This window comes from Rhinoderma darwinii, chromosome 4 (genome assembly GCF_050947455.1).
Source record: "Rhinoderma darwinii isolate aRhiDar2 chromosome 4, aRhiDar2.hap1, whole genome shotgun sequence".
Classification (NCBI taxonomy): Eukaryota; Metazoa; Chordata; class Amphibia; order Anura; family Rhinodermatidae; genus Rhinoderma; species Rhinoderma darwinii.
Window position 1 is genome coordinate 171,374,807 of NC_134690.1, and position 144,179 is coordinate 171,518,985.

Sequence of the window (144,179 nt, forward strand, 5' to 3'; positions counted from 1 at the left end):
TGGATGCAATGTATATTGATATGGGCTGAGCATATAATGCCTCAGCAATATGCACTGTATATCTTTTAGGTCTTGTGGAATATACAGCTGCATAGGATAAGCAATAGCCTGCAATATGTGAAGTTATACTTATCTTTCTCAGTTTAACTTCTGTCAAAGAGGAAAACCTCAGTAGAGGGCTAAGGATTGGTAGCCAGTACCGAGATATGGAGGGGGCAGAAGACACTGGCCACAAGGCTGTAGAACTGGCTGGATATATATATATCAATATATGAAATTGTGAGTAAGCAATTGCTCATCATTATTTTCTTTACATGTCTTTAATTTATATATAATGTTGATACTTTCCTCACATACAGTGCTGAGATTTGTTGTTGAAAAAATCTATATGGTCTTAAAGGAGATGTACTGTAGGGTGTGGGAAGGGGTTTCCTCTCCCTTCCTCAAAGTGTGGCGCAGCCTCTCTCCAAAGAAGGCCAAGGAGAAGGACTTCTTCAAGTATAATGTGTAGAACTACAACAGAAGAGACATTTATTGATTAAGTTAGGTTCAGTTACATGGGACAGCGTTGGATGTTATGGGTGGAAGTTGACTGGGGCTTCCACGAAGTCCAGTTGGTGGGACGGTGGATGGAAGTTGTCTGGGCCCTCTCCACGATAGTGACAAAGACTTCTGTAGGCCAAAGAGAAAGAAAGGAATTAAAGTGGACGTGCCCTTGTATCAGGGTGGAGACTAGCTCTGTCCAAAGAAACCAAGCTAGTGTGCCATCATTGTGGATAGGTCATCATTAGTCTGTGCCTGGACAACCCCTTTAATCTGGGACTGAGCCTGTTTTGGCCTTGTGGACGCAGCCAATTTTTTCAAATCTGACGTGTCACTTTATGTGATAATAACTTGGGAATGCTTTTACCTATCCAAGCGATTCTGAGGTTGTTTTCTCGTGACGTATTGTACTGTTTGTTAGTGGAAAAATTTGATCAATATATTCAGTATTTGTTTGTCAAAATTACCAAACTTTAGAGAAAATTTGCAAAAATTAGCATTTTTCGAAATTTAAATGTATCTGCTTGTAAGACAGATAGTAATACCACACACAATATTTACTAATTAACATTTACCATATGTCTACTTTATGATCATTTTTTGAACATCCTTTTATTTTTCTAGGACGTTACAAGGCTTAGAACTTTAACAGCAATTTCTCATATTTTCAAGAAAATTTCCAAAACCTATTTTTATAGGTACAGTTCAGTTCTGAAGTGGCATTGAGGGCCTTATATATTAGAAACCCCCATAGGTCACCCAATTTTAAAAACTGCACCCCTCAAAGTATTCAATACAGCATTTAGAAAGTACCTTAACCCTTTAGGCATACCTCCCAACTTTTGAATCTTGAAAAGAGGGACATTTATCTCGCATAAGCACATCAAATCGCGCCCATCTCCTCCTTCAAATAACAAGAGCATATTCTCACTGCGGATCTCTAGACTTACAAAAAAAAACTATATGGATATTATAAATATTATGGATCCGGTTACATCTTCTTTGTTTTCGTAATTTGGGTATAACATTTGTTTTTACTTTGTTTGCATCTATTGAGTATGATATGTGATGATAGATAGATAGATAGATAGATAGATAGATAGATAGATAGATAGATAGATAGATAGATAGATAGATAGATAGATAGATAGATAGATAGATAGATAGATAGATAGCGGAGCCGCTAAAAGAATGTGCCTGGAGACACAAGATTTTCTAAAACCATAAAATAATGTAATTTATTTTATGATTTTAAAAATGCTAGTGTTCCCAGGCACTAAATTGTTTAACCTGTGTACTCACCAGTCAACACTGTCCTGTGGATTCGTAATTCGCCCCTCCAGTGTTCCGCTTCGGTGTGTCTGCTGCACTCTGCTCCCTCGCTCCAGCCAGACCTCTGCGCAGGCAGCGTCACTGCAGGGGGGGCGTGGCTGGCAACTGGGAGGGTCCGGGGCAGGGTGGGACATTGCTCAGATCGCCGGGACGGCAGGACAGCGGTGAAAAACCGGGACTGTCCCGCCGGATCCGGGATGGTTGGGAGGTATGCTTTAGGTGTTTCGCAGGAATTAAAGCAAAGTAGAGGGGAAATTTACAAATTTATTTTTTTTGTGGAATTAGGCCCCATGCACACGTATTTTTGTCCACCCGTAAATACTGGCGTAAATACGGGTCCTTGGTCACGCGTATTTGACCCGTATTGCACCAGTATTTACGGACCCGTGCCCGTAAATACGGGTCCGGTGTCACCTGTATTACACCCGTATTTACGGGCACGTTTTTGGCTGCAAAATTGCACTGCACTAATCGGCAGCCCTTCTCTCTATCAGTGCAGGATAGAGAGAAGGGACAGCCCTTTCCGTAATAAAAGTAAAAGAAATTCATACTTACCCGGCCGTTGTCTTGGTGACGCGTCCCCCTCTTGACCCCCAGCCCGACCTCCCTGGATGACGCGGCAGTCCATGTGACCGCTGCAGCCAGTGATTGGCCTGTGATTAGCTGCAATGGTCACATGGGCTGTAACGTCATCCCAGGAGGCTGGACTGGAGGATGAAGCAGGGAGTTCTGGGTAAGTATGAACGTCTTTTTTACAGCTTTATCTATATTGTGATCGGTAGTCACTGTCCAGGGTGCTGAAACAGTTACTGACGATCGTTTAACTCTTTCAGCACCCTGGACAGTGACTATTTACTGACGTCACCTAGCAACGCTCCCGTAATTACGGGTGCACACACGTAGTCACCCGTAATTACGGGAGCCCCATAGACTTCTATGGGCTGCCCGTGCCGTAATTACGGCCTGAAATAGGACATGTTCTATCTTTTTCAACGGCACGGGCACCTTTCCGTAAGCATACGGGGAGGTACCCGTGGCCAATAGAAGTCTATGGGCCCGTAATTATGGCCCATAATTACGGCCCGTAATTACGGGAGTTTTTACGATCGTGTGCATGGGGCCTAAGTCCGTAAAAATGAAAATCTAATTTTTATCCAATAAAACTTCGAAATTATACATTTTTACAAGAATAAAGAAGAAAAAGCGCCACAAGATTTGTAAAGCAATTTCTCCTGATTTCGGCAATACCCCATATGTGGTAATAACCAGCTGTTTAAACACACGGCAGGGCTCAGAAGGGAAGGAGCACTATTTGGCTTTTGTAGCTGAAGTTTACTCAATTGGTTTTCGGGTGTCATATCGCATTTGCTAAGCTCCTGAGGGACCAAAACAGTGGACACCCCCCAGAAGTGACCCCATTTGGGAAACTACAGCCCTAAAAAGAATTTGTCTAGGGGTATAGTGAGCATTTTGATCCCATAGGTTTTTTGCTGAATTTAGTGTAATTAGGCCGTCAAAACTTCTATGGTTTTTTATTCTTTTTTTTTACGGTGTTCACCATGCGCTATAAATGACATATTTAATTTATTCTCTGGGTCGATGCGATTACGGCGATACCATATGTATATAGGTTTTTTATGTTTTATGTTGTTTACACAATAAAATCACGGTTTTAAAAAAATTATTTTTTTTGCGTCGCCATATTCTAAGAGCCACAACTTTTTTATCTTTCTATCAGGAAAGCTGTATGAGGGCTTGTTTTTTGCGGAACAAACTGCAGTATTTATTGGTACAATTGTTGGGTACATGCGACTTTTTGATCCCTATTTATGCAATTTTTTGTGAGCTGAAGTGACTAAAAATAGTGATTCTGGTATAGTTTTTTTTCAATAATTTTTTTATGGTGGTCACCGTGCGGGATAAATTACATTATATTTTTATAGCTCAGGCCGTTACGGACGCGGCGATAGCAACTATGCATTTTTTTTTCATTTTTTCTAATAATAAAGGACTTTATAAGGGAAAAAGGGCGATTTTTTTAAATTTGATTATTTTGACATTTTACTTTTATAGATTTTTTTGTAACTTTCTGTAACTTTTTTTAGTCCCACTAGGGACTTGAAGATCCAATTTTTGTAGCGTTGTTATATTACACACTGACAGGTGGCATATTAGGTCCTGCCTCTGGCAAGACCTAATCGCCTTCCATAGATTGCAGACCGGAAGCCTCTGTTAGGCTTCTGGTTGCCATAGCAATCGCCCCCCCCCCCCGCAACAATCGGCCCCCGCAATTTCAATCAGTAATAGGGAGTAAGCTGTCAATCATCGTCAGCTGGGTGGTGGAAGCGGCAGCTAATTGTCACGTCCACGGGGAATGTAGACCCACTGGGCTACTCCGAGTAACAAAGTAGCTGCTGGCCAGACAAATATATGACCGTCTATGGTCAATGGTACCTTGATGGCAGGCTGGTGCCGGATTACTGGAAGCATGCTTGTGCTGGATATCCGAAGCTGGCTTGTGCTAGATTATCGGAAGCTCGTTTGTGCTGGGTTGTCGGAAGCTGAACTTGTCACGGACACTAGAATCGTCACCGACACTCGAGTCATCATGGACACTGGACACGGATGCTGGACTTGTCACAGACACAGGACACGGATGCTGGACTCGTCTCGGACACGGGACACGGATTCTGGACTCGTCACGGACACTGAATATGGATACTGGACTCGTCATGGACAGTGGAGTCGTCACGGAAACCTGACAGGGAAGCTGGACTCATCACGGCTACTGGACTTGTCATGGACAGTCGAGTTGGCTTGTGCTGGATTACTGGAAGCTGGCTTGTGCTGGATTATCGGAAGCCTGCTTGTACTGGTCACGGACACTGGGGTCGTCATGGACACTGGACACGGATGCTGACTCGTCACGGACACTGGACATGGATACAGGACTTGACACGGACGGACACTGGACTCAAGATACAGGTCTGTCCACGGATACTGGATAGTCACAGACACAGGTTATAGGGAACTGGATACAGAATATTTGTAGACTAACTCTAGGTTAGAACTAACATTGCTCAGGCACTGAGGAGGTGGACAGGGTTCCTTAAGTGGTCCAGGATGTGCTGGGATAGGCTGAGGGCAATATACTGGTGTGCGGGACAAGTGCGCACGCTCACCCTACAGGCATAGGCTCAGAGAGGAGGAATGAGCAGAGTGCGCCGGTGTCCCTGGGCAGGGAGATGCCAGCGGTGCGGATAAACAAGCTGGCAGCCGCTGGAGTCGATGAGACCTGCGGCTGCCAGTGCTACACTAATGAATACGCTTCACTCCATCCAAACAATACGATGCGTTCTAAATGTAAGTTCTCTAAAATCACTAAAATATCAGACATAAGTGACAGACCACTAAAATCTGCAACTAGTTTATTCTGCCCTCCGAGAGGGCAGCATAAAGTCACTGACAGGTTCCCTTTAAATCAATGGAGAATTGAGTTTTATCAAAATTTTCAGAGATACAGAAATGAAGTCCTTTAGAAAGTAAGGTCAACAGTTCAACAGGTGAAAGTGATACCAAAAAGATTAATAACAATGTGTAATGACAAGGATAGGGAAACAGACAAGTGAGCCCTAATCTACCCGCCACTCAGTCCCTGCCTACTTGCAACGACCCGCCCTAGGCGACGGGGTACAACTGGGCGACGGTCCCTACACTCAATAACTGTAATGTCCGTGGCTGCGGGCTGTCAGCTCCAGCCTCCCGCTGACAGCCGCAGCCACGAGTCGGCAAGCGCTGGACCCAGCCTCCTCCTCAGGAGACTCCAGCGCTTGCATCCACTCACCTCCGCCGGAGCCCGCAGGGTGCGCGCGCACGCTCGTCCCCGCTCTTAAAGGGGCAGTGCGCGCACCGGACATCTTGAACGACCTTTGACCCGTGAGTACCCTGGGCTATAAGAGGGGTCCAGCCCCCTAGTTCGATGCCTGAGCGTTGTTAGTTTTCCCAGTCTGTCTTGCAAATGGTCCCTTAGTGTTTCCCGTTCCTGTTGTTACCCGTACCTTGTTCCCCGTTCCTGTTTCCCGTGCTTTGCCCTAGTATCTAGTCGTGCCACGTCCTGTGTCATCTGCCACGTCCAGAGGAATCTGCCACGTCCTGTGTCATCTGCCACGTCCTGTGTCATCTGCCACGTCCAGAGGAATCTGCCACGTCCTCTGTCATCTGCCACGTCCGGAGGAATCCGCCACGTCCTGTGTCGTCTGCCATGTCTGGAGGAATCCGCCACGTCCTGTGTCATCTGCCACGTCCGGAGGAATCCGCCACGTCCTGTGTCATCTGCCACGTCCGGAGGAATCCGCCACGTCTGGCGCAACTTGCGGCTCCTGTGTCATCCGCCACGTTTGCCGCCACCTGCTGCACCCATCTCATCTGTGCCAGAGCTGCGGCCACCATCTGGACTATTCAGGTACCCTTGTGCGGGACATTGTATTTCTGGGGTGTCCTGTTGTTTGGCCAGCTGCCTTCCCGCTACGGCGATACGGCCTAGTGGGTCCACTAACCCGCTTCGTGACAGTACGCTCAGGCCATGGACCCCGCTGGTCAACCTGAGACGTTGACTACACAAGCCATGCTGGCTGAGATGGAGGATCTCCAGTCACGACAAGACCAGCTCCTCCTGTCGTTGAACGCCATAGCCCATCGGCTGCTTGCTCCGTCCACAGTCAACACCGCATCCGTTCCTGCGGTTCCGCCTGCTACACTTCCTGTCTGTACCGGTACCAACCCCCTGTGTTTCTTGCCGCTACCTCCACGCTATGACAAAGTTCCGAGGTCCTGCAGGGGATTTTTGAATCAGTGCCTGATCCATTTCAGACTGCATGCCAGGTCCTTCTGTTCGGATGACGTCAGGATCGCCTTTATCATCTCTCTCCTTACCGGCAAAGCCCTGGCATGGGCCAATCCTCTGTGGGAATATCAGGGACCAGAGACCCGGGACTTGCAGTGCTTCTTACAGACCTTCCGCTCGATCTTTGAGGAACCTGGGAGAGTTTCTTCGGCTGCTGCATCCTTGCTGACCCTACACCAGGGAGACCTCTCCGTGGGCGAGTATGCCATTCAGTTCCGTATCCTGGCTGCTGAATTGACCTGGAACAACGAGACTTTGGTGGCTACATTCTGGCAGGGACTGTCTTCAGGGATCAAGGACGAGCTGGCTGCTCGCGATCTGCCATCTACCCTGGACGATCTTATCCTACTCGCCTCCCGTGTCGACATGAGGATCCGGGAACGTTCCCAAGAGGTTCTCCGGGGGAGAGAACTTCCCAGGCTGGATTCTGCTGTCCCACAATCCTCCTCAGTCGTCCCACCATAGTACCCGATGCAGAGTAATAATGTTAAATTATCTACCCAGGAGAAACAACGCAGACGCACTTCTGGACTTTGTTTGTATTGCGGCCATGGAGGCCATATTGTGCGTCTGTGCCCCCAGAGGCCGGAGAGACCCCATTGCCTAGGATTGGTTGGAGAGACAACACTAGGTGGAACAGAATCTAACAGAGGATTCGCTTCCAAACTGACTATTCCTGTGACCCTGGTATCCGGCGACAGGACGCATCAAGTCTCTGCCTATCTTGACTCTGGCTCTGCTGCAAATTTCATCCAGAAAGAGCTTGTGGATCATCTTCAGCTGCCCACAGTTCCCCTGGAGACATCTTTGGCTGTTGCCTCAGTTAATGGACTGCCTCTGCCTGATCCCATTATCTCTAAAACCAAGCCGTTGAAGCTCCAGGTTGGAGTACTTCATTCTGAATTTATTTCGTTCCTTGTTTTGCCCAAGGCCATCAATCCTGTTCTGTTGGGCCTGCCTTGGCTTCGACTACATGCCCCAGTCCTGGACTGGAATTCTGGAGAGGTTCTCCAATGGGGCTTCAAGTGCCATGGTCATTGTCTGTTGCAGATCCATCCTGTCAAGCCTTCTCTGCCTCAGTCGCTGTCGGGACTGCCTCCCCATTTTGCTCAGTATGCAGATGTTTTCAGCAAAAGGGAGGCTGAGACGCTGCCTCCACATCGCACCTATGACTGCCCCATTGAACTGGTTCCTAATGCCTCTCTTCCCCGTGGACGGGTATATCCTCTCTCCTTGTCTGAGTCTCTATCCATGTCGGCCTATATAAAGGAGAATCTGGAGAGGGGTTTTATACGAAAATCTTCCTCCCCGGCCGGGGCTGGATTCTTCTTCGTTAAAAAGAAGGATGGATCCCTTCGTCCCTGCATTGACTACAGGGGCCTCAACCTGATCACAGTCATGAACAAATACCCGTTGCCACTCATCTCTGAGCTATTTGATCGCATACGAGGGGCCAACATTTTTTCTAAGCTAGACCTGCGTGGGGCTTACAATCTAGTCCGGATTCGCCGGGGTGACGAATGGAAGACGGCATTTAACACCCAGGACGGGCACTACGAATACCTGGTGATGCCCTTCGGACTGTGTAACGCTCCCGCAGTGTTTCAGGAGTTCGTTAACGACATCTTCCGAGATCTACTCTATGTCTGTGTTGTTGTTTATCTCGATGATATTTTGATTTTCTCCCCAGATCAGACGACTCATCGGAGGCATGTTCGTCAGGTTCTACTACGATTGAGGGAGAATCATTTATACGCCAAGCTGGAGAAGTGCGTCTTTGAGAAGAGTTCTCTGCCCTTCCTGGGCTACATCATCTCGGATCAAGGCCTCAAGATGGATCCTGAGAAAGTGAAGGCAGTCCTGGAGTGGCCACGTCCCCAAGGCTTAAGGGCCATACAGCGGTTCCTGGGATTCACCAATTTCTACCGGCAGTTTATTCCTAACTTCTCTTCTCTGACGTCTCCCATCTCGACCCTTACCAAGAAGGGTGTGAACGCCAAAGTGTGGACTCCAGAGGCAGAGTCTGCATTTAATAGCCTGAAGAGTGCCTTCACTTCAGCCTCGATCCTCCATCATCCTGACGTATCTCGGCAGTTCTCACTGGAAGTGGACGCTTCCTCTGTCGGTGCAGGTGCACTTCTGTTCCAGAGGAGCTCCAAAGGAAAGGCAGTAGTATGTGGCTACTACTCTAGACTGTTTTCTTCTGCTGAGCGCAATTACTCCATTGGAGATCGGGAGCTGCTGGCCATCAAATTGGCTCTGGAGGAGTGGAGACATCTTCTGGAGGGCACTGCTCACCCCATCCTGATCTTCACCGACCACAAGAACCTCACTTTCCTTCAGTCCGCTCAAAGACTTAATCCTCGTCAAGCCAGGTGGTCGCTGTTCTTCACCCGTTTTCTGTTTGCGCTCCACTACCGTCCCGCGGACAAGAATGTGAGGGCCGATGCCCTGTCCAGATCGTTTGAGACGGAAGACACGGTGGAGTCCCTCCAGACCATCATAGACCCGTCCTGCATCGTCACTGCTAATCCTCTGCAGGTTAGAGACATCCCTCCTGGGAGGACTTTTGTTCGGTTGGCGGACAGGAGAAGAATTCTCCGCTGGGGACATAGTTCTAAACTTGCTGGGCACGCCGGTGTCCGTAAAACCCGAGACCTGATTGCTCGTCACTTTTGGTGGTCCACGCTACCTAAGGATGTTCTGGACTTTGTCTCTGCTTGCACGGTGTGTGCCGGCCTGCTTCAACCTCTGCCTGTACCCAATGACCCCTAGCAGCACATTGCGATGGACTTCGTCACAGACCTTCCCCCCTCAGCAGGATGTAACACTGTCTGGGTGGTGGTGGACCGGTTCTCTAAGATGGCTCATTTTATCCCGCTGACCGGCCTACCTTCTGCTCCTCGTCTGGCAAGTCTCTTCATTCAGCACATCTTCCGCTTGCATGGCTTGCCTCTTCACATTGTGTCCGACCGGGGGGTTCAGTTTACCTCTAAGTTCTGGAGAGCCCTCTGTAAACTCCTGGATGTGAGATTGGACTTTTCCTCTGCCTATCACCCCCAATCCAATGGGCAAGTTGAGAGGATCAACCAGATCATGGAAAATTATCTCCACCACTTCAGCTCTTCAGCACGATAACTGGGTACAGCTTCTACCATAGGCCGAATTTTCTTACAACAACCACACAAGTGAGTCCACCACTTCCACTCCATTTCACATCGTGTACAGTCAACATCCCAGAGTCCCTCTTCCTGTGTCGACTTCATCTCAGGTTCCCGCTGCTGACTCTGCATATGGGGACTTCCTGCAAATCGGGCAACAGACCCGGTCCTCTATTTTGCTGGCAGTAGATCGCATGAAGCGAAAGGCAGATATTAAGAGAAAAGAGCCGCCTCAGTATCTTCCGGGGACTAAAGTCTGGCTGTCCTCTCGGAACATTCGCTTGAAGGTGCCTTCATACAAGTTCGCTCCCAGGTTCCTTGGACCATTCGAGGTCCTGCAGCAGATCAACCCTGTCGCCTACAAGCTTCGGCTGCCTCCTACCATCAGGATTCCCAACTCCTTCCACGTCTCCCTCCTGAAGCCTGTGATCCTAAACCGCTATTCCAAGACTCCCAGCCCTGCGGTTGCTCCCAGCGGCTCCTCGGACATCTTTGAGGTAAAGGAGATCTTGGACATCAAGAGAGTGAGAGGAAAGACCTTGCATTTGGTGGATTGGAGGGGATTTGGTCCCGAAGAGAGGTCCTGGGAGCCAGAGGAGAACCTCAATGCCCCTACTCTTCTAAAGAAGTTTCTCTCTCGCTCCGGTCCCAAGAAGAGTGGGCGTAAGAGGGGGGATACTGTAATGTCCGTGGCTGCGGGCTGTTCCTTAAAGGGCCAACGCACGCATGAAGTCATCATCAACTCACATGATTTCCTGGACTATAAGAAGGCCACCGCCCTTCTGATCCTCGCCTGAGTGTTGTTGTTGTTTCCCAAAGTCTGTCTTGCAAATGGTCTCCTAAGTGTCTTCCAGCTTCCCAGTGTTCCCCGTACCAGTATCCTGTATCCCGTGCTATCCAGTACTATCCTGATCTACTGCCGTGCTGAGCTGTTGTCGTGCTGTGCTGCATTTCCACGCCTGCTCTGCTACTCCATGCCTGATGTCTACCTGCCACCTGGTCCCAGTTTGTAAACCTTGTGTATATTGGTTGCAGTCCTGATAAGATTGTAATGTATTTTTTGACCAGAAAAGTTTCAACGCCTTCTCTGACAGCATCATAATTCGATTTGTCAAAGTACGAGTGCTCAAAACATTTACCTCATCCTCAATAATACAATGGGATAAAAATGTGTTAATGTCTTCCCGACCTGCATCTAAAACACTAGTATTATGTCTCTGTGCTACTATACTTTGTTTCATACTGATGTTTTGCATTTCTGCTAAGCGTGCTCAGGCCCAATAAAGCAGTATTCCAGACTTATATATGGAATTAGAATTTAGCTGGCACTACTCACAAATAGCCAAGGATCACGCATTACGGGTGTGTTCACATGGGTCGGATTTGCAGCGGAAAACTCTGCCAATCCACCCCAGATTACACTGTGAATGCCGTCCGAAAGATCGCAGAAACCGAAGATTTTCGGCTGGATTTGCCACTGTGGGCTAACAGCAGAGGGAAAAGAATAAAAAATACTATATTCACCTCCCCTGGTCTCCCATAGCAGCCTGTGATTTGCTGTGTGGTCACATAGGATGAAATGTCATCCCAGGAGGCCTGCTGAACAGAGAACAGCCAGAGTGGAGCAGTAAGGGTATGTTCACATGCAGTGTTTTCGGACGTAATTAGAGCGTTTTACGCCTCGAATTACGCCTGAAAAAACGGCTCCAATATGCCTACGAACATGTGCCCATTGCTTTCAATGGGAATTACGGTGTTCTGTTCCCACAAGCCTTTATTTTACGCGTCGCTGTCAAAATACGGAGCGTAAAATGACGGCTCGTCAAAAGAAGTGCAGGACACTTCTTGGGACGTTTTTGGAGGTGTTTTTCATTGACTCCATTGAAAAACAGCTCCAAAAACGGCTGTAAAAAAACGCTGTGAAAACGCTGAAAAAAACGCGAGTTGCTCAAAAAACGTCTGAAAATCAGGAGCTGTTTTCCCTTGAAAATAGCTCCGCATTTTCAGACGTTTTCTGTTCAGCGTGTGAACATACCCTTAAGCATCGCTATGGGAGATGAGGGGAGGTGAGTAAAGTCTATTTTTTTATTTTAAAGGGGAAATATGTTTATTTTTATTTCTCCACTTTTGTTTTTTTGCTGCCAATTCGTAGCTTTTCCGCAACAAAAATTGCAACGTTTTGCTATTTGTTGTGGATTTTCATTTCTCCATTGAACTCAATGGGGAAAATCTGCAACAAATATGCAACCATTCTATAGCAAAAATTTACATGCTTCAGATTAATAAATCTGTATTACAGGTCAATTTCTGCCCACAAGTCCAGACGGAAAATCCGCATTAACGTTCAGGGCATGTTCAGACATGGCGGAATTGCTGTTGAATTCCGCTGCGGACAGTCTGCAGTGAAAATCCGCACGAGCCTTTTTTTCGATTGGTTTCTGTACCTCTTTAGGCAACTTAGTTCCGACGTTACGGAAAATAAAAGTGCAGAATTTAGGCTACGGTGCAGAATTTTCACTCCGCAGCATGCACTGTCTATTGCGGAGAAGCAGCGGAATTTCACTGTGGATTTCAGCCTCTGCAATGCAAAGGCTGAAATCTGCGGCAAGTCCGATCTGATATCCGCCACGTCTGAATTACCCGTCAAATATGACAATTTTGCTGCAGATTCGTTGTGTAATTGCCGCGAATTTGCGGCAAAATCTGCAGCGGAAAAATTCTGCCATGTCTGAACATGCCCTAAATGTCCAAGCAAATCAGTGCTACTCTGTTGTTGCTTGCCCTGGTGGTGCTCTGTGCATTCAGTTTACAGAAAATACAAGACACGAGAAATCCATGGCACACACCATCAAATACTTAGCAGACTTTATTTTCAGTACTTAGTAACAAGTAGTCAAACGGGAAACAGACACATAATTGGCCAACAGCCTTTTTGCAACCTCTGACGCTTTTTTAAGCCTGACTTTGTTGTTTATGTTATGTTTTATCCCTGTAAATTATTTTATATTTGTAAAACAATTCGTCCTTTCTTTAAACGGTATTGTGCGCCTCTATATCCATTAACAACAGGAAAGGGAGCGCCACATTTTATTTCACATGTTAAAGAAATACAAGGAGATTATACCTCAGTTTTCAGAGTTGTAGGTTTGCAAAGAGTTGTTTTGCGAGATAATGGGTTAGCTAGGCATTCTAGGCTATTGCAGTGTGAGCCAGCCTGAATTATGAAGTCAGAAGCGTTAGGACCATTTGGATTAAATGATAGAAATGACTTGTCATCCTTTTTATAAAGTTTCGTATTGTATTTCTTTTGTATTTTGTTTTAATTTATTTGTTATGAATATCTTGTCATTTTATAAATTGTATTCCCGAGATGGCATGTTGGGTGATTTAAGCTCATCCATCATGCCCTGAGAAAGTGTCAGAGGACACGAAACGGCTGTTGGTAGATAATGTGTCTCTTTCCCACTTGACTACCTGTTATTAAAAGAGTTGTACCAGAATGACAATTACCACCATTGGGATCCCCACCAATCGCAAGAATGGGGGCTCCTGAGTTTGACTGGAATGGTAGCGATCAGTAGCGAACATGCTTGACTGCCACTCCAGTCAATGTCCTCCTCACTACAGTCGAGGAAGAAGGGTTCAGGACCCCCATTCTTGCTATCGGCGGGGTCCCAGTGGGGGAGCCCCAGAGATCAGACAATTATCACCTATTCTGTGGATAGGTGGTAATTATCAACTTTCGGAATACACCTTTTAATTACCGAAAATAAAGTCTGCTATATATATTCAATGGTGAGTGCCGTGAATTTCTCGTAGCCTGTATATTTCATTTAATCACAGACAGCCGCTAAACAGCTGATTTTGGAATGAGAAGTTGCCACTGGTTGCTCATTTTCCCTGGAGTAGCCATTCAAATGTAATACATGAACAGCCCTAACCACCTAAGCAAGAGCCACTATTTTTTAACAGCTCGCCACTCTGGCTTATAGTCCTCTGCTCCGGGCCCCCTCTATGACATTTAGATGTAAATCAAGACATTCTGTCAACAATGACTAGGTGCTGACAGAGCTTTGTATAAGGTCTGATGTTGATAAAAAAAAAAATATGAGTTAGGTTGGATCTTTTCAATAAAAGTGATACCAGATGGGTTTGGCGGGCAATTCTCTTCTTAGTATCAAAAGAGTTATCATACATGTTCAGCCATGTGTATTTTTGTAAGGGCATTAGCCATTTTACATTTTTTATGGCCTTTTCATAGATATCCGTGATTACTTCTGTATAAGTAAGATTCCGTGTAGTGGTAATACAGATAATACAATGAAGTATGTTAGAACTTTACAATTTACATATATTCTTAAGGAATACAAAAAAAATACTAACAATTATTTTAAATTATGAAATGTGTTTAAAATGCTTATTTATTCTGTTGAGAGAGGTTTTCACACCTTCCAAATGGCTGAATTTGCCTGTTGTGCAGTTGTACTGACAATTGTGTGACCGCAGGGATTCTGTGCAATTATCATATATTGCAAAATGAACATGGAACAATATCAGTAAAATTTCTCTCACTTCTAATGAATCCATAGAGAAGAACAAAGTAACAATAATTAAAATTGGACACGTTAAGCAGTATTAAACTGCCCACCTGTTTTTTTTCTACAAATAGAAGTAGATAGATGCCCATATTCAATAAACTGCTAGAGGCGAAGTGGAGACGAAGAGATACGGCAAAAAGAAAGTCATAAATCTAAGAGCAAGTTGGAGCCCTACAACACCAATCTAGGCATCATATAGAGGAAAAACTGGATGTATGAGGCCACTAGATCCATAAGGAGAGTAGTATAGACAAGTAGTGGGGAAGATATAGTGACAGAGGCAAAAAAAAAAGCAGTTGGAGACCAGCAAGACCAATCCAGGCATCAATGAAAGAAATAAGTGGAGACATGAAGACTGTTCTTCTTGGTATCATCTTCTGGCAAGTTCTACCTTATGGTAAGAAATATTAAGGTTTTCTGTTAATGAAAATAACCTCACCTTGGTAGTTATTTTGACATTTGCCATTTAACCATAATAAAGTCCTAACTTTTCTCCACTTGCTATTATTTGTTCTTGTTCACTATAGGACCATTGCAAATGTAATGCTTAGTGACTGGATAACTTTAACATGAAGTCGCTATAATAAAGCAACATCTATTGAGTCTGCACCAAAACAATTGTACAGCCGCAAAAAATACGTTCTTGCCTTTTGTACCTTACATTTATGTATAAAACGCAGGACATGGCTGTTCTCCCAGCAATCACGTGTCACAAATACTGGGTTGTTTCTTCCTGTTAGTTGGACTGCAAGCACAGATCGAATTATAGGAGACAACTATAGTATAATATCCCACAAGGGTCTGTTGTAAGATGCAGTAAAAAGTAATTATCATAATAAAAAATTAAATATATTAGTAAAGTATTTAAGAAATGCCCACAAAAACTATCCCTACCCCAACCAAAGTACTTTATCCTGAATTACACGAAATATAAAACATATTAACAAGCGTAAGACAATGGTGATAAACAGAATATGGAAACGTGCACCTTTTGGACGATTTGTATAGAACGTTACGTTTGCATCTATGATCAGGATCGATTTGTTTCAGGCAATTTGCAGTCTGTTTCAATAATGCTCAGATACTGCAGCGTTAAAATTATTTTTCAGACTTCATAATTAATATTTTTTTTTTATCTACACTGTTTCCTAAGCAGCAAACTAAATATGCATTATCCACCACTTAATAGCATAGGAGGCAGACTTCAGGAGACATTTCTAGATCTTTACACTCAGGTAGGGACCCAGCATTGTCACTCGCTCATATTGACAAGGACAGTTCTGAAAATGATGGCAGGTGGGACAAGATGCTGCGTTGTGCAATACTTATAGGGAACTGGCAATTAGATATATCTGTAACTAAGTGCTCAGTGGTACATATGGAGCATTGACAATTCGGTGTATATTGGAACTAGTAATATTTGTGGACTATGGCAGCTCGCATTATTAGCTTTTAATTAGAAGTAGAAACTAGTGTTCATTTTAGTTCATGTTATAGTATATCACATATTTTGTTTTATTTACTAGATATGCATGTATAAACAGAATGTAATAATTTGTAATACTTTAATGGCCTCATGCACCCCACTGTACTACAGCTCTATACAACCTTTGAGGGACCATTCATATAAAATATTGTGCCTTGTTCAAACAGTGCAGATTTAATGCAGATTTTGCATGCATTTTTGGAGCCAAAACCAGAATTGCATCCAGGAGAGGAGAAACTTCAAGGCAATGGAAACCTTTGAATATTTTTTTATTTGTTATTTTTTTTTATTAAATCAATGTATTTTTTTATTCTAAGCACTTTTTTTAATCGACTATTACACTTTTTTTCCCTACTTTTTGCAATACAGCTTCTATGTATCCTGTATACATAGAAGCTGTATTATTCTATCTCTGCCAAATCCGTCAGTTTGTCCGAACTAACGGCTCGGCTGAGAGCGGGTCCTGCATGTCTCTGATGCACATGTTCCAGCTAATATCAATCACATCTAAGTTCTAAAAGCAGATGTGATTGATATTAGCTGTATCCCATGTGTCAGAGACATGCAGGACCCAACAGAAAAAATCATAGAACTCTCCATCGGACGCTGTATTACAGTGATGAGATTATCTGTTACAGTGAAGGAGATAAGTATTTGATCCCTTGCTGATTTTGTAAGTTTGCCCACTGTCAAAGTCATGAACGGTCTAGAATTTTTAGGCTAGGTTAATTTTACCAGTGAGAGATAGATTATATAAAATAAAAAATAAAAAAATCACATAGTCAAAATTATATATATTTATTTGCATTGTGCACAGGGAAATAAGTATTTGATCCCCTACCAACCATTAAGAGTTCAGCCTCCTCCAGACCAGTTACATGCTCCAAATCAACTTGGTGCCTGCATTAAAGACATCTGTCTTAAATGGTCACCTGTATAAAAGACTCCTGTCCACAGACTCAATTAATCAGTCTGACTCTAACCTCTGCAACATGGGCAAGACCAAAGAGCTTTCTAAGGATGTCAGGGACAAGATCATAGACCTGCACAAGGCTGGAATGGGCTACAAAACCATAAGTAAGACGCTGGGTGAGAAGGAGACAACTGTTGGTGCAATAGTAAGAAAATGGAAGACATACAAAATGACTGTCAATCGACATCGATCTGGGGCTTCATGCAAAATCTCACCTCGTGGGGTATCCTTGATCCTGAGGAAGGGGAGAGCTCAGCCGAAAACTACACGGGGGGAACTTGTTAATGATCTCAAGGCAGCTGGGACCACAGTCACCAAGAAAACCATTGGTAACACATTACGCCGCAATGGATTAAAATCCTGTAGTGCCCGCAAGGTCTCCCTGCTCAAGAAGGCACATGTACAGGCCCATCTGAAGTTTGCAAATGAACATCTGGATGATTCTGAGAGTGATTGGGAGAAGGTGCTGTGGTCAGATGAGACTAAAATTGAGCTCTTTGGCATTAACTCAACTCGCCGTGTTTGGAGGAAGAGAAATGCTGCCTATGACCCAAAGAACACCGTCCCCACTGTCAAGCATGGAGGTGGAAACATTATGTTTTGGGGGTGTTTCTCTGCTAAGGGCACAGGACTACTTCACCGCATCAATGGGAGAATGGATGGAGCCATGTACTGTCAAATCCTGAGTGACAACCTCCTTCCCTCCACCAGGACATTAAAAATGGCTCGTGGCTGGGTCTTCCAGCATGACAATGACCCGAAACATACAGCCAAGGCAACAAAGGAGTGGGTCAAAAAGAAGCAAATTAAGGTCATGGAGTAGCCTAGCCAGTCTTCAGACCTTAATCCCATCGAAAACTTATGGAGGGAGCTGAAGATCTGAGTTGCCAAGCGACAGCCTCGAAATCTTAATGATTTACAGATGATCTGCAAAGAGGAGTGGGCCAAAATTCCATCTAACATGTGTGCAAACCTCATCATCAACTACAATAAACGTCTGACTGCTGTGCTTGCCAACAAGGGTTTTGCCACCAAGTATTAAGTCTTGTTTGCCAAAGGGATCAAATACTTATTTCTCTGTGCACAATGCAAATAAATATATATAATTTTGACAATGGGATTTTCTGTTTTTTTTTAAAATATAATCTATCTCTCACTGGTAAAATTAACCTAGCCTAAAAATTCTAGACTGTTCATGTCTTTGACAGTGGGCAAACTTACAAAATCAGCAAGGGATCAAATACTTATTTCCTTCACTGTATATGGTGCTGAACATAGACACAATATGGAGGCAGACAGAATGCCTATGCACCGTATAGCATAAAATCCCAAACCTATATGTCAATCATTACTTTAATACCTATAATCATATAGGACAAGACTATCCGATAAATACAAATCTCTTTATTAAATTATCATAAATACAAAAATATATAAATGCATCTCATTAATATTTCACAATTGCATGTGCACTGTATATCAAAACATGGAATAAACAAAGAAACTCACACAGACATTTAAAACCACAAAGGTTACTGCTGCTTGATATAAAATATGACTGAGCGTCAAATACAGTAATGCCTGTGCGGTGGTACACAGCCCCATGTGAATAAAAAAATCACTAAAAGAAGACCTAAAATGCTTTAATTACTGCAATATTGAAGCAAGAAAATGATACGGAAAGTAGCAATAAGTGTCCCAAACAAACCAGACTTTGTCCAGAGGCTATATGAGCTATATATACAATATATCTGCTATATAGCCTCTGGATGAAGCCTGGTATAGGCGAACTGCGCGTTAGGTTTGTTTCTGCTGTTTTGGTATTGTGGTGGTTCCTGCTTCATGGATCTCAATGGTACAATGCATTCGGAAAGTCTTCAGACCCTTTCAATTTTTTCACATTTTGTTATGTTGAGGCCTTGTGCTAAAATAAAAAGTTATTACGTTTTTCCCCATAATTCTGCACTCAATACCCCATAATGACAAAGTGAAAACACAATGTTAGTAATCTTTCATCATTTATTGACAAATATTGCACTGACTTAAGTATTCAGACCCTTTAGGCTATGTTCACACGGGGTATTTTGCCGAGTTTTTTGACGCGGAAACCGCGTCGCAAAACTCGGCGAAAACGGCCCGAGAATGCCTCCCATTGATTTCAATGGGAGGCGTCGGCGTCTTTTTCCCGCGAGCAGCAAAACTGCCTCGCGGGAAAAAGAAGCGACATGCCCTATCTTCGGGCGCTTCCGCCTCTGACCTCCCATTGACTTCAATGGGAGGCAGGAGAAAGCATATTTCTCGCTGTTTTATGCCCGCGGCGCTCAATGGCCACGGGCGAAAAACGGCGCGATAATTGCAGCGAAAATCGGCGTGCAGGGAGAGGAATATCTGCCTCAAAGTTCAAAAACGGAATTTTGAGGCAGATATTCCTCCCCCAAAATACTCCGTGTGAACATAGCCTTACTCAGTACTTAGTTGTAGCACCTTTGGCAGCGATAACATCCTCCAGTCTACTTGGATATGATGCCACAAGGTTTGCACACCTGGATTTGGGGATTTTCTGCCATTCTTCTCTGCAGATCTTCTCAAGCTCTATCAGGTTGGATAGGGACAGTCGGTGGGCAGCCATTTTCAGGTCTCTCCAGAGATGGTTGATTAGGTTCAAGTCAGGGCTCTGGCTGGGCCGCTCAAGGACATTCACAGAGTTGTCCCTAAGCCACTCATGTGCAGTGTTCCCTATAAGGTGCGCGGCCACGCACCTTCCACATAGCTCCCGCTCAGTAAAGTTTAAAGCCTGTGCACTGTCACGGGCGGTGGGCAGATGCAGTGGCATCGCTAGCACCGGAGGGGACTCCGGTGCTAGCGACAGCCACATTCACTTGTATGTGCATCATCAGTGGCGTAATACTATCAGTGCCCCCCGCACCACATCAATGAAAAGTTACTATAGTAACTGGGGCCTATGTAGTAAACAACACGGGCCCCTGTTACTATAGTAACTGACAGTACTTACCCTCCCTCTTTCCGGAGCACAGTGGAGGTTCTGACGTCACAGCGCTGTGCGATGCGAATGACGTCATGACTCGATGGAGTGAGGACCACCGCTGCAGCCTAAGAGTAGGGTAGTTTAAAATCACTGTCTTGCTGAAGCTGATGGATCTGGTTCTGACTCCTGGGACCCACGCCAATCAGCCGTTTTGAAGGGGGTGCAGAGCTCGTACGAGTGCTACTTCCCCTTCATTCCGGTCACTTTCTCACACTGAATCGCCGACATGGACATGTTAGCTAATCACAGTGTGTGCAAAGTGAGGGAAATGAAGGGGAAGCAGCGCTCGTACGAGCTCTGCACCCCCTTCAAAACAGCTGATTGGTGGGGGTCGCGGGAGTCGTACCCTAACCCATCAGCTATTAATGGCCTATCCTGAGGATAGGCCATCAATGTTTAGGGACTGTACAACCCCTTTAACGTGTGTTAGACTTAGACACAGGGCCCGAGCAGACAGTAATCTTATACTGTATAAGATTACTGTCTGCTGGACACTGTATCTAAGCCTATCTTACCTGACTGACTGACAGCGTCCATTACTAAGGCGGGGCTTAGTGTTAGCCAGTGAAAAGGCTAACACTAACCCTTATTATTACCCTGGTACCCACCGCCTCCAGGGGTGCCAGGAAGAGTCGGGTACGATCCAGTACACGACCATCTGTGGTGATGGTCAGGCACTGGGGCAGCCGCGGCTGGTATTACTAGGCTTGGAAAGGCCAAAAACAGTGGCCCTTCCTGCTCTGGTAATGCTAAGCTGCTACTGCTGCGTTATATCTGGCTGGTTATGAAAAATGGTGGGGACCCCACGTAATTTTTTTTATAAATAATTGGACAGCACGATGTGGGGTTCCCCCATTTTCATAGCCAGCCAGATACAACACAGCAGCAGCAGGCTAGTATTACCAGGGTGGGAAGGGCCACTGATTTTGGGCTTTCCCAGCCTGATAATACCAGCCTGCGGCCACCCCAGTGCCGCTCCGTCACTACAGATGGTCGGGTACTGGATAGTACCCGGCTCTTCCCTGTACCCCTGGTGGCAGTGGGTACCGGAATAATAATGGGGGTTAGTGTTAGCCCTCTTATTTTTGATGTTTTAGAAATGAAGTCAAATAAAATGGCTCCTAAAAAGGACCCTTAGATATGACTCCGATAGTTTTTAATGATTCTCTTACAGAGGTGGTAAAAGTGCAGGACCCAGCTTATTGGGTTGCAAAGGGTTTAACAAAAATAGTACTATTTTGTGAGGGAGGTGTACTTACAGATGAAAAGCGTGGTAGCTACGAAAGAGAAAGATAAAGTAAAGATAATAGCTTCAAATACTATTTCACAAATAGTGGGTATTCAAGGAAATAGAAAGTGTAACATATTAAGTGGGGAGATGGCCAAAAAAATTGTAATTTACACAAAAAAGAAGTGAGAGGGAATTATTGGATGTAAATAGGAGGGATATTGGGATAAAATATATATATATAATGGGCACAAGATAACACAATTTTGTATAAATCATCGTTTATATTATTCAGCACAGTCGTTATATAGGATTGGCTGTAGGGAAACCGGAGCCTGTAACAGATGTTTAATGGAAGAGGGTGAATTGGAACACGGATGTTGGGAATGTGAACCAGTCATGAGATAATGGGATAAGGTTTTGGAGATAATTCAAAAAGTGTATGATGTAGAGATAGTAGACAGATACGAATTCACAATTTTGGGAGATATGATAAATATACACTACCGTTCAATAGTTTAGGGTTACTTAGAAATGTCGTTATTTTTGAAAGAAAAGCACAGTTTTTTTCAATGAAGATACCATTAAATTAATCAGAAATACACTCTATACATTGTTAATGTGCTAAATGACTATTCTAGCTGCAAACGTCTGGTTTTTAATGCAATATCTTCATAGGTGTATAGAGGCCCATTTCCAGCAACCAACACTCCAGTGTTCTATTGGTACATTGTGTTTGCTAACTGTGTTAGAAAGCTAATGGATGATTAGAAAACACTTGAAAACCCTTGTGCAATTATGTTAGCACCGCTGTAAACAGTTTTGCTGTTTATAGGAGCTATAAAACTGACCTTCCTTTGAGCTAGTTGATAATCTGGAGCATTACATTTGTGGGTTCGATTAAACTCTCAAAATTGCTAGAAAAAGAGTGCTTTCATGTGAAACTCGACAGTCTATTCTTGTTCTTAGAAATGAAGGCTATTCCATGCGAGAAATTGCCAAGAAACTGAAGATTTCCTACAACAGTGTGTACTACTCCCTTCAGAGGACAGCACACAAGGCTCTAACCAGAGTAGAAAGAGAAGTGGGAGGCCCCGCTGCACAACTGAGCAACAAGACAAGTACATTAGAGTCTCTAGTTTCAGAAATAGACGCCTCACAGGTCCTCAACTGGCAGCTTCATTAAATAGTACCCGCAAAACGCCAGTGTCAACGTCTACAGTGAAGAGGCGGCTCTGGGATGCTGGCCTTCAGGGCAGAGTGGCAAAGAAATAGCCATATCTAAGACTGGCTAATAAAAGGAAAAGATTAATATGGGCAAAATCACACAGACATTGGACAGAGGAAGATTGGAAAAAAGTGTTATGGACAGACGAATCAAAGTTTGAGGTGTTTGGATCACACAGAAGAACATTTGTGAGACGCAGAACAACTGAAAAGTTGCTGGAAGAGTGCCTGACGCCATCTGTCAAGCATGGTGGAGGTAATTTGATGGTCTGGGGTTGCTTTGGTGCTGGTAAAGTGGGAGATTTGTACAAGGTAAAAGGGATTTTGAATAAGGAAGGCTATCACTCCATTTTGCAAAGCCATGCCATAACCTGTGGACAGCGCTTGATTGGAGCCAATTTCATCCTACAACAGGACAATGACCCAAAGCACACCTCCAAATTATGCAAGAACTATTCAGGGAAGAAGCAGGCAGCTGGTATTCTATCTGTAATGGAGTGGCCAGCGCAGTCACCAGATCTCAACCCCATAGAGCTGTTGTGGGAGCAGCTTTACCGTATGGTACGCAAGAAGTGGCTATCAAGCCAATCCAACTTGTGGGAGGGCCTTCTGGAAGCATGGGGTGAAATTTCTCCCGATTACCTCAGCAAATTAACAGCTAGAATGCCAAAGGTCTGCAATGCTGTAATTGCTGCAAATGGAGCATTCTTTGACGAAAGCAAAGTTTGAAGGAGAAAATTATTATTTCAAATAAAAATCATTATTTCTAACCTTGTCAATGTCTTGACTATATTTTCTAGTCATTTTGCAACTCATTTGATAAATATAAGTTTGAGTTTTCATGGAAAACACAAAATTGTCTGGGTGACCCCAAACTTTTGAACGGTAGTTTGTATATATATACATATATATATATATATATATATATATATATATATATATATATATATATATATATATATATGTGTGTATATATATATATATATATATATATATATATAATACATTTTTAAAGGTGTACATAGCCTTTAAACTGTAACTAAACTTTTATCATGTCATAGTGACATGTCCGAAGTTTTCATCGGTGGGGGACCGAGCACCGAGACCCCCACTGATCGCTAAAACGAAGCAGCAGAAGTGCTCGGGTGAGCGATGTGCCGCTTCATTTATGATCGACTTTCAGCCGTGTGAGCGGTGTACGGCCTCATAGACTTTCTATTGAGCCTGTACATTGCCCCAAGGAAAGCCAAACAGAATTGAAGCGGCACACCGCTCACCCGAGCACTTCTGCTGCTTAGTTTTAGCGACTAGTGGGGGGTCTCAGTGTTCGGACCCCACTGATCAAAACTTCTGACATGTCAAAAGTTTTTAAAAAAAGTTGTTACACTTTAAAGGGAACCTTTCAGCTGCCCATAGATGTGCATTTGAGTGCAGCATGTAATGATGATGATCAGGGCTGCACAAACTCTGGGGCACTTTACATTTTTTTTTCTACCCTCTTTCCTTACTTAGATATCGGTGCCGTAATATTTGGCGCCAGATATTTAAATAACCCCATGAACTGCCAATAATTGGGTAATTGGCAAGGGGGCGTGTAACATCGCTGTGACACTGTCCAATCCGCTACGGACAATGTCAACAGCAAGAGCTGGAGAGGGGAGAGCATGTGCGCGCGCGCGCTCTCACTCTTCAGCTCTTGGCAGGCAAGTACAAGATTGTGTGATCTCTCGCGAGAGATCAGTCTTGTATTCCTTGTCTGCCGACAGCTAAAGAGTAAGAGCGTGCATGCTCGCACAGCTCCGATGCCATGAAACAGAAGAAGAAGAATTCACACTCTTCTTCTCCTCTTCTGTTCTGTAGTGGTGGCGGAGCTGCGCGCTCGCATTCTCTCTCTCTTGCTGTGACGCTGTCCGTAGCTGATTGGACAGTGTCACAGCGATGAAACACGCCCCCTTGCCAATTACCTCTCCATTGACAGTTCATGGTGTCATTTAAATATTGGGCGCCAAATATTACAGCACCGATATCTAAATAACGAAGGAGGCTAGGAAAAAAATGTAAAGTGCCCCAGAGTTTGTGCAGCCCTCCCCATTACATGCTGCACTCAGCTGCACATGTATGGGGAGGTGAAAGGTTCTCTTTAAAAGAAAGGTGATATTATTAATTTTTTTTATTATTTGATATGTTTTATTTTATGGGCCTATTTTTTCTGATTATTTTAATATGTTCCCGAAGGTAACTATTTATTCATATGTTTGTACTTTTGTGGGGGCAGCCATCTTTATTATATTTTTCATACTGCTAATTTTTGTTTTGCAGTATCCGCTTGACCATTTGGACTATGTCGTGGATTCGTTGGACTACTTAGCTGATTTAAGCTTTTCTTCTTTTTTTTTTTTTCTTTTTTAATACTTCATTACCGCATTAGTAATGGCAGCTGTCTGATTGAGAGCATCCATTACTAAGAAGGGGCTTAGTGTTAGCCAGTAATAAGGCTATCACTAACCCCTATTATTACCCCAGTACCCACCGCCACCAGGAGTACTGGGAAGAGCTGGGTACGATACAGCACCTGACCATCTGAAGTGAATGGCGGGTACTAGGGTGGCCGCAGGCTGGTAAAATCAGTCTCGGAATGGCCAAAAACCGTGGCCCTTCCCACCCTGGTAATGCTAGGCTGATGCTGGCTGTTTATGAAAAATGGAGGGGATCTCACATAATTTTTTTTCTATTATCTTTTCTTACTGTCGCTTCAGATGGTCGGGTACTGGATCGTACTCCCCTCGCGGCAGTGAGAACTGGGGTAATAATAGGGGTTAGTGATAGCCTTTTTACTGGCTAACACTAAGCCCCTTCTTAGTAATGGACGCTCTCAATCAGACAGCAGCTATTACTAAGGCCATAATAAAGTATTAAAAAAAATAGACGCAAGAATTTTTTTTTTAATTGAAATCTAAACTCCCCCATGCAACCCTCTTTCACCATTTTATTGTTTTTTTAAAACAGTAGATCATTGAAGTACTCCAATGAATCTACGACGTAGTCCAAACGTTCCAGCGGAACATACCAAAAAAAAGTTAGCAGTATAAAATTTTTAAAAAACTTCAATTTGCCACAATAGAAACTAGAGGTCAAGGAAAAATAATTCCCCTTCATGTAACTTTGCTTCCTGTCGAGTGAAAAGTCATCCGCCAGAGGGAAAAATGTTTTCCCATGGCGGAGTACAAAAAAGTCTAATTCCCAGGTGAGGCTTTCTTGTACTCCGCCATCAAGAAACATTTTTCCTCCAGGCGGATGATTTTTCCGTTGACAGGTAGCAGAGTTCTTCCGCAGCCTTGTTAGGGGGCAAACTCGTCAATTGCCCAGTGCCCCCAGAATGAGCCGCTACTCTTGGGCCAGTGCTGTGTGCTTGCCCCGCAGACTAAAATTTGCCAGCCAACCGCTGGCAATTGGCACCCTGCTCCGCCATTTGCTCTCGTAGGCCACAGCCTGGTTTAGACCTGAGGCCTACAAGAGATCGGGAGCACGCTGATGACGTCAACTGCCCGGCACGATGACGTCACTGCATCATGCCGTCCACGCCGGACCACTGAACTCAGTTAAAATTCATAAGTCTATTAGGTAATAAAAAGGGGGCATAAAAAAGTGGCATACAAAAGGGGGCATCCTTATTGTGGGGGCATAAAGCAAGCATTTTTACTGAGTGGGGGTATAAAGAGGCAAAATTACTGTGGGGCATTATTACTGAGTGTGGCAGAAAAAGTGGCATTAGTACTGAAAGCGGGTATAAAAGGCCGCATTACTACTGAGTGGAGACATTATTTCTGTGCGGACATAAAGGGGATATTAGTACTGAGTGGGAATTCTATTACTGGGTGAGGGCCCTAGAAGTCGCTCTATCACTGAGTAAAGTATAAAGGGGACACTAACACTGTGTAGGGGAACAAAAGTAGCACTTACTGTGTGGGGCCTTTGGGGGAACAAAATGGTGTGTGTACTATTACTGTGTGGGGGACCTAGTATAATATGTATACAGAGTTTGTGTAGAGGTAGGGAATAGTTAGGGAGTGCGCTAGAAAAGCAAGGAGCCAAAGATATCTGTGTCATATTCTGCAGGGCTTATGAAATCGTGTCCGGGAGAAGTTGTCATTGCAGTCTTGGCTGGATGAAGAAGAAAAGGTGAAAGTGAGCGACTTCAATCTGAGAAGACGTCACCTGTGAGTCACTCAATATAACTATACTGTAATCACTTATATGGTCTGCAGATTTCCTGTGTATAACAGGCATCTACCTTTATATGGTCACCGTATGGTGGTTTTATTCCCTAACAGTATCGGGGATTTTTTCTGATACTGTGTTGTAGTAATATGTGATCTTGGTTTTTTTTCAGTATCAATATGGGGGTATTATTCAGTCACTATATGGTTATGGTGTGGCGGTATTATTCTGTAACAGTATGGGGCGTATTATTCAGTCACTATGTGGTTATGGAGTGGCGGTATTATTCAGTAACAGTATGCTGGTATTATTCAGTCACTATGTGGTAGTAATATGTTCTCATGGAGTGGAGGTATTATTCATTAACACTATGGTGGTATTATTCAGACACTATGTGGTGGTAATATGCAGTCATGGTGTGGAAGTATTATTAAGCCACTATGTGGTTATGCAGTGGCGGACACAGACTGCAAAAGGCCCCTGTGCAGATAATGTGCCAGGGCCCCCCCGCCCCCCCCCCAATACCGACAAAGTTACCTAAACATATATATGCATATAAAAATAAACCTTACTAATAAAAATTATGAAGGAAGATTTATATTGTACATTTTATTACCAGTTTAGAACACAAGTAACACATTTTTTTCCGGGTTAAATTCTTATCTAAACTAAGTCCCTAAATGTGGGCAAAGAAAATGAAAAACCTATACTCACCTCCTCCGGCGCCTCCGTTCCCCCTCCGCAGCCCCTATCCCTTTCTGTGTTTACAAAGCTGCTGTGGTGACGCGCGGTCGATGGCACATGACCGCTGCAGCCAATCAATGCCCTCAACAGCGATTTGCTGTGGAACTACTGTCCTCAGCAGCACACCAATGAGGAGTTATTGGCAGCAGCGGTCACGTGCCATCGGCAGCGCGTCACCAGTGCAGCCTTGTACACTTGTAACACAGACCGAGACAGGAGGATGGGGGCTGCGGCGGGTGAACGGAGGCGAGGGAGGAGGTGAGTATAGTTTTTTTATTTTCTTTGCCCACATTTAGAGACTTAGGTTAAATTGAATCATTGAATATAACACAAAGCACTCATGCAACTGAGATGCAATAATTTAGATGATCTTATCATGCTTAGCTTACTGCACTGTTACCTATCAAGCAGGACTGAATCTCAAGATATCTACAGAGGGGGCTGTATGGCGTTATCTACAGGGGGGACTGTATGGCGCTATCAACAGAGGGGGCTGTATGGCGTTATCTACAGGGGGGACTGTATGGCGCTATCTACAGAGGGGTCTGTATGGCGCTATCTACAGGGGGGTCTGTATGGCGCTATCTACAGGGGGGACTGTATGGCGCTATCTACAGGGGGGACTGTATGGCGCTATCTACAGGGGGGACTGTATGGCGCTATCTACAGGGGGGACTGTATGGCGCTATCTACAGGGGGGACTGTATGGCGCTATCTACAGAGGGGGCTGTATGGCGTTATCTACAGGGGGGCTGTATGGCGTTATCTACAGGGGGCTGTATGGTGTTATCTACAGGGGGGACTTTATGGCGTTATCTACAGTGGGGTCTGTATGGCGTTATCTACAGGGGTTCTGTATGGCGTTCCCTACAGGGGGGGTCTGTAGGGAAAGTCATACAGCCCCCCCCTGTAGGGAACGCCATACAGACCCCCCTTTAGGGAACGCCATACAGACCCCCCTGTAGGGAACGCTATACAGCCCCCCCTGTAGGGAACGCTATACAGCCCCCCCTGTAGGGAACGCCTTACAGCCCCCCCCTGTAGGGAACGCTATACAGCCCCCCCCCTGTAGGGAACGCCATACACCCCCAATCACTCAAAAAAATGCGACCTACAGTGTGAAAAGACAAAAGACATGTATCCCCTATCCACAGGATAGGGGATACATGTGTGATCGCTGGCATTGATAGGGAGAGCGGGGGACCGAAAGTCCCCCGAAGTTCTCCATCACTCACCTCTGACTTCCGGTGTCTGCGCAGCTCAAGTGTGACCGGCGCTCCATTCATTTCTACGGAGCTGCCGACACAGACCCCGGAAGTCCGAGGTTTGTGATGGAGAACTTCAGGGGACTTTCGGTCCCCCGTTCTCCCTATCAATGCCAGCGATCACACACGTATCCCCTATCCTGTGGATAGGGGATACATGTCTTATGTTTAATGGCAGAGCGGGGAGATACTCCCTGCTCTGCCGTAGTGTTCCGTGGCATCGCGCTGTAGCAGCCATAGCGGCAGCTAGCGGAGATTCCGGCCAAGGTGGGGGCCCGTGCCGGCAGGTGACGCGGGCCCCCTCATGCCGCGGCCCCGTAGCAGCCGCTACGGCTGCTATAGCAGTAGTTACGCCCCTGTGTTAGGGGGAGTTCACACTGAGGTTTTTTTCGCGAAAAACGTCAGAAAGTGCCTCCCATTGAAATCCATGAAATTTTTCCTGCGAGCAGTAAAAACCGCATGCGGGAAAAAGAAGCGCAATGCCCTTTCTTCGGGCGTTTCTGTCTCTGACTTCCCATTGACAACAATGGCAGGCAGAAAATGCGTTTTTTGCTGCGTTTCCCTGCCCACGGCCCGATGGCCGAAAAACGCCACAAAAAAACGCAATGAAAAACGCGGGAAGTGTTCTACCGGCAGGTCAAAATATGCCTCAAAATTCCGGAAGGAATTATGAGGCAGATTTTTCTACATAAAAACTTCTCCCTTCTGACATGAACTTTTTAACTTCATCTACCTGTCCTCTGCAGTCTGCACGTCCTCCACTCGTCCTGTGTCTGTCCTCCGCTCATCCTATGAGTTCTCCGGCAGTCCTGACTGTACTGTCCAGCCGCCCGAAGTCTTACGTCGCACCGCCCCCTGTCCTCTCCCCTGCCTGAGCGCTCCTCCTACCACCAGCATCGCCGTCCTGTCCTATTCATCTGTGCCAGATTGGCAGTGCAGTGTAGCGGCTATCACCGGGCCCGGGCACCCGCCCCCTCCCTCCCGATTGGTAGTGCAGTGTGGCGGCTATCACCGGGCCCCCGCCCCCTCCCTCCCCTCATGCCTAGTGTTGTGATGCTACTAGGCATGAGGGGGCCCGTGCCGCCAGGCCTGGTACATAAAATGTAATGTGCCTGTCAGGGCGACACGGGCCCCCCCATGCCGCGGGCCCCGTAGCAGCTGCTACGGCTGCTACTGTGGTAGTTACGCCACTGAACGGGCCCCCTTCCCACGCGGGGCCCTTGTGCAGCTGCACCGGCTGCACATGCGGTATGTCCGCCCCTGTGGTTATGGTGTGGGGGTATTATTCAGTAACAGTATGGGGTATTATTGGTAATGTTGGTCATACAATCTATGTAAATTACTGTGATGTGGGCTGTGGGGAAGTGTGAGTGTGGCAGCAGATGATCAGGCTAAGAGAAAGTCTGCAGAGTGGCATGTGATGTACTTTGACATGCAGGTGATACTTAGGTGTGGGATGTGGGCCCATAACTTGTGTACAGCCCAGGGCCTAAGATCATAATAATCCACCACTTGCATCAAGCCAGAACAAGCAGACCACAACAATACAGAAGGTAGAGAAAATAAACCAGCCCAGGATGTGCCGCTTCAAAACAGCGCTAAGCGCGATCCGTCCTGGATTGGCCTGAATGTAATTGCAGAGAGTGACGCCGCAAATGAGACTGGCTGCCGAGGAAAGATATGGGGCTGTGCAGTGCAGACTGTACTATTTGCAGTGCACTGATTGGTAGTAAGAAGAATTCTTAAAATATTTTCTATACTTCAAACAGCACTTTAACAAATAAACATCAAATATTTTCCTATTTAAAAAGTTTATATATTGCGTGTTTGATGTGTAAAGCTAGTAATGAGAAAACTCTGATAGATTTGGGGCGGGAGGCGCCTTTTTATAGTTCGCCTCAGGCAGCAGAGGGGCTAAGTTAACCCCTGCCTATTAGGGTATATGTTCAGGACACTCTTCTATGAGCCAGAGCAGAGAGTTATTGCAAAGACTTGATGTAATCCTGTATTACTGTACATGAATACCTATTAACTTGAATGGCAGCTGAGTAATTCCACATTGGTGTCTGCAGAGGTATTGAGCAGCCACCTTCAGCTTCCCAAAGTGATAATGGCATTCATAGGCTTCTTTATTATTATGCATATTACCCCCCTCGCCAATACCTTTGTGATTATAGCCGCGATCAATGTACCAAAGGCAGATATAATAAAAGATTATAAGATTTTTTTTTAATAGTGATACATATATGAAAAACAAAAACACCTGAAAGCTACACTAGATACTGAACTCCACCATATGCTGAGAAATAAAGTCACAAGAGAATTGCTATAAGTAGTTTTCGCAGCATTTTTTACGTCCGTTTTTGGAGCTGTTTTCATTGGAGTCTATGAGAAAACGGCTCCAAAAACGTCCAAAGAAGTGTCCTGCACTTCTTTGACGAGGCAGTCATTTTACGCGTCGTCGTTTGACAGCTGTCAAACGACGACGCGTAAATTACAGGTCGTCGGCACAGTACGTCGGCAAACCCATTCAAATGAATGGGCAGATGTTTGCCGACGTATTGCAGCCGTATTTTCAGGCGTAAATCGAGGCATAATACGCCTCGTTTACGCCTGAAAAGAGCTCGTGTGAACCCAGCCTAACTGTTCTCACCATACATTAACTTTATAGCGGTATTAGTAAGATATCAGTGTCTATATTATTCTGAGGTCTAAGGCCCCATGCACACGACCGTATTTTTTCCCTCCTGTAAATACTGGCCGAACATACGGGTCCTTTGTCACACATTTTAAACCCGTATTTACGGACCCATGCCCATAAATACGGGTCCGTTGTCATCCGTATTCCACCCGTATTTACGGACCTGTAAAAAAACGGGGGCTGGATATGATGTCACAATCATGTCAAAACCCCTTAAAAGGGTCACATGATCGCTCAGTTGCCATTTTCTCTGCTTCTCTATTCAAAAATTGAAATCCCCTGACGTCGCCTGGCAACGCTTCCGTAATTAAGTAGTAATTAAAGGACCGTGGAACCTGGGAGCGAATTTGTAGGAAGGCATCTTGAGTCTAATGTTTCACGAGGACAGCCAGACTTTGACTCCAGGAGAGAATTGTGGAGGATGCCCGCATGTGCAGACATCGCTTGGACCCACAGTCCAATGGTCAGGTGGAGAGGACCAATCAAGTTTTGGAGAACTATCTTCGTCATTTTGTTTCCTCCCAACATGACAATTGGGTACAACTTCTGCCTTGAGCGTAATTCTCATACAACAATCACACTAGTGTGTCTACTACTTCATCTGCCTTATACATTGTGTACAGTCAGCATCCTCGAGTTCCTCTTCCTGTGCCAGCCATGACTCAAGTACTGGCAGCTAACTCTTAATTTAGGACTTTTGTTCACATCTGGCATCAGACAAAGTCTGCCATTCTCCAATCTGTGGCCCGCATGAAAAAGCAGGCCAACAAAAAAATAAAAGTGTAAAGGATCTGCTAGGCACAGCTTCTGTATCTCCGCCCATAGGTAATCAGTCTGCACCTGCTTCTATGTCTGTGAGACTGACTCCTTCTTCCACCACTCAGGATGGCAGGCTTAGGAGTGGGAGAGCCTATCACAGCCTGGCCAGACGGAGCTAGCTCCCGCCCTCTGTCTATTTATACCTGCCTTTCCTGTTCCTCCTTTGCTTGTGATTCTTCTCTGTTGGTTTCCTGGCCCTGCTGCAGCTTCTTGAACTATTTGTCCCTGCTTCATATTGACCCCGGCTTACTGACTACTCTCCTGCTCTGCATTTGGTACCTCGTACAATCCTGGTTTGACTCGGCTTGTTCACTGAAGTTTATAGGATACAGGGTTTATTCTTTGCAGGATTTCAAAAGGACTGAGAAACCTGGGAGCGAATTTGTGAAAAGGCATCTTGAGTCTAATGTTTCGTGAGGACAGCCAGACTTTGACTCCAGGAGAAAATTGAGGAGGAACTTTTTGTAATGATAGGGGTAGGGAGACAGAGGAGTGAGCCCTAATCTACCTGCCACTCAGTCCCTGCCTACTTGCAACGACCCGCCCTAGGTGACGGAGTACAACTCGGCGACGGTCCCTACGCTCAATAAGTGCACGACAGACAAACAGACAAGGGTACACAGAAGCTAAGGGAAATGGGGCAGTTGCCCACGGCAACACCGTGAGCAACAAGAGTAGTGAACGAGCAGAGTCAAACCAGGAGTGTACGAGGTACCAAACGCAGAGCAGGAGAGTAGTCAGTAAGCCAGGGTCAGTATGAAGCAGGGACAAATAGTTCAAGAAGCTGCAGCAGGGCCAGGAAACCAAACGAGAAGAATCACAAGCAAGGAGGAACAGGAAAGGCAGTTATAAATAGACAGAGGGCGGGAGCTAGCTCCGTCTGGCCAGGCTGTGATAGGCCTAAGCCTGCCATCCTGAGTGGTGGAAGATGGAGTCAGTCTCACAGACATAGAAGCAGGTGCAGACTGATTACCTATGGGCGTTGACACAGAAGCTGTGCCTGGCAGATCCTTTACAGTACCCCCCCTTTTATGAGGGGCCACCGGACCCTTTCTAGGTGGACCTGGTTTATTGGGGAAACGAAGGTGGAACCTCCTGACCAATACCCCAGCATGAACATCCCGGGCGGGTACCCAAGTCCTCTCCTCAGGCCCGTATCCTCTCCAATGGACCAGGTACTGGAGGGAGCCTTGAACCATCTTGCTGTCCACAATCTTGGCCACCTCGAATTCTACCCCCTCAGGGGTGAGAACGGGGACAGGAGGTTTCCTCGAGGGAGCCAAGGACGGGGAGCAGCGTTTAAGGAGGGAGGCATGAAACACGTCGTGTACTCGAAAAGATGGGGGCAACTCCAGTCGGAAGGAGACAGGATTGAGAACTTCAATGACCTTGTACGGCCCTATAAACCGGGGAGCAAACTTCTTGGACGGGACTTTAAGGCGCAAGTTCTTAGACGATAGCCACACCAGATCCCCGACCATAAACAAGGGGTTAGCAGAACGTCTTCTATCTGCCTGAGTTTTTTGTATGCTCTGGGACGCCTCTAGGTTCTTCTGAACCTGGGCCCAGACTGTGCACAGTTCCCGATGAACGACCTCTACCTCGGGATTGTTGGAACTACCAGGTGAAACGGAGGAGAACCGTGGATTAAACCCAAAATTACAGAAAAAGGGGGAGACCCCTGACGAGTTACTGACCCAGTTATTAAGGGAAAATTCAGCGAGGGGAATGAAGGAGACCCAATCATATTGACAGTCAGAGATAAAACACCTTAAATATTGTTCTAGAGACTGATTAGTCCTCTCAGTTTGGCCATTAGTTTCAGGATGGAAGGCAGAGGAGAAGGACAGATAAATCTCCAACTTTTTACAGAAGGCTCTCCAAAACAATGAAACAAATTGTACCCCTCTGTCAGAAACAATATTGACAGGCACCCCATGGAGACGCAGGATGTGTTTGACAAACAAGGTAGCTAACGTCTTAGCATTGGGTAGTTTCTTGAAGGGCACAAAGTGGCACATCTTACTGAAGCGGTCTACTACAACCCACACCACCGACTTGCCTTGAGATGGAGGCAAATCGGTGATAAAATCCATGGAGATATGGGTCCAAGGTCTCTGGGGAATGGGCAAAGAACGTAGTAAGCTCGCTGGTCGGGACCTGGGAGTCTTGGACCTAGCACAAACCTCACAAGCGGCGACGTAGGCCTTAACGTCTTTAGGCCACCCAGGCCACCAATAGTTTCTGGCAATGAGATGCTTGGTACCCAGGATGCCTGGATGACCAGATAGTGCGGAGTCATGATTTTCCCTAAGTACCCTTAGCCGAAATGACCTTCGGGCGTGTTAAACGCAGTCTTCCACTCATCCCCCTCTATGATGAGGAAAAGGTTATACACCCCTCGTAGATCAAACTTAGAGAACTATTGGGCCCCCTGAACCTAATTAAAGAGATCAGGAATCAAAGGAAGGGGATACTGGTTCCCCACAGTGACCTTATTCAAGTAACGGTAGTCAATGCATGGCCTAAGACCCCCATCCTTCTTCCCTACGAAGAAGAAGCCAGCACCTACCGGAGAAGTAGAGGGGCGAATGTAACCCTTGGCCAGGCATTCCTGGATATACTCTCTCATGGCTTCACGTTCGGGACAAGAGAGATTAAATATCCTACCCTTAGGGAGCTTAGCTCCTGGTACCAAATCGATAGCGCAATCGTATTCTCTATGAGGAGGTAACACTTCGGAGGCCTCCTTAGAGAAAACATCAGCGAAGTCCTGAACAAACTCAGGTAGCGTGTTCACCTCTTCTGGGGGAGAAATAGAATTAACAGAAAAACATGACGTCAAGTATTCATTACCCCATTTGGTAAGCTCCCCAGTATTCCAGTCAAACGTGGGATTATGCAACTGAAACCAGGGAAGGCCTAAAACCAAATCGGACGATAATCCCTGCATCAACAGTACAGAGCACTGCTCCAAATGCATGGAGCCAACAAGGAGTTAAAAAACAGGGGTATGCTGTGTAAAATAACCATTAGCAAGAGGAGTGGAGTCGATACCCACTACCAGGACAGGTTTAGGCAAATCAATCAAAGGCATAGCTAAAGACATAGCAAATTCCACAGACATGATATTAGCAGAAGACCCTGAATCCACGAAGGCACTGCCGGTAGCAGACCTACCACCAAAAGAGACCTGAAAGGGAGGCAAGATTTTATTACGTTTCATATTTACGGGAAATACCTGTGCGCCCAAGTGACCTCCCCGATGATCACTTAGGCGCGGAAGTTTTCCGGCTGCTTATTCTTACGCCTAGGACAGGTGTTCACTTGATGCTTGTCATCCCCACAATAGAAGCAGAGAACATTCTTCCTGCGGAACTTTCTACGTTGTCGTGGCGGACACGGAGGCCCCGAGTTGCATAGATATCTCTGAGTCTTCCGTGGAAGAGCGAAGCAACGGAAGCTCGGGAGTCATCATGGGGGAGTCAGAGGGGAAAACACAAAAACGTTCAAGTTGTCGTTCCCTGAGACGTTGGTCAAGTCGTACCACTAAAGCCATAACCTGGTCTAGGGAGAGGGATAGCTAACTAGCAGATCTTTCAGGGCGTTCGACAGTCCCAACCTAAACTGGCACCTTAAGGCAGGGTCATTCCACCGAGAAGCTACGCACCACTTCCTAAAGTCAGAACAATACTCCTCAACAGGTCTCTTACCCTGACGTAAGGTCACCAGCTGACTCTCGGCAAAGGCAGTCCTGTCAGTCTCGTCATAGATGAGTCCGAGAGCAGAAAAGAAAAGATCAACGGAGGAAAGTTCAGGGGCGTCAGGAGCCAAGGAGAAGGCCCATTCTTGGGGCCCTTCCTGGAGCCGGGACATAATTATACCCACCCGCTGGCTCTCAGAACCTGAGGAGTGGGGCTTTAAGCGAAAATAGAGCCTACAAATCTCCCGAAAGGAGAGAAAAGTCTTCCGGTCCCCTGAGAACCGGTCAGGCAACTTGAGGAGGGGTTCAAGAGGTGAGGTGAGGGGAACTACCATGGTAGCATCAGGCTGGTTGACCCTCTGAGCCAGGGCCTGGACCTGTAGGGAGAGACCCTGCATTTGCTGAGCCAGGGTCTCACGGGGGTCCATAGTAGTGTGAGGGACCAGGGTAGACTAGGTATAAGGGCTTGTGATTATGTAATGATGGGGGTAGGGAAACAGACAAGTGAGCCCTAATCTACCCGCCACTCAGTCCCTGCCTACTTGCAACGACCCGCCCTAGGCGACGGGGTACAACTGGGCGACGGTCCCTACGCTCAATAAGTGCACGACAGACAAACAGACAAGGGTACACAGAAGCTAAGGGAAATGGGGCCGTTGCCCACGGCAACACCGTGAGCAACAAGAGTGGTGAACGAGCCGAGTCAAGCCAGGAGTGTACGAGGTACCAAACGCAGAGCAGGAGAGTAGTGAACAAGCCGAGTCAAACCAGGAGTGTACGAGGTACCAAACGCAGAGCAGGAGAGTAGTCAGTAAGCCAGGGTCAATATGAAGCAGGGTCAAATAGTTCAGAAGCTGCAGCAGGGCCAGGAAACCAAACGAGAAGAATCACAAGCAAGGAGGAACAGGAAAGGCAGGTATAAATAGACAGAGGGCGGGAGCTAGCTCCGTCTGGCCACGCTGGGATAGGCTCTCCCACTCCTAAGCCTGCCATCCTGAGTGGTGGAAGATGGAGTCAGTCTCACAGACATAGAAGCAGGTGCAGACTGATTACCTATGGGCGTTGACACAGAAGTTGTGCCTGGCAGATCCTTTACAGGTCCCTTAGTGTTTCCCGTTCCAGTTGTTACCCGTGCCCTCTTACCTGTTCCTGTATCCCGTGCTGTGTTCTTGTTCCTGTGCCTACTAGTTGGAGTCGTGTCTACTGCACCTGCTGTTGCTTTGCCACGTCCTGTGTCATCTGCCACATCTAGAGCGATTCGCCACGTCTGGCGCAACCTGCAGCTCCTGTGTCATCTGCCACGTCCTGAGGGATTCGCCATGTCTGGCGCAACCTGCGGAACCTGCTGTCATCCGGTACGTCTGGCATTACCTGCTGCACCCACCTCCATACGTACCAGAGCTGTGGCCACAGTCTGGACTAACCAGGTACCCTTGTGCGGGACCTTGTATTTCTTTGGTTCCTGTTGTTTGGCCAGCTGCCTCCCTGCTATGGCGGAGCGGACTAGTGGGTCCACATACCCACAAACCATGACAGTACGCTCAGGCCATGGACCCCGCTGGTCAACCTGAGACCTTGATGACACAAGCCATGCTGGCCGAGATGGAGGATCTCCAGTCACGGCTAGACCAACTCCTGCTGTCGGTGAATGCCATTGCCCATCGGTTGATTGCTCCAACCACGGTCGTCACCGTACTCATTCCTGCTGTTCCTCCTGCTACACTTCCTGTCTGTACCAGTGCCGACCCGCTGTGCTTCTTGCCGCTACCTCCACGCTATGACGGAGACCCGAGTTCCTGCAGGGGATTTTTGAATCAGTGCCTTATCCACTTCAGACTTAATGCCAGGTCCTTCTCTTCGGATGACGTCAGGAACGCCTTCTTCATCTCTCTCCTTACTGGCAAAGCCTGGCATGGGCTAATCCTCTGTGGGAACATCAGGGACCAGAGACCCATGACTTGCAGTGCTTCTTACGGACCTTCCGCTCGATTTTTGAGGAACCTGGGAGAGTTTCTTCGGCTGCTGCATCTCTGCTGATCCTACACCAGGGAGACCTCTCCGTGGGCGAGTATGCCATTCAGTTCCGTATCCTGGCTGCTGAGTTAACCTGGAACATTGAGGCTTTGATGGCCACATTCTGGCAGGGACTGTCTTCGGGGATAAAGGACGAGCTGGCTGCTCGCGATCTGCCGTCTACCCTGGACGATCTTATCCTACTCGCCACCCGAGTTGACATGAGGATCCGGGAGCGTTCCCAAGAGGTTCTCCAGGAGAGAGAACTTCCTAGGCTGAATTCTACTCAGTCGTCCCACCAGAGGATCCTATGCAGAGTAACCATGTAAAATTGTCTATCCAGGAGAAACAAAGCAGACACACTTCTGGACTTTGTCTGTATTGCGGCCTCTGAGGCCATATTGTGCATCTGTGTCCCCAGAGGCCAGAGAGACCCCATTGCCTTGTATTGGTTGGAGAGACAACCCTAGGTGGAACGGTACCTAATAAAGCATTCTGTTCCAAGCTGACTATTCCTGTGACCCTAGTATCCGGCGAGAGGACGCATCGGGTTTCTGCCTGTCTTGAATCTGGGTCTGCGGCAAACTTCATCCAAAAGGAGCTGGTGGATCATCTTCAGTTGCCCACAGTTCCCCTAGAGACATCTTTGCCTGTTGCCTCAGTGAATGGACTGCCTCTGCCTGATCCCATCGTTTCTAAAACCAAGCCGTTGAGACTCCGAGTTGGAGTCCTTCATTCTGAACTGATTTCTTTCCTTGTTTTGCCCAAGGCCATCAATCCTGTTCTGCTGGGCCTTCCTTGGCTTCGACTACATGCCCCAGTCCTGGACTGGAATTCTGAAGAGGTTCTTCAATGCGGCTCCAAGTGCCTTGGTTGTTGTCTGTTGCAGATCCATCCTACCCAGCCTCCTCTACCTCAGTCATTGGCGGGACTGCCCCCCCAGTTTGCTTAGTTTGCAGATGTTTTCATCAAAAGGGAGGCTGAGACGCTGCCTCCACATCGGACTTATGACTGCCCCATTGAACTGGTTCCTAATGCCTCTCTCCCCTGTGGCCGAGTATATCCTCTCTCCTTGCCAGAGTCTCTATCCATGTCGGCCTATATCAAGGAGAATTTGGAGAGGGGTTTCATACGAAAGTATTCCTACCTGGCCGGGGCTGGATTCTTCTTCGTTAAAAAGAAAGACGGATCCCTTTGACCCTGCATTGACTACCATGGTCTCAATCAGATCTTGGTCAAGAACAAATACCCATTGCCACTCATATCCGAGCTGTTTGATCACATACGAGGAGCCAATTTTTTTTCTAAGCTAGACCTGCGGGGGGCTTATAACCTAATCCGGATTCGCCGGGGTGACGAATGGAAGACGCCATTTAACACCCGGGACAGGCACTACGAATACCTAGTGATGCCCTTCGGACTGTGTAATGCTCCCGCAGTATTTCAGGAATTCGTTAATGATATCTTCCGAGATCTCCTCTATGTCTGCGTTGTTGTTTATCTCAATCATATTTTGATTTTCTCCCCAGATCCGACGACTCATCGGAGGCATATCCGTCAAGTTCTACTATGATTAAGAGATAATCGTTTATACGCCAAGCTGGAGAAGTGCGTCTTTGAGAGGAGTTCTTTGCCCTTGCTGGGCTACATCATCTCGGATCAAGGTCTCAAGATGGATCCTGAGAAAGTGAGAGTTGTCCTGGAGTGGCCACGTCCTCAAGGCCTAAGGGCCATACAGCTGTTCCTGGGATTCGCCAATTTCTACCGGCAGTTTATTCCAAACTTCTCATCTCTAATGGCTCTCATCTCTACCCTTACCAAGAAGGGTGTGAACGCCAAGGTGTGGACTTCAGAGGCAGAGTCCGCATTTATTAATCTCAAGAAAGCCTTCACTTCAGCTTCGATCCTCCATCATCCTGATGTATCTCGGCAGTTCTCATTGGAGGTGGACACTTCCTCTGTTGGTGCAGGTGCACTTCTGTTCCAGAGGAGCTCCAAAGGAAAGGCAGTAGTATGTGACTACTACTCAAGACTTTTTTCTTCTGCTGAGCGCAATTACTCTATTGGAGATCGGGAGCTACTGGCCATCAAATTGGCTCTGGAGGAGTGGAGACATCTTCTAGAGGGCGCAGCTCACCCCATCCTGATCAACACTGACCACAAGAACCTTACTTATCTTCAGTCCGCTCAACGACTAAATCCCCGTCAAGCCAGGTGGTCACTGTTCTTCACCCGTTTCCAATTTGTTCTCCACTACCGTCCCGCTGACAAGAATGTGAGGGCCGATGCCCTGTCCAGATCTTTTGAGACGGAAGACACGGTGGAGTCCCTTCAGACTATCATAGACTGGTCCTGCATTGTCACTGCTAATCCTCTGCAGGTTAGAGACAAGCCTCCGGGGAGGACATTTGTTCGGTTGGCAGACACGAGAAGAATTCTCCGCTGGGGACACAGTTCTAAACTGGCTGGGCACGCTGGTGTCTATAAAACCCGAGACCTAATTGCTCGTCACTTCTGGTGGCCCACACTGCCCGAGGATATTGGGGACTTTGTCTCTTCTTGAACGGTGTGTGCTTCTAACAAAGTTTCGCACTCCAAGTCTGCCGGCCTACTTCAACCTCTAGCTGTACCCAATGCCCCCTGGCAGCACATTGCGATCGACTTTGTCAAAGACCTTCCCCCCTCAGCAGGATGCAGCACTGTCTGGGTGGTGGTGGACTGGTTCTCTAAGATGGCAAATTTTATCCCGCTGACCGGCCTACCTTCTGCTCCCTGACTGGCGAGTCTCTTCATTCAACACATCTTTCGCTTGCATGGCTTGCCTCTTCACATTGTGTTCGATCGGGTGATTCAATTTACCTCAAAGTTCTGGAGAGCCCTCTGTAAACTCCTGGATGTGAGATTGGACTTTTCCTCGGCCTATCACCCCCAGTCCAATAGGCAAGTTGAGAAGATCAACAAGATTATGGAGAATTATCTCCGCCACTTCATCTCTTTACAGCACGATAACTGGGTACAGCTTCTTCCATGGGCCGAGTTCTCGTACAACCACACAAGTGAGTCCACCACTTCCACTCCATTTCACATTGTGTACAGTCAACATCCTAGAGTCCCTCTTCCCGTGTCGACTACATCTCAGGTACCCGCTGCTGACTCTGCATTTGGGGACTTTCTGCAAATCTGGCAACAGACCCGGTCCTCTATTTTGCTGGCAGTCGATCGCATGAAGCGAAAAGCAGATACTAAGAGAAAAGAGTATCTTCCGGGTACCAAAGTCTGGCTATCCTCTCGGAACATTCGTTTGAAGATGCCTTCATACAAGTTTGCTCCCAGGTTCTTTGGTCCTTTCTAGATTCTGCAACAAATAAACCCTGTCTCCTATAAGCTGCGGCTGCCTCCTACCCTCAGAATCCCCAACTCCTTTAATGTGTAACTCCTGAAACCTGTGGGCCTGAACCGCTACAGCAAGACTTTTAGTTCCACAGTTGCTCCCAGTGGTTCTTTTGATGTTTTCGATGGGAGGGAGATCCTGGACTGCAAAAGGGTAGGAGGAAGGACTTTCTATTTGGTGGACTGGAGAGGGTTTGGTCCTGAGGAGAGGTCCTGGGAGCCGGAAGAGAACCTTCGTGCTCCTGCTCTCATTAAGAAATTCCTTTGTCGCTCTGGTCCCAAGAAGAGGGGGCATAAGAGGGGGGATACTGTAGCATCCATGGCCACGGGCCGTCGGGTTTACTCACCTCCCGACGCCCGCAGCCATGGATCCGTGAGCGCTGGTCCCCATCTCCTTCCTACGAGACGCCAGCGCTCATTTCTGCTCTGGTCTGCTGTGTCCCGTAGGGTGCGCACGCACGCTCGTGCCCGCTCTTAAAGGGCCAGTGCGCGCACCTGTAAAACAATCATCATTATCAACCACATGATTTCCTGGTCTATAAGAAGGCCCCAGCCCTTCTGATCCTTGCCTGAGCATTGTTAGTTATTCCCAAGTCTGTCTTGCAAATTGTCCCTTAGTGTTTCCCGTTCCAGTTGTTACCCATGCCCTGTTACCTGTTCTTGTGTCCCGTGCTGTGTTCTTGTTCCTGTGCCTACTAGTTGGAGTCGTGTCTACTGCCCCTGCTGTTGCTTTGCTACATCCTGTGTCATCTGCCATGTTCAGAGGGATTCCCACGTCTGGTGCAACCTGCAGCACCTGCTGTCATCCGCCACATCTGGCGTTACCTGCTGCACCCACCTCCATCCGTGCCAGAGCTGCGGCCACTGTCTGGACTATCCAGGTACTCTTGTGCGGGACTTTGTATTTCTGGGGTTCCTGTTGTTTGGGCAGCTGCCTCCCTGCTACGGCGGTGCAGCCTAGTGGGTCCACATACCCACAAACCGTGACACAGACCTTCTTCCCTCAGTAGGATGCAATACTGTCTGGGTGGTGGTGGACCGGTTTTCAAAGATGGCACATTTTATCCCGCTGACCGGCCTACCTTCTGCTCCCCGACTGACGAGTCTCTACATTCAGCACATCTTCCTTTTGCATGGCTTGCCCCTTCACATCGTGTCCGTTCAATTTACCTCAAAATTCTGGAGAGCCCTCTGTAAGCTCCTGGATGTGAGATTGGACTTTTTCTCAGCCTATCACCCCCAGTCCAATGGGCAAGTAGAGAGGATTAACCAGATCATGGAGAATTATCTCCGCCACTTTATTTCCTTGCAGCATGATAACTGGGTACAGCTTCTTTCATGGGCCGAGTTCTCGTATAACAACCACACAAGTGAGTCCACCACTTCCACACTATTCTACAATATGTACAGTCAACATCCTTGAGTCCCTCTTCATGTGTCTGCTATATCTCAGGTACCCGCTGCTGACTCTGCATTTGGGGACTGTCTGCAAATCTGGCAACAGACCCGGTTCTCTATATTGCTGGCAGTCGATCGCATGAAGTGAAAAGCGGATATAAAGAGAAGAGAGCCGTCTCAGTATATTCTAGGTACCAAAATCCGGCTGTCCTCCAGGAACATTCGTTTAAAGGTGCCTTCATACAAGTTTTCTCCCAGATTCCTCGGACCTTTTGAGATATTGCAACAGATAAACCCTGTTATCTATAATCTTCGTCTGCGTCCTACCCTCAAAATCCCCAACTCCTTTCATGTGTCCCTCCTTAAGCCTGTGGTCCTGAATCACTACAGTAAGACTCCCAGTCCCGCAATTGCTCCCAGCGGTTCATCTGATGTGTTTGAGGTGAGGGAGATCTGACTGCAAAAGGGTAGGAGGAAGGACTTTCTATTTGGTGAACTGGAGAGGGTTTGGTCCTGAAGAGAGGTCCTGGGAACCTCAGTGCCCCTGTTCTCATTAAGAAGTTCCTCTCTCGCTCTGGTCCCAAGAAATGGGAGCATAATAGGGGGGATACTGTAGCGTCTATGGCCATGGAACGCCAGATTTACTCACCCCCCAGTGGCCGTAGCCATGGATCTGTGAGCGATGGCTCGCATCTCCGTCCTAGGAGACACCAGCGCTCACTTCCTCTCCGGTCCGCTGTGCCCGGTCTTAAAGGGCCAGCGTGCGCACAAATGGAATCATCATTATCAACTGCCCATGATACCCTGGACTATAAAAAGGGCCCTGCCCTTCTGATCCTTGCCTGAGCGTTGTTAGTGTTGCCATGTCAGTCTTGCGAATGGTCCCTTAGTGTTATCCTGTTCCTGTTTTACCTGTGCCCTGTATTCCATGCTGTATCCTTGTTCCAGAGCTTGTTAGTGTTGGAGTCGTGTCCCTCAACACCTGCTGTCATCTGCCACGTCCAGTGGCATCTATCACGTCATGTCATCTGCCACGTCCAGTGTGATTCGCCACATCTGGCGCAACCTGCTTCACCTGCTGTCATCCACCACGTCTGGCGTAACCTGCTGCGTCCATCTCCATGCATGCCAAACCCTTGGCCACTGTCTGGATTATTCAGGTACCCTAGTGCGGGACTTTGTATTGCTGGGGTACTCTGTTGTTTGGCCAGCTGCCTCCCTGCTACGGCGGTGTGGCCTAGTGGGTCCACATACCCACAGACCGTGACATAACAGTACCAGAACTAAGCTACATACATGCATACAGCACCAGAACCAAGTTCAGTACAATAATACAGCACCAAAACAAAGTTCAGTACATGAATACAGCACCAGAACAAAGCTCAGTACATAAATACAGCACCAGAACAAAGCTCAGTACATGAATACATCACCAGAACAACGCTCCGTACATAAATATAGCACCAGAACCAAGCTCAGTGCCTATATACGGCACCCCTACTAAGCTCTGTACATACATACATAGGGCACCCAAATAAAGCTCAAAACTTAAAAATAGCACCAGAACCAAGCTCAGTGCATAAATACTTGTCACAATCTGTGGGTATGTGGGCCCACTGGGCCACACCTCCGTAGCGGTATAGCAGCTGGCCAAACAGGGTACAGAGTCAATGTCTAATGTTCGGATAAATGTACTTGTGGCAATTCAGACAGTAGCGATGGTTTAGGCTCGGATGGAACTCTGGCAGCAGGCAGACAACAGGTGCAGAGAAACACAGCAGGTGTAGTAGGTGACACAACACGACTCCAACTCAGTATAGCACAGGAACACGGTAGCACGGGAAACAGGATACAGATATCAGGAACGGGAACACTGGAATGGGAAAACACTTAAGGAACCAATTGCAAAGACAGACACGGGTAGATACAACTTTTTGGGCACATCTGCATCTATAAACTAACACAAACTCCTCATGGTGCCACACACTGTGCCATTGAATACAAAAGCACCATACACTGTCCTCCGAATATAATTGTGTCACACATTGTTGCTTCTGAAAATTAAGCACCACGACACACAGTGCCCCCTCGAAACAGTTCCACATGCCATACCCATTGAAAATAAAGCACCACACGCACAATGTGCCCCTGGTAGATTTTGCCACAGACTGTGTCCCCTGTAACTACTGCCACACATATTGTCCCTTGTATATAGTGCCACACACTGTGCCCCCTGTAGATAGTGCCAGACACTGTGTTCCCTGTAGATAGTGCAACACATACTGTGCCCCCTGTAGATAGTGCCACACACTGCCCCCTGTAGATAGCACCACACACAGTGCCCATGTAGAATGTGCCACACGCAATACCCCCTGTACATAGTGCCAGACACTGTGCCCTCTGTAGTTAGTGACACACAGTGCCCCTGTAGATAGTGCCACACACTGTGCCCTCTGTAGATAGTGCCACACATTGCCCCCCTATAAATAGCACCACACACAGTGCCGATGAAGAAAGTGCCCCACGCAATACCCCCTGTCACACACAGTCTGCCACACACTGTGCCACATGTCGTTAGTGACACACAGCACCCCTGTAGATAGTGCCACACACTGTGCCCTCTGTAGATAGTGCCACACATAGTGCCTACTGTAGATAGTGCCACACACAGTGCCCCCTGTAGATAGTGCCACAGATAGTGCCCTCTTTAGATTGAGTTCAGGGAAGACTGGAACATGCAGATTTTGCAGTGGATTCACTGTATCTCCAGAAGTGGTTGTTAAAATGATGGGCGGTTCGCAGAATCAGTTCTATTCATCTGAACGGAACTTGCAGAAACCGATGTGCTTGTTGCAGAAACAACCACATTCAGATTAATAAAATCTGCCGCAACAAAATATGCTGCCGGTTGACTGTACCCTAAACAAGCAATCTCTGAGAGCAGCCAAGTTGCACTCTCTGCAACTCTAAGGCTGGCCATACACATAAGAGATCTGTTGGCAGACCTACCCATTAACATTGGTGCAAAGCTTGACCGGATGTTTATTTCAATGGGCTAAGGAAGACAAGCCGCTATCAGACACTTCGGGGGACATTAGATTGTCATAAAATTTCATTTACATTGGCAAAATCCAACAGAATTAATCTATTGTGTTTACGTTTAAGCACTCACTATAATGATAGGAAAGGTTTATTATATGAAAGCTTATGTTAGGTATGTTACTTCATTTCAGGATGGTTGGTGTCTTTACGGTGCAGGAGCAACAACATGGGTAAGCATTCGTCTTACATCTACTAAACACATGGGTCTTGGCTCCTTCTCATCTTTTATTCCATTATCCTCTTGTTGAGGCTTTACATTTTTGGGGTATCATTTTTATTAAGTCAGCCCATGAGTCATGCAAAGGCATACTTGACTATTACCATTGCTGCATGTATCTGTTGTTATTCTGTCGTAGCTCATATCCATATACTCTTTGTATACCCATATGTTTCCTGCCCTGCCAGACACCATGATGTTGCATTGTATGCTTCATTTTTAAATTCGTTTTGTCTCATACATGTTTACCAATAAAATATATTTTGTATCTTTTCATAAATAACGTTGTGCTAATTGACCTCATTTATATGATATATCTTGTATATAAAAGGTCAGTGCACCAAGTCTTTACTTGGTTTCACGCTGAATCCTCTTTGACTGATAGACATATGATTCTTTTCTGGATGTACAAATAGGTTACACTAATTAATTTCAGGTTTAAAAGATTGTTTATATATCTGCTATATAACTTTATACTGCTCGTCCCATCTGCTGATGACATACCTACTACTGCTCACCTTGCCTATATGATCTCAAAAAACACTATCCTAGGTGATACTGTTCTTCCAGCAGCTTTTAGTCATCCAGTTGTATCTGATAACGACATCCCCAGAGTCTAATCTTAAATCCGCTCCTGCTTTGCTATAAATAAATGACCTTCTTCCTAACCTCTCACCCACAATAACACTGAGACTAACACCTCACAAAAACATAGCTTTTGTTCCAGGACTTGTTTCTATTCTATTACTGATCCATATAATACTCAACTGGTTCCTGATCCAGTTACCTAATAGTACCATGTTAATTTTATAGGATTATTTGGTATGGTCTTACATAAACATGATATAACAGAAGGTATTCCATAAGAACAGTTTAAAAAAAACACTACAAAGAGGAAGGGAAAACGGCATAGAAAGTTCTTCAGACACCTAGGTTAGGTCTGCAACTGAGATCCCATACTACACAATAAATAATAATCCACCACAAAAAATTTATATGTTCATTGTCTGAGACTTACAAATACATGAGATTATATTGCATTGCAAATGATTCAACAGATTCTTCCAGTAGAACATGTTAAGCTGTTTAGAGTCTATTTTTGCAATACAGTGGTATAAAGCAGAAGTGGATCTACAGCTGGCCTCAAACTTGAGATAAACATTGGCAGAAGCAGCACATTGGAGCTGTTCTCCATAATTTTAAGCCTTTGGGCTACGTTCACATCTGCGCTAGGGCTCCGTTCCGACGTTCCGTCTGAGCTTTCCGTCGGAACAGAGCCCTGACAGACACAAACGGAAACCATAGAATTTCAATGGTGACAAATCCGATGCCAATGGTTTCCGTTTGTCTCCATTGTGCAAGGGTTCCGTCGTTTTGACGGAATGAATAGCATAGTAAACTACAGTGATTCAAACGGAAACCTATGTTTTCCGTTTGTGTCTGTCAGGGCTCCGTTCCGACGGAAAGCTCTGACGGAACGTCAGAACAGAGCCCTAGCGCAGATGTGATAGAAGCCATAACTGGGTTTTTTAATGCAAATGACCAATTTCTGACAGACAATCTGAAAAATGTAGATATTTGTTGTTGAATTATCTGTAGTTTATGGTGATGGACCAAGCAACAGATAACAGATGTTTAAAGGTGAGTTTTTTGTGCTCCCTCTTGCATCTAGAATATTCAACTATGCATGGTTGTAAATGCTTGTGGTGGTATTGATCAATACACGTCTGTTGAGTAGTTCAAATCTCAAGTCTATGGTCAAAAATAACAAGGGACAAGTATCGGGTTGTTACATGTAGGAATGTGCTGACCGTTTTCCTGTGTTTTATTACATGACTAAACTATTCAAGAGCATAAGCTATTGGTATTAACATATGGAGACCATTAGTTAGAGGAGAGAAACCTGTTTTACTGAACAGGAGTTTATCGCTTGCCACTATAATAACATTTGGAAGAACAATTAAAATTTCCTATTGATCCCAGTAAATAATTACAACATCATCATCAGTTCCCACAAAAATTGGGCCCACACAATCCTAAAGCTTTGAATTGGCTGTGTATCTGTCATTCACAGGCCATTGAACAGAGAGTGATCCGATGAATCACTATTAGATTGGGCTTAGGATAGTGGGGCAGAGTCTACGGGATTGTTCGTTTTCACTTTAAAACACCCCTCGTGGACTTTCTGAAGAGAATCCTCAGGTCGCATCCTCAAATACTACAGCTTGCAAAGGCTTCCAGATGGTATTCTGAAACATGGTACCATAATCGATAGGCAGAAGTGTGGTCATGAAAGTCCAAGGTCAAAATTGGCAGAGTTTATGAAATACGAAAAAAAGATATGAATTAGGTCAGGCCGCAATCAATAAGAGCAGTCCAGAAACAGTCTGGGTCAATCCCAAATAGCAAATGAATAACATCTTCACAAACTCACAATAACCAAAGAACCTTATTGCACACGCAAGGCATGGTCATCCTGAACTGGAGGAACAGAGCTGTCTCTATCACCTAGAAGTGTGTTCCTATGTTATCTACCTCCAGCTTTATAATAGAGGTGTTACCTTTCATTGTAATCCTGCCCTCAAATAATGAGAAAATAAATGTAGACCCTGTCCCCAGTGTATACAGCACAAACAGAAGTGATTTCTACAAAACAGGACGTTTCACAATAGGTTATTTTGGTAAACAATAAATACCCTTTAATTCATTCGCGCGAATGGGCGTACCATTATGTCCTAATTTTGGCCATTGGACTGCAATAGGACGTAATGATATGCCCAGTAGATGGGATGGGCACATGAGCTGTGCCCAATGTGTAAGTAGCAGGTGCCAGCTGTAATATACAGCTGACATCCTGCTGCAATTGCTGGCATCGGAGATAACCCTGATTCCAGCCATTTAACGCATTTGATGCCATGGTCAATGGCAACCGGGGCATCTAAGTGGCTACAGAGAGCGTTGCTCCCTCTGTCATCTCATCAAAGTTCATAAATAAGTTACATGTACCCCAAAATAGGGCCATTGAAAAATACAACTCGTCCTGCAAAAAACAAGCTCCGTTGACGGTAAGAAAAAAGTTATAACAAATTACTTTAAAAAAAACGTTTGTGCAAAAGTAGTCAAACTTAAATAGAAATATAACGAAATGCATTTTTTTCTCTCCCCCAAAAAATTGTAAAAGGTTTATTAATACATTATATGTACCCCACAATGGTGACATTAAAAAATAGTACTCCTCCTTCAAAAAAACATCCTTCATATGGCTGTTTATGGAAAAATTTAAAATTTGGGTCCCTTGGAACACAGTGATGAAAAAATTAAATTGCTGCATCCTCAAGGCTCAAAATAGCTGTGACCTGAAGGGGTTAAGGATCCAAGCATTATTTAAAGTCTGTTAGATGTCCATGAGAGACAATGTGTTTCAAAAAATATTTTGTTGTACAGTCTTTTTTAGATAAGATAATTTAGAGGCGACGTCTGGAGGAATATTCTGGAGGAAAGGAGGGCCATAAGAGAGACAGGGGAGAACACTTATCTGACCTTAAGCAATTATTTACAGTCTTTGGCATAAGACCAATATTGTAGCCTGGAGTACATAGACCCATGGTAGTATATATTAAAAATTTTACAGATTCACATACTAATACTAAAATGACCTGCTTTTTCTAAAAGTATGCATATTAAATATACATACACACAAGAATAAAGGGAGATGTATTAAGACTGTGTTAAAAACAATTAAACAAGTTAGAGTAAGATGCGTCAAATTTATTAAGAGGCACATGCCTCTTAATACATGTATTGCATTTTCAACTGTCCATGCACCACTAATTGAAATATAAGCCAGCCAGGAGCTGATAGTGTATGCTGCTTTAATTCATGCCAGTTTCTGGCGTAAATTGTAGTAAATGCGTCTTGCCGTGGGTGACCACATACCCTTCTGCTAAGCTCTGCCCAATGTAAAGTGTCAAAATGGAAATGGTCCAAAACATGCAATTTTTTCAAGCTTTTGGGCTGTTTGCAACATTTCTACACCAAAGAACTGGGGTAGGAACATTGTTAACTTTCCCCCATAGTGTACTGTTACTACACAACTACACGTATACACATTTACAAATACTTCAAAAGAGGGGAACTACAATCTATATGTAGAGTAGAGGATTTTTATTTCTTAACCTAAGGCGGTATTAACTGTAACTGTATGATGTGGCAGCTGAAAAATAACCTAATGTTGCATCCTTTTATGAAATTTTGCTGTTTTTGTTCCAGTTGAATGTGCGGAGCTACAATGTTCAGGTTCTGAAGCTGGGCCATCATATGAATCCATGCAAAGTGTGTTTAATAAGAAGTCATTTCGTCCAACCCTGAATTATAGCCGCCCAACTAGTGTGAACATCTCCTTCACAATCTATGCAGTGCTTGGAGTGGTAAGAATTTGTGTATGTAAAATATAGGGCTTAGGTACCAGGTGGAATTTTTTTTTAAAATAAGGTCATTGCCATACTACTGTCTTAATAAGATGCTCGCAACGTGGGCAAGTACACCACGTTTCAAGCACTGTCAATAATTCTAATTTATAATTTAGTCCAATGAAGAGTGACCGGGCATGAAAAACTGGACAATTCTTAGGATCAGTTGGGGTACCAGTGGCCTAACCCCCACCAATCAGTGTTTAATGATACACATGTAACCACCCTCACCTTTGCTTTAATTTGGTCAAGGACATGCTAATAAATCCCTTGACAGACCTGCAATTAACATCAGAACCACTGGGTCGCCATACATAGACATATATAGTGTGACAACTTGGGGACCACTTAGCTCATGGGATCGCCATCTCCCGGGTGAGATGGTTGGCACACATAAGAAAGTTCACTCCAAAAAGGTTTAAAACAGCCGCAGCTAGCTTTATTGTCTTCACAACAGCATTCAGTGGTACAACAATAAACATACAAAATAAATCCTAGGCCGTCCAGCCTCTAACTAACACATTCAGTGTCCCTCACTATGTGACACTGAGCCTTGTGCCCAGCACCTCAAAACCTTCAGTTTTACCTCACACGGTGGTGACTCTCACAGGCTAGCATGCCTGTCTTCCCCAGACTGAGAGCCCTGTGTGGACTGCACACACCTGATATAAAGAGCCGTCTCAGGTGGAGCCTAACTAGGCTCATCAGACAGCCCAAGCACCAGCAGAGAAAACCCTCTCTGCTGTACATGCTCCCTGGTTGCTTAAAACCTGAGTTTCTGCACCGTCCAGTAGCTGCACTGCTACATATCCCCTCCCTTTGATAAAGGCTGTAGGACTGATCACATTTCAACCTCCCTCCAGGGTCAAAGCTCCTACGTTGGGACATAATCACCCTTAGGGTCACCCCTACAGTAACAGACATTTGATAATCACCCCTGGGTGTATTAGACAGGTGCTCCTGCAACTCTTCTATGTTGGCATGCCTAGCATCCTCATCCCTTGTAGGCACTACTAGCTTTTGCTGATCACAGCCGTATTTACATGTGTGGTGCCCTACATTCAGGGACCTTTCCGCATCTATGAAGTGGCTTTGTGTGTCACCCCTTGGTTTAGACACTGGCTCATAGTGTTCAGTAACACTCATCTCGTGAGTTTTGGTATACACCGTACCATCTACCAAACCACATTCAGACGCTATACTCCCCCCCATCTTGGAGTTTTCCATCTCAGCATTTATACTCTCAGACTGTCCGTCCAGAGACAATTTTCCACCGCACTCACCAGACCTCTCTGGGTTACTATTAGTAACAGTACGCACATCACATGTGACACTCTCGACTTTCTCAACTACGGCCTCAAGGGGCACACTTGAACTCATCCCCTCTTCTGTCTCGGCTGCGGTTTCTTTAACAGCCTGTTCACACAATGCATTAACCTGCTCAGGCTGGGTGACATACTCACGGGTTAAAGACACGTTAGGCACAATTTTTGACATTTCACTAGTGTCATCACATAAACGCTGTGCATCAAATACATGTGCGTCATTTTTAGCAGGCATTTCCTGAATCACATTATCGCTTGACATCATTACAACTGGTGCATTTTCCATTTTTGGCAGTGGAGCAGCACACCCTGCAGAGGACTCTTCCCTGTAATGCTTATCGGAGATATTGCCTTTCTCCCACAACTGCCAAAAATTAGGGAAGTCCCTTCCCAGCACAAACTCCTCATCAAGTTCCTCACATTTTCTAAGTCTGTGCTGCACAGTCCCAAAATCAGTTGCAAAGTCAATCAGAACGGTCTCACTCATCTCAGGATCCTTCTTCACGAACAGCAAAATGTCCGGATGCACCCTCGAGACCTCTTGGCGAAGATCCAGACTGACCCGTAGCGGAATCCCACCAACCAACACTTCACGTGTTTTTTCTTGCGCTCTCTCTGGCCTCCTGACCAGAGAACAATCAGGTGCACATCCATCCGCTTGATGGCATCTCCAACAGCGCTCCTTCTGCTGAACAACAGCCACATGCTGTCGGGGTTGGTTGCTCCTAGCAACGGTCCTCACAGCTTGTATCACAGGTACGCACGCTCCGTGCTCTTCTCTGCGAACTGTCTGTAACACCTCCGGAGTACCCGGCATAAATGCAGTTGACGTTGAAAAGAATCCACTTGGCTTGGAAGGCTGTGCATCCCCAGACAGCACCCGTGCCTTTAGAGCCTCTCTATCTGCTTCCAACTGTGCCAGGACCCTTTGGTTATACTCCCTCTGTTTGGCATTTGTTTCCTGCAGCTCTGCATTCAACTGCACCATTTGTTTAAGGAGTTCCTCCATAAGACCCATTGCAATGGAAAAACAGTCTCTTTAATTGGGCTTCTGGCCCTTTAAATTTCACTGCATACTTCTTGTGCCATTTTATTGCCCAAAGCAATTCTCCGCCATATGTGACAACTTGGGGACCACTTAGCTCATGGGATCGCCATCTCCCGGGTGAGATGGTTGGCACACAGAACGTTCACTCCAAAAAGGTTTAAAACAGCCGCAGCTAGCTTTATTGTCTTCACAACAGCAGTCAGTGGTACAACAATAAACATACAAAATAAATCCTAGGCCGTCCAGCCTCTAACTAACACATTCAGTGTCCCTCACTACGTGACACTGAGCCTTGTGCCCAGCACCTCAAAACCTTCAGTTTTACCTCACACGGTGGTGACTCTCACAGGCTAGCATGCCTGTCTTCCCCAGACTGAGAGCCCTGTGTGGACTGCACACACCTGATATAAAGAGCCGTCTCAGGTGGAGCCTAACTAGGCTCATCAGACAGCCCAAGCACCAGCCGAGAAAACTCTCTCTGCTGTACATGCTCCCTGGTTGCTTAAAACCTGAGTTTCTGCACCGTCCAGTAGCTGCACTGCCACAATAGAAACACAAAATGACTCCTATAGCAAGTACGGGGCTAGATGCTTAAGACAGGGTGCAGCATACTACCCAGATAGTGCTGAAGGGCAACTCCTATATATACTTATATACACAAGAAAAAAGAGGAGCATAAAAGCCATGAATAAAAATAAATAGCTTTATTAAACACGTAATTACATACATAGAAAACGTTATAAAGGTACAGAATAGGACAGGAGGACACTGTGTAATTCCAGTGAAAACACGACTAGAGAGACTCCATATAATATACAAGAGATGATATAGGGTAATCAAGGAGATGGGTGTACGGTATGAGTGATAAGCGTATTAGTAATACATTTATTAGGCACTGAAGACCATGTCATGATATACATACAGACAAATGCATATAGGTGTATAGGCATAGAGTAAAGTGCTAGTAGTAAGTAGGCAATGAGTCTAAGACCTAATATACAAGTGTGAGTCAAATGCTAACAATAGACATATTTGAAGGTCTAAGACCTAAATAAAACACTCATCCCTTCCACTCCTAGAAAAAGCTTACCCATGTGAAATTGTTTGAGGGAGTCGGACTGGCGTGCAAGGAACCCCAACGCGCGTTTCGCGGTATGCTTCCTCATATCGTGTCTAGGGAAATGACGGCTTTAAATAGGGGGAGCCACAGGTGGACTGTGTATTTCCTAATACACTGAGATCGCGGCGCACGTCTCATGCCGAGACCGGAAGTGAGGCATGCCCCACTTCCCGCCCCCAGCACCGGAGCGCACATCAAGGATCCCCGACGTGTACAGGGATCCCGGACATGCGCAGTGCGCTAGAGGGGGCGGGGAGGGGCCGGCAACACGCCGGCGTCATACAGAAGAGGTGCGCACCTCATTGGATAGGAAAATACCGGGGGAGGAGACTGGTTTGTATCGCTGTATCAGTGCTACGTTGTAGAAAGTGGTTAATGCCTATTGCTTGAATTAACCCCATACTTAAAAGGGAATATAAAAGTGAGGTGAACATGCGGTAATGCACGGTCAATCATATTTAAAATGACAAAGTTTCGTTAGTAAGAGAAAAATGTGAGTCCACATACAGTGGCTTATTAAAGAGTAGTATAACCTACAATGTGTGTGAAAAACAGAGAATAATAATAGCAAAAAGGTAATATCCCTGAGCAGAATTAATACGAGGGGGAAGGAATTCTCCCATAGAAAGATTTAAATAAAGTGTAAAGTGCACTGATATGAAATCATATAATAAAAATATATAAGGAATATAGGATATTGTAAATTATAATGTATACTTCCTATAGTACAGGGACAAAAAAGCCCACATTCAATAGCAATAATAGTAACAAATGTACTGGCAAAAATAGCAAAGGAATGTCAATACAGACAATTGATCCATGTAGATACATAGTATAGATGAGTCCACAGATAACATATTTATCTTCTCCATCAGTCTTCCAAAGAGGGTCCAGCTCAAGGTATCAAGATCTTGTCAGAAAGCTTTCAATACGGATAATAAATCAAGTACCTAGATATGCAATGAAAGACACAGGATTAAAATATAAGTTAAAAACAAATGGTGATAGGGAGTTTAAAGAAACGGAGCGAAATGTAGTTGTTCATTAAGGCCACCAGGCATCATGGATCCCAATTTGACAATCCACATACATTCTTTTTGGGCCAAAACCTTCCTCAAATTACCCCCTCTGATGCCACAATGTATACGGTCAATTCCACGAATCATGAGGGATTTTGGATTGCAATTGTGATGTTGTTTGAAGTGTCTGGGCAGTGTTTTGAGTAGTCTATAGTCACTAATCGTCTTTGCCCCAGAGATGTCGCGTACGTGTTCTCTAGTACGTATCCTTAGCTGCCTGGATGTCAAACAGACATATATATAGACATATATAGAGTAGACATCTCGTGACAGAGTATCGAGAAAACAGTTTGGTTTTTTTCAAAGCTGGTCATCTCTCGCCACACGTCAAGATATGTTGAAATATGAGAAAAGGTAAGGAAGGACACATCAGTAGCTCCTATAGGCTCCTATAGGCATGTTATAATTAAGGAAAACATTTCACTTTAGTTCTGTATAGATGATATTTAATTGAAAATTTTCTTTGAATAGATTTTATTGAATTTTCAATCTGAACTGGGAACAAGCCAAACATCAAAATGTAGGTGACCCAGAAAGTATATGATAACTATGTCGCCAACTACAAACTTTAATTTTGGGGGTGTATGCATTTTTATAACTTTGTTTGCTTGAAGAAGAAAGAAAGCACAAAGTGTAGAAGAATAAAGAAGGTTTGAGGAAGAAAAGACGAAGAAAAGTAGAGGAGGGGACAAGGGAGGGAGGGGTAATCCCACCACTTCCCATATCACCTTTTTCACTCTCTTCTCTTCAGAATGAAAAATCTCAGATTCTCACCACTTTCCTTTGGCTACGGCTGGTAAGTTACTGTTCCCATATTAATATGTCCTTTCAAAGAGTCCACTAAGATTTATTTAGATATATGCAGTTATATGCAGATTAGTAATATTACTGGTGGTCCTTTTTACACAGTCATGGCAAGTTCTCACAACACAGTAGTAATCAGATATAGAAAACTTCACCAACTTCAGGAAATGCACCAGAATGTAGTCTTGCTAATTTGGTGTAAATAGCATGTACCTAATCCACCAAAATATATACAGTACATACCTCGACTTCAAAGAAGGATAGGGATTTTAGACCGTTTTGATATTCTTTCATATTGTTTGAAAGTCTTTGCCAAGTGTGCCAAATTTAGCAAAATGCCACTTGCTACAAATTACAATTGTGCCACCTGTTTACGGTTAAAAATGTACAACAGTATATGAGACATAAAATGGTAAAAGTCAATAGTAAGGCCGGTTTCCTTAGAGCATACTATGTGGATCTATGTTGCTGTTAGTTCAGGTCATTTAAGTAGTGGTCGGGCCAAGATTTGCAGGCGTAATACTGTCATAAAAATGCTCTTGTATTACGCTTGCGTGAAATTAGCCTAAACGTGGCATAATATTGTTTATGCGCCACTTTTAAAATATATTGTACAAGTTGCAAAACAAGATTACAACTGGCATGTCTTTCAAAAATTTGGAGCATGTCACTTTACCAGACTCAGTCCATGGACAAAGAGTGGGTCTGCTTTTAAAAAAAAGAACTAAAAAAGCCACTTTTTCTAATCTTAGACAACACCTTTAAGGGCCTGCGCTTGCCATTCCTATGTTCTGCTCTGTCAGAAAAGCTCAACAAGGGAATAACCTGAAGCGCTCTTTCCGTTGTGTGATGGACACCACGGGAGGCAGTTGGGTTTCCGCCGGGGCGTCTGTGGTTTTACCGGAAACACTACTTTTTTCCGGTATTTTTGGCCGGATCTGCGACAGAGGCCCCTAACAGAGCCTCTAATGCAGATGTGAACATTACCTAAGCTGGTCCTGTTTGCTGGACACACACATTCTTCTACATTCATGTCATTATGTAACTAAGACCTCATGCACATAACTGTGCATTTGCGTCCGCAATTTATCCACATTTATGCGGATAAATCGCAGACCCAATCATTTGCATGGCCCCATGCACACAATGGTGATTTTCCCGGATCAGTGCTGGGGCCGCGAATCCGGACCACAAAAACTCAGGACAAATCATTTTACGGTCTAGATTTGCAGCTTCACTACACTGGTGAAATCATTTATTTATTTATTTTCAAATTCAACATTTTTATTTTGTATTAAACAAGTTGTAAACATAATACAGACATGAAAAAGTCAGAATCATACAATAAGAATAAGAGACATAGGGAACAGGTAGGGTTCCATGGTAGTTCCAATATAGAGACAGTCCAACATATTAATCAGGAGTAGTGGGAAAACACGGTGTAGGAAGTAGATATAGGAACACGCCAATTCTATCAATGTAGAGCAAATGCTTGTCATACAGGTAAATGCGGGTGCAGGTAGCCGCTGGTGGAGGGAACGAACCTCGCCTGTATTGAAGAAGTAAAAAGACAATACAAGAGACAGTAGGGAAGGAGGAGGATGTGCATGGCGGATCTGGACTCTGATTTGCAACGAAAATGTAGACAAAAAAGGCAGACGGTCATGTGGTAGCTGCGGATCAAACAGAAGAGAAGAGTACAACTGCCAGGGGCCGACTATGTTAAGGGAGAACAGGTCTAGGGGAAAATCACTCCCCACAACCAACCAATGTGTGGTATGTGTAAGACGAAAGGAAAGTGTCCACTGGAGCCAAGTGTTTATGTAGCGCGTGGTTGCCTCTGGGGTTTGGGCAATGAGAGCCTCCATCTTCCGCACCAATGCAACCTCCTGGAACCATTCATTCAGGATGGGAGACTCCATGAATTTCCACTTGCGTGGAATAATTGATTTCGCTGCTTGTAATAAGTGTCTGGTGAGGGATCATTTATATGCGTACATGGGCATGGGGAACATATACAATAATGGGAAGTCAGGGACCAAGACTCCAGTGGTTTCATGGGTGACTCTAATCACAGCCTTCCAAAAAGACCTCAGTAAGGGGCAACCCCACCAAATGTGTGTCATAGAGCCGCCAGGTGCACCCGCCACACCGCCAGCAGCAATCAGGGAGCTAGGGGTACAATTTATGGAGTACAGTTGCGACACGGTACCATCTAGATACAATTTTAAAGCTGATTTCTTGAGCACAGGTGGCTATAGAAGCCTTGTGGGAAAAATAGAAGCATCTATTCCAGGGGGCGTCAGTGAATTGTTTACTTAATTCATGTTCCCAGGCTTTGCAGTATGGGGGAAGCTGTTGTGACCGTTGGGTGAGAAGCAGATGGTAGAGTGTGGAGATAGCACGTGCGGGGGAAGTTGGGGAGGTGTAAATTCGCTCAGTCAGTCAGTGAGTAGTGGAGGTTAGCATGTTTCTTCGTAGTAGTGTAATGATAGGGGTAGGGAAACGGACAAGTGAGCCCTAATCTACCCGCCACTCTGTCCCTGCCTACTTGCAACGACCCGCCCTAGGCGACGGGGTACAACTGGGCGGCGGTCCCTACGCTCAGTAAGTGCACGAGACAAACATACAAGGGAATATAAAGCAAAGGGAAAGGGGCAGTTGCCCACGGCAACACCGTGAGCAACAGAGTGGTGAACGAGCCAAGTCAAACCAGGAGAGCACGAGGTACCAAACGCAGAGCAGAAGAGTAGTCAGAAAGCCAGGGTCAGAATGGAGCAGGATAAAATAGTAGGAGCTGTAGCTGGGCCAGGAAACCACACGGAAAGAATCACAAGCAAGGAGGAACAGGAAAGGCAGGTATAAATAGACAGAGGGCGGGAGCTAGCTGAGTCTGGCCAGGCTGCGATAGGCTCTCACACTTCTAAGCCTGCCAGCCTGAGTGGTGGAAGCTGGAGTCAGTCTCAGAGAGATAGACTCAGGTGAAGACTGATTACCTCTGGAAGTTAACCCCGAAGCTGTGCCTGGCAGATCCTTTACAGTACCCCCCCCCCCTATTATGAGGGGCCACCGGACCCTTTCTAAGTGGACCTGGTTTACTGGGGAAACGAAGGTGGAACTTCCTGACCAATACCCCAGCGTGAACATCCCGGGCGGGTACCCAAGTCCTCTCCTCAGGCCCGTATCCTCTCCAATGGACCAGGTACTGGAGGGAGCCTTGGACCATCTTGCTGTCCACAATCTTGGCCACCTCGAATTCCACCCCCTCAGGGGTGAGAACGGGAACAGGAGGTTTCCTCGAGGGAGCCAAGGACGGGGAGCAGCGTTTAAGGAGGGAGGCATGAAATACGTCGTGTATACGAAAAGATGGGGGTAACTCCAGCCGGAAGGAGACAGGATTGAGGACTTCAATGACCTTATACGGCCCAATAAACCGGGGAGCAAACTTCTTGGACGGGACCTTAAGACGCAAGTTCCTAGACGATAACCACACCAGATCCCCGACCATAAACAAGGGGTTAGCAGAATGTTTTCTATCAGCCTGAGTTTTTTGTACGCTCTGGGACGCCTCTAGGTTCTTCTGAACCTGGGCCCAGACTGTGTACAGTTCCCGATGAACGACCTCTACCTCGGGATTGTTGGAACTACCAGGTGAAACGGAGGAGAACCGTGGATTAAACCCAAAATTACAGAAAAAGGGGAGACCCCTGACGAGTTACTGACCCGGTTATTAAGGGAAAATTCAGCGAGGGGAATGAATGAGACCCAATCATATTGACAGTCAGAGATAAAACACATTAAATATTGTTCTAGAGATTGATTAGTCCTCTCAGTTTGGCCATTGGTTTCAGGATGGAAAGCAGAGGAGAAGGACAGATCAATCTCCAACTTCTTACAGAAGGCTCTCCAAAACAAAGAAACAAATTGTACCCCTCTGTCCGAAACAATATTGACAGGGACCCCATGGAGACGCAGGATGTGTTTGACAAACAAGGTAGCTAACGTCTTGGCGTTGGGTAGTTTCTTGAGGGGCACAAAGTGGCACATCTTACTGAAGCGGTCTACTACCATCCACACCACCGACTTGCCTTGGGATGGAGGCAAATTGGTGATAAAATCCATGGAGATATGTGTCCAAGGTCTCTGGGGAATGGGCAACGAACGTAGTAAGCCCGCTGGTCGGGACCTGGGAGTCTTGGACCTAGCACAAACCTCACAAGCGGCGACGTAGGCCTTAACGTCTTTAGGCAACCCAGGCCACCAATAGTTTCTGGCAATGTGGTGTTTGGTACCCAGGATGCCTGGATGACCAGATAGTGCGGAGTCATGATTTTCCCTAAGTACCCTTAGCCGGTATTGCAGGGGAACAAACAGCTTGTCCTCAGGAAGGTTCCCGGGAGCTGAACCTTGATCAGCTGCAATTTCAGAGACTAAATCAGAATCAATAGAAGAAATGATTATACCAGGAGGCAAAATACAAGCAGGATCTTCCTCCGAAGGAGGGCTGGCCATGAAGCTACGTGACAGTGCATCGGCCTTAATATTTTTAGACCCAGCCCTATAGGTAACCAAAAAGTTGAATCTGGTAAAAAATAGCGCCCATCGAGCTTGTCTCGGGTTTAGCCTCCGAGCAGATTCTAGGAAAACCAGATTCTTGTGGTCGGTAAGGACCGTTACCTGGTGCCTAGCCCCCTCCAGGAAGTGGCGCCACTCTTCAAATGCCCATTTAATGGCTAAGAGTTCGCGGTTGCCAATATCATAGTTACTCTCAGTGGGCGAAAACTTCCTGGAGAAGTAAGCACAGGGGCGGAGATGGATGAGGGACCTGGTACCCTGGGACAAGACAGCCCCCACTCCCACCTCGGATGCGTCAACTTCCACGATAAATGGCTCCATTTGGTTGGGCTGAACCAGCACCGGGGCCGAGATAAAGCACTTCTTAAGGACCTCAAAAGCCTGGACAGCCTCAGGAGGCCAGTGGAGGAGATCAGCACCTTTGCGAGTGAGGTCCGTAAGAGGCTTAGCGATGACCGAGAAGTTAGCAATGAATCTCCTGTAATAATTAGCGAACCCCAAAAAATACTGTAACGCCTTCAGGGAGGCAGGTTGGACCCATTCCGCCACAGCCTGAACCTTGGCAGGGTCCATGCGGAATTCATGAGGAGTGAGGATTTGACCCAAAAATGGTATCTCCTGTACCCCAAACACACATTTTTCGGTTTTTGCAAACAGTTTGTTTTCCCGAAGGACCTGGAGCACCTTCCTGACATGCTCAATGTGGGAGGGCCAGTCCTTGGAAAACACCAGTATGTCATCAAGGTACACTACAATAAATATCCCCAGGTAATCTCTCAAAATCTCATTTATGAAATTCTGGAAGACCGCCAGCGCATTACACAACCCAAAGGGCATGACGAGGTATTCGAAATGACCTTCGGGCGTGTTAAACGCAGTCTTCCACTCATCCTCCTCTTTGATGCGGATAAGGTTATACGCCCCCCCGTAGATCAAACTTAGAGAACCATTGGGCCCCCTGAACCTGATTAAAGAGATCAGGAATCAAAGGAAGGGGATACTGGTTCCTTACAGTGACCTTATTCAGGTTACGGTAGTCAATGCATGGCCTAAGACCACCATCCTTCTTCCCTACGAAGAAGAAGCCAGCACCTACCGGAGAAGTAGAGGGGCGAATGTAACCCATGGCCAGGCATTCCTGGATATACTCTCTCATGGCTTCACGTTCGGGACAAGAAAGATGAAATATCCTACCCTTAGGAAGCTTAGCTCCTGGTACCAATTCGATAGCGCAATCGTATTCTCTATGAGGAGGTAACACTTCGGAGGCCTTCTTAGAGAAAACATCAGCGAAGTCCCGAACAAACTCAGGTAGCGTGTTCACCTCCTCAGGGGGAGAAATAGAATTAACAGAAAAACATGACGTCAAACATTCATTACCCCATTTGGTAAGCTCCCCAGTATTCCAGTCAAACATGGGATTATGCAACTGCAACCCAGGAAGGCCTAAAACCAAATCGGACGATAATCCCTGCATCAACAGTACAGAGCACTGCTCCAAATGCATGGAGCCAACAAGGAGTTCAAAAACAGGGGTATGCTGTGTAAAATAACCATTAGCAAGAGGAGTGGAGTCGATACCCACTACCGGGACAGGTTTAGGCAAATCAATCAACGGCATAGCAAGAGACATAGCAAATTCCACAGACATGATATTAGCAGAAGACCCTGAATCCACGAAGGCACTGCCGGTAGCAGACCTACCACCAAAAGAGACCTGAAAGGGAAGCAAGATCTTATTACGTTTCATATTTACGGGAAATACCTGTGCGCCCAAGTGACCTCCCCGATGATCACTTAGGCGCGGAAGTTCTCCGGCTGCATTCTTACGCTTAGGACAGTTGTTCACTTGATGCTTGTCATCCCCACAGTAGAAGCAGAGACCATTCTTCCTGCGGAAATCTCTGCGTTATTGGGGGGACACGAAGGCCCCGAGTTGCATAGGTACCTCTGAGTCTTCCGGGGAAGAACAAAGCAACGGAACCTCGGGAGGCATCATGGGGGAGTCGGAGGAGAAAACACATAAACGTTCGCGTTGTCGTTCCCTGAGACGTCGGTCAAGTCGTACCGCTAAAGCCATAACCTGGTCTAGGGAGTCAGAAGAGGGATAGCCAACTAGCAGGTCTTTCAGGGCATTCGACAGACCCAACCTAAACTGGCACCTTAAGGCAGGATCATTCCACCGAGAAGCTACGCACCACTTCCTAAAGTCAGAACAATACTCCTCAACAGGTCTCTTACCCTGACGTAAGGTCACCAGCTGACTCTCGGCAAAGGCAGTCTTGTCAGTCTCGTCATAAATGAGTCCGAGAGCAGAAAAGAAAAGATCAACGGAGGAAAGTTCAGGGGCGTCAGGAGCCAAGGAGAAGGCCCATTCTTGGGGCCCGTCCTGGAGCCGGGACATAATTATACCCACTCGCTGGCTCTCAGAACCTGAGGAGTGGGGCTTTAAGCGAAAGTAAAGCCTGCAACTCTCCCAAAAGGAGAGAAAAGCCCTCCGGTCCCCTGAGAACCGGTCGGGCAACTTGAGGTGGGGTTCAGGAGTTGAGGTGAGGGGAACTACCAAGGTAGCATCAGGCTGGTTGACCTTCTGAGCCAGGGCCTGGACCTGTAGGGAGAGACCCTGCATTTGCTGAGCCAGGGTCTCAAGGGGGTCCATAGTAGTGTCAGGGACAAGGGTAGACTAGGTATATGGGCTTGTGATTATGTAATGATAGGGGTAGGGAAACGGACAAGTGAGCCCTAATCTACCCGCCATTCTGTCCCTGCCTACTTGCAACGACCCGCCCTAGGCGACGGGGTACAACTGGGCGGCGGTCCCTACGCTCAGTAAGTGCACGAGACAAACATACAAGGGAATATAAAGCAAAGGGAAAGGGGCAGTTGCCCACGGCAACACTGTGAGCAACAGAGTGGTGAACGAGCCAAGTCAAACCAGGAGAGCACGAGATACCAAACGCAGAGCAGAAGAGTAGTCAGAAAGCCAGGGTCAGAATGGAGCAGGATAAAATAGTAGGAGCTGTAGCTGGGCCAGGAAACCACACGGAAAGAATCACAAGCAAGGAGGAACAGGAAAGGCAGGTATAAATAGACAGAAGGCGGGAGCTAGCTGAGTCTGGCCAGGCTGCGATAGGCTCTCCCACTCCTAAGCCTGCCAGCCTGAGTGGTGGAAGCTGGAGTCAGTCTCAGAGAGATAGACTCAGCCTCAGGTGAAGACTGATTACCTCTGGAAGTTAACCCCGAAGCTGTGCCTGGCAGATCCTTTACAAGTAGTGTATAAATGTTTCAGCTGGTTGTATTCTTATAGTCGGCGAGTGGAAGGCCGATAATATGGTTGTTAATGGGAGTAAAGAGGAATAAGAGAGGACATGTGTAAAATGAAGGGGACGTTGGAGGGAGCCGCTGAGGAATAAGCGGTAGGCTCGGCCAGAGGGACAGTGTGTATTGTCCGTAATTGGAGTGAGTGGACCTAGAGCATCTATGAGGGATCCACCCAACCCCGCTGACCATAATGCCATAAGGGTTTGAGAAATAGTGAAAGAAGTTAGAGTGTACCGCTTTTAAGTGGGTGCTGTGTCCAGGGGAGGGGAGAGAAAGCATTGGGGCAAATGGTTTCAGCCAGGCGTACCTATAATTTAGAGTCTCAGTTGGGAAAGAGATCGAGAATGCGCGCATGGGTTACTGCCAAATAATAGAGGCGGCAGTCCGGCAGACCCACCCCCATCTTTAGGGCGAGTGAGAACAGCCCTACTTTTCCCAGGGCGACCTGAGGACCATATAAAAGATCCAAAGCATTTTTGGATGCGTAGCCAAAAGGATGAAGTGATGAGGATGGGGATGGTCTGCAGGAGGTATAATAGTCTGGGAAGCAGTGTCATTTTCAAAATGCTTATCCTCCCGAACCAAGAAAATTCCCGCTTATTCCAGGTGTTCAGCTCCTTATGAAAGGAGGCTAACAGAGGGAGAAAGTTAGTGGCATATAGTTGCGACAGATCGGCCATAATTCATATTCCTAGGTAGGTTATGCCCTTGGAGGGCCATGCGAAGGGGAAGTTGGTCTTGAGGGTAGCGACAAGTGGGTCTGGGAGTGACACATTAAAGAGGCTCTGTCACCAGTTTATAACTTCCCTATCTCCTACCTAATCTAATAGTTGCTTTAATGTAGATAAATACTGTTATTTTTCTATTTCTTCTAATTTTTTCTAAATTCCCAACTGGGCATTTTTTTATATTCACCAAATGGGCGTTGTATAGAAAAGTGTATGACGCTGACCAATCAGCGTCATACACTTCTCTTCATTCCAGCCCAGCTTGATTCACAGCACAGTGTGATCTCGCAAGATCACACTGTGACCTGACTTCCTCACGCACATCCTTTACGGATCGATGGAAGACTTCACAGACATCGTCTCCAGCTGTGCCAGGACGTTTATCCGAATCTGCAGCGGCTCGAGGCGATGTCTTCAGTTTTCATAACTTGGTCAATAATGAACGTTTTTTTTTAAAACAAACAAACAGTAGTTATCTACATCAAAGCGCCTATTAGATTAGGTGGGAGATAGAGAAGTTATAAACTGGTGACAGAGCCTCTTTAAGGGCTTCTGATTTGGAAATGTTAATTTTAAAGTTGGACCATGTTCCAAATACAGAACAATTCCGACATCAGAGAAGGGAGATATGTGGGTTTGTGAGGTAGACCAGTAGGTCATCAGCAAAAGTCGAGCATTTATATTCTACTTCTCCTATGGAAATACCCTGAATGTCCGGATTGCCTCAGATGGAAGCCATAAGATGTTCCATGACAAGTACATAAAGAAGAGGGGAGAGGTTGTGTATGGTAAAGGATTCAGAGAGAGAGACATTTATTTTCAGTTGTGCAATCATATTTTTTTTTTAGTGGATCCATGAATCTGATGACACACGGATGTACAGCAAAAGTTTTTTGCGGTCAAATGGACCGCAACAGATCTGTGTTTTTGAGGACCGCAAAACCTATGGTCGTGGGCATGAGGCCTTATTATGTAAAAAATAAATAAATACATAAATAGAACACAGGACCTTCCACTATGTCAGGGTGCTGGAAACATTTTGCCATGGTTAGACTTTATTTATTTAATATTCAATAATTTCCTCTTTCTCTTTTTGCTCAGTTTTGGCAGCATGAGTTTTTGACCTGGACCCCTGCAAAATGTGGATCAATTGAGAAAATTTCATTGCCAGTAGAGGACATATGGACACCAGACATAATTGTCTATGAGTTGTATGTGTTCAAAGTCATGTATTGTATGTATTCATGTGTTGTGACTAATACCAGTAGTTAGTCCAGCTTCTAGAGGTGCTAAGATGACAAAGTACCTTTTGATGGATACAGTCTCTCCTAGAAGTACCTCTCTTGATGTGAAAGCTCAGCCAGCTGAAAAACCTATATGCTGACTTGACAAAAAGAACATGAAAGAACATTGCTCCATGACTTGTGCAACAGGATAAGGCTGGGGGGGATTACCGGGCCATATACTGACACCATATACCAGCGTGTATCTGAACGCATTGTCTGCACGTCTTAAATGAACATGAAAGTGTTCTGAGGTGGCAGTGGATAACCAAGATATAGAAAGACTGATCAATGGGAAAGATAAATAGTAATAATACAGCAAAGTAGACCTGTGTTGTAAAAGTATAAATGTTCTATGTTTAAGGTTATACTGTGTACAGCAAACTTTACTATTTCTTTTCTGCAGCATAGATGAGGATAAGTCACAGCGCACCCCCTTTGTATATGTCAATCACACTGGACGCGTGCGATATGACAAAATGCTTAGAGTGGTCAGCTCATGTAACCTTGGCATCTTCAACTTCCCATTTGATGTTCAGAACTGCTCTTTGACCTTTGGCTCCTACATGCACACAGGTGTGTATTACAGTATCATATAGTCAAATAATGAATAATTGACAAAACTATGCATCCAGAAAACTACATGGGGCAATACAAGTATAAAGGCCCTGTTACACAGACCAATGATCGGGCAAAGTAGCATTCATATGAGCGCTTGTTCCCGATCATTGCCCTGTGTAATAAGGGCAACGATCAGCCGATGAACGAGCAAACACTCATTCATCGGCTGATCTACTCTTTTATGCAGAAATAAAAATCATCGTTGGCGGCAGCACATCTCACTATAACCAGGGAGACGTGCTGCCGACATGATGAAAATGTATGGGGACGAGCGATCGTAGTAACGAGCACTAGTCCCTATACATATCCAATCATTGCTCCGTGTGATAGGAGCAAACGAGCACCGATCAACTAGCTGTCTCGTTGATCGGCGCACGTTTACACGGCCCATGTCAGCCTGTGTAATAGTACCTTTAACACTTGCATATATATCACAAAAGGACGTTGAAGGGAGTACTCCAATTAAATTAAAGCCTAATTAACACATCAAGCTAAATCATTTAGGTTATATTCACAAGTAGGAATTGAGGTGCAGTTAAAACCACAAATAAAACCACAAATAAATATACATCTGAAAAACCGCATGTATTTATTACCGCAATTTAGTGCATTTTTTGAGCTGGAATCCCACATGCAATTTTTGGTTCAGTTTTTGAAGCGAAAGCCAAGAGTGGATTCCATAGGAAGGGGTAGCATAAAGAAAAACTGATAAGTTTCCTTAGAGTTGGATTCATTTTTGGCTTTGTCTCAAAAAAATGCCACAAAAACTGCTTATAAAACTACATGTGTGATGCCAACCAGACAATTCTGCATGTCAATTCTGCTGTAGAATTGTCAAGGCTTCTCAAATTTGCAGCATGCCCCCAATTAACCGTGGATTCTCTTGGCAAAATCAACTGTTTGGTGGGGAGAAGCCAGATCCATGCTTTTATATAAAAGAGCTTGTCTATGGTCTTAAATAAAACTTTTTTTCATATTGCTCTGACTGATGCACTTGAGACAACTATTTTCATCGGGTAACACTTTGTATCAAATAAATAAAAGTTGTTTTTGGACCTTCTTTATTAAGTATATGAAGGTTTAAGACAAAACTATTGTATGACCCAAATAGCCATGGCATATCACAACGAAATATGTAATACTGTGCATGACATACTGTAGCTATGTTTTACATTCTAACCTATCTAACAGGGTTGGTTAGCTCATGGTATCAGGTTCGCTTACTAACATGATGTGTGCATACTGAAATATAGTCAACAGAATGATACCATGAGATGTTTTCTAGCAGGCTCTAATGGCTTTATTGGTCCCACTGACGGTCGAACCTTCTTCTCCAGAAGAAGACATGCTTTTTTTTAAGCCTGCTACACCTGCTGTGTAGCTCTCCATATCCTGGAATGGACTGCCAGGTCCCATCACATGGGTTTTCTAGAAAAACTCTAAGCAAGTATACAGTTTCCTTACAACATATGAAATCCTGGCTGTCTTCAACACATTTTAGACTGATCTGGGAGAGATATTCAGTTTCTCAGTGACTGTAGCTTCCACACAGCAACAAAAGAATTTCCTGCTTCAATCAATTGTGTTAAGCCGAAACCATTTTAGCATTTTCTAGTATCTATGAATTGTGAAAATGTTTTTGTGTTGTGTCCATTTTGATCCTAGAGGACTCAACGGCTGACAGTAGAAATGTTCTGGTATCGAAGGTGAAAATATTTTAGATGATGTCATCACTGTTTCCTCCACAATATGCTGTTGCCTTTCCATGCTCTGAGCATGTGCAGTACACTCTGCCATACAAGACATACACACAAGCATAATCAACGTGTTAAATTATAGGGTTGGGAATAAGGGGAATCCAGATGGAGAGGCTTCCTGCCTAGAAGTGTATGACTGTTTTAATGTAGGCTCAGTGCACTCATCCTATCTATACATGAGAGATATTTACAGAGCAATCTTTATTTTAGGTTAAGCATTACATTAATGCACTGCAAATGTGTTATTTGATTCTCTTGCAGTACGGGATGTGCGCCTAGGGTTGGCCCTTCCTGTGGAACAGATCCTTCAGAACTCTCTACAATACTTGGAGACAAGCGGAGAGTGGGAGCTCCTTAGAATTGAAGGCAGTCCTGATATTCTCAAATTTGGCATTGATGAATGGGATATAATTACATTCTGGGTGAGGATGCTTTTCAAGCAAGATTGTTTAAACAGAAAGAGGGGTGCTTGTAATATAAAAATACCCATGTTTATTGGCTTCTGAAAATGTCTTCCTGTCTCCTAAATTTATCAAGTTTGCTTAAATACTCCACTGCGAATTATTGTGTAATACTGTATAGTATATATTTTTCTGCTGTATACTATCTTATACTATTTGTTAAAATGTACCTAAAGTTGTGTCTGCGCACAAAAATTAGCTGCTTACAAAAATTTCAATAGTTATTTTCTAAAAATAAAATATTAGAGAGATCAGATGCCAACAGCGCCTGACGGACCTTATTGACTTACACCAACCAGCGCTATTACTCCCATCAAATATGACGGAACTCCTGAAAGAGACTCTGATATCTACCCATAGGTTGGATGGCCTGCCTGTATTTTATGCCTGCCCAGAAGTGTTGCATGTTTATGTGAAAAGAGGCAATCTTACATGCATGCAGTGCATGCCCAGACTTTTCCAGTAAAAGAGTAAAAAAAAAAATCTGATAAAAGGCTGCACCAAACTTCTGTCTAAATAAATAGCAGCATGTGGGCCACCTGCACAACTCAAATTGAATAGATCATTAGATTCCATGACTGTGTATATTATGATTGATCGTCACGTAAGAAAGTTGCAGTGGAGTCAGAAGTAATTGCTTATTCATATGGACATAATAGACGAGAATCCTGTTGTTTAAAGGGAATGTATCACCTATATTTTTTTACTAAATAAAACCAGATAATGATAAATATTCTCTGTTTTTCTAGTTTACTTTGATTTTCTGATTGTAGATTTTTTTGTTCTATTTTCTGCACATGAATATGTGGCAGCCATCTTGTCTGAGCTGGTATTAAAGCATATCTCTAAATGCTGGTACAGCAGCCACAGGACATGCTCTGTGACCTGTGCAGAGATCATTGTGCAGGAAGGGGGAAGCTGTCCCTATTGCCTATTGTGAATGGTGTGTCCAGTGTTACCTATATATAGTGTAGGTGTTACCTCTCATTGTAATCCTACCTGTGATGATAATGAGATGATTGCTGAGAAGTGATCTCTACAGAACAGGAAGTGTCAGTCTATTATGAATGGTGGGTCCAGTGTTAGGCTGTGTTCACATCACCGTTCCTTCCGCTGAGGGGTTCCGTCTGAGGTTTCCGTCGGGTTAACCCCTCAGCGGAAAGGCAAACGGAAATCTAAGCTTCCGTTTCCCTCATCATTGAACTCAAACCTAGCTAATGGTTTCCGTTTGTCACTGTTGTGACAGGGTTCTGTCGTTTTTGACGGAATCAATAGCGCAGTCGACTGCGCTATTGATTCCGTCAAAACAATGGAACCCAGTCACAATGGTGACAAACGGAAACCTTTAGCAATGTTTCCGTCACCATTGATATCAATGGTGAGGGAAACGGAAGCGTAAGTTTCCATTTGCCTTTCCATTGAGGGGTTAACGGAACTTCTCAACGGAAGGGCAACGGTGATGTGAACAGGCCATTACCTGTATATAGCGTAGGTGTTACCTTTCATTGTAATGCTGCCTGTGATGATAATGAGATGACTGCTGAGAAGTGATCTCTACAGAACAGGAAGTGTCAGTCTATTGAGAATGGTGGATTCTGTGTTCTCTATATAGAGGTGTTTTACTGTAATCCTGTCTGTGATAATAATGAGATGACTTCTGAGAAGTGATCTCTACAGAACAGGAAGCCCCTCTTCTCGCCTCTGTTAACCCCTTGAATGCCGCGATCAAAGCTGATTGTGGCGTTCAAAGTAAATAAGAGGAGGGGGACTGCCCTTTGATCGCATCACAGAAAATCCCTGTGACGCGATCAAAGCCCATAACTTGTGTGGCCAGACAGCCCAGGGTCCATTGAAGCACCCCTGGGATGTCTGAATATATTTCTTGTTGTTAGGGCATACTGAGGTATGCCCTAACAACTGCCTGTGTACAATCAGTACACAGGCTAATGTACTGGCATGTAGATATGTATAGTAAATTACAGTTAAAAAAAAAAAATGAAAAATCCCTTTATGGGATTAAAAAAAAAAAAAAGTTAAATTCATGTAAAAAAAATTATGTTAAATAAAAATAAAAAAAAGTTAAAAAATACACAGAGATACACATTTTTTACAATAAATAAACTTTTTAAAATATAAGTCCCAAAACATTAAATAATATAGGCATATTTGGTTTTCATCACGACCGTAACAACCTGTACAACAAATGTATAACATTATTTATGATAATCGGTGTATGGTGTAAAAAAAAAATATTAAAACTGCAGCGGAACTGCTTTTTTTCTGCATTTTCGCCAAAATAAAAATTTATATAAATTAATCGATAATGTATTTGTACCAAAAAATGGTACCTACATAAAGTACAACTCGTCCCGGAAAAAACAAAGTCTCATACAACTACGTCGTACAAAAAATAAAAAAGTTATGAGCGTCAGGTTGCAAAGAGGGAAATATAAAAAAAATCTGTTCTCAAGGCCAAAATTGGCTGTGTCCTTAAGAGGTTAATATAAAAACCTTTTTTAAACAATAGATAACAATTTCTGATTACACATTCCCTTCAACCCCCTATAATCAAATAATTAATCCATCTAATTATACCAAATCTGCTTGAGAATTGCTTAACAGCCTCTGAATCCATCAGAATTTCTTATAGGAAGGATACAAAACAGATGAAGAGCAAATAAAATACACATATTTTAACTAATCAACATTGCTGTCCTGTAAATATGTGCAAAATTGTCCAGCTCAGATTCTGATCTCTTTGGATCTGCTCTATGCAGGTAGTGATCAGACGTCATCCTGTTCTCTATGTGGTGAATCTACTTATCCCTAGTGCCTTCCTGATGCTGATTGACATACTGAGCTTCTTCCTACCACCACACAGCACTGACCGTGCATCCTTCAAGATGACCTTGCTCTTGGGATACACTGTTTTTCTACTTATTATGAATGACTTGCTACCAAGCACAGCCAACGGGACACCTCTGATTGGTGAGAATCTTCTAACAATTTCTTATAAACATTTGGCACGTCATATAACTTACTGCCACAAATATTACATTTATGTTTTTCATAATGTAGACATATTCTGCAATTCTCACTTTAATCCCTGTCCGCAGTGTAGCTCACGGTCTCATTTCCATATCTCTTGCATATGCACACAAACAGTACAGTCAATTTCAGAGGAAGCATATTTGTCTAAACAAATATATCTCTGTGATATAGGTTCCTATGTGTTTTGCATATATTTGACTTTGTGTTACTTACATTTACAAGAAAATGGTATATTGATTTTATTTCTTCTCCAGGCATTTACTTCTCAGTTTGCCTTGCACTACTTGTGCTCAGTTTATTGGAGACGGTAATAATCACTCATGTGCTGCATCGAGGAACTCTGCAGAGCGGCTCTGTTCCCTATTGGGTCAGAAAATTTGTCTTCGGTTTTCTAGCCCATCTGATATGTTACAGTGACCCAAATGTCAATAATGATAGCACATCCTCCAATAACCAGGTTTTGCCTCCAACTAATGAAAATGCATCAGGACATCCGCCACCTAGCTCCGGCTATAACAAAGATGGCAACACAGGTAATATTCATGTACTGTTTCCAGAAGCATAACCATCACTTAATTCTTATGGACTCAAGCTCATGGCCACAGTGTTGTATATCAAAGGTGGTGCTACCAGCTAGTCACTCAACTTTTAGGCTGAGATCACACACTATGCAGATTTATTGTAGATTTTCTGGGCGGATTCCTTACTTAAAGGTGTTTTTCAGCCACTAAAAATTGATGGCCTATCCTCAGGATAGGCCTTCAATATGTCGGGGGTCTGACTTCCAGGACCCTCACCGATCAGCTGTTTTGAAGGGACCTCATCACTTGTACGAGCGCCGCTTCCCCTTTATTTCTTCTTCCTCACTGTGAATCTTCGACACGCATTTAGCGGCGATTCACAGGTATTGAAGCCTTTTCTCCCATTGAAGTGAATGGACCTCTTCAAAAAAGCTGATCGGTGGGGGTCCTGAAAGGTCCTGAGGATAGACCATCAATTTTTAGTGGCTGGAAAACCCCTTTAAAATCTGCGATAATTAGGGTATGTTCATACGGCTTATTTTCAGCCGCTTTTCGGGCCGTAAACGCCCTCCCCCAAAAAATGGCTGAAAATACTGGCTGAACGGCTGAAATGGCTGAAAAATGGCTGAACGCCTGCAAACATCTGCCCATTGGTTTCAATGGGAAAAACAGCGGTCCCTTCCCACGGGACGTTTTTTTTACGCAGCCGTTTGTAAAAAGTGCACTTCTTGAGCCATTTTTGGAGCCGTTTTTTATTGTCTCAATAGAAAAACAGCTCCAAAAATGGCCGTAAAAAACGCATCATAAAACGCTTGATGCATAAAAAACGGCTGAAAATCAGGGGCTCTTTTTCCTTGAAAACAGCTCCATATTTTACAACCATTTTTTGTTTAGCATGTGAACATTCCCTTACAGTACAATGAATGTGAAAGGGCTTAATTCATTTCTTGGAACAAAATAATATTAGCGTATTTGTAAATTTATAGAATTCTTGTTTGTATGTTGATCCAGTCTGATCGCCACTTGGGATCAAGAGGAATTTTTTTCTTTTTTTGGGCGGATTGGCTCATGTTTTACAGAATGAAATTCGCTGATAAATCCATGACAAAATCTGCATGTAATACAGACTCTTAGAATATACACGCAAAATTCCTAAATAATGAAGTATTTTACCCAATATGATAGCAGCAGTATCACCTCATTCTCCTGTCAGCATTGTTTGTGACATCATCAAAGCTTTTCCTTAAAGAGGCTCTGTCACCAGATTATAAGTGCCCTATCTCCTACATAATGTAGATAAGTGTTTTTTTATTTTGAAAAACTATCAATTTTGAGCAAGTTATGCACAATTTTAGATTTATGCTAATTAGCTTCTTAATAGACAGCTGGGCGTGTTTTTACCAATCAGCGTCATACTCTTCTCTCCATTCATCTTTAGCAGTACTCGCAACTCGCGAGATCACGCTGTGCAGTCACATACTCTCACATTAACTTTATTGAAGTGTCTTGAGAGTGAATAGACATTGTCTCCAGCCAGGATATGATGTCTAGTCACACTCCCGACACTTTGGTAAAGTTTCTGTGAAGTTTCCCCAAGAAACTTTACCGAAGTGTCGGAAGTGTGAATAGACATCGCGTCCTGGCTGGAGACAATGTCTATTCACTCTCAAAACACTTCAATAAAGTTAATGTGAGAGTATGTGACTGCACAGCGTGATCTCGCAAGATCACGCTGTGTTGCGAGTACTGCTAAAAATGAATGTAGAGAAGTGTATGACTGTAGCGTCCATGGCCACGGGCCGTCGGGACTGCTCACCTCCTGACGCCCGCAGCCATGGATCTGTGAGCGCTGGTCCCCATCTCCTTCCCAGGAGACGCCAGTGCTCACTTCCGCTCTGGTCCGCTGTGTCCCATAGGGTGTGCCCGCACACTCGTGCCCGCTCTTAAAGGGCCAGCGCGCACACATGAAGAGGATCATCATCAACACACATTTGAGAAAGTGAGAGCTGTCCTGGAGTGGCCATGTCCTCAGGCTCCATCTTGAGACCTTGATCCGATAGGAGTTACAGAGAGCCCTCCAGAACTTCGAGGTAAACTGAACCCCCCCATCAGACACAATGTGATGGGGCAAGCCATGCAAGCGGAAGATGTGCTGAATAAAGAGACTCGCCAGTCGGGGAGCAGAAGGTAGGCCAGTCAGCGGGATAAAATGTGCCATCTTCGAGAACCGGTCCACCACTACCCAGACAGTGTTGCATCCTGCTAAGAGAGGAAGGTCAGTGACAAAGTCCATCGCAATGTGCTGCCAGGGGGCATTGGGTACAGGCAGAGGTTGAAGAAGGCTGGTAGGCTTGGAGTAAGTAACCTTGTTAGAAGCACACACGGTGCAAGAAGAGATAAAGTCCACAACATCCTTGGGCAGCGTGGGCCACCAGAAGTGACGAGCAATCAGGTCTCGTGTTTTACGAACACCAGAGTACCCAGCCAGTTTAGAACTGTGTCCCCATCAGAGAATTCTTCTCCTGTCTGCTAATCGAACAAAAGTCCTCCCTGGAGGGATGTCTCTAACCTGCAAAGGATTGGCAGTGATAATGCAGGACGGGTCTCTGATAGTTTGAAGAGACTCCACCGTGTCATCCGTCTCAAATGACCTGGACAGGGCATCGGCCCTCACATTCTTGTCAGCGGGACGGTAGTGGAGCACAAATTTAAATGGGTGAAGAACAGCGACCACCTGGCTTGACGGGGATTTAGTCGTTGAGCGGACTGAAGGTAGGTGAGGTTCTTGTGGTCAGTGTAGATCAGGATGGGGTGAGCTGCGCCCTCTAGAAGATGTCTCCACTCCTGCAGAGCCAATTTGATGGCCAGTAGCTCCCGATCCCCAATAGAGTAATTGCGCTCTGCAGAAGAAAAAAGTCTCGAGTAGTAGCCACATACTACTGCCCTTCCTTTGGAGCTCCTCTGGAACAGAAGCTCACCTGCACCAACAGAAAAGGCGTCCACCTCCAAAGAAAACTGCCGAGATCCGTCAGGATGATGGAGGATTGTGGCTGAAGTGAAGGATTTTTTGAGACTAATAAATGCGGACCCTGCCTCTGGGGTCCACACCATGGCGTTCACACCCTTCTTGGTAAGGCTGGAAATAGGAGATGTCAGTTATGAGAAGTTTGGGATAAGCTGCCGGTAGAAATTGGTGAATCCCAGGAAACGCTGTATGGACCTCAGGCCTTGAGGACGTGGCCACTCCAGAACAGCTCTCACTTTCTCAGGATCCATCTTGAGACCTTGATCCGAGATGATGTAGCCCAGGAAGGGCAGAACTCCTCTCAAATACGCACTTCTCCAGCTTGGCGTATAAACGATTCTCCCTTAATCGTAGTAGAACTTGATGGACATGCCTCCGATGAGTCGTCGGATACTTTGAGAAAATCAAAATATCATCTAGATAAACAACACAGATATAGGGGAGATCTCGGAAGATATCATTAACGAATTCCTGGAAGACCGCGGAAGCGTTACACAGTCCAAATGGCGTTACCAGGTATTCATAGTGCCCATCTCGAGTGTTGAACGCCGTCTTCCACTCGTCCCCTTGACGGATTTGGATCAAATTATAAGCCCCACGCAAGTCTAGTTTAGAAAAAATTCTAGCTCCTCATATACGGTCAAACAGTTCAGATATAAGTGGCAATGGGTATTTGTTCTTGATCGTGATCTGGTTGAGACCACAGTAGTCAATGCAGGGTCGAAGGGATCCGTCTTTCTTTTTAACAAAGAAGAACCCAGCCCTGGCCAGGGAGGAAGACTATCGTATGTAACCCCTATCCAAATTCTCCTTGATATAGGCCGACAGGGATAGAGACTCTGGCAAGGAAAGAGGATATACTCGGCCACAGGGGAGAAAGGCATTAGGAACCAGTTCAATGGGGCAGTCATAAGTCCCATGTGGAGGCAGCATCTCAGCCTCCCTTTTGCTGAAGACATTTGCAAACTGAGCAAACTTGTGGGGCAGCCTGACTGAGGTAGAGGAGGCTGGACAGGTTGGATCTGCAACAGACAATGACCAAGGCACTTGGAGCCCCATTGGAGAACCTCTCCAGAATTCCAGTCCAGGACTGGGGCAGAACAGGATTGAAGGCCTTGGGCAAAACAAGGAAAGAAATTAGTTCAGAATGAAGGACTCCAACCTGGAGCTTCAACGGCTTTGTCTTAGAAACGATGGGATCAGGCAGAGGCAATCCATTCACTGAGGCAACAGCCAAAGATGTCTCCAGGGGAACTGTGGGCAACTGAAGATGATCCACTAGCTCCTTTTGGATGAAGTTTGCAGCAGACCCAGAGTCAAGATAGGCAGAAACCTGATGCATCCTCTCGCCGGATACTAGGGTCATAGGAATAGTCAGCTTGGAACAGAATGCTTTATTAGGTACCGTTCCACCTAGGGTTGTCTGTACAACCAATCCTAGGCAATGGGGTCTCTCTGGCCTCTGGGGACACAAACGCACAATATGGCCTCCGAGGCCGCAATACAGAAAAAGTCCAGAAGTGCGTGGTTTCTCCTGGATAGACAATTTGACATGGTTCATCTGCATAGGATCCTCTGGTGGGACGACTGAGGAGGATTGCTGGAAAGTAGAATCCAGCTTAGGAAGTTCTCTCTCCTGGAGAACCTCTTGGGAACGCTTCCGGATCCTCATGTCAACCCGGGTGGCAAGTAGGATAAGATTGTCCAGGGTAGATGGCAGATCGCGAGCGGCCATCTTGTCCTTAATCCCCGAAGACAGTCCCTGCCAGAATGTGTCCACCAAAGCCTCATTGTTCCAGTTTAACTTAGCAGCCAGGATACGGAACTGAATGGCATACTTGCCCACGGAGAGGTCTTCCTGGTGTAGAGTCAGCAGGGATGCAGCAGCAGAAGGAACTCTCCCAGGTTCCTCAAAGATTGAGCAGAAGATCCAAAAGAAGCACTGCAAATCACGGGTCTCTGGTCCCTGATGTTGCCACAGGGGATTAGCCCAAGCCAGGGCTTTGCCAGTAAGGAGAGAGATGATGAAGGTGATCTAGACGTCATCCGAAGAGAAGGACCTGGCATGTAATCTGAAGTGGATCTGGCACTGATTCAAAAATCATAGCGTGGAGGTAGCGGCAAGAAGCACAGGGGATTGGTACTGGTACAGACAGGAAGAGTAGCAGGAGGAACAGCAGGAATGGGTGCGGTGACGACTGTGGTTGGAGCAAACAGCCTATGGGCTATGGCGTTCACCGACAGGAGGAGTTGGTCTTGCTGTGACTGGAGGTCTTGCATCTCGGCCAGCATGGCTTGTGTCGTCAAGGTCTCAGGTTGACCAGCGGGGTCCATGGACTGAGCGTACTATCACGGTTTGTGGGTATGTAGACCCACTAGGCCGCACCGCCGTAGCAGGGAGGCAGCTGGCCAAACAATAGGGAACCCCAGAAATACAAAGTCCCGCACAAGGGTACCTGGATAGTCCAGACAGTGGCCGCAGCTCTGGCACGGATGGAGGTGGGTGAAACAGGTTGCGCCAGATGTGGCGAATCCCTCAGGTCGTGGCAGATGATACAGGACTTGGCGGATGACACAGATGCCGCAGATTGCGCCAGACGTGGCGAATGCCTCTGGCCACGGCAGATGACACAGGACGTGGCGGATGACACAGGTGCAGTAGACACGACTCCAACTAGTAGGCACAGGAACAAGAACACAGCACAGGATACAAGAACGGGTAACAGGGCACGGGTAACAACTGGAACGGGAAACACTAAGGGACCATTTGCAAGACAGACTTGAGGAATACTAACAACACTCAGGCAAGGATCAGACGGGCTGGGGCCTTCTTATAGTCCAGGAAATCATGTGTGTTGATGATGTTGATTTCCTACATGTGCGCGCACTGGCCCTTTAAGAGCGGGGACGAGCGTGCGAGCGCACCCTACGGGACACAGCGAACCGGAGCGGAAGTGAGCGCTGGCGTCTCCTGGGAAGGAGATGGGGACCAGCGCTCACAGATCCATGTACTTTGGCTACAGGTCTCACGTCTGATTTACTAATATATACATTTTGGGTGCCAATTCTCTATATAGAGGATACATAGAAGCTGTATTGTAAAACAAAATAATATTATTTTTTTTTTAAATGTAATAAAAAAATGTAATTACATTAAACATAGATTAAATAATAAAAAACAATGTCTACAAAGGTGTACAATTTAAGCCTGAGAAGTTGGAGCTTTTTAACAATTAGCTTGTGTCACATGATGGCCTAATTTAGTAAAACTTCTCTGGGTTGTCTCTATCAGCTAATAAATCTATTTAATCTTAAGAGAGCAATAGTGCTATGAAAAATAACTTGACAATTTTATACAGATTTTTTTTAAGATAAAACAAGAAAGACTGTCAACCTATAAATACAACAGATAGTATTAATGTTACCATGATCTGTTTCATCTCTGGCTCTGTCAGGAATATAAACACCAATAGCCGCAAATGAGCCATAAAAAACAATTAGCTCATTTATTCTTGACAGTAAAAAATTCCCACTATTACTGTAAAAACTGGGATGTTTAGAGACTATAAAGAGCATTTACCAATAATTCTCTACCACTAAACAATTTCAGAATGTGCCTTTGATGGACAAATGATAGCTATAAATCAATGATAACGCATTTACTTTCATGTGTTTATCCCTCAATATAAAGCCGAACTTTAAATGCTTAGATATAGTTTAATCAATATGGACTACCTTTGGGGAATATATGTTTATTTCTCTTATTGCACTTGCATTTGAGTTGAATTTACTTAGCAACCACCTTACTTCCTGTCTTGGTGACTACTTTTTGAGTATACTACAAGTCTATGATGCACAGGACTGTTTTAGGTCTCTACCACTTTGAGAAGTGTGGGAAGATCGCACAATAAGTCATATAGCTTCAGGATAAACATGTGAAGAACTGAAAAAACATTATAAACACAAGACTACCGAGATATAATATAAATGGCCTGTATTCCTAAAATAAACGACACAGACACTCAGCGTGGGTATAATGTGGGGGTAGGCCACAGCTTTATTAAGGCATGAAGGAAAACCTTCCGCGTAGCTATCTCTGGATGAAATTGTTGATCATTGAAATAAACGTCACCTTGCGTGCCCCGCCACAGTAGACGCGGTGGGCACGTCTTTGTTGATATGGCAGGTGACCATTCTCTCATAATCCCTAAACGGAACGGACAAGGTCCTTCTACACCGCCAGCTGTGACTAGGAAAATGCAGAAAAAGGGAAGTATGAATAACACACATCAATAAATGTAAAACACAAGCACAAGGCACACCTGCCAGAATTGAACAGTGGACGATACAATGCAATACATAAAATGAATGCAATACAAAACAGTGCAATATAAACTGTAGGGTAGGCGGGAGGGTTCCTATCCAGGGCTGGAGGGGAGTCAAGGAGGAAGAGACTCCCCTGGGGATCACATTATATATCGGTGGGAGGGCCCATCCTCTCTAAAGCTTAAAACCAACCTAAGCTGAGAACCCAGGCTGTTGGGTAAATCCCTTAAGGGGACATACTCGCTAGTCACCAGCTCCCAAGCTTAAACAGCATGGGGGCTGTGAGGAGGGTTGCAAGTTATGTGCCAGCTGCAGGGGCGTTGCTAGGGTCTTAACCCCCCTCCCCAAAATAGAATAATTTTTTTTACATACATATCGGAGTTAGCATATCTATAAGACTAAGGCTCCTATAGCTACACTGCTGGATAGAATTGGATACATTGTCTCAGCAGACAGTATCATACATTATAGGCTTAGATACATGGCCCCAGCAGGCAGTATCACACATGATAGACTTAGATACAGGGTCCCAGCAGTAAGTATCCTTGTACTAACATGTGTCCCCCCCACTCAAAAAAAAAATGTGCGTAGCACTACGACCCTATAGCTATGGATAGGATTAGATACAGTGGCTCAGCAGAACGTATCACACATGATAGGATTAGATATAGGGCCCAGCTTGCTGATATTGCGGCTCCAGTTCTGGACCCAGCAAAGGTAAGTATAAGAATTGCTTTGCTTTTTTATGTGTTACTAATTCTTTTGTGTGTTTGTTTTTTTACAGGATTGGTCGTTGGACTACGTCAGATTCGAGGACTACTTAGATCACGGCTTTTATTATTCTAAATGTAGGTTGTGTGGGTTTGTATTTTTTTACCGCCATAGTAATGGCCGCTGGCTGCTGCTATGTTGGGTCTGGCTGGTTAGGAAAAATGGGGGGGGGGGGGGATGACACATGTTGCTTTTTCCAATTATTTATTTACAAAAAAAACAACAACAAAAACAATATTTTTCATAACCAGCCAGATATAGCATAGCAGCAGCAGGCTAGCATTATCAGCTTTCCCAACCTAATAATACCAGCCTCCGGCCGCCCCAGTGCCTGACCATCATTATAGATGGTCGGGTACTGGCTGGATCGTACCCAGCTCTTCCCAGCACCCCTGGTGGCGGTGGGAACTGGGGTAATAATGGGGGTTAGTGTTAGTGTAAAGGATCTGCCAGACACAACTTCTGTGTCGACGCCCATAGGTAATCAGTCTGCACCTGCTTCTATGTCTGTGAGACTGACTCCATCTTCCACCACCCAGGATGGCAGGCTTAGGAGTGGGAGAGCCTATCACAGCCTGGCCAGACGGAGCTAGCTCCCGCCCTCTGTCTATTTATACCTGCCTTTCCTGTTCCTCCTTTGCTTGTGATTCTTCTCTCTTTGTTTCCTGGCCTTGCTGCAGCTTCTTGAACTACTGATCCTCTGCTTGTGATTGACCTTGGCTTTTCTGACCACTCTTCTGCTCTGCGTTTTTGTACCTCGCTCATCTCCTGGTTTGACTCGGCTCGTTCACCTCGCTTGTTGCTCACGGTGTTCCCGTGGGCAACTTCCCAATTTCCCTGGCTTCCTTGTACCCTTGACTGTTTGTCTGTCGTGCACCTATTGAGTGTAGGGACCGTTGCCCAGTTGTACCCCGTCGCCTAGGGCGGGTCGTTGCAAGTAGGCAGGGACTGAGTGGTGGGTAGATTAGGGCTCACTTGTCTGTTTCCCTACCCCGACATTACAGTTAGCCTATTCACTGTCTAACATTTAGCCCCGTCTTAGTAATGGACGCTGTCAATTAGAAAGCGGCCATTACTAAAGTGGTAGTAATAAAGTTTAAAAGAAAATACAAAGACATAGAAAAAATATTTTATTGAAATAAAAAACCACCACACAACCCTCATTAACAATTTTATTAAGAATAAAAAAGCCGTCATCTAAGTAGTCCTCGAATCCGACGTAGTCCAACATCCAAACCTGTAAAAAACACAAACACACAAAAAAAATAGTAACACGTGGTAGGCTTAGATATAGGGCCTATGTATGATACTGTCTGTTAGACCCTGTATCTAAGCCTACCACATGTTAGGTTTAGATACAGGGCGCCAGCAGACAGTAATCTTATACAGTTTAAGATTACAGTCTGCTGGGGCCTTGTATCTAAGCCTACTATGTGGTAGGCTTAGATACAGGGCCCATCAGACAGGATCACACATGGGCCATGTATCTAAACCTACAATGTGGTAGGCTTAGATACAGGGCCCAGCAGACAGGAACACACCACATTGCCATGTATCTAAGCCTACTATGTAGTAGGCTTAGATACAGGGTCCATGTTTGATACTGTCTATTAGACCCCGTATCTATGCCTACCACAAGGTAGGCTTAGATATAAGACCGCAGTAGACAGTAATGTTACACTTAGCCTCCTCTTCGGCTCCGGGTGCAGCGGCTGTCCTGACATCGTCCGGCGTCGTGGACGTCAGGTCTTCCGCTGCGCTCGGGAAGGAGGAGTGTAAGTATGGTGTAATCACTATAAATACAGGGGCCCGTATATTTCATTACATCGGCCCCAATTACTATAGTAACTTTTTAATGATGCGGTGCGGGGGGCTGCGGCCCCCCTTGGCTTCAGGGCCCGGTCACAATTGCGACTGCTGGAGGTTGGCCGGGAATCCGGGGCACCGGGCCAAAGATCCGGGGTTTGGGACCCGAAGGCCCGATGCTAACGACGCCCTTAGCCACTTATGTACATACATAGAAGGTAGATTTTGTTTACCAGACAGGAATAGGCTTTCATAGGATTTCTTATCTGGTTGGGTACAACTATGCGTAGAAATAAAACAGTAGCAGCATGCCTAATCATGTCTTTATATATGCTTATATTTTCTTAGAGCAAAAGGAGTTTGTACCACCTATTCTGGAGCTGCTTCCCCCAGAGGCCTTGTGTCCAGGTGCAGAGAGGCAACTCGCTCTTATCAGTCAAAACCTGCGTATGGTGAGAGAAATGTTGGAGAGTAGGAACCAGCTGCGGGCACAAAAAGAAGAGTGGGTTCAAATTGGCTACATCCTCGACTCATTGTTGTATCGTTTATACCTGATCTTCATTGGATCCTATGCTATTATAATCATTAGTGTGTGGTGTATTTGGTTCAACATATAGATTTGTGAGGGTAGCATTGGACTGGAGTTGCTTGGCCTCACTAGATAAAAATGATTCTGAGGATCCATCTATACAGAACTTGTGCACATCCATTTTTAATTACATAATAATCTTTGTTGCTATCAGGGCACACACAAGACATATTATCAATAAGATCTAATAGGTTATTTGTCAATAAGCTCATAAGAAAGATACTTGTGACAAGTGATTGGATACAATGTTGAGTTGTCTTCTGTGGGTCCTTTAGGGCTTTGTTTTTTAAAGGTCAATTTTCGTGTCAGATACTGGCTCCTGTCAAGTAACGAAAAGCCCTAATTTGTCAAGTTATGAATGGTTCTGTATTCTAACATATTTAGCTCTATTCTTCTTCTTTTTTTCTTGCAATACCACTTTACATTTGAAGATACAACATATTGGAAGGGAATGCACAGATACATAAGAATCTGTCCGCCTGTACTTATGTTGAACACCAGTATGCAGGGTATATGAGGAAAAACACACAAACAGATACAGTTAAGTCCATAATTATTTGGACAGTGACATAAGTTTTGCCATTTTAGCTGTTTACCAAAACATATTGAATATACAGTTATATAATCAATATGGGCTTAAAGTGCAGACTCTCAGCTTTCATTTGAGGGTATTCACATCCTAATTTTGGGAAGGGTTTAGGAACTACAGCTCTTTAATATGTAGCTGCCTCTTTTTCAAGGGACCAAAGGTAATTGGACAATTATCTTAAAAGCTATTTAATGGGCTGCATGGGCTATTCCCTTGTTAATCCATCATCAATTAAGCAGGTAAAAGGTCTGGAGTTGATTCCAGATGTGGCATTTGCATTTGGAAGCTGTTGCAGTGAACCCACAACATGAAGTCAAAGGAGCTCTCAATGCAAGTGAAACAGACCATCGTTAGGCAGAAAAAAATTAAGAAATCCAACAGAAACATAGCACAAATGTTAGGAGCGGCCAAATCAACAGTTTGGTACATTCTTCAAAAAAAAAGAGCGCACTGGTGATCTTGTGAACTCCAAAAGGCCTGGACATCCACAGAAGACAACAGTGGTGGATGATCGCAGAATCCTTTCCATGGTGAAGAAAAACCCCTTCACAACATCTACCCAAGTGAAGAACACTCTCCTGGGAGTAGGTGTATCAGTATCGAAGTATACCATAAAGAGAAAACTTCATGAGAGCAAATATAGGGGGTTCACCACAAGGTGCAAACCATTAATTAGCGTCAAAAATAGAAAGGAAGGCCAGATTAGACTTTACCAAACAACATCTAAAAAAGCCAGCCCAGTTGTGGAACAGCATGAAACTAAGATCAACCTGTACCAGAATAATGGGAGGAAGAAAGCATGGAGAAGGCTTGGAACGGCTCAAGATCCAAAGCACACCACATCCTCTGTAAAACATGGGGGAGGCAGTGTGATGTCATGGGCATGCATGGCTGCCAAAGGCACTGGGTCACTAGTGTTTATTGATGATGTGACTGAAGACAGGAGCAGCCGGATGAATTCTGAAGTGTTCAGAGATATACTTTCTGCTCAGATTCAACCAAATACAGCAAGGTTAATTGGACGTCGCTTTACAGTACAGATGGACAATGACCCAAAACATACTGTGAAAGCAACCCAGGAGTTTTTTAAGGCAAAGAAGTGGAATATTCTGCAATGGCCAAGTCAATCACCAGATCTCAACCCGATCGAGAATGCGTTTCACTTGCTTAAAGAGGCTCTGTCACCACATTATAAGTGCCCTATCTTGTACATGATGTAGATTACAGCAGTGTTTTTTATTTAGAAAAACAATAATTTTTGACGAAGTTATGACCTATATTAGCTTTATGCTAATTAGTTTCTTAATGCACAACTGGGCATGTTTTACTTTTTGGCCAAGTGGGCGTTGTACAGAGGAGTGTATGACGTTGACCAATCAGCACAAAACGAAAAGATTCCACAGCACTGGACTGCAAGTGGGTGCACGCCTCAATAAGACCTGGTCCGCGGTCCTGGATATCAAGCAGACAAAGAATGGACAGAGGCAGCACTTCCAAAAAGAGCAAGAGCTATTTATTCACCCATGCGACGTTTCAGTCCAACTGGACTTTTTTCAAGCATAAAGCTAAAATAGGTCATAACTCAGTCAAAAATGATTGTTTTTCTAAATAAAAAACACTGCTGTAGTCTACATTACAGCGCCGATCACATCATGTACAAGATAGGGCACTTATAATGTGGTGACAGAGCCTCTTTAAGACAAAACTTAAGGCAGAAAGTCCCACAAACAAGCAACAACTGAAGCCAGCTACAGTAAAGGCCTGGGAAACCATCACAAAGGAGGAAACCCAGCGTTTTGTGATGTCCATGGGTTCCAGACTTCAGGCAGTCATTGCCTGCAAAGGATTCTCTACAAAGTATTAAAAAACACATATTATTTACGTTAATTTGTCTAATTACTTTTGAGCCCCTGAAATGACGAGGCTGTGTAGAAAAATGGTTGCAATTCCTAAACGTTTCACAAGATATTTTTGTTCAACCCCTTGAATTAAACCTGAAAGTCTACACTTCAATTGCATCTCAGTTGTTTCATTTCAAATCCAATGTGGTGGCAAACAGAGCCCAAATCATGAAGATTGTGTCACTGTCCAAATAATTCTGGACCTAATTGTAGATAGATAGATAAATAGATAGATAGATAGATAGATAGATAGATAGATAGATAGATAGATAGATAGATAGATAGATAGATAGATAGATAGATAGATAGATAGATAGATAGATAGATGATAGATAATAAATGGATAGAATGTGTATGTGAATAAAGAACTAGGGGAAATGGCCTGATATCCCATTATTTTTACCGCACGGTGAACACCGTAAAAAATTTAAGTTTTTTTATAAAAAAACAATGACAGCATTTTATTTTTTGGTCATCTTGTCTAAAAAAAATGTAATAAAAAGTGATCAAAAAGTTGCAAGTAAGGCAAAATGGTACCAATAGAAACTACAGTTCGTCACGCATAAAACAAGCCCTCCCGCAGCGATGTCAACTAAAAAATAAAAAAGTTATGGCTGTCAGAAAATGGCGACACTAAAACATGATTTTTTTAGTAAAGAGTATTTTTATTTTTATTGTGGGAACGTAGTGAAACGTAAAAAAAACTATATAAATTTGGTATCGCTGTAATCGTATCGATCCGCAGAATAAAGGTAACATGTTTATATTGCACGGTGAACACTGTAAAAAAAAAATGTGCTAGCATTGCTGTTTTTTGGTTTACTCATCTCCCCAAAAATTTAATAAATAGTGGTTAAAAAAAAAAATCGCATGTACCCCGAAATGGAACCAATAAAAATTACAGCTCGTTCCACAAAAAACAAGCCCTCACATAGCTCCGTCAACGGCCCAGACAAATTTTTTAGGTCCAGTACAATTTCACTTAATACCCCACATCATCATTTGCTGGACCACACAGGTGGACCCTGTAGATGCAGCGGAGATGAGGAAATTTTAGGGCCTTGTGCTGCCTATAGGGCTAGTGAAAAAGTCAAAGATTAGGCAATACTGGAGCGCAGATATTTTGTATTATACCCCAAAAACCCGGCCTGTGCATAAAGGATTGGTTCAAAGCGTACCACACTATTCATTCACCCCATTATTACATCATCCTATTATGCCCTGATGCACTCCGCCCAGCTTACATATACCCTGATGTACTCCGGCCAGCTTTCATATGCCCCCATATTATAAGCTGAAATACCAGTAAAACACCAATCAAAATCTGTGCTTTAAAATCCAAATGGTGGTCCAACTGAGCCTGGCAGAGTGCCCAAATGGCAATTTATGACCACATATGGGGTATTACTGTATTCTGGGGAACCCGCTTAACAATCTATGGGGTGTGTGTCTACGGTGGTACAAGCTGGTCACAACACATTGGGCACTGAAATGGCATATCTGTGGAAAACGGCAATTTTCAATCTGTAACATCTATTGTGTACTTATTTTTGCAAAACACTTGTGGGGTCAAAATGATCACTACACCCCTAAATTCTTTGAGGGATCTAGTTTCCAAAATGGGGTAATTTTTCGGGGGTACCACTGTACTGTACTGGTACTATAGCTCAATGCAACATGGTGTCAAATAACGAATCTTGTAAAATCTCCACTCCAAATACTAAATGGCGCTCCTTCCCTTTAGAGCCTTGCTGTGTGTCCAAATAGCAGTTTATGACCACGTGTCGGGTATTGCCTTACCCTGGAGAGAATGCTTTATGAACGTTGAGGTGCATTTCTCCTATAGTCTTTGTGAAAATGCAACATTTTGGGCTAGAACTACATCTTTTTAATTTTTTTTTATTTTCACATCCCAATTCTAATAAATTCAGCAAAAACTTGTGTGGTCAAAATGCTCACTACACCCCTAGATTAATTCCTCAAGGGGTGTAGTTTACCAAATGGAGTCACATTTCAGGGGTTCTTACTGTACTGGTACCTCAGGGGCTTTGTAAATGCAACATGGCACCCAGGAATCAATCCTGCAAAATCTGTGCTCCAACTGCCAAATGTTGCTCCTTCCCTTGTATCCTGCCGTGTATCCAAACAGCAGTTTATGACCACATATGGGGTATTTCCCTACTCTGAAGAAGTTGCTTTACAAATGTTATGGTGCTTTTTCTCCTTTATTTGTTGAGAAAATGAAAAATTTTGAACTAATGCTACGTCTTATTGGAAAATAATGTCATTTTTAATTTTCACTGCCCATTTCCAATAAAATCTATGGGTAACCTGTGGGGTCAAAATGCTCACTACACCCCTAGATGAATTCCTCAATGGGTGTAGTTTGCCAAATGGAGTCACTTTTGGGGAGTTTCCACTGTACTGGTACCTAAGGGGCTTTGCAAAAGCGACATGGTGCAGAAAAACCAATCCAGCAAAATCTGCTCTCCAAAAGCCAAATGGCGCTCCTTCCCTTCTGAGCCCTGATGTGTATTCATACAGTAGTTTATTACCACATATGGGGTATTTCCGTACTCTGGAGAAGTTGCTTTACAAATGTTGGGGTGCTTTTCCTCATTTATATACTTTATATATATATATTTATTTTTTTTATCATGTTTTTACTTTTTCATATATAGATTAGTCAAAATGGTATATAATATATTTTCTTTTTTGGTATATAGATAACATATGTTGGACATTTCATTGTTTTACACATTTAGTCCTCACATACACATTTCTTCACTGTGTGCATACGAGCAGCTTCTCACATGTGCATGTATGCATTAATTCACAGATGTCTATTAAATTATCCTTATTAATATCAATATACGTATTTTTTCACAGTTGTTTTATTTATTTATTTATATATTAATTTTTTCAGAAATTACTATTTTTACACATTTTTTTACATTACATATAGTAGCACTTTATATATATATTTTTTTCACTTGGTTGACATATCACGTCGAGCTTAATTCTGTTCTTTTTATGAGTACTAATTTATTATATGTATATGTTCTGTCAGTTCACTTGTTTCGACATATGTTTATAACTGTAACCATATCGCTGCTTTTAAAATGTTTATTCTCTCAGTACATTCCTACTATACTCCTCTTCATGAGTCATCATTCAATCGGACAAATCTTTATTTATTGATTCCTACCTTATATTCAGGCATGTTGAGCTGTGCGCTCACGCCAGGGGGAGTGGCCAGGCTGTCTTGCGGCCCATGTGTCTGAATTGCGGTGGAAGTGTGTAATGACGGGGTAGGGAGACAGACAGGTGAGCCCTAATCTACCCGCCACTCAGTCCCTGCCTACTTGCACTGCCCGTCCTAGGCGACGGCGTACAACTGGGCGAAGGTCCCTACGCTCAATATGTGCACGACAGACAACAGACAAGGGTACACAGAAGCTAAGGGAAATGGGGCAGTTGCCCACGGCAACACCGTGAGCAACAAGAGTAGTGAACAAGCCGAGTCAAACCAGGAGTGTATGAGGTACCAAACGCAGAGCAGGAGAGTAGTCAGTAAATCCAGGGTCAATATGAAGCAGAGGTCAATAGTACAAGCAGCAGCAGAGCCAGGAAACAGGCAGAATCACGGGCAAAGGAGGAGCAGGAAATGAAGGTATAAATAGACAGAGGGTGGGAGCTAGCTCCGTCTGGCCAGGCTGTGATAGGCTCTCCCACTTCTCAGCCTCCCAGCCCGAGTGGTAGATGATTGAGTCACTCTATCAGACTTAGGATCAGGTGCAGACTGATTAACCACGGGCGTCGACACAGAAGCTGTGTCTGGCAGATCCTTTACAGTACCCCCCCTTTTATGAGGGGCCACTGGACCCTTTCTAGGTGGACCTGGCTTATTGGGGAACCGAAGATGGAACCTCCTGAGCAATACCCCAGCGTGAACATCCCGGGCGGGTACCCAAGTCCCCTCCTCAGGCCCGTATCCTCTCCAATGGACCAGGTACTGGAGGGAGCCTTGGACCATCCTGCTGTCCACAATCTTGGCCACCTCGAATTCTACCCCTTCAGGGGTGAGAACAGGGACCGGAGGTTTCCTTGAGGTAGCCAAGGACGGGGAGCAGCGTTTAAGGAGGGAGGCATGAAACACGTAGAGTATTCGAAAAGACGGGGGTAACTCCAGTCGTTAGGAGACAGAGTTAGGGACTTCAATGACCTTGTACGGCCCTATATACCGGGGAGCACATTTTTTGGACGGGACTTTAAGGCGCAAATTTTTTGAAGACAGCCACACCAGATCCCCGACCACAAACAAGGGGTTAGCAGAACGTCTTCTATCTGCCTGAGTCTTTTGTACGCTCTGGGACGCCTCTAGGTTCTTCTGAACCTGGGCCCAGACTGTGCACAGTTCCCGATGAACGACATCTACCTCGGGATTGTTGGAACCACCAGGTGAAAAGGAGGAGAACCGTGGATTAAACCCAAAATTACAGAAAAAGGGGGAGACCCCTGACGAGTTACTGACCCGGTTATTAAGGGAAAATTCGGTGAGGGAAATGAAGGAGACCCAATCATATTGACAGTCATAGATAAAACAGCTTAAATATTGTTCTAGAGACTGATTAGTCCTCTCGGTTTGGCCATTAGTTTCAGGATGGAAGGCCGAGGAGAAGGACAGATCAATCTCCAACGTTTTACAGAAAGCTCTCCAAAACAATTAAACAAATTGTACCCCTCTGTCAAAAACTATATCGACAGGGACCCCATGGAGACGCAGGATGTGTTTGACAAACAAGGTAGCTAACATCTTAGCATTGGGTAGTTTCTTGAGGGGCACAAAGTGGCACATCTTACTGAAGCGGTCTACTACAACCCACACCACCGACTTGCCTCGAGATGGAGGCAGATCGGTGATAAAATCCATGGAGATATGGGTCCAAGGTCTCTGGGGAATGGGCAAAGAACATAGTAAGCCCGCTGGTCGGGACCTGGGAGTCTTGGACCAAGCACAAATTTCACAAGCGGCGACGTAGGCCTTAACGTCTTTAGGCAACCCAGGCCACCAATAGTTTCTGGCAATGAGGTGCTTGGTACCCAGGATGCCTGGATGACCAGATAGTGCAGAGTCATGATTTTCCCTGAGTACCCTTAGCCGGAATTGCAGGGGAACAAACAGCTTGTTCTCAGGAAGGTTCCCGGGAGCTGAACCTTGATCAGCCGCAATTTCGGAGACTAAGTCAGAATCAACAGAGGAAATGATTATACCTGGGGGCAAAACACAAGCAGGATATTCCTCCGAAGGAGGGCTGGCCATGAAACTACGCGACAGTGCATCAGCTTTAATATTTTTAGGCCCAGCCCTATAGGTGACCAAAAAGTTGAATCTGGTAAAAAACAACGCCCATCGAGCTTGTCTAGGGTTTAGCCTCCGGGCAGATTCTAGGAAAACCAGATTCTTGTTGTCGGTAAGGACCGTTACCTGGTGCCTAGCCCCCTCCAAGAAGTGGCGCCACTCTTCAAATGCCCATTTAATGGCTAAGAGTTCGCGGTTGCCAATGTCATAGTTACTCTCAGTGGGCGAGAACTTCCTGGAGAAGTAGGCACAGGGACGGAGATGGGTGAGGGACCTGGTACCCTGGGACAAGACAGCACCCACTCCCACCTCGGAGGCGTCAACCTCCACGATAAATGGCTCCATTTGGTTAGGCTGAATCAGCACTGGGGCCGAGATAAAGCACTTCTTAAGGACCTCAAAAGCCTGGACCGCCTCTGGAGGCCAGTGGAGGAGATCAGCACCTTTGCGAGTAAGATCCGTAAGAGGCTTAGCGATGACCGAGAAGTTAGCAATAAATCTCCTGTAATAATTAGCAAACCCCAGGAAGCACTGTAACGCCTTCAGGGAGGCAGGTTGGACCCATTCAGCCACAGCCTGAACCTTGGCAGGGTCCATGCGGAATTCATGAGGAGTGAGGATTTGGCCCAAAAATTGTATCTCCTGCACCCCAAACACATATTTTTCGGTTTTAGCAAAAACAGTTTGTTTTCCCAAAGGGCCTGGAGTACCTTCCTGACATGCTCAATGTGGGAGGACCAGTACTTGGAAAACACAAGTATGTCATCAAGGTACACTACAAGAAATACCCCCAGGTAGTCTCTTAAAATCTCATTTATGAAATTCTGGAAGACCGCGGGAGCATTACACAACCCAAAGGGCATGACGAGGTATTCGAAATGACCTTCGGGCGTGTTAAATGCAGTCTTCCACTCATCCCCCTCTCTGATGCGGATAAGGTTATAAGCCCCCCGTAGATCAAACTTAGAGAACCATTGGGCCCCCTGAACCTGATTAAAGAGATCAGGAATCAAAGGAAGGGGATACTGGTTCCTTACAGTGACCTTATTCAAGTTTCGGTAATCGATGCACGGCCTAAGACCACCATCCTTCTTCCCTACGAAGAAGAAGCCAGCACCTACCGGAGAAGTAGAGGGGCGAATGTAACCCTTGGCCAGGCATTCCTGGATATACTCTCTCATGGCTTCACGTTCGGGACAAGAGAGATTAAATATCCTACCCTTAGGGAGCTTAGCTCCTGGTACCAAATCGATTGCGCAATCGTATTCTCTATGAGGAGGTAACACTTCGGAGGCCTTTTTAGAAAAAACATCAGCGAAGTCCTGAATAATCTCAGGTAGAGTGTTCACCTCCTCAGGGAGAGAAATAAAATTAACAGAAAAACATGACGTCATGCATTCATTACCCCATTTGGTAAGATCCCCAGTATTCCAGTTAAACGTGGGATTATGCATCTGCAACCAGGGAAGGTCTAAAATCAAATCGGACGATAATCCCTGCATCACCAGTACAGAGCACTGCTCCAAATGCATGGAGTCAACAAGGAGTTCAAAAACAGGGGTATGCTGCGTAAAATAACCATTAGCAAGTGGAGTGGAGTCGATACCCACTACCGGGACAGGTTTAGGCAAATCAATCAATGGCATAGCTAGAGACATAGCAAATTCCACAGACATAATATTAGCAGAAGACCCTGAATCCACAAAGGCACTGCCGGTAGCAGACCTACCCTCAAAAGAAACCTGAAAGGGAAGCAAGATCTTATTAGGTTTCATATTTACGGGAAATACCTGTGCGCCCACGTGACCTCCCCGATGCTCACTTAGGCGCGGAAGTTCTTCCGGCTGCTTATTCTTACGCCTAGGACAGTTGTTCACTTGATGCTTGTCATCCCCACAGTAGAAGCAGAGACCATTCTTCCTGCGGAGCTCTCTACGTTGTTGGGGAGACACGGAGGCGCCGAGTTGCATTGGTTCATCCGAGTTTTCCGTGGAAGAACGAAGCAACGGAACCTCGGGAGCCATCATGGGGGAGCCAGAGGAGAAAGCACAAAAACGTTCAAGTCGTCGTTCCCTGAGACGTCGGTCAAGACGTACCGCTAAAGCCATAACCTGATCTTGAGAGTCAGAAGAGGGATAGCTAACTAACAGGTCTTTCAGGGCGTTCGACAGACCCAATCTAAACTGGCACCTCAAGGCAGGGTCATTCCACCGAGAAGCTACACACCACTTCCTAAAGTCAGAACAGTACTCCTCAACGGGTCTCTTACCCTGACGTAAGGTCACCAGCTGACTCTCGGCAAAGGCAGTCTTGTCAGTCTCGTCATATATGAGCCCGAGAGCAGAAAAAAAAAGAACAACAGAGGAAAGTTCAGGGGCGTCAGGAGCCAAGGAGAAGGCCCATTCTTGGGGCCCGTCCTGGAGCCGGGACATAATTATACCCACTCGCTGGCTCTCAGAACCTGAGGAGTGGGGCCTTAGACAGAAATAGAGCCTACAACTCTCCCGAAAGGAGAAAAAAGTCTTCCGGTCCCCTTAGAACCGGTCAGGCAACTTGAGGTGGGGTTCAAGAGGTGAGGTGGGGGGCACTACCAGGGTAGCAACATGCTGGTTGTCCCTCTGAGCCAGGGCTTGGACCTGTAAGGAGAGGCCCTGAATTTGCTGAGCCAGGGTCTCAAGGGGGTCCATAGTTGTGTCAGGGACCAGGGTAGAAAAGGTATATGGGCCTGTGATTATGTAATGACGGGGTAGGGAGACAGGTCGGTATTGGTTCAGAGTGCACAAGACCTATAGGAGGTGCACGAATAGGGTCCCAACCCAATCGTATGTAGAGAAGTATTCGGCACACAGACAAATATGATTCAAAACTTCTTTCGTTTTATTTGTATTGTATTCAAATGCCATGGGCGGAGTGCAACGTTTCGGTCCAAGAAGACCTTCGTCAGGCACTAAAGGTGTACAAAAATTTTTACACATAAATATCTAGGCATCATTTTGGTACAATATATGTATCATCTCTTATAACACAAAATAATAATGCTACATTGGAAAGAGAAAAATAGTAAATAGAAAAATAAAGATAAAATAAAGATAAATTTAAGACAAGAACAGAATTTATATGCACAACACATACATGATTCATACTTCATCAATATCTATGCATATTAGGATTACATTTGATGTAAAAAAAGATATAAACAATCAAAAGTATGTGCATGTGTATGCCAGACGGAAGACATCATATCCGTGGCACCATATCCAAGGCTCGAAATATAGTACAAGCAAAAATCGTATAAAGAAATACATCTGGGTATATTTGTAGTGTAACAGCAATAATCCAAACGATGTCCGCAACTTCTGTGGCTGGAAACAGAGTTGTGGAGTACATAGTGCACGAATATAGTGCAAAGATGCAAGTTCTCCTGTAGATGCTCCCTCAATCTGGTACCCATGCTCAGAAAAATAACTTAAAAAATCATTGCGTGAGAGATAATCAGTATAAACATGATGCACCACATAATATAAAGTAAATAGTTATGCTTGTTAATGTACTGGCCGTATTAACATACTATAGAGAGCCTGTACGGCTCGAGGAGACTGTCCCATTGATGCTATCTAGTCAGATGTTGTTTAACATAAACATTTCTTGTCCTAATTGCATAATGGCTGTCCTGTTCAGTGTGCACGTTGTATCTGATGCATGATGGTGGCAGGAGGCAGGTAGTAAAACATTGCAATGACCTTACCTGGAACCCTGTTGGCGTGGATGTATGTGTGATTGGCTGCAATGTGCAGCCAATCACACACTCAGACACGCCCACTAAGTTACGAGCGGCCAATCACGTGCATAGGGAACCTCCCATGACCCGCCCCAGACACAGGACATTTAAACTGCAAGAATAATCATTGCAGTTAGCGCCAAAAACGAGCGGTAAGCCGCGATACGAACAGCAGTGCTCATCAGCAGGATACATCCACGCCAACAGGGTTCCAGGTAAGGTCATTGCAATGTTTTACTACCTGCCTCCTGCCACCATCATGCATCAGATACAACGTGCACACTGAACAGGACAGCCATTATGCAATTAGGACAAGAAATGTTTATGTTAAACAACATCTGACTAGATAGCATCAATGGGACAGTCTCCTCGAGCCGTACAGGCTCTCTATAGTATGTTAATACGGCCAGTACATTAACAAGCATAACTATTTACTTTATATTATGTGGTGCATCATGTTTATACTGATTATCTCTCACGCAATGATTTTTTAAGTTATTTTTCTGAGCATGGGTACCAGATTGAGGGAGCATCTACAGGAGAACTTGCATCTTTGCACTATATTCGTGCACTATGTACTCCACAACTCTGTTTCCAGCCACAGAAGTTGCGGACATCGTTTGGATTATTGCTGTTACACTACAAATATACCCAGATGTATTTCTTTATACGATTTTTGCTTGTACTATATTTCGAGCCTTGGATATGGTGCCACGGATATGATGTCTTCCGTCTGGCATACACATGCACATACTTTTGATTGTTTATATCTTTTTTTACATCAAATGTAATCCTAATATGCATAGATATTGATGAAGTATGAATCATGTATGTGTTGTGCATATAAATTCTGTTCTTGTCTTAAATTTATCTTTATTTTATCTTTATTTTTCTATTTACTATTTTTCTCTTTCCAATGTAGCATTATTATTTTGTGTTATAAGAGATGATACATATATTGTACCAAAATGATGCCTAGATATTTATGTGTAAAAATTTTTGTACACCTTTAGTGCCTGACGAAGGTCTTCTTGGACCGAAACGTTGCACTCCGCCCATGGCATTTGAATACAATACAAATAAAACGAAAGAAGTTTTGAATCATATTTGTCTGTGTGCCGAATACTTCTCTACATACGATTGGGGTAGGGAGACAGACAGGTGAGCCCTAATCTACCCGCCACTCAGTCCCTGCCTACTTGCACGGCCTATCCTAGGCAACGGCGTACAACTGGACGACGGTCCCTACGCTCAATATGTGCACGACAGACAAACAGACAAGGGTACACAGAAGCTAATGGAAATGGGGCAGTTGCCCACGGCAACACCGTGAGCAACAAGAGTAGTGAACAAGCCGAGTTAAAACAGGAGTGTACGAGGTACCAAACGCAGAGCAGGAGAGTAGTCAGTAAAGCCAGGGTCAATATGAAGCAGAGGTCAATAGTACAAGCAGCAGCAGCAGAGCCAGGAAACAGGCAGAATCACAGGCAAAGGAGGAGCAGGAAATGAAGGTATAAATAGACAGAGGGCGGGAGCTAGCTCTGTCTGGCCAGGCTGTAATAGGCTCTCCCACTTCTCAGCCTCCCAGCCCGAGTGGTAGATGATCGAGTCACTCTATCAGACTTAGGAGCAGGTGCAGACTGATTAACCACGGGCGTCGACACAGAAGCTGTGTCTGGCAGATCCTTTACAGCGTGGCTTCACGACGTTAGACGTCGTTGACCCCCGCCCACCTCGATGATGCTTGGCCTGAAGTACATCGCCGACCATCTCTACACCAGGTGTGTGACGCCCACACAAGCAAATACATGGCCTTGGATGATAACGCCCTACTTGTGTCCAATTGGCTGAGTCAACTTTTTAATGGAGGTCCCCACTGGAGAGACGCCACCCCCGGACGAAGGCATCTCGCCGAAACACACGTCGAGTCTGACGTCTCTCCTGCAGGGCAAGTTACATGGGTATGTTATTCATACGCACTTGTTAAGGATCTGCCAGGCACAGCTTCTGTATCCACGCCCATAGGTAATCAGTCTGCACCTGCTTCTATGTCTGTGAGACTAACTCCATCTTCCACCACTCAGGATGGCAGGCTTAGGAGTGGGAGAGCCTATCACAGCCTGGCCAGACGGAGCTAGTTCCCGCCCTCTGTCTATTTATACCTGCCTTTCCTGTTCCTCCTTGCTTGTGATTCTTCTCTGTTGGTTTCCTGGCCCTGCTGCAGCTTCTTGAACTACTTGTCCCTGCTTCGTATTGACCCTGGCTTACTAACTACTCTTCTGCTCTGCGTTTGGTACCTCGTACACTCCTGGTTTGACTCGGCTTGTTCACTACTCTCCTGCTCTGCGTTTGGCACCTCGTACTCTCCTGGTCTGACCCGGCTCGTTTACTACTCTTGTTGCTCACGGTGTTGCCGTGGGCAACTGCCCCGTTTCCCTTTGTTCTGTGTTTCCTTGTCTGGTTGTCTGTCGTGCACTTACTGAGTGTAGGGAACATCGCCCAGTTGTACCCCGTCGCCTAGGGCGGGTCGTTGCAAGTAGGCAGGGACTGAGTGGCGGGTAGATTAGGGCCCTATCCCTGTCATTACAGCACTCAGCGCATTTAAGTCTAACGATATGTTGTTTCACACAATGTAATACTGATCATTGCATTAAATGACCAGCTGCATACTTGCATCTTTTTGTCAGCTGTTCAGCTAATATATTTGAGGATACATAGACTTCAAGATACATGCATTTTATAGCCTGTATTTACGCTCTTTTTTTTTTTTTTGCACAATCCATGCCCATGTGTTATACTGTTGTCCATACGTGTTCCCTGCAATGAGGGACGTCTTGTTCATGCTTTGCATGACTCATCTTTTAATCATTTTTGTATTTTGAATAAAGTTTGCATTTTTCTAAAAACATTACTGTGTTAATTGTACCCCACAATAGGTACTATGCTCAATGCTAGGGTCAATGCACCAAGGTATACTTGGTTTTCGAACACGTTCTTGTCTATACACAGTTCACATAGAGACTTTACATGTATATTGACAAGATTCTCCTGAATGTACCAATAGGTTTTTTCCGCAATTAGGTAGTATAGGCAATATACACTGAGTACTGTAAGGTCTAATGCCTAATGTGGTGTGATTTGAGGGTAGGGCTAATGTGTTCTCCTACCCCCCAGATGCTAATGGCACCCATGTTCTGTGAGTTCAATGGGAGGACTTGCTTGTACAGCTTTCTCCTACCATCTGTTGTCTATTCTTGGAATTGCACTTGCTAGTATTATCACATCTATTACTCCCTATCTGAACAAAAATGACATCTGCATGCAATTTAAGTATTGTGCTTTATGAATGAAAGGAAAATGTATAAACATTCTACATCAAACTGTAGAGTCAATAGGAATCTATAATTGTTTATTTTAACACAATGCAATATGTAGTAAAGCAAGAAAATGATCACAGGTCATCTTTAACCCCTCAACACCCTGTGACGTACTATTACGTCACCGACGATCATTGCCGCCATCAGGGAGGTACTGCCGGTACTGCTGTCAGGGGCCCGGTCAAAATTTGAAAAAATGGGGGCCCGTGCTCCACTGCCGGAATGCATTTGCTCACAGGCCCTTATGATTTCACTTTGGTGAAAGGAAAAGGTCCCATCACGGAGCCGGGGCCCGTTGTTTGCATCAAAGTAAAATCATAAGGGCCCGCTGTTCACATAAAGCCCGCCCCTCCTTGTATCGCTAGTAGCCGTTATTACCTCTTATCTTTTGTGCTGTGTATCAGAGGGAGAAGACAGGTTTATTGTCCCGATATACGCAGCCCAGGAGATAAGAGCCATCGTAGAGCTGCTGCTAGTGATACAATGCGGTGCTTCAGTGTCCGGTGGATCATACAGACCTGGGTAAGACACTTGCTTTCTATGGGGGGGGGGGGGTGTGGTTGGATGACAATGGGGACAAGGAGATGACGGTGTAGTGGGAAGGAGATAATAATGGAGGCTGGATGACAGTGAAGGAGACATTATATACTAGGGGGATGATAACTGGGGGAAAAGAGGATATCTGAAGGGAGGGGTAGAGGAAGGAGAGAGGATGCCTGGGGGAGGGGGAGAGATCTTTAAGGCTATGTACACCTCTTTTTTTATACAAAAAAGTTAATTAGTGTGTGTTATGAAACTTTGTAAATACTTTTTATTAAAAATAATTTTTACTTTATGTGATACAGCTGCTTTGTGTCCTGTATACAGAGCAGCTGTATTGTGCGCTGAGACCTGGATCCGTCAGGTCCGGGGGACTGACGGGTTCAGTTTCGGCGGGCCAGGATCCACCTGTTATCGATCAAATCTAAATTATGAACAGGGACACGCAGGACCCGCTGACACTGAACCTGTCAGTCCCGCTGACCTGACAGATAAAGGTTTCAGTGCATGATACAGCTGCTCTGTATCTCATAAAGTAAAAATATATATTTTTAAAAAGTCTTTACAAAGTAGCACCAAACAGACTGGTAAAACAACAAAAACCACACTCAAAGGTTTACATAGCTTCAAACCTGTGGTGGGTAGAGACAGGGCCGGCCTTAGGATAGATGACGTCCCGTGCAAAATTATCTTTCGGTGCTCCACCCCATCATAAAAAAAATGCCCCATAAAAAAAGTATAATGCCCTCCACCGTATGATGCCCCTTTAGTTCCCCCCATACAGTATAATAATAATAATAATAATATATTATAACCCCTTCAAGGACACAGTATTTTGTCCTCTAATTGTGCCCACACAGTATTATGCACCCTGTAGTGCCCCTACACAGTATAATGTCCGCTTACTGGCCCCCACACAGTATAATGCCCCCCTCCCCTTCCTGCCACACACAGCCCCCCCTGTAGATAGTGCCCCTGTAGATTGTGCCATACAGCCTTCCTTTAGACAGTGCCATACATCCCCCATCTCCCCCTTGTAGATCGTGCCATACAGCCCCCCACCTCCCTCTTGTAGACAGTGCCATACAGCCCCCACCTCCTCCTATAGACAGTGGGATTTTTGCGTCGGCCGGAGTGATCCTGTAGCCTGGTACAGAGTTTCCCAATGTTTTCGGACTCGAGGCACCACTGGAAAAATTAAATTTCCTCAGGGCACCCCTACTTTAGAGAAAGACAGAAAATGGCTAAAAACAAGCACTACACTCGTAGGGTATGTTCACACAGCGTTTTTTGTAAGGCAAAAAAAATCTGCCTCAAAATTCCTTCAGGAACTGACAGCGTTGTGTGACCTTTTTTTTTTTTTTTTTTGCAAAAGGCGCAGGAAAAAAAAAGGCTCCAAACAGGCACCACAGGTATTTACTACCTCCTATTAATTTCAGTTGGAGCTCAGAGGTGGAAACCACTTGAAGACCATCAGCTCCCCACTCACAGTAAAATAATCATCGGCCCCCCACTCACAATAAAATAATCATCGGCCCCCCACTCACAGTGAAATGACCATCAGCCCCCCACTCACAGTAAAATGACCATCAGCCCCCACTCACAGGAAAATGACCATCAGTCCCCCCCTCACAGTAAAATAACCATCAGCCCGTCACTCACAGATTCCCCCTGTAGATAGTGCCACACAGCCCCCTTGTAGGTAGTGCCACACAGCCCCCTGTAGATAGTGGCCACACAGCCCCCTGTAGATAGTGGCCACACAGTCCCCTGTAGATAGTGCCACACAGCCCCCTGTAGATAGTGCCACACAGCCCCCTGTAGATAGTGCCACACAGCCACCTGTAGATAGTGCCACATAGCCACCTTTAGATAGTGCCACTCAGCCACCTGTAGATAGTGCCAGACAACCAACTGTAGATAGTGCCACACAGCCCCCTTGTAGGTAGTGCCACACAGCCCCCTGTAGATAGTGCCACACAGTCCCCTTGTAGGTAGTGCCACACAGCCCCCTGTAGATAGTGCCACACAGCCACCTGTAGGTAGTGCTACAAAGCCCCCTGTAGGTTGTGCCACACAGCCCCCTTGTAGGTTGTGCCACACAGCCCCCTTGTAGATAGCACCCCCCCTTCCTGTAGATAGCGGCACTGTAGCTCCCTGAAAGAGCGGAATCCCCGTGGCCAGGGATTCCGCTCCTGGAGCGCTCCGCTTGACGTCTCTGTCCGTATATGGACAGTGACATCAGGGACAACTCCTGAAGCAGAATCCCAGTCCACAGCGTTGCCTACGCTGTGACCGGGGATTCCACTCCAGGAGAAGCCCCTGTCGTCTGTGTCCATTTATGGACTGTGACGTCAAGGGCTTCTCCTGGAGTGGAATCCCCAGTTACAGAGTCGGCAACGCTGTAAATGGGGATGCACCTTCAGGAGTAGCCCCTGCTGTCACTGTCCATATACGGACAGAGACATCAAGCGGAGTGCTCCAGGAGCAGAATCCCCGGCCACACAGGGATTTCGCTCCTTCAGGGAGCTACAGTGGCGCTAGTAGATTGCAGTGCAGGGAGATACCTCCCTGCTCTGCTGTAGTACGCCGCCGACCATGGGGGGGGGCCTTTTTTGACGGGCAGCACGGGCGCCCTCATGCCCGGTGTCGCCACCCATGCCACTTTCTGAAATCCCCTCCTCCTTCCCCCGCTGAGCCCTGGCACTTAGTCTCTCCACCTTGCCCCCTGATAGCCACCAGCTAGCTCTGCCCTGCCCCTCCAAAGAGATCTCCTACTAGTTTGCTTTTCACCGTTGCCTTACCTCCCACCCCTTTACTTTGTGCCCGCCCCAATAGTGAGGGGGGACCCAGACTCCTTGGCTGTATGGGGCCCAGAAATTTCTGATGGCGGCCCTGCCGGCGATGGCCTGTTAACGCGAACTGACATAATAGTACATCATAGCGTTAACAGGGTACAGTTTTAAAGCAGTGATAGATTAATGTTATTAACGCGTCAAGGCTAGGACCAGAGCTAGCCTCCGATCCGGCCAATTAACCCCTTAGATGCAGCACTCAAAAGCGAGAAGCGCATCTATGGTATTTGCAAGCAGATCGGAACCATGGGTACGTGGGTAGTCCAATGCATTAGAGTAGAGATCAGAGGTGCAGGCCCTCAATTCCCCTAGTGGGGCAACAAAAAAAGTTGAATATAAGCATAAAAAGAAACGTTTCAAGTTAATAAAAACCAACACTACCTTTTTTTCTATAATAAGCCTTTTATTATAGGAAAAAAATTAAAACTTTAAAAAAAAGTACACATATTTGGTATCACTGCGTCTGTAACGACCCAATATATAAACCGTAATGTTATTTTTCCCACACGATGAACACCACAAAAAAAAAAAAAAACAATGGCAGAATCACAATTTTTTTTATCACCACCCCTCACAAAACATGGTATAAAAATTTAGCAAAAAGTCGCATGTACCCCAAACTAGTACCAATAAAAACTACAACCCTTCTCGCAATAAACAAGCCCTTACACTGCTTTTTTGACTGAAAAATAAAAAAGTTCTGGCTCTCAGAATATAGTGACACAAAATGTGCAGAGCGTTCCAAAAGCTCATAAGATCGGGCACCATTTATCAGTGCGACACTGGCCACATATCTCTGAAATATTTATTTACTGCATTATTATGTCCATTTGGCTCGCGAGGACCCAGAAAGGGATGCTTCCCATGTGGCGATTGTAAATCCTGTGCCAACATTTGCCGTGCAACTGACTTTTCCACGGTTGATGGAAAAAGGCATTTTGAAATTAGGGAGTATATCTCATGTAGTACAACTCATGTGGTATACTATGCCACGTGTGGATGCCCCAAAATCTACATAGGACTCACCTCCAGAGAGTTGAGGGTCCGCACGAGGGAGCACGTGCGTGACATTATGGGGGCAAGAGAGATTGATGACCTCACACAATTAAAGACATTGCCGAGACATTTTAAAATATATCATGATTGTAGCCCCAAAACACTACTAATACGGGGGATTGAGAGAGTACATTGTGGCATCAGAGGGGGCAATGTGAAGAAGACACTTGCACAAAAAGAGTGCAAGTGGATCGTCCTACTGGGATCAATGAAACCTGATGGACTTAAAGTGGCTCTGTCACCAGATTTTGCAACCCCTATCTGCTATTGCAGCAGATAGGCGCTGCAATGTAGATTTACAGTAACGTTTTTATTTTTTAAAAACGAGCATTTTTGGCCAAGTTATGACCATTTTTGTATTTATGCAAATGAGGCTTGCAAAAGTACAACTGGGCGTGTTGAAAAGTAAAAGTCCAAGTGGGCGTGTATTATGTGCGTACATCGGGGCGTGTTTACTACTTTTACTAGCTGGGCGTTCTGACGAGAAGTATCATCCACTTCTCTTCACAACGCCCAGCTTCTGGCAGTGCAGACACAGCCGTGTTCTCGAGAGATCACGCTGTGTCGTCACTCACAGGTCCTGCTTCGTGTCGAACGAGCGAGGACACATCGGCACCAGAGGCTACAGTTGATTCTGCAGCAGCATCGGCGTTTGCAGGTAATGAAACATTAAGTTTTGTTCCTTTCCTCTAACTCCTACTGCTGAGTTTATCTGTTATTAATTATGTTTTTGTATTGTGATGTTATTATTTTTTAGGTATCCTTCTACTTTTCCCGTATGTCTGGCTGCCTTATATGGTGGAAATATGACTTGAGCCATCTGAATCTCCAGGAGAATAAAAGATCATGAAAATGAAGATACAGTGATTTTCTTTGATGTAATCACTACTATGCAATTATGTGTTATTACCTGTAGATGGCGCTATTGTGTCTTACTTCTTTGTCTGTTTAGTGTCCCCTTCTTAATAGATATAGTGGCTTGTCCAGAGAATCTTTTTCAATTATAATAGGGCTAAATGTTATGTGAAGTTTGCCTTTTGATCTATTTATTTTTGGATATTTTCAATCCCTTAATTATTTGGATGCATCTGTATCTATATATATTATCACTTGTTTTGGTCATGTGGGAAATAATTTCTCTTACTTTCCCATATAGTAACACACATTTTTTTAGGTATATATAATTATAATTATACTTTTTTATATGGACCCTACACTTCACCCGGGTTAATTAATTATTTACTTGTTAATGTTATATTAATGCTGTCACTGTATTGGCACTATTAGGTGTACTCTATTATGTCTTTCACACTATATTTATGCCAACAGAATACTTCGTACGGCGCTGGCATATCATATTTATTTTTCACTTAATATCTTTTATGTCGTATTTTCCTTTATATATATATATATTGTTTATTTCTTATTCATCTGTCAGATGCTATTAATATTAATAATGATGATCTACATTTTTATCTGGCTTTATGGTTATACTACTTCACTGACAGAATTACCAGAAATGACGGCCATGAATACATACTATTTACTGGGACCTTTATTTTATTTTATTTTATCCACCTCTGAATTTACTCCCCTCCTTGATGACGTGCGCTTGTTTACTGTTGCGGCTTGCGGTGATGCCTGGCCCCCTCCGGCTCCAATACGTGCACTGCGCATGTCCGGAACTCCCGTCACGCGTCGGGACTCCGGACGTGCGCTCCAGCATGTGGGGCCAGATGTGGGGCATGCCTCGCTTCCGGTCGCGTCAGCGGACAAGCGCCGAGATCTGTCTCGGCGATGACGTGGATTCATATAGACACATGCACACACTATATAAGGACCATACATATTTTGGGTTTTATGTACCCCCTGAGGAAGCAACCAAAACAGCGAAACGCGCGTTGGGGTTCTCTGTGGCAGATCCAGCACGGACGTGTATAAACATCTTCCACTTTATCTGAATGGGTAAGATTGCACTGTTGAACTGCTCACTAGAAAATACTGATTGCTCCCTATGTGACTCTCCTTTGACTTGGTACTAGTCCTTGAATTTTATATAATTGAGAGGTCACTGTGGGTCATCAGTATATAATCCATTGGGATGTGATACTTTATAATCTGTGTGGGTAGTATATACAGTTTGCACTCTATGCCATTATACCTTCTTACTCAGTGATTTTTCGTGCTGAATTATGTACCACAGTGTTAGTACTAGAGTCTTATAACTATGTGTTTTTAAATGTATGTTATTTTCTATAATAAAGTTGATATATTCTTATATATTCCAGAATGACCTCATAAGTGTTCCTGCTCTTGCTTGTGCTCTCAGTTGGCCACTGGGGGCACATGGCAAGGTGAGCTCATTCCATCTGTTCACATGTTGTGGTGCTGTATGGTGGTGTCTGTTGCTGTAGTGCTGCACTTGTGGGGGGACGTGGCCCAGAGCCAAGGAGGCTTGGCACGGTCTGAAGGCATGGGTGCTTTTGGGCCGCTGGGTTGCTCCCTCTGCAGGAGCGGTGCTGCGGTGGTGGTAGCCGCCATGCGGTGCTGCAACCGCTAGAGTAGGGACCCACTTTAAAGAGGTCGCCGTGAAGTGGCAAGTGGGCTTATACAGTTTGATCAAAATGTTTACAAAGAACCTCATGTTCATGTTTCTAAATTATGCCTAGCGGCTCCGATCAACGTATATACTGTGGATTGTGCGGTCCATGTCTAGTTTCTCACAATGCTGATATTGTATAGTCTATCCTCCTCATTTCCTTTGTTTTACTTGGTACCAGCACTCCACGCATTTGAAAAAATACCCAGCTGATTTTAATTCCAGAATGACCTCATAAGTGTTCCTGCTCTTGCTTGTGCTCTCAGTTGGCCACTGGGGGCGCATGGCAAGGTGAGCTCATTCCATCTGTTCACATGTTGTGGTGCTGTATGGTGGTGTCTGTTGCTGTAGTGCTGCACTTGTGGGGGGACGTGGCCCAGAGCCAAGGAGGCTTGGCACGGTCTGAAGGCATGGGTGCTTTTGGGCCGCTGGGTTGCTCCCTCTGCAGGAGCGGTGCTGCGGTGGTGGTAGCCGCCATGCGGTGCTGCAACCGCTAGAGTAGGGACCCACTTTAAAGAGGTCGCCGTGAAGTGGCAAGTGGGCTTATACAGTTTGATCAAAATGTTTACAAAGAACCTCATGTTCATGTTTCTAAATTATGCCTAGCGGCTCAGATCAACGTATATACTGTGGATTGTGCGGTCCATGTCTAGTTTCTCACAATGCTGATATTCTTATATATTCTGACTACAAGCTCTATCTTTTCTTCGGTATGGTTTAAATAATCATGGAGCAGTCTATCTGATAAATTATGGGGGGAAGTTGGTCTCCTGAACTTCACCTAGCCTGTAACAAATATGCGTTTGGAGTCTATTTATCTGTAATTATTATACCCCCTTATTATACCCTGATGTTCTACGCACAGATTATTTATGCCCCAACGTTATAAACTGAAATAACAGCAAAACCCCAAACAGAACTACGAAGCAAAATCTGTGCTCCAAAAGCCAAATGGCGCTCCCTCCCTTCTGAACCCTGCAGCGTGCCCAAACAGCAGTTTATGTCCACAGATATGACATCGCAATACCCGGGAGAACCAGCTTAGCAGTTTACGAGGTGTTTGTCTTCGGTGACACAAACTGGGCACAACATATTGTGCACTAAATTGGCATATCGACGGAAAATTGCAATTATCACTTTGCACCATCCGCTGCGCATTAATTATTAATGGTAAACCATCTGTGGGGCCAAAATGCACAGTACACCCCTTAAAATGCCTCAAGGGGTGTAGTTTTCAAAATAGGGGTCACTACTTGTGGGTGTGTTTTACTATTTGACCTTGGAGCCCTGCAATTGTGGGCCAATGCTGTGAAAATCACCAAAATAGACCTAAAAATGCGAATGTTGCTCTTCACTTCTGAGCTCTGTCATATGTCCAGGCAAATGATAAATGCCTTGAGTGGTGTAGTTTCCAAAATGGGCTCACTTCTTGGGGGCTTCCACTGTACTCTGGTACCTTGGGGTTTTGCAAATGCGACATGGCGCCCAAAAAGCAATCCAGCAAAATCTGCATGCCAAATAGCCTTTCTGCCTTTCTGAGCCCTGCCGTTTGTCCAAACAGCAGTTTATGACCACATGTGGGGTATTTCCGTACTCTGGAGAAATTGCTTTACAAATGTTGGGGGACTTTGTCTCCTTTATCCCTGAGGAAATAAAAATATTCAACTTTTTAGTGGAAAAAATTTCGATATTCATTTTTACGGGCCTAATTCCAATAACTTCTGCAAAAGACCAGTGGGGTCTAAATGCTTACTATACCCCTAGATAGATTCCTTAAGGGGTGTAGTTTCCCAAAATGGGTCACTTTTTGGGATTTCCTACTGTTTTGGTCCTGCAGGCACCTTGCAAACGTGACATGTCACCCGAAAACCATTCCAGCTAAATTTTAGCTCCAAATGGTGATCCTTCCCTTTTGACCCCTGCCGTGTGTCCAAACAGCAGTTTATAACCACTTATCGGGTATTGCCGTAATCGGGAGAAATTGGTTTTCAAATGTTGGAGTGCTTTTTCTCCTTCATGCCTTGTAAAAATTTAAAATTGTGACATTTTATTAGAAAAAAAATAATTTTCATTTTCACTGCCTAATTCCACTAAAGTCAGCAAAAAAACCTGTGGGGTCAAAATGCTCAATATACCCCTCGATAAATTCCTTGAGGGGTGTAGATTCCCAAATTAGGTCACTTTTGGGGGTTTCCACTGATTTGGTCCCTCAGGGTCTTTGCTAATGCAACATGGCACCCGAACATCATTGCATCAAAACTTGAGCTCAAAAAGCCAAATGGTGCTTTTTCCTTTCTAAGCCCTGCTGTGTGTCCAAACAGCAGTTTATCACCAAATATGGGGTATTGCCATAATCGGGAGAAATAGATTCTCAAATGTTGGGGAGTTTTTTTTCTTCTTTTTGCCTTATAAAATTTACAATTTCTAAGTTTTATTGGGAACTATTTAGATTTTTATTTTCACGGCTTCATGCCACTAAATTCAGCAAAAAAACTGTGGGGTCAAAATGCTCACTATACCCCTTGATAAATTCCTTGAGGGTGTAGTTTGCCAAATGGTGTCTTTTTGGGGGTGTTTTCACTGTTTTGGTATTACAAGACCTCTTCAAACCGGACTTGGTGCCTAAAATATATTCGAATAAAACGACGGCCCCAAAATCCTCTAGGTGCTCCTTTGCTTCGGAGGTCTGTGTTTCCGTGAATTAGCACACTAGGGCCACATGTGGGATATTTCTAAAAACTGCAGAGTCTGGGCAATAAACATTGAGCTGCGATTCTCTGGTAAAACCTTCTGTGTTACAGAAAAAAAAGATTAAAAATGAATTTCTGAAAATTTCCCTACATAGCTGTAATTCTTGTCAAACGCCTAAAGGGTTAATAAACTTTCTAAATGCTGTTTTGAATACTTTGAGGGGTTCAGTTTTTAAAATGAGATGATTTATGGGGGTTTGCAATGTATGGCCCCTCAAAACCACTTTACAACTGAACTCGTCCCTGTAAAAATAGCCTTTTGAAATTTTCTTGAAAATGTGAGAAATTTCTGCTCAAGTTCTAAGCCTGGTAATGTCCTAGGAAAATAAAAGTATGTTAAAAAAAAATGATGCCAATCTAAAATAGACATATGGTAAATGTTAATTAGCATTTATTTTGTGTGGTATTACTATCTGTCTTACAAGCAGATACATTTAAAATTTGAAAAATGTTGGTGTTTTTCACAATAAAATACTGAATGTATCGACAAAATTTTACCACTAACTCTAATGTATAATGTGTCACGAGAAAACAATCTCAGAATAGATAGGATAGGTAAAATCATTCCAAAGTTATTACCACATAAAGTGACACATGTCAGATTGGAAAAATGAGTCTGCGTCCTGAACGTGCCAACTAGTCCATGTCCTTAAGGGGTTAAGGGTAAGGATAGATTACAGATAAAAATCTGCAATATAGCTTTGCTTTATAACTATGACATACATTCTATTTATATACTGTAGATAGATTTATAGGTTGAAAATTGGTTAAAGTGGAAAGTGAAGAGAGATACTCAGTTTCGCATAATGCACAGGGCAATCTTAGGTTTTAATATACCGCCGAGCACTGCTATGCCTGACCGCCTGGTGGCCTGTCCTAAATGTCATGTCCAAAAAACAGATCTGTTCCATGGTTTATGGCAGTGCTCAGCAATCCAGCCCTTGTGGTCTCAGGTCCGTGACATGATGGATACACTATGGGGATTGACCCTGCCAATGTCGCATGTCCTTTTCCTTTTCCACTATTGGGAGGAGGAGACGGATGGTGGCAGAGCGGAAGGGAGACACCTGCCCCAACTGTTTCACCTGATCTGTTTGGTAGTTAAACGACTACTGCTACAACAATGGTTGGTATCAGCAATACCAACTATGCAAAATGTAGTGAACCAACTAAAGTAATGTTTGCACATAGAACGATTAGATGCGGAACGTATGAAAACCAAACGCACTAAAAGATTTTTCATAAAATGGAAGGCATTCATGATACGGCATTTAACTGAATCGGAACTTAAACAGGCGGTGTCTCCCTTCACGCTCACCAAATGGTACTTGTTGGAAGTCTTAAAAGGTACGCTGGGTCGTCTGCATTTGCGGGACAGCTGAATTTCTTACCAAACTAGGATTATCTCTTCCCGAGAAGGTGGGAGGGGTTGGTTCCCCTTTTTCCTTATTACTGCTTCAGGAATATTCTTAATTTTAAAAAAAAATTGATACAAACTATGTGCAATCTCTTTATTTGTTATATTACACTTTGTGGTAATACTGTTTAATATGTTTGAGCCTGCGTGCTCTTGTTTGTTGTATGGTTCTGTATAACTTGCAGAAAATAAAAAATGTTAAAATAAAAAAAAATTAAAAAAAATCGGCACCAGAGGCTACATTTGATTCTGCAGCAGCATCGGCGTTTGCAGGTAAGTCGATGTAGCTACTTACCTGCAAACACTGATGCTGCTGCAGAATCAACTGTAGCCTCTGGTGCCGATGTGTCCTCGCTCGTCCGACACGATGCAGGACCTGGGGCAGGAAGTGAGTGACGTCACAGCGTGATCTCTCGAGAACACGCTGTGTCCGTGCACTGCCAGAAGCTGAGCGTTGTGTAGAGAAGTGGATGATACTTCTATACACAACGCCCAGCTAGTAAAAGAAGTAAAAACGCCCCGATGTAACGAACACAATACACGCCCAGTTGTACTTTTACTTTAAACACGCCCAGTTGTACTTTAGAAAGCCTCATTTACATAAATATAAAAATGGTCATAACTTGGCCAAAAATGCTTGTTTTAAAAAAAAAAAACGTTACTCTTATCTCCATTGCAGCGCCGATCTGCTGCAATAGGAGATAGGGGTTGCAAAATCTGATGACAGAGCCTCTTTAAAGAGCCAGCGCAAGAAGATGTGAAGTGTTCCCTACCCAATCCCTTTTCACCCTGCACTATAAAAAGGGCTCTGACATTCCTCTCCTTGCCCGAGCATTCTTGTGTCTACCCATGTTTGTTAGCAAATGGTCCCTTAGTTGTATCCTGTTCCCAGTGTTCCGGTATCATGTTTCCTGTATCCAGTAATTGTGTTTGTTCCTGAGCGAAGTCTAGTGCTGGAGTCAAGTGCATCCTCTGTGCCATGTGTCATCTGCCGTGTAAACGTCTTCTGTCATGCCAAGTGTCACCTGTGCCGAAGTGTCTACTACGCCACGTATCTGCCAGGACTGCTATACAGGTACTCTACTTCTAAAGACTTACATTGACTGTGTTTTGACCAGCTGCTACTCCGCTACGGCCTTGTGTGTCCACATACCCCCAGAGTAGTGACAGTATGCTCAGGCCATGGATCCCGCTGGTCAACCCAAGACGGCGGTCCTGGTGATGCAAACGTATATGCGTGACCTCCAGGCATGCCAGGATCAACTCCTACAGGCAGTAAATTCGATAATCACCCATTTGGATCATCCTACTGCATCTCCTCTGGCTGCTTCTGCTGTTCCACTACCTGTTACCCCTTCTGCCTGCTCTGGGTCTACAATTTTGCTGCCTCTACTGCCTCGCTACGACAGGGATCCTAGGGCCTGTAGAGGCTTCATCAATCAATGTATGATCCACTTCAGGCTACGTGCCCATTTTTTCCCTCTGTTGAGGCGAAGGTAGGGTTTATTATTTCTCTTCTCGCTGGCAAAGCCGTGGCATGGGCGAACCCCATCTAGGAACGAGAAGGCCTGGAATTCTCTGACCTACCACTGTTTCTAGAGACTTTCCATACAGTGTTCGAGGGACCGGGTCGAACATCCTCTGCAGCTGCCTCACTGCTGACCCTCAATGAAGGGGATAATAATAATAATAATCTTTATATATATAGCGCCAACATATTACGCAGCACATTACAATTTAGAGGGAACATAAACAGACAATATCAGACATTACATAGTGACAAAGCTCATTTAAAATTCAGACAGGAGCAAGAGCTTACAATGTATGAGGAAATAATGGAGACACAAAGTGTAAAAGTGTTTGTTCAGTTCAATGGTCCGGCCATCTTTTATAACTGTAGGGGAGTACGCCATCTCCTTCTGTCCGCTGGTGGCGGAGCTGGCTTGGAATAATGAGGCCCTGGTGGCGACTTTCTGGCAAGGTCTTGCTCCTCATATTAAGGATGAACTGGCAGCTCAAGAACTTCCTGCTACCTTGGATGCCCTAATACTTTTGGCAACCCGGATCGATATGCGGATCCAAAACCGCACTCTGGAAGTTCTTCGGGAGAGATCTTGTCAACTGGCACCAAATGACCACCACTGCCCTGTCCTACTGCACCTTCGGAGGAGCCTATGCAGGTGGATAGACTCTGATTGTCCAACCAGGAACAGCAACGTAGACGATCGACTGGATTATGTCTGTACTGTGGCCACAAGGGACATTTCGTGCGCCAATGCCCTCAAAAGTCGGGAAACTCCAGCACCTAGGCTTGATTCGAGAGATACTCCTAGGTGAATCTCGCTCTTCCACTAAATTCTTTTCCAAACTGTCTATTCCTGTGTTAATTGTCACCAGTGAAGGATCGCACATTATGCCTGCTTACTTGGATTCTGGAGCAGCTGCAAATTTTATCCAACAGGACCTGGTAGACTGTCTTCACTTGGCCACTGTCCTTCTGGAGAAACCTCTGGCGGTCGCTTCGGTTGATGGACAGCCCCTGCCGGACTCTATTCTGTCCATTACTAAGCCACTAAGACTACAGATAGAAGCACTTCATTCTGAGGTAATTGCCTTCTACGTCTTAACTAAAGCTATTAACCCTCACCTGCTAGGATTACCATGACTCCACCAGCATGTCCCAGTCCTTTATTGGAATTCTGTAGAGGTCCTCCAGTGGGGATCCCGATGTCTGCACCGCTGCCTGCCTCAGGTTTGTCCCGTCATTTCTCCACTACCTCAGTCACTCTAAGGTTTGCCTCCACAGTATGTCAGCTACGCTGATGTCTTTAGCAAGATGGAGGCAGAGGTTTTTCCTTCTCATTGTCCATGACTGCCCTATAGAGTTGCTCCCTAGAGACTCAATCCCTCATGGACGGGTCTACCCGCTTTCCTTGCCTTGAACCCAGGACATGTCAAGGAGAACCTGTTGAGAGGGTTCATCAGTAAGTCTTCTTCCCCAGCCGGAGCCGGATTCTTCTTTGTGGAGAACAAGGATGGGTCACTCCGACCGTGCATTGATTACCGTGGGTTAAACCAAGTCACAGTAAAAAACAAGTACCTCTTGCCGCTTATCTTCGAGCTCTTCGACAGGATTCGTCGAGCCAAGGTTTTTTACTAAGCTGGATCTACGCGGGGCCTATAACCTGATTCGTATACGCAAGGGTGACGAATGGAAAACCGCATATAACTCCCGAGTCGGTCACTACGAGTACCTTGAATTGCCCTTTGGACTGTGTAATGCTCCGACAGTATTCCAAGAATTCGTGAACCACATCTTCCGAGATCTTCTGTATTTCTGTGTGGTGGTGTTTCTGGACAACATCTTGATTTAATCACACGATCCGATGACGCATCGGAAGCATATAAGCCAAGTATTTTTGTGGCTAAGGGGGAATAAATTATACGCGAAACTCAAGAAGTCCGTATTTGAAAAGAGGTCCTTGCCCTTCCTGGGCTATATTGTCTGTGATGATGGTCTACAAATAGATCCAGAAAAGGTGAGGTCCGTCTTGGAGTGGCCACATCCTCAGGGTCTCCGAAATATACAAAGATTTCAGGGATTTGCTAATTTTTAACATCAGTTCATCCCAAATTTCTCGTCCCTTACCGCTCCCATCTCAGCTCTTACTAGAAAGGGAGTGAATGATAAGGACTTGACCCCTTAGGCAGAGTCAGCATTCTCCAACCTCAAGAGCGCCTTCATGTCTTCCTCTGTTCTTCATCATCCTGATGTTACGCAACAGTTTTCCGTGGAGGTTGATGCCTCTTCCATTGGTGCTGGAGCACTCCTGTTTCAAAAGAGTTCTAATGGTAAGGCAGTATCTTGCAGATTCTTGTCCAAACTCTTCTCTCCTGCTGAGTTCAACTACTCCATTGTGGATCGAGAATTGCTCGCTGTCAAGTTGGCCTTGGAAGAATGAAGACACCTACATTAAGGGTCTGCTCACCCCATCATTATCAACACCGATCACAAAAATCTTACATATCTGCAGTCTGCACAGCGACTGAACCCTAGTCAAGCTAGATGGTCACTGTTCTTCTCCAGATTTTGATTTCTTCTCCACTTCCGCCGTGCGGACAAAAACATTAAGGCCGATGCCCTGTCTCGGTCATTTGAAACTGACGACTCAGAAGAGAAACCTCAACATATTATTGATCCTTCTAGGATTATTGCTGTAAATCCTCGACAGATCAAGGACATTCCTCCTGGAAAGATTTTTGTCTGTCCTGCTGACAGGAAAATAATTCTCCGCTGGGGGCATAATTCCAAACTGGCCGGACTCGGAACTTTATTGCTCGTCATTATTGGTGGCCCTCGCTACCTAGAGGTGTCTTGGACTTTGTTTCCTCTTGTGCTAATTCTGCCCTAAACAAGTCCTTTCATTCTAAACCTGCTGGTTTGCTCCAATCTCTGCCGGTGCCTGATGCTCCCTGGCAACACATTGCTATGGACTTTATCACTGATCTTCCCCCTTCTGCTGGATGTACTACGATCTGGGTAATAGTGGATCGTTTTTTCTAAAATGGCACATGTTATTCCCTCAGCTCCTCGTCTGGCAGATCTGTTCATCCAACACATCTTTCGTCTACATGGACTACCTCTTCATACTGTTTCTGACTGGGGTGTACAGTTCACGACTAAATTTTGGAGAGCCCTGTGTAATCTTTTGGATGTCAAGCTGGAATTCTCGTCTGCCTATCACCCACAGTCTAACGGTCAAGTGGAAAGGGTCAACCAAATACTAGAGAATTATCTCCGTCATTACGTCTCTGTTCAACATGACAATTGGGTACAGCTTCTGCCTTGGGAGGAATTCTCTTACAAAAACCATACAAGTGAGTCTACTGCTTCCTCACCGTTCTATATTGTCTACAGTCAGCACCCACAAGATCCTCCCCAGTGCCAATTATGCCTCAAATGCCTGAAGTCAATTCTGCATTCGGGACTTTTCTTCACATCTGGCAGCAAACCAAGTCTGCAATTCTTCAGGCAGTGGATCGCATGAAAGCATATTCCGATAAGAGAAGGGTTCCTCTTCAGTTTATTCCCGGAGTCAAGGTCTAGCACTCTTCTAGGGACATTCGTCTGAAGATCCCTTCCCACAAATTCGCTCCCAGGTTCCTCGACCCCTTCGTGGTGTTACAACAAATAAACCCTGTGTCCTATAAACTTAGGCTGCATCCTACTCTCAAAATCCCCAACTCCTTCCATGTGTCCCTCTTGAAGCCTGTGGTCCTGAACCGCTACAGAAAATCTCCTGGTTCTACAGTTGCTTCCAATGGTTCTTCTGACGTTTTCGAGGTGAAGGAAATCCTGGACTACAAAAGGGTAGGAGGAAAGACTTTTTATCTGATGGGCTGGAAAGGGTCCTGAGGATAGGTCTTGGGAGCCAAAAGAGAACATCAATGCCCCATCTCTCATCACGAAGCTCCTCTTACGCTTTGGACCTAAGAAGAGGGGACGTAAGGGGGGGTACTGTTGTGCCCGCGGTCGCTGACCGCCGGCACGTTATACTCACGGGCAGCAGCGACCGCAGGACACTGAGAGCTTGCCAGCATCTCTCTCCTCAGAGATGCCAGCACACGCGGCTGCACTGTTCCTCTGTCTCCACTAGGGTGCGCATGCTCAACCCTGGCCTTAGAGGGCCAGCACGTGCACATGTTTAATGTTCCCTACCCAATCCCCTTTCACCCTGTACTATTAAAAGGGCTCTGCCCTTCATCTCCTTGCCTGAGCGTTGTTGTGTCTACTCATGTTCGTTAGCAAATGGTCCCTTAATTGTATCCTGTTGCCAGTGTTCCGGTATCCTGTATCCAGTAATTGTGTTTGTTCCTGAGCGAAGTCTAGTGTTGGAGTCGAGTTCATCCTCTGTGCCACATGTCATCTGCCACGCCAAGTGTCTTCTGTCATGCCAAGTGTCATCTGTCACGCCAAGCGTCATCTGTCATGCCAAGCGTCATCTGTGCCAAAGTGTCTACTATGCCACGTGTCTGTCAGGACTGCTATACAGGTACCCTACTTCTAAAGACTTACATTGACTGTGTTTTGGCTAATGTTTTGAAGGGGCCGCAGTGCGTGTATAAGCGCTGACTCCCCTTCATTCCGGTTACTGCTCACACTGTGAATCGCTGATACACTTGTAGTCTTGGTTGACAGTATTACAACCTTCTCCCATTGAAGTGAATGGGAGTAGGCTGTAATACTGTGAACCGCCGCTACAAGTGTGTCAGCGATTCAGTGTAAGCAGTAAACGAAATGAAGATGACCCTTCAACTGCATAAGCCATTTTTACAACAGAATTGAAGTGATATTGTCACTTAGGAATTAGTTTCCCAGTAACTGATGGTAAAAACTGTTGATTTGAACAAGCAGGTGTCATGTTGGGTTGGGTGGACCCACTGGACCGTACCGCCTTTAACGGTATGTCAGCTGGCCAACAGGACGCAGGTCACATTCTATAGTTCGTACAGTGTACCTGTGGCAGCTCGGACAGTAGCAATGACAGGCTCGGCTGGGACTTAGGCAGCAGGCAGACGTCAGGTGTGGTGTAGCAGGACAGGTGTGGAATACAGCACAGCACGACTACAGCTCAGCACGGCACTTGACCAGGTAGCACGGGATACAGGATACAGGTACAGGAACGGGGAACACTGGGAACTGGAAAACACTAGGAGACCATTTGCTAGACAATCTTAGGGTACGACAACAACACTCAGGCAAGGGAGGAAGGGGCTGAGCCCTTCTTATAGTCCAGGGTACTCATGGGCTAATTTTAATATTAACTTCAGGTGCGCGCGCTGGCCCTTTAAGAGCGGACACGAGCGTGCACGCGCACCTTACGGGACCCGGCCGAGGTGAGCAGAAGTGAGCGCTGGCGTCTCCAGAGGAGACTGGGGCCAACGCTCGCAGACCCATGGCTGCGGCCGTCAGAACGTGAGTGAGCCTGACGGCCCGCGGCCATGGACATGACAGCAGGTAAAATTAGATTTGTTTCCCCCACATTACAAGCTGTCACGGCGCGGGGTGTGGACCCACTGGGCTGTACCTCGTAGCGGGTGTAGCAGCTGGCCAACAAGGTACAAAACAATGTCTATAGTTCGGAATGGGTACCTGAGGCAATGTAGACAGTAGCGGAAGCAGGACTTGACTTTTACAGCAGGTGGCACCGCGGATGCAGCGGAAGGCACGACTTGACTTGGCACCGCGGATGCAGCGGAAGGCACGACTTGGCTTTCACAGCAGATGACACCGTGGATGCAGCACGACTTGACTCTCACTGTAGATACGATAGCACGGGATACAGGGTACAGGCAGCAGGAACGGGTAACACTGGTAACTGGAAAAAACTGGGAGACCATTTGCAAGACAAACTTAGGTATACAAAAACGCTCAGGCAAGGAACCAGTGGGCAGAGCCCCTTTTTATAGTCCAGCAGCCATTTGGGCTAATAATTGATGAGTGACAGCTGGACGCGTACTGGTCCTTTAAGGCGGTGCGCGCGCACCCTGCGGAAATCAGTATGAGGACCCGGAAGTGAGTGCTGGCGTCTCCCTGGAGGGAGCAGACGCCGTGAGGAGAGATGTCCATGGCCGGGGCCGTCAAGGGGTAAGTCTGAGCGACGACCGCCGGCCATAGACGTTACACAAGCCAAATAGGCACTTCAGTACTGAACACTACTGCACAAAGTACAGGCGAGACAGGGGTAGGTACCTAGAAAGCACAGGTTAAGTGGCACAAGTTAGCACTTTCGTGTTCATGCCATGCTTCGTGGATAAAAATATTTTTAAGAAACAAAAAGTATGACTTAGTCTATGTTTAGATCTGCGTTTCGGTGTTTCTGTAAAGAACAAAAATATCGGACGTGCCAGATCCGTTGCATGATGTACACCAATGTCACCTGAAGGAAACCCATTTAATGGGTTCTGTTGGGTTTCAGTCATGGTGTCCTCCAGAAACAATGATGGAAATTCTGCGCTATTTAGTCCAGCTGTTTTTTACCGTATCTGCAACGGAAATTCCGATGCAGATGTGAACGAAGCCTAAGTCAATATATATTTATTTTGCTTGGATAGCGCCAACATTTTCCACAGCACCATACAGAATTTATCACCACTCACTCTCACCAATAGGACTTACAATCTAAATTCCTTATCTGCATGAGTTTGGGAGTGAACCAGAGAAAACCCATGTATTCACGCGGAAAACAGGCAAACCCTATGCAGATGTCGCCCTTGGTGGGCCCAAACCCAGGTCCTCAGTGCTGTAAGGCAACAATGCTAACCGTTGCAACTCTGTGCTCATTTTATCATCCTTATTTCTACTGCCACCTGCACCACCAAGGTTTTCTCATGAAGAAAAAGGTTACAGTGGTTGTCTCATGAAGGAAGTGGAAGGAAAAGCTGTGATCAGCTGATTGCCCATGTCGGCTTTGTTAAGCGCCTGTTATCGCTGGGGATGGTGCAACAGGCCAGACATTTCCCCTGCAGCAGCCACTGCAGGGGAAATGTAGTATTACATGGCGGCCTTTCAAATTAATGGCCATTCATGTAATGCATGAATAAGCTGAGACAACCATGTATGCATACCTCCCAACTTTCACAAAGAGGGACAATTTTTTTCTTTTAAGCCTCGCCTCTAATCCCACCCAATCACTGCCCATACACACCCAGGTCAGCCCACACAGTATCATGCTCCCATAGTGCCTCCCACACAGTATACTGCCAAATAGCTGTCCCCACACAGTATAATGCCCTCTAGCTGCCACCATACAGTATAATGCTCCCATAGATGCACCCATACAGTATAAAGCCAACACAGATGCCCCCATACAGTATAAAGCCAACACAGATGCCCCCATACAGTATAATGGCCACAGATTCTCCCATGCAGTATAATGCCCAAACAGATGCCCCAACGCAGTATAATACTCAAATTCCCCCATACAGCATAATGCCCCATAGCTGCCCCATGCAACATAATGCCCCCACAGTATAATGCCCACAGATGCCACCATACAGTATAATGCCCCCCTTAACTGTCCCATACAGTATAATGCCCCATAGCTTCCCCCATACAGCTTTATACCCCCATGCTGCTCCATACAGTATAATGCCCCCCAGCTGTCCTTATACAGTACAATGCTGCCCCTAGTGCCCACATATAAAGTGCCAGTGCCCTTGTAGCTAGTGCCACAGTGTCCATATAGATAGTGCCCATGTAGATAGTGCAAAACCCCCCTTGAAGATAGCGCCCCCCATTTGTAGATAGCGCCATTTGCACTCCGTCTAGGAGCGGAATCCACAGTCAGAGCATAGGCCGGGGAATCCACCCCTGGAGGGAAGCACTGATGTCACTGTCAATATATGGATAGTGACGTCAGTGGACAGTGACGTAAAGGGCTTCCCTGAGGACAGGCTTAAAATAGCGCTGTGCCCGGGGAGTCCTCGGCGAGCGGAGTAGCTCCCTCTGCTCTGAACTAATTCTGAAGCACGGTGCTGATGGTTCCCTCCTTCAGCATTGGATTCAACTGTATCTGCGTCCTGAGGGCACGGACAGTGGGACATAGCCCCGGTCATCCGGTACTGTTGGGAGGTATGTACAGTATGAGCTGAATTTAGCAGAGCGGGAGAGAATCTTAAAACAATGGCTGTTTGGTCTGGATTATAGAGGGGGGTCCTAAACGGGGGCGGGAAGTCCATATGTCCAACCTCATATGGACAAAGGTTGTCTTCATGTCTAATGGCACATTAAGAAGATAGAAGAAGAAAAAATAAAAAACTAAGCAGCGTGGTTTTCTATTTTCGTGTAACTATGACTGCAAAATCCCTAGTAGCAACGTGCTGTTCTGTGACTGTCCTGCGGTTGCGCTATGCCTCGTTGTGGACATGCCCAATGCCTTTGGGTGTAACAAGATGGCTGAATCCATGAATGGACAAATTGCCCGTTTTTGTCCCTTCCAGGCCACTATAGGCGGCGCCAGGTGACACCGAGTACGGTGGCCGAAAAGGCTGACTAGTGCATGCGTGAATAACATGGCTTCGCGTGTTGGTAAACGCGGTGCAGGGGGAGACGATGAGCTGCCCCCCCTTCAGGCCGTGCTTATCGCTGACAGCTTCAACAGGAGGTTTTACCCTATCACCAAGGATCGGCCCCGGGTGAGCGAAGTGTTATGTGGGGAAAGGTTGAAGAGCAGGAATGGCTGACAGATAACGTGTAAAAGCTGGCCGGCCACAGTGCCCGTATCTGTACCGGGAAAAACGAGCTGTGCTTCCGCTGGATCGTTCTCTTTCAGTTTATGTGTTAATTGGTTTTCTTATACCTGTGTTATAGAAACGTTATACTGCCAGCCTTGTCCATATATAGACTACCTGATGTTTATTGGTGATGTTAGGATATTTTGTGTGTGTTTACATGTGTTTTCTATTCGTTTAGTGATATTTCCTTAAAGGGACTCTGTGGGCAGTTTTATCCTGCCCTATTTGAGGACATTATAAAGTAGTGACAGACTCCCTGCCGCTGATTGACAGTTCCCTGCCGCTGATTGACAGTTCCCTGCCGCTGATTGACAGTTCCCTGCCGCTGATTGACAGTTCCCTGCCGCTGATTGACAGTTCCCTGCCGCTGATTGACAGTGCCCTGCCGCTGATTGACAGTGCCCTCCCCCCCTGCCGCTGATTGACAGTGCCCTCCCCCCCTGCCGCTGATTGACAGTGCCCTCCCCCCTGCCGCTGATTGACAGTGCCCTCCCCCCTGCCGCTGATTGACAGTGCCCTCCCCCCCTGCCGCTGATTGACAGTGCCCTCCCCCCCTGCCGCTGATTGACAGTGCCCTCCCCCCCTGCCGCTGATTGACAGTGCCCTCCCCCCCTGCCGCTGATTGACAGTGCCCTCCCCCCCTGCCGCTGATTGACAGTGCCCTCCCCCCCTGCCGCTGATTGACAGTGCCCTCCCCCCCTGCCGCTGATTGACAGTGCCCTCCCCCCCTGCCGCTGATTGACAGTGCCCTCCCCCCCTGCCGCTGATTGACAGTGCCCTCCCCCCCTGCCGCTGATTGACAGTGCCCTCCCCCCTGCCGCTGATTGACAGTGCCCCCCCCCCTGCCCTCATTGACAGTGCCCTCCCCCCTGCCGCTGATTGACAGTGCCCTCCCCCCCTGCCCTCATTGACAGTGCCCTCCCCCCCTGCCGCTGATTGACAGTGCCCTCCCCCCCTGCCGCTGATTGACAGTGCCCTCCCCCTGCCGCTGATTGACAGTGCCCTCCCCCCTGCCGCTGATTGACAGTGCCCTCCCCCCTGCCGCTGATTGACAGTGCCCTCCCCCCCTGCCGCTGATTGACAGTGCCCTCCCCCCCTGCCGCTGATTGACAGTGCCCTCCCCCCCTGCCGCTGATTGACAGTGCCCTCCCCCCCTGCCGCTGATTGACAGTGCCCTCCCCCCCTGCCGCTGATTGACAGTGCCCTCCCCCCCTGCCGCTGATTGACAGTGCCCTCCCCCCCTGCCGCTGATTGACAGTGCCCTCCCCCCCTGCCGCTGATTGACAGTGCCCTCCCCCCCTGCCGCTGATTGACAGTGCCCTCCCCCCCTGCCGCTGATTGACAGTGCCCTCCCCACCTGCCGCTGATTGACAGTGCCCTCCCCCCCTGCCGCTGATTGACAGTGCCCTCCCCCCCTGCCCTCATTGACAGTGCCCTCCCCCCCTGCCCTCATTGACAGTGCCCTCCCCCCCTGCCCTCATTGACAGTGCCCTCCCCCCCTGCCCTCATTGACAGTGCCCTCCCCCCCTGCCCTCATTGACAGTGCCCTCCCCCCCTGCCCTCATTGACAGTGCCCTCCCCCCCTGCCCTCATTGACAGTGCCCTCCCCCCTGCCGCTGATTGACAGTGCCCTCCCCCCCTGCCCTCATTGACAGTGCCCTCCCCCCCCTGCCCTCATTGACAGTGCCCTCCCTCCCTGCTCTCATTGACAGTGCCCTCCCTCCCTGCCCTCATTGACAGTGCCCTCCCTCCCTGCCCTCATTGACAGTGCCCTCCCTCCCTGCCCTCATTGACAGTTCCCTCCCCCCCTGCCGCTGATTGACAGTGCCCTCCCCCCCTGCCGCTGATTGACAGTGCCCTCCCCCCCTGCCGCTGATTGACAGTGCCCTCCCCTCCTGCCGCTGATTGACAGTGCCCTCCCCCCCTGCCGCTGATTGACAGTGCCCTCCCCCCCTGCCGCTGATTGACAGTGCCCTCCCCCCCTGCCGCTGATTGACAGTGCCCTCCCCCCCTGCCGCTGATTGACAGTGCCCTCCCCCCCTGCCGCTGATTGACAGTGCCCTCCCCCCCTGCCGCTGATTGACAGTGCCCTCCCCCCCTGCCGCTGATTGACAGTGCCCTCCCCCCCTGCCGCTGATTGACAGTGCCCTCCCCCCCTGCCGCTGATTGACAGTGCCCTCCCCCCCTGCCGCTGATTGACAGTGCCCTCCCCCCCTGCCGCTGATTGACAGTGCCCTCCCCCCTGCCGCTGATTGACAGTGCCCTCCCCCCCTGCCGCTGATTGACAGTGCCCTCCCCCCCTGCCGCTGATTGACAGTGCCCTCCCCCCCTGCCGCTGATTGACAGTGCCCTCCCCCCCTGCCGCTGATTGACAGTGCCCTCCCCCCCTGCCGCTGATTGACAGTGCCCTCCCCCCCTGCCGCTGATTGACAGTGCCCTCCCCCCCTGCCGCTGATTGACAGTGCCCTCCCCCCCTGCCGCTGATTGACAGTGCCCTCCCCCCCTGCCGCTGATTGACAGTGCCCTCCCCCCCTGCCGCTGATTGACAGTGCCCTCCCCCCCTGCCGCTGATTGACAGTGCCCTCCCCCCCTGCCGCTGATTGACAGTGCCCTCCCCCCCTGCCGCTGATTGACAGTGCCCTCCCCCCCTGCCGCTGATTGACAGTGCCCTCCCCCCCTGCCGCTGATTGACAGTGCCCTCCCCCCCTGCCGCTGATTGACAGTGCCCTCCCCCCCTGCCGCTGATTGACAGTGCCCTCCCCCCCCTGCCGCTGATTGACAGTGCCCTCCCCCCCTGCCGCTGATTGACAGTGCCCTCCCCCCCTGCCGCTGATTGACAACGTCCTTTCCCTCGTGCCTGCGGTTGATTGACAACGTCCTCCCTAATGCCCCCCATTTTCCCACCACTGGTTGTCAACATCCTCCCCTTGCTGCTGATTCACAGCGCCCTCCCCTCACCCTCTCGCCGCTGATTGACAACGTCCTCCCCCGCCCTCTTGACGCTGATTGATAACGTCCTCCCCCAGCCGTCCTGCCACTAATTGACAACGTCCTTCCCCCGCCCTCCTGCCGCTACCAGGAAAACTATAAGGTAAGAAGTAGCGGTGCCCCCTAAACTCCTATCTAAGGTTCCTCAGGAACCATGCATTGTATGGAGAACAGAGCACCCCTGCTTACTGACCTCCATAAGCTCCTCAAGTGATCTCTTATCAGCCAGCAATACAGCAACTGACGCCCTGTGATTGGAGGTGGAGCTGGGTTCTGTGGCTGCCATTGCACCATTAGGGCATTTTTTAGAAAAGTTATTTAAGTGCTTTAAAGTTGTTATTGGCCAGTGCTGCATCTAGTATATACATTTTTTGTGCTTACTACATGTTAGGCTTCGTTCACATATCCGTTAGGGCTCCACTCCGACGTTCCGTCAGAGCTTTCCGTCGGAACGGGGCCCTAGCGCAGAAGTGAACGAAGCCTTACATGTTTCTGATCTTCAGTATAATGTTTTCTGTCATTATTCTGTATACTTATTTCAATATTTTTATTATTACAGGTTCTTCTACCATTGGCTAATGTGGCTTTGATTGATTATACCTTGGAATTCCTCACTGCCACTGGTGTTAAAGAAACATTTGTGTTTTGCTGTTGGATGGCAAATGAGATAAAAGAGCATCTAAGGTAAAAGAGAAGCTAAAATGATGGTAAAGTCAAAACATAAGCAAAAGCTATCTTTTCAATCAATCTTTTCCTTTTGACATGACGGAATTACAATTAAATTTTCCCACATGTGCGATATCATTAAAGAGCCTCTGTCACCACATTATAAGTGCCCTATGTCCTATATAAAGAGATTGGCGCTATAATGTAGGTGACAGTAATGCTTTTTATTTAGCAAAACAATCTATTTTTACCACTTTATGAGCGATTTTTAGCTTTATGCTAATGAGTTTCTTAATGCGTGTTTTACTTTATACCAAGTGGGCGTGTTTTTACTTTAGACCAAGTTGGCGTTGTACAGAGGAGTGTATGACGCTGACCAATCAGCGTCATACACTTCTCTCCATTCATTTACACTGCACTAGCGATATAGTTATATCACTATGTGCAGCCTCATACACAAACCCTAACATTACTGCAGTGTCCTGATAATGAATATACATTACCTCCAGCCGGGACGTCATGTGTATTCAGAATCCTGACACGTCTGTAGCGTCTCTGTGGGATTTACAGCAAGTCAAACGTAATCTCGCGAGATTACGATGTAACCTGTCATTTCAAACGAGATTACGTTTACCTTGCTGGAATCTCACAGAAAATATTCAGAAGTGGTCAGGATTCTGAATAAACATCACGTCCAGGCTGGTAGTGATGTATATTGATTATCAGGACACTGCAGTAATGTTATAACTATATCGCTAGTGCAGTGTAAATGAATGGAGAGGAGTGCATGATTCTGATTGGTCAGTGTCATACACTCCTCTGTACAACGTCCACTTGGTCTAAAGTAAAAACACGCCCACTTGGTCATTAAGAAACTCATTAGCATAAAGCTAAAAATCGCTCTTAAAGTGGTGTAAAATAGATTGATTTTGTAAATAAAAAGCATTACTGTCACCTACATTATAGCGACAATCTCCTTATATAGGAGATAGGGCACTTATAATGTGGTGACAGAGTCTCTTTAAGGGATTTTCCATAAGAAGAAATTGATGGCCTATCTTCAGGATAGGCCATCAATATCTGATGTGTGGGGGTCCGACATGTATTCATACGAGCGCTCCTTCCCCTTCATTCCTTACCTGCTCCGTACTGTGAATCGCCGACACAATTGTAGTGGCGGTTCACATTATTACAGCCTTCTCACATTCAAGTAAATGCCCTAGCCCAATCAGCCAGAGCATCGAACCACCAGCTGCATACAGCGGCTTTCCCTATGGAGGACTCCGCAATAATGACTCACATACCGGAACACGTTAATAAGAAAGTTGGGGATGGTGGCTGTCCGATGAACTGCCGCTATCTTATGTCTGTGGCCAGCCTTACTAGAATATCACCTTTGTCAAGATGGGACTGTCTTTTGTTTCATTATTTATGCGGAAACATGTAAAAGCTCTTGTTCAGTGAGTAACACAGGATGTTGTCTTCTATTACATATAGCGATGACTAGTATATATTAAGCTGCTTTCTAAAATGATTTGTCCCTTGGCAGGAATTCCAAGTGGTGTCAGGCTACAAGCTCCAATGTAGTGCGGGTAGTGACCTCAGAACTTTACCGCTCTCTTGGAGATGTCCTCCGAGATGTGGATGCCAAATCCTTGGTGCGCTCAGACTTTGTGTTGGTCACAGGGGATGTGGTGTCTAATATAAACATTGAAGCAGCTTTGGAGGAGCACAGGTCAGAAATTGACATTTCCATAGGACTCTTTAATTGGATTTCCTTGGGCACTTCTTAATCTGCCTTCATACTTTCTTTCAGGACTCGTCGGAAGCTAGAGAAGAATATTTCAGTTATGACTATGATCCTCAAGGAGTCCTCACCAGTGCACCCCACAAGGTGTCAAGAGGATGATGTCATCATTGCTGTGGATAGCCAGACCAAAAGAGTGCTGTTGTACCAAAAAAGCCAGGACTTGAAGCGCTACCACTTTCCAACGGTTAGAGATCAGCCTTTTATCCATGTCTGCTTGTAGAAACTATATACTGGTCACATAACCCCTCATATTTTAGCGCAGTGGATCTAGGTAGGCCTCTTTAGCACAGCCTTATATTTAGTAAGGCACCACGATATGTAAAATGTGAGCATTTTATATAGAACTATCTTCCAGCTCTTTGTTTTTTTAGATGCTTCCCTAGAGTAGTATTGGTTCTCGATCATTCTTGTTATAATACCCAGTTTTCTGTCTATTTATAGAGCATCTTCCAGAGTAAGGCCGATGAGATAGAGCTGCGTCATGATTTGCTGGACTGTCACATTAGCATCTGCTCTCCCCAGGTAAGTGAATATTTGTTGTCACTGCCATTGCAGATCTCTTCAGTAAGCATAAGCAGATATTTGCAATATACATCTTGTTTTCTAATACACTTTTACTAGTTGTATTCATATTCTCACAACTTCACTGAAGGCCACCAACAATGGCCATGAAGACTACACCTTTTTAAAACAAAGCCTGCGCGGCTGATCACCGCAGGTCCGGCTTCTTTCATCCATGGCGACCAGCTGTTCTCGCCAGGGGAAGTCTTGCTCAGGAGAAAAGCCTCCCTTTGGCCCTGTTCACACGGAGTTTTTTGCAGGAGGAAAATTCCTCCTGTAAAAACTGACCCTGGAGGTTTTCATGTTTGATGTGGTTTTTGAGGCGGTTTTCCAGGCGGTTTTTCAGGCTGTTTTTGCCGAGGTTTTCACACGCATGAGGCTGGGTTCACACAACCATGTTACGTCCATAATGTACGGAACGTATTTCGGCCGGAAGACCCGGACCGAAGACAGTGCAGGGAGCCGGGCTCCTAGCATCATAGTGATGTACGACGCTAGGAGTCCCTGCCTCTGCGTGGAACTACTGTCCCGTACTGTAATCATGTTTTCAGTACGGGACAGTTGTCCTGCAGCGAGGCAGGGACTCCTAGCGTCGTACATCACTATGATGCTAGGAGCCCGGCTCCCTGCACTGTCTTCGGTCCGGGTCTTCCGGCTGAAATACGTTCCGTACATTACGGACGTAACATGGTCGTGTGAACCCAGCCTGACATCCTTCTGTCAACGGATCTGTCACCATTGAAATGAATGGTGATGCAAACGGAACTTACTTCACACTTGCCTTTCCGTTGAGGGGTTCCCCTGACTGAAAGCACCGACGGAACCCCTCAGCAGAAACCACGCTGATGTGAACAGGCCCACATTAAAAAAAACATTGTTTTCTGTTTGCATCATCATTGACTTCAATGCTGATGGATCCGTTGCTAATGGGATTCCCTACACTGCGGTATTGGTTCCGTCTAAACGACAGAACCCTTTGCACAACGGGGACAAACAGAAACCATTAGCAACGGATCTGTCACCACTTCACACTTGCCTTTCCGTTGAGGGGTTCCCCTGACTGAAAGCACCGACGGAACCCCTCAGCGGAGACCACGCTGATGTGAACAGGCCCACATTAAAAAAAAAAAAGTATACTTACTTCTTGAATCAATTTCCCAACATCAATGTCCATTCGGTGGTACACCCCTGCTGTCGTCATTTCTGTTCCTGAAATGTTAAAAAAAAATAAAAAGAGAGAGATGACATACATGAACAACTGCATAACAAAATAAAAAAATTAAAAATAAAAAAATTGAAAAAAAAAATCGAAAAAACAAAAATGCACAGCTCCATACATGTGTAGCATGTATGGAGCATAGGAGCAATTGCACTTACTTGTATTCGATTTGGATGCAGGACTTCGGTTTTCTGTATCCCTGAGTTCTGTCCACGATGTTTTTCAGGCTCCACGAGCAGACAGGAAATGACAGCCCCTTTCTGGGCTGGACTAGCAGCAGGAGACGACTCCTGCAAGAAACTCCTCCAAAACACTCGGCAATATACTCGTCAGAAAACACCTCACTAGTTCGAGGTGTTTTTTGACGTGTCCCCATTGCTTTCAATGCGGTTTTGGACGAGGAAACCGCATCAAGAAGGGTCATGTCCCTTCTTTTTGCCGTGAGGTGTTTTTTTTACTCGCGGTAAAAAAAACGCCTCCGTCTCCCATTGAAATCAATGGGAGTCATTTTGGGTCGTTTTTGGCGCGTTTTCCGACCCGTTTTCCGTGTCAAAAAACATGTAAAAAAACTCCGTGTGAACAGGGCCTTTTTCTTCTTTTCTTTTTTTATAGTCAAATAATTTTTACTATTGGGTATTTTGTATTTTGAAAACATTACAAATTACAACCAAAACAATAGAATCCCCCCACCCTGCATCCAGTGCCCCTGGTACAACATTTGGAGATACACATGGATCCAGGTATAAATATATTCACCGCACAGATAAGGCTATGTTCACATCTGCGTCAGGGCTCTGTTCCGACGTTCCGTCTGAGCTTTCTGTCGGAACAGAGCCCTGACTGAAACAAACTGAAGCCATAGGTTTCCGTTTCCATCACCATTGATTTCAATGGTGACGGATCCGGTGCCAATGGTTTCAGTTTGTCTCCCTTGTGCAAGGGTTCCGTCGTTTTGACGGAATGAATAACGTAGTTGACTATTCCATCACCATTGAAATCAATGGCGATGGAAACGGAAACGTATGGTTTCAGTTTGTGTCAGTCAGGGCTCCGTTCCGACGGAACGTCGCCCTGATGCAGATGTGACCGAAGCCTAACAAAAATTAAAAAAATAAAAAATATATATATATATATATATTACCCAACACAGCAAATCGTGCAAATAGCATACATTACAAGAATTAAACATGAGACCCACTACCTTTAAGGAGAAATGGCTACAGATTACAGTAAAGTGTACTATAGTTTGATGGGAGTTGAGGGCACCTGCAACCTATTTTTTTCTGCTGACCTCCTGTAGATTAGAATCATGCGAATGTGGCTAGTGAGAGTATATTGTGAATTGCTGGCAATGCAGTTATCAGATATACCATCCTGCAAACTGCCAAACCAGAGATATATGTTGAGCTCTGATTAAAAGTTAAAGTGATTTTCTAGATGATTTGATTGAGTATTTATGTTTTCTTTTCTACATTTACTACTTCACAGGTTGCAGAGCTGTTTACAGACAATTTTGACTATCAAACTAGGGATGATTTTGTTCGGGGCATCCTTGTTAATGAAGAGGTGAGTAAAACGTGGGGGAGGGTGTCAGATGTTCTGAATAATTTTTACTTTCCGTAAACAGTCATCTAGAAGGAGAGTCTGAACGAACATATTGGTAGATCCCCCCCCCCCCCCCCCCCACCACCCCCCGTCCCATACCTGAGCATTAAAGCAGAACTGCTATTTGGTAAACTGCTAAAGATTATTTATGGCTTCCATGTTTGCTGTATTGGCTGCCATATTGATCATTGAGCAACTTTCCCAGAAAAACTAATAGCTAAGAAATTACTGACGCAATGGCGATTTTCTTTTCTAATTTGAAAGGGAAATAAACTTGAACACTCAACCAAACTTTATATTTAAGGCTAAGTTCACATGTAGCGTGAATACTGTGGAAATTTAGTGCAGGCAATTCCGGTGTATTACAGTAGCAGCAAAGTGGATGTGATTTGAATAAATGTCATCCACACGCTGCGTAGAAAATACGCAGAAAAATGGTGCGGAAATTGACCTGCGCTGCAGATTCTCAATTTCTCCTGCGAAAACGCTGCAGAATTTTCACACAGAACATACCCATGTTGGTGTTTATTTTGAACATGCTAGTGTAGCTTGTTATAAGACATTATTCTTTTATGCAGATCTTGGGAAATCAGATACACCTCTATGTGACTCAGGAAGAATATGGTGCTCGTGTATCCAACCTGTCAATGTATGAGGCTGTAACTTCTGACATCCTGTGCCGCTGGCTGTATCCTATAACTCCTGAGACAAACTTCACTGACCAGGAGGAACAACGCTACACACACTCTCGCCACAATATTTACAGAGGGTCAGAGGTCAGCCGTGGCCATGGCAGTGTCCTGCGTGAGAATGTACTAATTGGGAGCAATACGACAATTGGGTCAACATGCAGCATCAGCAATACCAGTATTGGGAAGAACTGCAGAATTGGTGAGCTATGACTGATGAAATGTGATATTATTGAAGAAGGGGTTGAGAGAGGGGGGATATGCTATCATTTAGATGAGAAGTGTTATGTTATGTGTCATGTATGCCTAATTTGGCAAAGTATTCTGAACATAACATCCTTTTCAGTGGACGATAGTGTTGCCAGTTCTGCAGCTAACCAGTGACCTGATTCAATGTATACCTCTAGTATTAGGAAAGCGGAGACACCTATTTATTGGACTTTTGACCATCACCAGCACAGAGCTATTACTACTATTGCATGCTGATCTACATTCAAACTGTCTCACATTCTTTCTTTTCCTAGGTGATCGAGTAGTTCTGGACAACGTGTATATCTGGGATGATGTTCGCATTGAAGATGATGTCACAATTAGAAAATCTGTACTTTGCAGTAACGTTATTGTAAAGAAAAGAGTGAAGATCAGTGAACACTGCGTCCTGACCTCAAAGGTAATGAAAAGACCTCACCACTACTCTCTCAAACCAAATTCAATACCTCCGTAATAATCTTTACTTTGTCAACCTTTAGGTCATAGTTGGCCCTGATCTAGAGCTGCCGGAGAACACTGTTATTTCTCTGCATCATCCAGATGAGGATGAGGAGGATGATGATGAATTTAGTGATGATGCAACGACTGGCAAAAAGGAGGAACAATCAAAGGTCAAAGGTAATGAAGACCATAATAAGCAGTTTTTAGTGCAATAACTATAAAGCCACTGCACTTTTTATGCTGTGCTGAATTCCAATTCTGAAAGGTTATCATGAGACATCTGCCAATTACCCGACGGCATAGTGAAATCACATAAGCTCTGGTAACACTGTCGGCACTATTCCTAGAAAGTATATACTGGAATGTAACAAATTCTTGGTATTTACTCCTATAATGTGGAGGCAGTCCTGGCACTGGTATTCTCTGGGGTACTGCATGCTAAATACAGTGATAGGATATTCCACCTATGCGTCATAGCTGTATGTATAGTGTGCCCATCCACTTTGACAGGTTTGTTCCTTAGGCCTCGTGCACACGAACGTAAAAACTCCCTTAATCACGGGCCGTAATTACGGGCCCATAGACTTCTATTGGCCACGGGTACCTCCCCGTATGCTTACGGAAAGGTGCCCGTGCCGTTGAAAAATATAGAACATGTCCTATTTCAGGCCGGGCAGGCCCATAGAAGTCTATGGGGCTCCCGTAATTACGGATGGCTACGTGTGTGCACCCGTAATTACGGGAGCGTTGCTAGGCGACGTCAGGGGATAGTCACTGTCGAGGGTGTTGAAAGAGTTAACTGATCGGCAGTAAGTCTTTCAGCACCCGGGACAGTGACTACCGCTGGAGTTAATAGTATTAAAAGTTAACTTACCTGCTTCTTCCTCCAGTCCGGCCTCCCGGGATGACGTTTCATCCCATGTGACTGCTGCAGCGAATCACAGGCCAATCACAGGCTGCAGCGGTCACATGGACTGCCGCGTCATCCATGGAGGTCGGACTGGATGTCAAATGAGGGACGCATCACCAAGACAACGGTACGTATGAACTTCTCTTACTTTCAATCGCTACGGAAACTCTGCCCGAAAGGGCTGCCCCTTCTCTCTTTCCAGCACTGATAGAGAGAAGGGGCTGCCGATTAGTGCAGAGAAAACGGGTCCGTAAATACAGGTGGAATACGGGTTGAATACGTGTGACAAAGGACCCATATTTACGCCAGTATTTACAGGAGGAAAAAAATATGTTCGTGTGCATGAGGCCTTATATTTATGTATTTTTATTCTATATCGTTTCATTCTGTTTAAGAATTACTTAACGTTTGGCACCTTTCGGAATACAAACTCGCACACCATTTTTTTTCTTAACAGTATACACTAAAGCAGAGGTTGGATCACAGGGTGAGGGTTATGTGTGGAAGTCTTCAGCAATGCCAGATGAAGAGGAGGAAGAGTTGCAGAAAAGTCTTTGGGGTGAGTAGTTTAATGGAATAAACTTTTACTTGAACGATTTCAGTAAGAATATTTAGTGTGCTAATAAGAGAAGCGGAAACGAACATCTCTTGTACTTTGCTACTTTGTGCGGTGTGCACGCGTATGTCTATGACCACTTTCACCTGGCAGTATTCTGCATCAGTATTTGGAAGCGAAAACCCAGTGTGGAAAATAAACATTGAAAAAGTAAAGATTTCCACCTCTTCCGTGATTTGGACCTGCTCCTGCTTTTGGTTTACAGATACTGATTCATACGGCCGTGTGAAACTGGCCAACGTCTGCGAGAGGTGCAGGGCTTATAGCTCTACGGTAAAACATTCTGTGTTTTGATGCAGAATTTGTGAACCGACCAGCAGGAAAAAAGTGTCATGAATTTGCCCTTTTTCCTCAGAGAAAAGGCAAAGATTGGTTTTTCACTTCTGCTGAAATATTGGCAATATCTATAAGATCTAAAGGTCCTTTTACACTGGCCGGTGCAGCTGAGCGCAAATCAACGAGACATCGTTGATCGGCGCTCGTTTCCTCCTGTCACACGGAGCTATGGATGGGGACGAGCGGTCGTTATTCCGATCGCTCTCTCTCCTTCCAATACTATCATGTCAGCAGCGCGTCTCCCTGTTTACACAGAGATGTGCTGCCAACAACGATAATATTTAACTTTTTTTAAACTATGCGATCAGCAGATAAACGAGCGTTTGCTCGTTCATCTGCTGATCGTTCCCGTTTACACAGGGCAATTATCGGCAACGAGTGTTATATATGAACGTTCATCTGCCCGATAATCGTCCTGTGTAAAACCCCCTTAAGTTGTTGACTGTTGTGGCAACCTTTGATACTGGCCATAGACTTAGGATAACGATCAAACTATTAATAGATTGTATGGTCAACAGTTATCAGTCCTATTTCCCTATTAACATTTTTTACCAAAGTATATGTTATTTCTATATATCGACTGCCAGACTCCTACGGTGCCGCTTATCTCTGTGTAATCAAATGGCCTCTACTGCAAAAATCTATCTTATTGGCTCCAGATCTGGGCTGATGCCACAGACATAAGATTGCCGGTGGATTCTGGTGAAGTCGATGGAATCCACTGATGAAAATTTAATGGCCAACGTCAGACCTTGGACTTTTCCGATCTGTTGAGTATATGCACTTAAACATATCTTCCATATCTACTTATAACCGTTTTTTTATTTTCAGGTCTTAAAATTACTTATGAGGAGGACAGTGATAGTGAGAGTGGAAAGAGTGTATGCTCAGAGCAAATTGACAGCCGCCCCGCTTCCCCCCTTCTGGATGACATTAAAGGTATATCTTCTCTGAATCTCCACTACCACGTAGTCCGCATGAATTGCTAATTTGTGTGGGCTAACCCGAAACAATGTCTATGAAAGTCATTGATATGTTAAGTCTCACTGCAAAGGATTGTGGGTAAATAAGTCTTTCCTTTTATTCGGTTCTGATATTGATGCTGTTTTTCACTGTACAGTTTTTCAGAATGAAGTTTTGGGAACGTTGCAGAGAGGTGTGGAAGAAAACATTTCCTGTGATAATCTTGTGTTAGAAATCAACTCTCTCAAGTAAGTTAGAAGCTAAGCTATTTATTCAAGTTTTCTTAGGATATGAAGATGTACTGCGTGTATTGGGCTATTGTGTATTGCATACAAGCAGAAAATGTAGTGTGTAAACTGAAATGTTCCTCTTCCTACAGATATGCCTATAACATCTCTCTCGTGGAAGTGATGCAAACTTTATGTAAAGTGGTCCTGGAGTTCCCGTTGCAGCAGTTGAATGGAGTACTCGATGTGAATCCTTACTGTAATGTGATACTACCTGTGAGTTATGTGTAAGGATTATGTCTGAAAGCTTTGAAATAATCTAACGCCATCTGAGTTTCTTAGTTATATCTGGTCACTCCGCTTCCTCAGACTCTGCACACATTTATACATACTCCACTTGAGTCTGCTATGAGCATCTGTCTATTGGGCCATGCCAGAAGCACACTGACAGGCAAAAATGTGTATTCCAAAGCAATATGTAAGCGATAAAATGTTCACTGCTTTAAGTCACCTAGTGGGACCAAAAAAAAAGGTACAATTTTAAGTTTAATAAAAAAAAAAAAAACGTTTCCCCCGAAAAGTAAATAAAATCCCTCGCTTCATTAAAAATGTTTTGTTTTTTTAAATAGTTTGCAACAGATTAAAAAAAAATTGGTGCCGCTAGCATAAGGTATCCTATTATTTATGCTGGACGGTGCACAGCATGAAAAAAACTATGGTGGATTTGCTAGTTCTTTTTCCCCATCCAACCTTCCACCAAAAAAATGATAAAAAATGAGTCAATAAATTATATGTACCCCACAAGTCCTCACATAGCAACATTATTCTTATTTTTGCTGCACAATAAACATGGTGTAATTGCAGAGCTTTTTTTTTAAAATTTATTGCATTCCTCTGCAAAATAATTAATAAACGCTAATAAATTCATTTTATATGCCACAAAATAGTGCTATTGAAGCATACAACACGTCCCGCAAAAAACAAGCCGTCCTACATCTGCATAGACAAAAAATTAAAGTTATGGCTCTTGAAATGTGAATGAAAAAATAGCTTGTTTCTTAAAGGGGATGTCCAGGCACAGACAACTGATGACCTATCAACAGGATAGGTCATCAGAATACGATCGGTGGTGGTCCAACACCCGGTCCCAGCTGCTCAGTCTGCCTCCGGGCGCCGGATGTTATGCAGGGTTTGCAGTATACAGAGCCGGAAGCAGATGGCTCCGGTCACGGAATAGCGGCTGTGCTGCAGCTCGGCCGCTATTCCGTGACCGGAGCCATTCTGCTTCCGGCATGGGCGTCCAGAGCCCGGAGGCAGTCGGAGCAGCTAATCGGTGCGGGGTCTGGGTATCGGACACCCACCGATCATATACTGATGACCTATCCTGTGGGATAGGTCATCAGTTTTCCGTGGCTGAACAACCCCTTTAAGGCCAAAAATAGACCAGTCCTTAAGGGGTTAAGAGGTGCCTCTTAATGGAAAATGCTTTGTTGTCACTTATTACCCAAATAACAAAGTAATGTTATATGGACAGGGGTTGTGCTGCGCAGACGACCCCTTTAATAACTTACCACTATGCTGAGATGTGATCACTTAAAGTTACAGGTTCAATGTCTGCACTGCACTAAGATTCGGATGCCAGCATGTCAGCTTCTGATTTGTCAGGTGCAGTATTGTCATGGAGACCTTATGTCACCAAAGACAACAATATGTACATCATGCCTGGGCTGAACAGTAGCACATATGAGAGTGTATCTCTACATGGAAAGATATTGAAAAAGTTTTCCACAATTTTAATGTACATTAAAATAACATTTTAGGCTATGTTCACACCACGGTTTTTCATTTTCGTTGTTCTGTTCCGTCATAGTGCAGGGCGCCCGATATTGACTTTAATGGGTTCCGTCGGGTTTCCGTGATAAAATAGTGCTGCATGCTGCGCTATTTTGTCTGGGATTTTCGGTGGAATCTGTGTCAAGAGGCTCTTAAATGTAGCCTCAAATACAGTTGTGAACTTACCTTAAAACAACGATGTATTTCTATTTACACAGCTTCTAAAAAGATGGACCCCAGTTTTCAAGAACTACATAAAGCGTGCGTCTGACCACTTGTGCTGTCTTAGTGCAGTAGAAGAATTCTTTTTGGATTATGAACCTCTTTGGGCAGCAATTGCAAAGGTAACAAAGTAGCCAAGTGAGAGATAACTTTACTTATACATTGCATAATCATATTGCAGGAACATATAACGTGTGTATTTCCAGTCAAAATAGCCATTAAATAGAAGTTATTATTTTTTTCATCATGAAGAAAATAAAGCAGAAACCATGTATTCAAAGGGGTTGTCCGGGCACGGACAACTGATGACCTATCCACAGGATACGTCATCAGTATATGATCTTGGGGGGCGACACTCGGATCCCGCACTGATCAGCTGTTCCGGTTGCCAGATGTTAGGCGGTGTATGCGGAGTTCGGAGGCAGATGCAGATGGCTCCGGTCCAGAATAGCGGCCAAGCTGCAGTACTGCAGCTCTGCTCCTATTCAAGTGAATAGGAGCAGAGTTGCTGTTCTGCAGTATGGCCGTTATGCAGTGGTCCGAGCCATCATTTTCCGGCTCCGAACTCTGCATATACTGCCTAACATCCGGCGGCCAGAGCAGCTGATCGGTGTGGGGTCCGGGTGTTGGACCCCCACCGATCATATACTGATGACCTATCCTGTGGATAGGTCATCAGTTGTCCGTGCCCGGACAACCCCTTTAACAGACAAGTGGCAGGTTTTGTTATAAATACCTCTGAAATTCAATCTCGAGAAATTGGATGCATATTTTCGCAATCCCAGTAACTTCCTTCCAGTGGGTCACTGGCTAAGGGCCACTGTCCATGACCTTAACATTTTGTATGAAACTTTAGTTATGTTTTTTTTACTTAAAAGTGGGTTCCCGCAATAGATCTTTGTTCCTCCCAGCACTGCCACCTCTTTGGAAAGCTGGTGTTTAGGGAACTGTGATTTTAACGACTTGCATAGAATTAATAGTGGAAATGAAAACTATTTCTCTGTAAGGGTTGATTCACACACAGTGTTATAACACTGCCGCCAGAAGTTAGTTTGGAGTCAATAGGGAAATATAAAACGCCATACGAACCTGGCGTTTTTTAATTTGCCTTTTTTTTCATTTTAACTCCGTGACGTTTTGTCCAAAATTGCAGCAAGCCTGGCTTTGGCGTTTTTTTGTATCATCTATTGGTGATTTTGTCCCATAAGACCTCCATACTTTTTTTTTTCCTCTTTACAAAAACACAAGTGTCAATGTGTGTTGCGATTTTATATCGCGTTCGTGGTGGCGATTTTCTAGAAAACAGCATGTGTTGCAAAGAAAAGTCTTACATGATCTTTGAATCACATGATTTACAATGTAAAAAAAACACCACTTAAAATCCGCAAAACACACGATTTTGAAAAAAAAAGTATATGTGAAGCAGGGGTAATTAGTTACCCCAAAGTGGAAGCTTTCTCTTCCACTGTGACTTCAAACAAAAGGTGTTCATACACATTAGCAAAGCTCGGCCAAACCTGCAAATTTCAGCAGGATCAGCCAACGATCCAATGTGAATGGAGGCCAGATCAGACATGCTGGATTTCAACATCTTTGTTCCCATGGGAGATAACCCATTGTCAGAGAGCTCTGGCAGCGGCTATTTCCCCTCTCCCCACTGGAATAAACATGCATGTTCTAGTCCATTTTGACAAAGAGGCAATTTACAGTCTGTTGCTAGAGAGCCATTGGTAAAGTAACACAGGAATTGTGTTAGAACTTATATATCCATAGTACAGAAGCACAAAACTGTCAGAAGAGGTTTGGGCACTCTAGGTCACTGTGGTTTCTTTCATTTACAATAGTCGGAGATCCATACTCACGAACCCCACAGATAACTTCTTACGACGTGTCACTCTTAACATGTCTGAAGATGGTTTTAGTTTAGATTTCGCATTTGCATCTCATTCAGCAATTCTCACCGTGAAAAGAAAGCTTTCCATTGAAATGTACATTGTGTTATTGGAAGCCTAATGTCACGTCCCTTACCCCGCAGGTTCTTATGGGATTTTACCAGCAGGATGTGATAGCAGAGGAGATGATTCTACGTTGGTTTTCACAAACAGAAATAACAGAAAAGGGACGGCAGCTACGTAAAAAACAAGCTGTAAGATTGTGTTTATGGTTTCCATGTAGTACTTGTCATTTATTAGCATTTGTATTGTATGGCGCCATAATCTTCCTTAGCGCTCTGAAATTTGGTTGAGAAGATAAATGTACATATAGAAAACTATACTTTTCAGGTGCCTTTTCAGAATAAGCTGTCATATGTATGTAACACTATTTCTGGCCATTATATGACTTGTATATGATATTTTTAGCAGCTTTTCCCTCTGCAGCCTCTCTATCTCTAATTCTCAGCTGTCTCTGAGCTAGTGGGCGGAGCCTAACTGCTGTAATGTTTTCTATACACTGCACACAGAATAGTAGAATCTGCTCTCTTATATCTACCACATATATACAGTAGAAGCAGCATGGAGGAGATTATAGAGCAGTACAGACCAGTTTAGCTGAGAATCCAGCACTGGGGTGACACAGAAATCTTACCCAGCATCCTGTGTCTTTCTCACTCTGCTCCTGCTACCTCCCCCTGCACCTCTCCCTAGACTTGAATGCAGCGTGTCTGTTGCTGACTCACCCTCTTTGCTCTTGCTTCCTCCTCATTTTCCCCCTCCCCTCCTCATGGACTTCTATTGGCAGGCAGTGAAGAGACTCACCCCCACTTTCTGCATTCTGTCAATTCTGCTCTGTAACCAGAGAGGGACTTTGCTTGACAACAGGGGTCGACAGCAGATTACAGGAAGGGGGACAGTTAGTGGCAGTAACTTCACACAGAATTTAAGGAACCTAAAGATCGGAGTCTGACACACCTGAGATCAATTAAAAAGGTATAAATTTATTATTAAATAGGATAAAAACAACAAACAAATCAATAAAAGCATAGAGATGATTACCACAGTACAGATGGATAGCCAAACAGTGATATGCAAAAAATGGCGCTGTATAGGCAATGAAGGGGCAGAGTTATGCAATAAGTAACACAAGGCACACAAATGTGCATGTATGAGGCCACAAAGGGCCAAGAGAGTCTGCTCCCCTGATGTCACATGTAACTATACATAAATATACGTAATCCCAACAACCAAACAAGCACGAGAACAATCAGTGTATATTGAAAGATAAACATAGTATGGTTCAATAATGGCTATAGCAGTGTAAATGCCATATGTTAACTCTGCACAGTGCATTGAAAACCTTACCCATGTCAGGAACAACAATATCTGGCGTCACACCCCGACGCGTGTTTCGGCCAGAAGCCTTCGTCTGGGTGTCCTCGTCACTGTCACCGATTGTTCTCGTTTGGTTGTTGGGATTACATATATTTATGTATAGTTACATGTGACATCAGGGGAGCAGACTCTCTTGGCCCTTTGTGGCCTCATACATGCACATTTGTGTGCCTTGTGTTACTTATTGCATAACTCTGCCCCTTCATTGCCTATACAGCGCCATTTTTTGCATATCACTGTTTGGCTGTCCATCTGTACTATGGTAATCATCTCTATGCTTTTATTGATTTGTTTGTTTTTATCCTATTCAATAATAAATCTATACCTTTTTAATTGATCTCTGGTGTGTCAGACTCCGATCTTTAGGTTATTTGTTTCGTTCAGCGGGTTTCACACCGTTACCACCATGCTTATCATGGGCTCGTATGCCCCTCCCCCTCTACACATCATACACCAATAGGGATAATTATTCATATTATATATATATTGGGGGACTCTTGGTACTCTCCATTTAGGTATAGCAATCACACAGAATTTGCATGGATAAAACAACTGAATTTTAACATTAAGTAAATTTTAAAGTTGATCTATATCAGGTATACTATTAGATCAGCATAAGTTGTTTCAAAAGTTATTGTCCATTTAAATGTGCACGTTCAGATATGCAAAACAATGAAGATACAGTAGGAAAGGAAGTCATGCCCAAATTAATTTACAGTCTGAAGGGATTGGATATTGAGACGTGAGGAGGTAGTGCAAGCTTTCTATAAGATTGTCTAAGATGGTAATGAAGTAAAGGTTATTTCAGATTATATTTAAATTTCTGATTGCAATATTTTGTTAATTTTCATATTTGTTCATACAGCTTCAGAAGTTTATACAGTGGTTGGAAGAAGCAGAGGAGGAATCTTCAGATGATGAGTGATATGGATGGGGACCATACGTCCTTCTCAAATCCCATATGTTTTTGTTGGCTAGTCACCTTTTTATTGATGAATCAGAATGCAAAGAACTACTTTCAGAGGATGGGCCATTTATATTTATTTATGGGCCTCCATGCCACAAAATGCAAATACATCATTTAACTGCCAAGGATTATTTAGACTGTCCCTTCCACATAAGCATCACTTCCATCAGGGTGAGAAGTGTATGCTAGTTTGCATAGTTCTTTTGTACTGCTCGCTTTGGGCTCATTTTAAAACAACCATCTCTAAAACATACAGTTTTGTACTCTCTCCTACACATCATTTACAAACATCTGATATGTTGGTTAGTTGTCTCTGATAACTCCTCCATAATCTTGGATCCAGGGTAATCTGTCAGGAGTTTGCTATATGACAAACTGTGCCAGTATCTGCCTTCACAGGGCTAAAAGCTGATGTGTTTGAGTGCAAATATTTATTTCGGGGAACAAATAAAGACTATATGGATCTTGACTGCCTTTGGATTTACAGTTTACACTGTATGAATATTTTTTTATGTAAAACATTTTTTATTAACCCTTTCATGATTGATGCGCCCATGTTCAGGTCACATTTTCCATTTCTGATATGTACTTCTTTAAATTATAATAACTAGCAACCGTTTTGAATATCGTAACTTTTTTTACTTTGTTTTTTTGCAAGACTTACGAGGCTAGATTAGTTTAATTAATTCCATGGTTTTTTTATTTTCATTATGAGCAAATATGTGAAAAGAGCCAACTTTTTTTGTACGCACGCACGCACGCACGCCACATTATTATGACCACCTCCTACTTTCGTCATTGGCAGCGCGTAGCCCATGAAGGAAGTGGTGTGTCGTGGGCTGGCTTGGTGAGTATATAAGGTGTGTGGTAGGCTGTCTGAACACATATCACTCGTTGCCATGGGTAAAAGGGGTGATTTATCAGAATTGCAAAAAGGGATGATTATTGGCTTTTAGGGCCAAGGGTGGCAGTATTTTTCAAACAGCACAGTTTGAGAACTGCTTGCGTGCTGCTGTGGTGAAAGTGTATCATGAGTGGACAAATGGCACCATTGGGAATAACCGACGATGAAACTGCGGAGCACCACGTGCCATTGATGTGGGGGGTGAACGTCGGCTACAAAGGTGTGCGAGTGCTGAACGACACGCTACAGTGGAGCAGCTCACTGTGAAAGTCAACCAGGGAGCTACCATACGTGTGTCTAAAACAACAGTTCAGCGAACCCTACTGTGTATGGGGCTCTGAAACAGACAATGGTCGCTGCTCCTATGCTAACAAAGGTATATAGGAAAAGAAGGCTTCACTTTGCACGGCAGTATCAGAATTGGACCATTGATGATTGGCAAAGGGTTGCCTTCTCCGATAAGTCATGTTTTCTGCTTCATCAAACTGATGGACGGTGGCGTTTCAGGTGAGAAACATCAGGGAACAAACATCCTGCAACCATTGCTGGCAGAACACAAGCTGGTGGCGGCACTGTTAGGGTATGTTCACACGGCCTATTTACGGACGTAATTCGGGCGTTTTTGCCCCGAATTACGTCTGAAAATAGCGCCTCAATAGCGCTGACAAACATCTGCCCATTGAAAGCAATGGGCAGACGTTTGTCTGTTCACACGAGGCGTATATTTACGCGCCGCTGTCAAATGACGGCGCGTAAATAGACGCCCGCGTAGAAGAAGTGACCTGTCACTTCTTTGGCCGTAATTGGAGCCGCTATTCATTGACTCCAATGAATAGCAGCGCTAATTACGGCCGTAATTGACGCGGCGTTCAAGCGCCTGCACATGCCGGTACGGCTGAATTTACGGGGATGTTTTCAGGCTGAAACATCCCCGTAATTTCAGCCGTTACGGACCCCCGCCGTGTGAACATACCCTTATGGTCTGGGGAATTTTTTCATGGCATTCTCTAGGTCCACTTATCCATGTGGAAGGCACTCTGAACCAATTTGGGTATGAATCCATCGTTTCAGATCATGTCCACCCATACATGCTTTTTGTCTTCCTTGGGGCAGATGGAATCTTCCAGCAAGACGATGCGACATGTCACACGGCTAGAATTGTCCGACTGGTTGGAAGAGCACAACTAAGACTTCAAAGTTTTTCCCTGGTCCCCTAATTCACCAAACTTTAACCCAATTGAGCATCTGTGGGACCACCTCGATCGTCTTGTTCTCTATGGATCCTGCCCCACGCACCCTCCAGTAAATGTGGGATGCACTGCAGTCAGCATGGCTCCAGATACCTGAGACAACCTACCAGCACCTTGAGTCACTCCCAGCCCGTCTAGCTGCGGTCCGTGCTGCACACAGCCGTTACTCTAGATATTAGCTGTTGGTCGTAATTATGTGACTCAACTGTGTTTATCTATATTATACGCATACATATATATATATATATATATATATATATATATATATACATACATACATACATACACTGTTGCATCTCTGTGACAATTAGTCTTCTTCCTTTTCCATCAGCCTGGATCGCTGTAAGGGGAGAATGAAAAAAGCTAAGACTATGTTGACACGACAGTAAAAAAAAAAAAAAATAGCCGTTTTGCATAAGTGTGTCTGCAAATTTTCATCCATTGTCTGACCATATGCCATCCGTTTTTCACAGCCGTTAAAAAAATAATGGATGAATTGAATTCGGTAGGTTTTTGTTTTTTGTCCCAACCCCCTGAAAACACAGTGCCCATGTAGATAGTGCCACAGTGCCCACTGTATATAGTGCGTGTAACGACTGCCACGCCGTTCCCCGCCTTCCCCACGGCCTCTGCTCCGGTTCAGGCGTTCTCCATTACCACATGCTCATCCCGAGCTCCACTTACCCGATCCGGACGCTCTGCTGGCCCTGGATGGCGTCAGGTAAGTGCAGCCCTTACCTCCCTCAGCGGCCGTCATCCTCGCGCCTTAATTCCTAAGACTTCCTATTTAAGGTTCCTCCTTCCTTGCATCCATGCTTGTTCAACCAAGTTCCCCGTGAGTTTCCCTGTGCCCTGGTTCCGTTTCCATCCCTTCTGCCTTTTGTCTGGATTTCCCGTTGCTGACCTCTGCCTGAACTTGACTATCCTTGCCTGCCGCCTGCCTTGACCTATTGCTTCCATACCCGTTACGACGCCTGAGAAATCCTATATACGCCTCATATTAATGTATACACAAGACAATAAGTCTTTCAGACATATGTTAGTCCAAAAATATAAATGTTATTGTTCCACAATTGGAATACTCTCCCAAAGATACTCATACAAGTACATACAGAGTTTAAAACATACTTAAAATTGAACAGAAACCGAGATAATCAATTCACCTGACAAAGGGTGCAAAACGCGCGTCGAGGTGTTTTCTCTGAGATCATCAGTAGCCATCATGTCAGCCACAGGTATGCAACTATGCTGAGAATTTATGTATGGTGATTAGTACAACAATTTTGATAGATTTTCACTCAGATAGTGGGGATTTCTTAATTATAGATTATGTCTTATGGTTATTACGCTGCCCAAGGGGTATTATAGGTACTAACCGTTACGACGCCTACCCTGACCTATTGCTGCCATACCCGTTATGAGGTCTGCTGCCTGTCCTGACTTCTGCCTATCCATCCGACCACCTCTACCAAGCACCGTCTCCCAGATGACACCGAGGATCCACGAACAAACGGGTGAGAACCGTTATAGGGCCCACATATAAAGTAGCAGTGCCCATGTAGAATACGCCAGTGTCCCCTGTAGATAGTGCCTATGTACATAGAGCCATTGGGGGGCAGACAGGAAAGTCCGGCGCTGCTCACATTAAATCCCGTTCAACGCTGCCAATGTTTATATATGTGACAACTGCACGTACATAGCCGTATGGCTAACATGAAGGGTTTAATTTGGTAGTCAAGGTGTTGACTATATCATAATATAGTAAAAGAAGCCAACCTATAACCACTGCATGTAAATTCATTACCTGAAGATTTTAATAATCCCAATAAGTAACAGAGCTGTACTCATACAGTATACATGAAAACCTATTTGAAACAGTCTTTTAGCTCGATAAAAAGAAATACTTTATTTAATTTTCTAAATGAGTGTTGTGACAATAAGATCACAACACATACAAAGCATCACAAAAGTTATACAAATCTATAAAATAGTTATATACCTGACGTGAAAAAACGATATACTAGAGTGCAGTATATACAGACAATGTGGTTTAGAGACAAAAAAACGGGCTGCGTGGCCGGTGGCTAGTGAGTTGGTATATAATCAATAACCATATTCTAAGTAATACAGATACCAATGAACTCCTACTTAAATAGCCAAAGTATCGCCACATGAAGTGCAAAGTTGATGAGATTTCACAATCCCCCACATCAATGCATCACAAATACTGACCAGTCATGTCCTGTTCCCTGGAATGGCGTCCTACCCCTATATACGTGACAACTTCACGAGCAATCGGCAGTTGGAACGTATATAGCCGTATGGCTGATGTGAAGGGTGGGTTTCATTTGGTAGTCAAGGTGTTGACTACACCGTGTTCTAAATTATTATGCACATTGGATTTAAGTGTCATAAACATTTAATTATTCGTTTTTCAATTAAACTCATGGATGGTATTGTGTCTTAGGGCTCTTTGGATCATTGTAATCAATCTCAGACACCTGTGATAATTAGTTTGCCAGGTGTGCCCAATCAAAGGAAAACTACTTAAGAAGGACTTTCCACATTATTAAGCAGGCCACAGGTTTCAAGCAATATGGGAAAGAAAAAGGATCTCTCTGCTGCCGAAAAGTGTGAAATAGTGCAATACCTTGGACAAGGTATGAAAACATTGGATATTTCAAGAAAACGTAAGCGTGATCATCGTACTGTGAAAAGATTTGTGGCTGATTCAGAGCACAGACGGGTTCGTTCAGATAAAGGCATAATGAGGAAGGTTTCTGCCAGACAAATTAATAGGATTAGGAGAGCAGCTGCTAAAATGCCATTGCAAAGCATCAAACAGGTATTTGAAGCCGCTGGTGCCTCTGGAGTCCCGCGAACCTCAAGGTGTAGGATCCTCCAGAGGTTTGCAAGTGTGCATAAAGCTATTATTCGGCCACCCCTAAACAATGCTCACAAGCAGAAACGGTTGCAGTGGGCTCTGAAATACATGAAGACTCATTTTCAAACCGTGTTGTTTACTGATGAGTGCCGTGCAACCCTGGATGGCCCAGATGGATGGAGTAGTGGATGGTTGGTGAATGGCCACCATGTCCCAACAGGG

General features: G+C 45.2%; 2 protein-coding genes across 2 annotated transcripts; both read left to right on the forward strand.

The window, feature by feature from the left end:
- The first annotated feature begins 50,354 nt into the window (after positions 1-50,354).
- LOC142760479 (5-hydroxytryptamine receptor 3C-like) lies at positions 50,355-114,078 on the forward strand. The gene is made up of 10 exons (XM_075863672.1): positions 50,355-50,494; positions 55,860-55,904; positions 65,638-65,747; positions 66,226-66,395; positions 68,459-68,619; positions 71,436-71,646; positions 71,964-72,242; positions 82,507-82,660; positions 111,369-111,576; positions 113,890-114,078. The coding sequence occupies exons 1-10, from the start codon at positions 50,393-50,395 to the stop codon at positions 114,076-114,078; spliced, it is 1,629 nt and encodes a 542-aa protein (XP_075719787.1). The 5' UTR covers positions 50,355-50,392.
- Positions 114,079-118,950: 4,872 nt separating this feature from the next.
- On the forward strand, positions 118,951-139,388 carry EIF2B5 (eukaryotic translation initiation factor 2B subunit epsilon). Its single transcript, XM_075861875.1, has 16 exons — positions 118,951-119,168; positions 122,815-122,939; positions 124,471-124,656; positions 124,738-124,915; positions 125,173-125,253; positions 128,000-128,077; positions 128,695-129,007; positions 129,330-129,475; positions 129,555-129,693; positions 130,884-130,985; positions 132,210-132,317; positions 132,499-132,589; positions 132,721-132,844; positions 134,620-134,745; positions 136,659-136,769; positions 138,818-139,388. Exons 1-16 carry the CDS (start codon positions 119,046-119,048, stop codon positions 138,875-138,877), a joined length of 2,091 nt encoding a protein of 696 aa, XP_075717990.1. The 5' UTR covers positions 118,951-119,045; the 3' UTR covers positions 138,878-139,388.
- Positions 139,389-144,179: the final 4,791 nt, after the last annotated feature.

Bases quoted from the DNA above. Each gene is read 5' to 3' on its own strand.
- LOC142760479 (XM_075863672.1), top strand. From the start codon at position 50,393: ATGCAAAGTGTGTTTAATAAGAAGTCATTTCGTCCAACCCTGAATTAT. The intron at 50,495-55,859 runs GTAAGAATTTGT...TCTTCTCTTCAG, and splicing joins TCTATGCAGTGCTTGGAGTG to AATGAAAAATCTCAGATTCT. The intron at 82,661-111,368 runs GTGGGTTCAAAT...AATTGTCACCAG, and splicing joins CTGCGGGCACAAAAAGAAGA to TGAAGGATCGCACATTATGC.
- EIF2B5 (XM_075861875.1), top strand. From the start codon at position 119,046: ATGGCTTCGCGTGTTGGTAAACGCGGTGCAGGGGGAGACGATGAGCTG. The intron at 125,254-127,999 runs GTAAGTGAATAT...ACTACTTCACAG, and splicing joins TTAGCATCTGCTCTCCCCAG to GTTGCAGAGCTGTTTACAGA. The intron at 132,318-132,498 runs GTATATCTTCTC...TTCACTGTACAG, and splicing joins CCTTCTGGATGACATTAAAG to TTTTTCAGAATGAAGTTTTG.